A 144179-nucleotide genomic window follows, 5' to 3' on the forward strand; every position below is an offset into this window, starting at 1 on the left:
TGAAAAAATTTCTATTGCAGACAATCAAGTAACAAAGATTTTTCTCAAAAAATAATTTTTTACTTCTTTTGCTTTTCTCGTTTTGCACTTTTGACATGTATGGAGTCAAATGTCTGAGTGACGAACGCAGGTTAAAAAACTTTAGTTGTGTCAACAAATTTTTTACATTTTAAAAATTTTTCAAATATTGCAATAACAAAAACAAAAAACTGAGAAATGGCTGTTCCACTTGCAATATTTCCTTCTATTACTATTTACTTGTGAGCCGAATTTAGCATTTTTTTTTTTTTTTGCATAAGCTTTCTTTTGCATTACTTTCTCCTCCTTTTTCTTGGATTTAATTTTTGTTGAGATTTTCATGTGTATAGAATCATATTTTGGAAAATGTAAAAACTTCTTTCGTGTTGTTGTTACGGGGTTTTGTTGGTAAAATTACGAGGAAAATATTGAATCAAATCCATTTTGGAATAATGCCGTAACATAACAAAATGTGGAAAAAAGTAAAGCGATGTGAAAACATTCCGGATGCACCGTAACTGTTGGAAACAATTCAGAGCAACTTTACCAAAGACAAAAACAATAATAAAAAGTTTGTGTCCCCTGTTTGTGATGATTGGTTGTTGTCTGTGGTGATCAGTGATTGTGATTATTGATAGGTTGTTATCACTGTTAAAAGGTACAAGTAACAACATTGATTATTAAAAAGGATCACTGATTGGACATGAGGAAAAGTGATGATTAGTTATTGGTTATTATCAGTGTTGATCAGTGGGTCCATTGTTGGTCTAGTGGTTAGGATGCGGTGCTCTCGCCGCTGCGGCCCGGGTTCGATCCCCGGTCAGGGAACCAACCCCAGCCACTCTTAGTGCCGGTCCAAAGCCCGGATAAATGGGGAGAGTTGCGGTAGGCAGGGCATCCAGCATAAAAACATGTGCCAAATCAAACACCCAGATGGTCTGCTGTGACGACCCCTAATGGGAGAAGCTGAAAGAAAGTTTTAATCACTGATTATTAATTTTTATCACCGATTGGCCATTAGAAACTGATGATTAGTGATTGGTTGTTGTCGGTGGTGATTAGTGATTGTTATTGTGATCAGTGATTAGCCATTAGGAACAGATTGAAATCTGATCACTGATTGGTAGATATCAGTTGTGATTTATTTTTTAATTTTTTTTTATTTTTTGGTGTTTCATTTTTCCCTTCTTCTTGTTCTCAGATTTCAATTTGGGACCAAACAATTTGAACTGCAAGATATGTTTGCACTTACAGGGAATTTGTTTTGATGACAGAAGATTCCCGTTGCACTTTTTTTAAAAGTCATAAAATGCCATAAAAATGAAATAAAATAGTAGTATTGCACATTGTATTTTTATAAAGAAAAATAAATACAATGTATTATTGCACAGAAATATACAAAAAATAAAACAATAAAAAGTGGTATTTCAGTGCATTTTCACTGGGGAGAGAATTTAAGTGTTCATGAGGTCAATATATTAAATATTGAGACCATATTTAATGTGAATTTTTTTAATTAAAAGTTCTAAAAAAACAAAGAAAGAAACAAGCAAAAAACGAAAACAACTAATTCTATATAAAACATTATAAATTCAATTCTAGATGGGTGAACTGATTGGTGTTGCATTGATCTGTGTAGTATCGATCGATTCTTACATTAAAATATCAATACGACCTCAGATTTCTATTATAGTTTAATATATTTTTTTATATTTATACGCGTTGTGTCGCGTAAAAATAAAATACAATTCCCATCAGCCCTGCGCCTGCGCCCCAATACAAACCCGGATGTGTTTGTGGCTCGGCGGCGCCGGAGCTGTGTTTACTTCCGGACTTCCTCTATATGGCAGATCTGGATAACAGCAACGGCGACCTCGGGCAGATCTCATGCGCCATGAAGGCACAAGCGACAGCAGCTTCTCCGGCCACATTTAGGATGGTGTTGTAGCCGAACAGTCGCTTCGAGATTCTTCAAGCAGCGAGAGGAAGAAGAAGAAAAAAAAAACAGCGGAAGAAAAGTAAAGCTCATTGCTACCTTTCGCCTGTACGCCAAAGTCAATGCGCTCCATCTTCCCAGTGCTGGAGCTGCTCTACCGGCACTTTCTAAACGCATCAGATCTCTCAACCAAAGCGATTAAAGCCAGGAGCCATCGAGGAGCATCTCCTGGAGGCTATCAGAGAGCTTCCGGCTGGTGCTGCTTCACCTGGCGTGAGAGAGAGCCAAGAATCAGAAGAGGAGAGGGGAAGGAGCAGTGTCCTTCGACCCCCTTTCCATCACTATGGACTGGTTAATGGGGTGAGTACTGTTTAAGACCAGAAAGAAATAAATTACCTGTTATGGCATGCAGTCAAGCAGTGATTGTCTTGATTCTTGAGGAAACAGGAAAGAAGGGTGAAAAAACATGGGGTTTAAGTTTTCGTTCCAGTCACATAAACCAGATTCTTCACCATCCTCATTATTCTTCCTAAATCTAACTGTCTGCTTATTTGCTCCAATCCCCTCCACCCCCACCTCCTTGTTCAAATAAACAAATACTCAATGGGGCACTTTGCCTTGCAAATTTCCCCTCCCTCCCAGGAGAACCCACGGTGGTCCCACACCTCGTCCCATCTCAATTTCTAATTAAAATCTCTCACTGCTGACTTTCCTCACCTCCCTTTCTTCTCTTTCCACTTCTTCCATGACAGATGTTCACACATCAGTCTTCTCAGTTCTCCAACGTACACTTGATATACTGCACCATCGTTTTCTCCTTCGTGGATCATTTTTATCTTCTCATGATGTAGATGCTTTTGCAATCGGGCAGCTTTCAGGTCTTTTCGGGTGTACCTAATAATTTGGCCTGTCACTCCTAATGACAGCGACCGAGACGGGAATTGCAAAAGTTTGATTTCTGCCTTCGGGGAAATTTTTTGTATTGTTTGTCACGGTCGTTATAATGCCTGCAGGGTGATTTGGGTGGGGTGGGAAGGTAGCAGGTGTGTGTGTGTGTGTGTGTGTGTGTGTGTGTGTGTGTACAGGTACTCAGTCGAATGCTGAATAGGACTGAACCTCACTTATAAGTGATGCAGGCGTTTGTTTACTTCCTAGACGAGTGAGCGAAAGCATATACTTGGATATACACTGTATAACTGATTTTCAAGCTTAATAAGTGCTTGTTTTTTTTAGTTATTTACTTTTGATGCCATGAGCAGCCATGTTGATATGACATAATAAAGAACTGGAATTTTGATCGAGAAGAGAAGAGCCATTTCTTTGAGTGGGAATTGTCTGTTTGTCTGGTTTAGTCTAGTCAGTGTTTAGACAGTCTGGCAAAATGCAGTAAACACTATCAATTACCATATATATATATATATATATATATATATATATATATATATATATATGTATATGTGTGTGTGTGTTACAAAAGCAAATAAATAATACAAATAAATAAATATAAAATGGGCGAAATTAAAACCTTTAATGCAGCACACATTTATGTCTGTCTGTCATTCTGTCTGCATGTCTGTCTCCCTGTCTGTCTCTCTCTGTTTGTCTGTCTCTGTCTGCCCATCTCTCATTCTTTGTTTGTGTCTGTCTTTTTCTGTTTCCCTGTTCGTTTTCTCTCTCTCTCTCTCTCTCTCTCTCTCTCTCGCTCGCTCGCTCGCTCTCTCCCCCTCTCTCTATTTGTTTGATTTACTTCTAGTTTAGGGATGGATAAAATGTAGCCACAAATGCTCATCCGTGTCTTCTCAATCGGTTTCTCTTCCTTTTTCCGTTTCCCTTTTCCTTCTGACCTGCTAATTGACCGCAGCGTTATTGTACTTCACGTGCACCGATTTATGCCTTAAGCGAGACGCAGGAATGTAACGGAGCCGCATTTTCGTACCGTCTTCGCCTCCAACTCCAAATCTGATGTTTTGTGAAAGCTGATGAGAAATAAACCCACTCACAGACACGCAAATATTTGACAGGTTGTACATTTGCATGTGTTTGTGTGTTTATTCTTCCGTTGAACGCTGACAGTCTCGTTAGTGTACGCACCACACCCGGGACGTGAGTGAGAGCGATTAACTGAAAGGAGATTGAGTGATTAACTTGAGATCGTTTTTGTGTGTGTGTGTGTGTGTGTGTGTGTGTGTGTGTTGTGTGTGTTAGTGTTAGAGTTCAAGTGTAGAAAATGAGAAGTCAAAACTACTACAAGGCAATGATTAGCAAATCAGAACAATCCTGCAGATTTCGGATCCCTAATGAGGAGACACTGTCGAGGAAACTCTTCAAAGCACCATGAGAAAGGAAACCTTGAGAGAAACCACATTCCTGAAGAACACATGACCCAGGTTGCATCACAATAAATCATTAGTGAGCAGTTATGGCGGATGCAGGGGCATTTGCGTCCCTATTTGCTGTTATAAGAACCTCTACTGTTCTGGGAAGATGTTCCACTAGATTTTGTAGTGTATTTGTAAAGATTGGTGCTCATTCAACTACAAGGGTTTTAGTAAACTCAGGTACTGATGGAGGTGAGGTGAGGTGAGGAGGCCTGGGGTGCAGTCAGCGTTCCAGTTCATCCCAAAAAGATGTTCAGTAGGGTTGAGGTCATTGCTCTATAGCAGGAGATCTTCCACTTCAACTCATGCAAAGCATATCTTCTTGGAGCTGGCTTTGTCATGCTGGATCAGGTCTGGGTCTCTTAGTTCTAGTGACCGTAAAATTCTACACCAGAAAGGGAAACAGGCAATAGTTCATCAAGCAGAGCATTCTGTATTTACTTTCATTTTTGCCCCTGGTGCGTTCCTTTCCAGTACAGTGGTCCCCCGGAACTCGTGGGGGTTGCGTTCTAAGACGCGAGTTCTGAAATCCTTGAAACCTGGAAAAGACGGGTATCCCGAAACTTTTAAGGGCATAACTTAAACCATGTTTCGTTATCAGTCTGGGAATCTCCGAGATTTGTTTTGGTTTTGTCCGATTGAAGATGAAATATTTGTTATACTGTTATACACCCCCCCCCCCCAAACAACAACAACAACAACAACAACACACACACACACACACACACACCTATTCCTGCCATTCGGACGAGCGTTCACTTTCTATTTGCGCGTGTCCAGACAGCCGTACGGTCTCTAAGCTGAAGGACGCACTTTAGATGCAGGTGCGAGTTGAAAGCCCCTCTCCTGAGTCTATCTTCCTCTTCCCAGAACTGAATTTGATGATGGGTTAGACGAGTGCAGGCGGACGCAGACATAGTCAAGTACAGGATGTAATGATTTACTCTAAATAGCGGTCATGTGACTGGAATTTGATTCTGCGTGCGAGACACACTGTTGGTGGTTTCCAGAAATAGCAGCAAAAAAGTGTTTTATATATATATATATATATATATATATATATATATATATATATATATATATATATATATATATATATAATTATATAATATATATATAATATATAATATATATACATATATTATTTCTAGGTTTTTAAGACAGAGAATCCTTAAAAAAAGTTTGTATTTCATTATTGCTGCTTTCTTTTTCTTTTTGTTTCGTGAACGGCATCGAGGAAATCGCTATCTGCCACCGTACTCATGCAGGGCACTCGCAGACACCTACGAGTGTGTCACTGCGGTTGATGAAGGAGCGAGTGCATGCCATCCGTCCCACCCAGAGAGCACATACAGCTTTGCTCAATTGGACAGCTGCCCACGGTTAGCTGTGGTGGTGTCTACAGGATTTGAACTCGCCGTCTCTGCATGGTGGAAAGCGTGAACGCTTTTCTGTTGCGTGAACGCTTTTCTATTGCACCACTCGATGTATTTCACTTTTTTAGTTACTTTATAATGCTTTATATATGTCTGTCTGGGTATCTGCGGACCTAGCCGTCTGTTTGGGTATCTGCGCACCTAGCCATCTCTCTGTTTTCATTTGAGGGCTGTACCGATTCCTCGAGTAGTTAGAATACAAAAAATCATTGAGGCAAATTATTTGTTTAGTCCATTTAATTGCGTTTCCTCACGGACCGTTATTGCTGACGCACCACTCGCTAAACTCAGAAAACGCTGCAGAATGAAAAATTAAGGATCGAGGAGAAAACGGCGAGGGGCGAAGATTCATCTGGAAGCCTGTTTCCGAAACATAAAAAAAAAAACATTGAATTAATAAAATCACATGGTATCAAACTAAGCCATCGATCCCTGGAGTCTCTGTCTAACAATCAGCTGTGGAGGAGACGGAATAAGAGATGAAGCAGAGGAGGCCTCGATCATATGCCAACACCTTCAAAATTCAGGCCGACACCATGGTTACATGGTGGATGCACCATGAATGTTGAATGTTTACGAGAAATAAAGTCGCAATTGCGAGACAAAATTGGCCTTCATAGATTCAGGGCAAAGAAAATGACAAAACGTTTTCAAAATAAATTTCATATATGTGTCTGTGTATCTGTGCATCTATCTGTCTCGGTCTGTCTGTCTGCCTATATTTATATGTATCTGTCTGTCTGTCTATTCATATGTATCTGTGTGTCTGTCTGTCTGTATTCATATGTGTCTGTGTATCTGTGTACTTACCTGTCTTGGTCGGTCTGTCTGTATTTACAGTATATGTGTCTGTCTGTGTATCTGTGTACCTGCTTGTCTGTCTGTCTGTCTGTCTGTCTATAAATATGTCTTGCTGCTTTGAGACATTGTCCATTGTAAAAGTGCACTGCAAATAAAAAAATGTATGAAATGTGTGTCTGTCTCTGTCTGACTGCCTGTCCCTGTGTTTGTATGTCTTTTTATTGCCCCCCTGTCTGTCTATCTGTCTGTATATCTGTGTGCCTGCAGTGGCCACCTTACCTGGTCTGTCTGTCTGTATGTATACCCATGATTGTATTTGTATGTCTTTATGCCTGTGTCTGTAGATCTATGCCCATACCACTCTGTCAATCTGATTGTATGTCTTTTTGGTTCATCATGCTACCTATCTACCTACCTGTCTGCCTGTCTATCTGTCTGTATATCATTGTACCTACAGTGGCCACTTTGCCTGCTTATTTGTCTGCCTGTTTGCCTTCCTGTCTGTCAGTCTAGTCCAATAACTCTGTTTGTCTGTCTATATATCTGTGTACCTACTTGTCACTGCTACCTATCTAGCTCTCTGTCTGTCTGCTTGTCTACATCCATCCATGTATCTTTGTCAATATTTACTTGTCTGTATATCAGTTTTTGTCTTACCTACCCATCTCTGAATGTCTGTCTATCTAGCTATCTGTCTGTCTTTGAATTCTTTGTAACAATGAACAATAATGAAGGATAAAAGATGAGATATGCGTTTGCGGTGTACTGATTCACGAGCAAGTCTGATCTTGTCACACGCCATTGCTCGTGTACGTGAACACACCTGCCTGTTTAGTCTTCGCATCGCTCTGCCGGTCAGCCGTCATGTAGTGATCACACCCATGTGGTGCCTACCCAGGCAGCCTTTATCAAATTAACCCTTCAAATGAATTGCATGAATTGTCTAGGTTGCAATATTATTCAGCGTTTTTTCCTCAGACTGTAACTTAAGGACCGAGAAGTGCGTTTTTTCTATTTATGGAAACTGTAGCAGCCACGTGAATGCTATCGCAGTTGGGTCAGCGTGCTTCATGTTTGCTGGGTTACATCTGAACCAGTGTTTGTCATCAGAAACTTGAGTAAAGGTCACATCTTGGCGTTGTGACCAAATATCTGCAAGCGTCTCTCTGTCAGGGTCGAGGTTAAGCGCTAGACACGTGCAGGAAGCGCGTGTTGAGCTATTACGAGTGTTCTAGCGCAGTGTGCTTAGGGTCGTTGTCTCGCAGCATGACCCATTTTCTTCAGAGATTCAGTTCACGGACAGACGTCCTGAATCTTTTCTTCAGGATTCGCTGGTATAATTCAGTCTTAATTGTTCCCTCCTGGCCCAGATGCAGCAAAACAGGCCTAAACAATGATACTACCACCACCAGGTTTTACAGACGGGATACGGTTCTCATGCAATGCTTTTAACGTTTCTCTTTTAAATAAAAACTTCCTTTTTTTGGTATTGCTTAATAAAGAAATAGCCTTTTGGCTTGTCCATGTGATCTTGCAGGTAGGCAGCGCAGTCTTCTTGCAAGCCTACGATGCACATCAGTGTTGTTTTCCTGATTTATTAAAATGAATATTAGGAATGCTTATGGCTCCTTTGTTCTTTAAATAAATCAGTTCTCACTTGCAACTATCATCGAATTGTTTGAAAACGCCTTTAATTTTACTTCTAATTCGAGGGTTACCCATACTTTTGGTACTCACAAGAACAAATCGAGTTGTTTTCCTCACTAAATGAAGAACAAAGTTTAAGATTTAATCGGGATCTTTGTCTTTTTTTTAAGGACTTGTCGGAAACATCTCAAGTTTTAGGTCACGAAACGAAGAGACTCCAGAGGGGTTCACAAACTTTCAAACGCCCTTTAAAATACCAAATCTGTTCCAAATCCATCACCTTGATTCAATGAAGTCATCTGTTTTTTTGAAAACAGTCAAACAGCACTCGGTCGTCCTTGATTTTCATGCAGGCTGTCACTCATCAGTCAGAAAACTCCTGCTTGTCTAGCGAACTCAATAAACCTTTGCACTTCTCAAGCACATTCGATCAACCTTAGCATCGATTCTACAAGCGTCTGAGTACCAGAATCTGGAGATCCAAACGTCTGGAACGCCGTCTGACATGTCACTCTCCCATGAGCGATTTGGTTGTCGATTTCTGACTGTAGCATGTTCACCGAGCCATTCACTGAGAACTCCTGGCCTGGTCATGGTGCGAGGAGGCTTTCTGGAAGAGACCATTCTCATCAGGAATGAAATTTTTCATCATAGGATAAAGTTGTTCAGTCTGAAGACTCGTGTTGAAGTGGAGCCAAGCCACGAAGCTATTAGAGATTCCTTATCATGTCCTCACAGGACCCGTTTTCGGTTATATACGAATAGTTCATTAGTTGTTACTATTGAAATGATAATGCATTCATACGAAGCTGTGATTTTCCTCAAAGCTTTTTTTGCCTCAAAATCAGAATCGTGGATTCTAAATCCATGTATTTGTCTGATGTCCAATCAATATCAGTGCCTGATTTGGAGAAAAGACTTGCAAACTGCTTAACTTTCCATCACTGTTATTGTAAAATTGCTTGTCAATTTTCTGCCAATCTATCCCTGTACCTGTCTGTCTGTATACCTGTCTACCTAGCTGTCTGCTACCTATGTCTGTCTCTCTGTCTGTCTGTCTGTCTCTTTGTCTGTCTCTCTGACTGTCTCTCTCTCTCTTTCTCTGTCTGTCTGTCTGTCTGTCTGTCTGTCTATTTGTTTATTTATCCCTGTACTTGTTTGTCTGTCTGTCTGTATACCTGTCTACCTAGCTGTCTGCTACCTATGTCTGTCTCTCTGTCTGTTTGTCTGTCTGTCTTCCAATCTACCCCTGTAGCTTTGTCTGTCTGTCTGTATATCTGTCTACCCAGCTGTCTGCTACTTATGTCTGTTTCTCTGTCTGCCTGCCTGTCTTTTGGTCTGTCAATCGATCCTTGTACCTGTTGGCTGTCTGTCTGTATATCTGTCTACCTAGCTGTCTGTCTGTCTGTCTGTCTGTCTGTCAATCTATTGGTATCTTCTACCTATCTGTCTGCTACCTATCTCCTTCTGTCTATCTGTCCATTCGGGTGTCTATTTCTATGATTTTTCAAAATCATAAACATCTCTATGTCTTTCTCTCTATCTACGTACCTACAGTGGCCTGTTTGTCTATTTGTCTGTCTATTTTTGTGTGCTTTTTTTATCTGTATGTCTTTATATCTGTGTATCTGTATACCTTCAGAGTTTCTGTGTTTTTATAAATCTCTGTCCAAATATCTGCGTACCTACCTGCATTAGCTGGTTAGTATTAAAAACGAATGATGCCTTGCTGAGTATTAGATGAAGCTCTAATAATTAGGATTTATATGGAATCTGATAAATATCGTGACTAAAAATGTCTAATCCCTCTCATCGCTCATACAGCTTAGTTACCGTTCCTCGACCAGCATTACTGAGAAGCTCCATCTCTAATCACTCCGTCCCACCCGAGAGCTGCATGGACATCTGATCTGAGCATATCAGTGGTGTCTGACACCGGCAAGTGCGTTAATGCTGAGTGATGATCTGGCTGAACGAGTTCCGTTGAAAAAAACATGACGAGAACACGGAAATTCCTGCAGTGCAATCTGCTGAATAAAGTGGGACTTCTTTAGCTGACTGGCAGGACTGGCTTCCTGTTTTGAACAAATTAAATGTTAATGAATAGACATGCCCTGTCTTTAAGCTCACAGTGCTATGAACTCTTTTGTTTTAAATGCAGCATGACGTAGGCAAAAGACGATTTTGTTTCAAATAGCATGCTAATTATCACATTTACTTCTTTAGCTAGTTTACGTTCTGTCACTTGGCAGACGCCCTTATCCAGAGCGACTTACAACTGAGCAGGAGAGGGTTAAGGACCTCGCTCAAGGGCCCGCAGTGGCGGGTTTTAAACCTGTGACCTTTCAGTCCAATGACTTAACCACTGAGCTACCACCTCCCTAGTTTACAGCTGATTGAGCATGAGGGTGCTAATACTTGTGTGACTTATTCAGATTGGTAAATTTTAATGCTAAACGAAGCACGTTAATATGCATGTACATGGTTGCACACTAATAGCATATTAATTTGTGGAATTGTAGATGGTTTGGATTATAGATTTAGTAAATGAGTATAATAATTGGTTTTAGTTTGTTTCCTAAAATTTTAGTAGGCTATTTAGTAGAGTTTGATCTGTAGCCCAAGTATAATAACAGAGTATGTATGTACATGACTGATTATGTGGGTTGGGATTCTACCAAGTGCAGTAGTAAAGTATAGAGGTCAACCAATGGTGGATTTAACCAATGGCGATAGCCAATAGTTAAAAAAAAAAAAAAAAAAACACCATATAAAATAGTACTGAAATTTATAAACAAAAATTTTTTTAAATGTCCTTAAAGGAAATTAATATGAATGAATAAATATAATTATATTATAAATAAAAAATATAATACTGCGATTTCTCGCATGTACAAAACAAACAGCATGTGAATTCAGTGATTTGCCTCTAGAGGCCGCTGCCGTAATTATAGCGGACCGGTAGCTGGAAAAACTATCAGTACGGATTTTTTTATGAAATTTCCAGCGAACTTTCGGTGCTAATAAAACGGCAAAATTGATTAATCGGTCGATTTTTAAGGATAAATAAGTGATTTGGGTTTCCATTTTGGTAAATGCAGTAGTAGAGGGTGTACATTAGGGATCTTGGATGAATACAGTCTGGAATTCTTGCTACATACAGTAAGGTATCAGTATGTAAATACGGGTAAAAAATCTATGATTCTGAGGCTTTCCTATTGAAAGGTACTTTTAATGGTAACTCAGTTCTTTCATGATTTTTTAAAATTATTTTTTCAAGCAAAGCAAACGAAAATAAACGAAACCCGAAGAGAGAACTGAAAAGTGCAGAAGTGCTCTGCTCCTCTTGTTTTTTGTTTTCTGAGGAAAGTTTATGTGAGGGCAGGGTGGTGAATTGAAGAAAAGGAAAAAAAAAACTTCACATCCTGCTTCAAATAAAGCACCATGTCTTTTTAGAACACAGTGGAAAGAACACCGCCACAGTGTGTACTATTAGCATCAATACACCTGCTTCTGTTTCTGAGGATGTGGTGACTAGCAAGCATCTTTCTGAGGGGCGAGAAAACACATTCTGTTTTACACTTTGCTTTCTTCAAAAAGATGAACTGTTCCAAATGTACATATGAAATTCCAAAAATTACTTTGGCCTGTTATGAAATTTTTTAATAAATCTATTTCTATATTTGACTTTTCATTTACAGATCATTCAACTTTAATTATTGCTCACATTGAACATCAGAATCAGCACATCAGGCTTTAACCACGATGCGGTCATTCGTGCCAGAGATGGTTTTGGTTTGAGTGTTCCAGAAACTGTATATGTGAGATATTCATATACTTTAGAGTACAGCCTGTAAAGCAGGGGTCCCCAAAATACAGCCCTCTCCCACAATTGGAACGGCCTTTTGAACAATGCCAGAGACATATTTAAAAAAATTTATTTTAAATACATTCTACTCTTCATTTCTGTATTTGATAATAAAGGTTGTCTTTCAGACTTTTTTCAAAATTACCCTCCGTTATTAATAGAGGTCGAGGCACCATTTGATTGAGTTGATTGCTGGAACTATCAACCATCTGCACAAATCCATACAGAAAATATAGTTTTTCCAGCTTCAGGTCAGCTGCCATTATGAGAGCGTTCTCTAGGGGGCGAATCACTGACGCCACATGCTGTTTGTTTTTGCAAGCGAGACTGCACGCTGCACGGAGTGCGCTATAACATATTTGTTATATATTATTTATTCATTATACAATTCTATTTATTCATGAATATAATCATATTTAATTAATTTAACATTTTCAATATTCAGTGCTTTTTTATTTTCATTTAATTTTTATATCAAATTCAGTACTATGTTACATGGAGTGTTTGTATGTTTTTTCTAAATACAGTTAGAATTATAATAAAATCTCCACAATAATACTAGAGGTCATGGTAGTCAGGCCCACGTGATTTGCTATTACAGACTTTAACCAGGCCACCATTAAATTTGTATTTTTATTTTTAGAAATGATGTGGCCCTCAGAGAAAAAGAAATTGGGGACCCCTGCAGTAGAGTCTTCACAGAATGGAGTAGAAAACAAAAAACATTCTGTTCAGTGTAGGTGGGTGACTGGTGAGGGGTGGGTGACTGGTGGGGGGTTCAAGGTGGAGTTCCATGTTGATGAAAGAGAGCTAAGGAGAATGGATAGATGTTTTAAGCTGACAGGAAAGCTAAGGAAAAACACATAAACACTCTTTACAGCTGTGGTAGGCAAAAAAAAATCATCTCAGAAGGTACAAAATATCATAGCTGGAGGCAGATGTGCTTCAACTGCTGGTTAGCAAGAAACAAACTGGGCAGATGAAGATTGGACGCATGTTCCCTGTTCCTTTAGATTTATCTGCATCTACTTACAGCCACCATGTGATCCTCTGATTGGATACGCAGGTGTACAAGTGTTTTTAATAAAGCGGTGTGTGTGTTTGTGTTTGTGTGTGTGTGTGTGTGTGTGTGTGTATGCTGAACAAGGATACCTCTTAATCTCTCTCTATTCCTCACATGGTTTCTTTCTCTTTTTATCTCACTTGCTTTCTCTCTTAACATGTCTATTATTTTGCATTTGTTTGTCAGTGTCTAAGTTTTTTTTTTTTTTTTCATGTCTCGCTTTTTTTTTCTCTTCCACTTCTCTTTCCCAACAATCTTTCACGCTGTGAGCACTCCATGTGTGTCCTGTTTGAGCCCTCGGCACTTCTCGTCTGGAACACGTGTCCCCGTCTCAGCTTTTTATAGAGCACAGCAGCCTTAGCGGCAGAGAGAGAGGCGGAGATTAGAGGAAGAACGATGGAGAATTTTGGAAGGGACAGTTTTTACCCAGCCTTCAGGAAGGGGGAGTCTAGGAATTTTTTAGATAGATCCTGATCACTGCAGACCAGGAACCATAAGAGCTACAGTTTAGGAGATGCTCTGACCCAGTCGTCTAGCCATCACAATTTGACACTCGTCAAACTCCCTCAAATCCTTTACACGTACCCATTTTTCCACATCAAAAATGTACTTGCTGCCTAATAAATCCCACCACGTAACAGGTGCCATGATGAAGAGATAATCAGTGTTATTCACTTCGCTGGTCATAATGTAGTCGGTATAAAAGTCTGAGGTCATCTGGAGTGGTAGTGTTTTGGAGTCTGTGTGTTGTCTTATAGAGGTGCGACAGCTAGACTTCTTTGATTGAAAGATGAAGCTGATGAGAATTCTCACTTATTTTTGAAAGTCAAAGTGACTCATTCAACTTTCAGTATCTGAACTGTGTGGTAAAAAAAAGCTGTTGCCTTCATGTCTTCATGTTTACAGGAGCAGTAATAATCTGCAGTATGTAGGTGGAGAAAGGGTAAGTCAAAGCTATTTTTTCTTTCCTCTCTCCAGACTTCAGGGTATCCATGTTCCATGTAGGATCAGCTACAGCAAAAGTGAGAGTTGCAAGTGGAGAAGAAGTACAAGGATGAGTCAGGCAGGTGCGGAGAGGAGCCCTAGCAGTGGAAGCGTGTCAGGATCAGGCTATATATTTTGACTTCCTTTGTCTGAACCTTGTATAGGATGTTCTAAGACTTCCAGAGCTGTTTTTTTTTTACTTCCACTCCTGCGTTTTTAATGTGATCGCTTCTCCGCGCTGTCGCAAATCACGTGCGCTTTAATCTCGACGAAGGTGTGCTGTTGTGTAGCGGCAGAGTGCGAACGAGCTTTCGTAGGAGTAGGTCTCTGAATCCCGCCGGTCCTCAGCCGTTTCCGCCTACCGTTTTGCAAAATTCAGTTGAATTTGTGTGGCACATTAACAATAGATGCCAGTGACGACACTGACGATCTCAGTGTCAAGAAAACCTCTTGAGGGCCTGGGCCAAGCAAAAAGTGAGGCGAGTGCAGAAGCTCCAAGAAGAAGTAGAGCATTGGGGAAAAATCATGCAAGTCACACATGATGTGTGTTTAGAATTGTCTGTCTGTCTGTCTGTTTATATGTGTTCACATGATTTCTTTCAGTTTTGCATCATGTAATCTGCTGTGTTTAACCCAAAGCTCCTTAGGCCTGCCTGCCTGCCTGCCTGCCTGCCTGCCTGCCTGTCTGTCTGTCTGTCTGTCTGTCTGTCTGTCTGTCTGTCTGTGTTCACTAGATGCCTTTCAGCTGTGCATCAAGTATTCTCTTGTGTTTGACCTGAAGCTCCTTTGGTCTGTCTGTCTGTCTGTCTGTCTGTCTGTCTGTCTGTCTGTCTGTCTGTCTGTCTGTCTGTCTATCTATCAGTCTCTGTCTGTTTGTCTGTTTGTTTGTTTGTCTGTTTACTCTTGATACCTTTTAGCTGTGCATTATGTATTCCTATGTGTTCAACCTGAAGATCCTTTGGCCTGTTTGTCTGTCTGTCTAACTATCCATCTAGCTGTGCATCATGTAATCCGATGTGTTCAGCGCCTTTGGCCTTTTGTGCGCTCTCCATGCGTGTGTGTGTGTGTTTCAGAAGTCCGAGCCAGTTGTGGAATTTACTCCGCTTAATGCGAGTATAATCCTGCAGCACGGCTTTTGCAGACACGAATAGACTTCCAGATAACTAACAGACTAATTGAGAAATCCTGATCTCATTTTGCTTTTGTACCTTCGTGCAATCAGGCTGTTAGGAATGTAAAAGTTGGGAGTTATATAAGCGTTTCTGCTCCTCTAGCCAGTAAGAGGGTCCTGGAGTAAGAATTCTACAGAAGGAAAAACCTGTTTGTGTGATTTTCATCAAGTTTCAAAGTTTAAAGGGTTTCAAAGGTGTTGCCATGGAAAAAAAAACATCCCCCTGAGTCCTGGGATGAACACAGGACAGTGTTCATGATTGCAGAAGAAGTTACTAGATACAGCTCTGCAGTATGAATGTGAAATAAAGGTTATCTACAATCTTCAGTGTATTTGTGATTGGAGTTGGAGAACATACAGAGATGGAGGGAGGGAGTGAATGAGAGAGAGATATTCATTGTGTTTTTATCTTTATAATACAGTGGTGCTGACACGAGTGAAACCAAAAAACGACAAGAGTAGAGACAGGATCAGAACATCCCAGATTACCCCATATTTGATGGACTAGAGGCTTAGGAACTGACCAAGGAACTGACTTGGGAATTGATGTCAGCTTTGAGTTGCATGCCTTCTATTCATTGTCTGGATGCCCTTATCCAGAGTGACTTATAAACGACATGATATTGCCAATAGTTTGTGGGCACCTGGTATAGAAGTATATTATGTGTATATTTTTATTATTGCATTCCAATTTAAGTCCCTATTTGCTCGTATAATTCCCTCCGCTCTTCTGGGAAGATGTTCCACTAGATTTGTGGGCATTTGTGTTTATCATCCACAAGGGTGTTAGTAAAGGCAGGTAGTGATGTAGGTGAGGAGGCCTGGGGTGCAGTCAGTGTTCACATTCATCCCAAAAGTGTTCAGTAGGGATGAGATCAGAGCTCTATAGCAGTCCACTCAAGATCTTCCTCTCCAAAGCATATCTCCATGGAGCTCACAGGGGCATTGCCATGGTTCAAGTGAACGTAAAATGCATCCAAAGACGTCCTGTACAATTGTGTGCCTCCTGCTTTGTGGTTACAGTTTGTAGATGAACCACATATGGCAGGAAAGGTCAAGTGTCCCAATACTTTTGTGTATATAGTGTATAACCGGGCTGTTGAGGGTTACAAGGGCTTTGTTGAAGCACCCTTGAGTGGCAGCTTGTTGGTGCTGGGATTTGAACTAAATTTTCTGATGAGAAGTCCAACATCTTGACCACTGAGCTGCCACTTATCCTGAGCTTGTTTACTTCTTTGATGCCATTCCCTGAACCCCAAGGACCTCAGAGTCTCACCCCAAGTTCATGAGAAGGAATGTTTGAGTTAGGTGGGGTTTTTTTTGGCTTTTCCTTGAGGTGAGAGATCAGGAATCACAAGATACATGACTTCTCTAGTAAGACACAGCATTACTGACTCTCTAGATTTCTGCACACTTCCCCCTTGTTTTGCATTAGTAATATTTGGTGTATGTGTAAGTGCTTACAGTAGATGGGTCGGATTGCAATCAAAATGCCACCCATTGGAGAAGAAGAAAAGATGAATGAGAGAACGATTTGATCTGACACAAGAAAATATAAAGAGGAATCTTCAATAGAGAGATGGTTTATTTATTGAGGTTATCTACCAGGGGGTGGGAAGATTCACCGAGTCCCACGGCATAAATGTTGAAGGATTTAATAAAAGTTTACTCACAAAGTAACTCACAAAAGTGAGTACACCCCTCACATTTCAGTAATTTAGTATATCTAGATTACTGGCACAATACTATAGAAATTAAACTTGGATATATTTTAGTGTAGTCAACATGCAGCTTGTGTAGCAGAACAGATTTACTGTCCTCTTAAAGTAACTCAACATACTGCCATTATTATCAAAATAACTGGCAACAAAAGTGAGTACACCCTAAGTGATGACAGCTGGATGTTGTTTTACCATTAAGAGACACACGTCCTATTCATCATGTTCATGTATTTGTGTGCTGGACAGTACGTTTCATTTCTATAGTATTGTCTGTCCAGAAGATTATACTGAAATGGTTGCTGAAATGTGAGGGGTGCACTCACTTTTGTGAGATGCTGTATATTATTAGTAGATGCGTGTTACTTTTATTATTTACAAAGTGGCCAATATTTTATATGTAGATTGATTTCTCTAGCGTGTTCTCTCAGCAAAACTGCTGCTACATAAATATGAGGTGTCACAACATCCTGAGAGTCTCATAGAATATAGATTAACATGGCAGAGGTAGAGCTGCGTTTTTTTTTTTTTTTTTTTTTTTTTTTTTTTTTTTTCCCTGTTTGGGAAAGAGCCATGTGTTAGAAGTCAGAAGGCACTGAAATGTATGATTCGCTCTCTGTCTGAACCAAAGATTTAAAAGTAAACTATCACTACATATTAATTGCATTGCATAATTTTTTCCATTACATCATATTGCAATAAAACACATCACGGAATCGGATCGTACTGCATCGTAATAGATCTTTAAAGTAATCTTTTCATTGGCTATGCTGGCTATCTGAAGAAATGCATTGTGGGAGCATGGATTTACCCCTACAATTGTCTAACTGTATGCTAAAAGTCTGCATTTTCTCTAAAAGTGGTCTTGCTCAGTAACATTGTGTGTTAGAAATGACAATCCAAACCCTGAGAGCCAGTGCAGACCCATGAACGGCACTCAACCGCATGTACTTTGACCCACAGTTTTATTCCAAGTAGGACAAGGTTGAATAAAATGATCATTTGTCAGCGTCAGGTGTTGTCCATCCACTATTATGACTGAAATCATTTACTCTTAAAAGTGAAGCAATGTGTACTAATGGCCTTTAGAGGGCGCCAGAGCATTGAATTCAAGGCAAGCCTCATATGTTGAGTATGGTTTCTTCCCAGCATATGTCTTTAAATATACTTTCATTAGATTGTTTGTTTACCTGCTTTCGGAATGAGAAAATTTATTATAATTTTTTTCATATCCCTAGCTTATAGTTTTGACCCTAGCGGTGGTATACGACAGTCCCAAGTGCACTCTCATGTTCCTGTCTAATGACTTGAAAGTGAGCATGTCTGCCATCTTGGCTAGTGCAGGAGACAGGAAGTGGATGAGACGTGCGAGGAAGCAATGGGTAGAGGCACTTAGGAGGATTCCACAGACCGAACGTCTTTGAAGCGGCTGTTCCCAGTTGCAGGCCATGACTTATCACAGTGTTAACAGCAACTGGAAATGACCGAGCAAGAGTCGTTTCTGTTCCAAAAAGTATTGCGAATAACAAATGATGCCAATTTGACAGTTTCTAGCAATAATTATCCCATTTTAAGGTGTAGATTTAAAATATTTGCTATGAACAGTAAGAATAAAAGTGGGCTGAGTGAATGCATGGCAATACAGAAAACCTTTTTGGTCAAATGATTGCTCAGAGTAGACAGTTTTTTTTTCAGTGACCAGCGATTAGGGAGAAAAATGCTTGTGACATGCTGGAAAAAAATCAATGGTTGCTTAGTCCTGACAATTAGCAATGAAATAAGGGATTTCTATGTGCAAGAATTACAGCATATGGCGTGTGTGTGTGTGTGTGTGTGTGTGTGTGTGTGTGTGTGTGTGTGTATATATATATATATATATATATATATATATAGAGTGAGAGAGCGAGAGGTTTGCATCTTGATGATACAATACATTAATGGTACATATTAAGCAGCTGCCAATGCAGTGTGATTAGATTTTTATTTGATTCAACACAATGCGATTTAATGCAGTAAGTTATAAATGGTTCTCTTATTTCTTTGGTTCAGACAGACATGGTCATTTCACACACAGGCCTTTGTAGTGCAAGAAAAAACAAGATTAAATAAAACCAAAAGTTATTTTCCTGTTCTGTCTCCTTGAAGATGCAGTTCTACCTCTGCCATGTTGATCTATATTCTATGTGACTCTCAGGACACGCCTCGGTCTCCGTAGTTTTGATACGCCATGTTTACGTAGCAGCAGCAATCGTACCATTACCACATACACACACACACACACACATACAATACAGACCAAAAGTTTGGACACACCTTCTCATTCAAAGAGTTTTCTTTATTTTCAGGACTATGAAAATTGTAGAGTCACACTGAAGGCATCAAAACTATGAATTAACACATGTGGAATTATATATGAAATGATATACATAAAAAAAAAGTGTGAAACAACTGAAACATATTGTAGGTTCTTCAAAGTAGCCACCTTTTGCTTTGATTACTGCTTTGCACACTCTTGGCATTCTCTTGATGAGCTTCAAGAGGCAGTCACCTGAAATGGTTTTCCAACAGTCTTGAAGGAGTTCCCCGAGAGATGCTTGGCACTTGTTGGTCCTTTTGCCTTCACTCTGCGGTCCAGCTCACCCCTAAACCATCTCGATTGGGTTCAGGTCCGGTGACTGTGGAGGCCAGGTCATCTGACGCAGCACCTCATCACTCTCCTTCTTGGTCAAATAGCCCTTGATGCCTTCAGTTTGACTCTACAATTTTCATAGTCATGAAAATAAAGAAAACTCTTTGAATGAGAAGGTGTGTCCAAACTTTTAGTCTGTACTGTATGTGTATATGTATATACATATATATGTGTGTGTGTGTATATATATGTATATATAATGTATGTATATATGTATAATGTGTGTGTGTTTGCGTGTGTGTGTATAAGCAAGCCCCATTGTCTTTCCTTCCTAACATCTGGATTAAGTGTAAAACTAAAAGACTTGCCCTGCACGGCTGAGTGTACAGCAGAGCGTACGTGTTTAATCCGATTCCTCCCTGTTGTTTGGCAGGGTGTGGAAGTCATTAGCTCGACTCTATATTTGGACCGGTGTCACGGTGAACATGCCGTGTAGGAGACGAGCTTTAAAACGGGCGATGGACGGATAAGCATTGCTTATTAAAATATCACCGCTGTGCTCTTTACACCACAGCCGAATACATGTTTTGTTTTCCATTTATTTTTTTATTTTTTTACGGCTGGCGAGATGTGTATTTCTTTTAGCACCAGCTTGGAGCACAGTAGCTCTGGAAGACTTTCTCTCCGTCACACCCTCCTCTGTGTGTGTGTGTGTGTGTGTGTGTGTGTGTGTGGGGTTCGGTAAGTGCCGAAGCTAAATGTAGCAGTTTTTGGCTTTATAGCGCTGGACTGCATATTGGGTGGAGTTGTGGAGTAAAGCCACACCTCTAAACCAAAACCTCAGCCTCTGTATTCAGGCCAGACAAAGTCTTTAGTGTGAAGGAACAAAGTCACAGTATGTGCATGCAGACGACATTCGATTTCGACTTCCACTTCAGCAAACAAACAAAATAAATTTGATTTGTCCTTTGTTTTTATAGAAGCAAAGCACGTGTTTTCGCCGTGTAAGCACACTGCTGTTACTCTTAGTCTGTTCCTTGTGTGTTATTTAACAGATCTAAGAAATAGCTCAGTTCGACTGTACAAACTATGATAACTGTGGATGGGGGCGTGAAAAAAATAGAAATGACGCTTCGACATGCGTTTAAAGATAGTTGAGTGTTCTGGATTGACACTCAGATTAATTATCGTAATTGGATTGTATTGCCCGTGTGTGTGTGTGTGTCCTTGTCTTCACTTGTGTCTGAAATGTCCACTCCATTTTCTAGTTGAATTACAGAGTAGAAAGTCTTTATTGGGAGTGTGATCTGTCGATCTCGGCACACTTGAAATGAAAAGGACGTTTAAAAGCCTGTATTCTCAGTATTTTTCTCAAGACGGCCAGATCATTGATTAATTCTGGATTATTTCGTTCAATTCCTCTTCACAATGAGGTTTAGAAGGGCTGCATCTTACTCTCTGAATAGGTGAGGTGGTTATTTTTTTTTTTTTGGCCCATGGCTTCATGGAGTTTGAGGTTTTAGGTTCAGTTTGGGAATTTTTCTTTGCATGTACCTAAATCTATGCTATTGCAGTACTACATTGTATTTTTCATACCTCTATTATAAGTGACAACAGATTAAAAGTGATTTAACAGATTTTCTGCTCTTTCCTATACTATATACTAGGAAGTGTGCTGGCATTAGTGTTAGCAGTGATGTTCAATACGCTGTAAATGTAGATTTAGATTAGGCTAAATCTCTGCATGCTATCAGTATGGTCAAAATGTTGGTGTCGTGACAACACGACATGGAGCTGAGGGTCTTTCAGAGATACGACAGTGTTGCATAACTGTGAGATAGGATCTCAGCTGATTAGAGTCCTCAGTGGAATGTTATGGAGAACAAAGACAAAACGTTGTAGGTATTTGGTCTCTGGTTTGTAATTATTCAGGCCAACAAGTGAGCAGTTGAGGAAACAGTGACTCAAGTATGCCGAGTTGCTTTTATATTTTTCGATTGGCTTTAAAAGGATTGTGTGGAATGACCTATTTTTACCTTTTTTTTGCTTTTAATAAAGTTCATTACAGATATACTTGGCTTTTTCCAGCCATATGTGGTTCTCAGTTACCACAATTACACAATCCTTTAAGATATCTTTAGATCAAGTGGTACTAATTCACTTTCCCTTCACTTGAACTAGAAGACCAAAACCTGTTCCATCATAGCAATGCCCCTGTGCACAAAGCCAGCTCCATGAAGATATGGTTTACATGGAATGGTGTGGAAGATCTTGATTGGCCTGCTATAAAGCTTCTCAACCCTATTAAACACCTCAGGGATGAATTGGAACTCTGATTGCACCCCAGGCCTCATCACCTCACCTCCATCAGTAGCTGACTTTACTAACACCCTTGTGGCTGAATGAGCGCAAATCTCCTCAAACACACTTCAGAATCTAGAGGAAGAAATTAGCAGAAGAGTGGAATTAATAAAGCAGCAAATGTTGACTAAATGTGAACTGTAGTTCATATTTGGATTGTATTATTAAGAAAATTGCTGTAAATATGCAATGCACATGGTGGGATCCAAACATCTGAGACGATATTAAAGACAGAAGAGCTGGGATTGGAAGAAAGAAAAAAAATTAAGAAAGAAAGACAGACAGAAAAAAGGATGAAAGAAAGAAAATCAAACCTATTCAGCGCCTCACCTTTAATTAAATTAATGCGCATTAATAAGTCATATACAATAGTGACAATTCTTTGTGTTATTTTGGCCATTTGCAGAACATTAAAAACTGAAACAACGTTTTTTTATTTGATTTGTGTTCAGATTCAGTGCATCCAGTTCATTGTGCATTTCCTCTTTTTCTGGTATTTTGCTGGTAATAAATCTGCAGGCAGTGACACAGGTTCAACACATGTACTCCATCTCCTCCTTTCCATTCTTTTCTCAGGAAGTCCACAGCTCTCGCTCTTTTTTTGTATTTTATTATTTTAAATAACACTTGAGGAAGGTGCGCTGGCGGTTTTCCATCGAGCACCCAGCCAACGCAGTGGCTTATCGAGGCCGTGCATAAACGCAGGAAAACCGTGTGTGAACGCACCGACGTCTCAGAAGAGGAAGCAGTTCAGAGAAGTTCACAATACAGTACAGCTTCCTGTGTCTTTCATTTATTTTCATTACGGGGCAGGAATTGGTGAAAGTACTGACCTCCATGGAAAGCTTTCAACAAGCGATTGTTCCCTCCACACTACCTAGTGTTATATAATGTTGTTATATAGCATTTTTTGTATTTTCTTTTTAGAATTTGACAAAAATACAGGAAAAAAATGACAGTTAGTTTCAATACAGTATGTACCTTTTATTTGAAGTGCCAGTCCATATTATAATTCATTCAGCTCTAACATTTTAAATTAACACTATGCTATTTAACATGATGCACATGAAATCAAAGAGCTAAGAAAACATAAATATAATTTCTATATATTGAAGTTTGTGAACACTTGGCCATAGGGTTTTCTTTTTAAACATCTCATTCCACATTAAGTCCCATATATAGATTTGTTCTCATTCATCCTCAAGGGTGTCAGTAAAGTCAGGTTCCAGTCATCGTTCCAAGTCTTGAATGCTGAAACATACGTTTTCATGTCCCTCATTACCTATTACTCTCGGTGAAGTTTTCTCTGGAGGTTACTGGATGGTGACTGATGACACCATTAACAAATTGCATAGTGTCAGACTTTCAATAATTTCAATTTCATTTGTTTATTTTATCATGACATTTGGTTTTGTTTTCATTTTAAGCTTCTTTCCCTTACATGTTGGCTTTTGATTACCAGTTTCCTCCATTACCCAGAATCCCCTTTAGTCCCTGCTTCATTTCTTGCTTAAGAATGTAATGCAGCAGCGTTTCAGTTCTGTGCACTCTCCAAACCTTCAACATTCATGCTAACACCAGAAGATTTCATCAGGAGTTGCCACAGTTGCTACGCCTGATACAGTTTTCATCACTCCCCTGGATGCTAAAAGGCGACAATGACTAATCAGAGACTTCTAGGCCTTCTTATCAGCAAACCCGAGACTTATCCATGCAGCACAGATGCAGCTGAACTCTTTCACCCTCAGAGCTTTTAATAGTTCACGCCGTACACTAGCATGTCTGTTGATTCTTCATGTGGAGAAGTATGGAGAGGAACTCGTTTGCCAAACTTTGATGATTTCGGCGTCAAGAACAGCGACATGGCAGAGGCGAACAGGGAGCCAGCTGAGAGCGGTCTTGAGCAGTCTCGGCATATTCTCAGCTCGCTGTTTCACAGGTACTCTGAGTGTAGCGTTGGAAGGTTGACCTATTAACCGATGCTTCTTTATAGCTGGATGTTGAGATCTCAGCTTTGGGCAGAAGGTATACAGCGTTCAGAACGGAAACATGATTTTGGCTTTCTAGAGTGATTTGGTTCCAAGCATGTGCCAGTACTAATGTTGATCATATTATTTGTGGGGAAAACTTGTCAATCACAGAACAAGGCGGAACTTTTTTGCAATGTTTGTTTTTCTAATGACTGCAGTTGCATCGAGTGTCGTTTTTCAGCTAACGTAAAACACAATTCGGGGAGGCGTTGTTTGTCTTTCTCAATGCCTTTTGAGTCATTTTAACAAACTCTTGAAAGATCGTGTTTTGCAATACTGCGGCTCTCATGCAACAACACTGTTTAGTAATGAACAGCAATGGAAGACATTTGCGTTCGTCTACATTCGAACTGCCCGAAACGTTTTCTAATAAAGCTTGCCAATAATCTCAAATTGACACTGTGCTTGCCACATGAAAATTGACTAAATTGTAGTGTTGTAGCATTTCCGGTTTTTGTTTGGTCCATGGTCTTTAATCATAGACTTTCTAAAAGGAATCCCACGTTAAGAACTCATTTTTATTTATCATCTATTTCCAGAGGTGTAACAAGTACCTGAAAATCACACTTGAGTAAAAGTATAAGCTAAAAGTCACCAATTCCAATTGCTTAAGTAAAGGTCTTATAGTAAAGTATATTTTCACACTACTTGAGTATTTCACTCATATTGAATGGAGATGCGCTAGTCCTCAACACTGAAACACGTTAGTAAAAAAAAAAAAAAAACAGTTGATTTGTGAGGTTTTATTTTCTAAAATACAAATCAAATTGCACACTGCATGAATCGAGGTCAACACATCAGCTTCTTTAACATGCCGGATCACGCAAGTTGGTAAAACAAAATATGTAAGTGATCTTTTAAAAAGATATCTTCATTTACCAAGTATAATTACAGTATCATGTCATGAAGTAGAAGACCACTACTGTTTTATGGACAAATAAAATCAAATTTTAGATAAAGTAAAAGCCACTACATTGGAACCTCGATACTCGCAACCTCGACATTTTTCGTTTGGAACCAAAAGCAACTTGGGAAAAATAACATTTCAAAACAGAGTTTGTACTAATAAATTACATAATGTTTGTAAAACTATTTTATTATTGTATTATTCATTTAAAGTAGTAAATAAAACATTTATGACAAGTAATTCAGTTTTTGTTGAGTTTACAGTATAGTACATTTATATAGTACATTTATAGCACAATTACATCAAAAGGAGCGTCAAAACCTCCTTGTAACTCGCGAGGGGTCATAGAAAGTAACCCCCGTGAGTATCGAGGTTACACTGCATTCAGAGCAATTGTAAAAACTGTATTCATGTTTTTAACTCAACTTGAACAAAAGCTTAATCACATCATCAACAGAGGTGCAAAATGTAATTGGTAGCGTTCATTGTAAAGTCAAATATAGTAGGCAAAAAAAATTACTTAAGTACATTTACTCAAATATTTGACACCACTGTGAATTTCCAATCGGTTTGTATAAGTCATCGGAGTAATTGATGTGACTTTACTACTTGGTGGAATAAGTTTTTTTTCTAGTTCATAAATTCAGTAACCTACTAGTGTATGATGAAGCTACTGTAGCTTACTGGTGTTGACTGTTGCTTTTGGTTTAATTTTAGGCAGATCTACTGATCACTGGGTAACATATGCAGACTTTCTTCTCACAGGAATGTTGCCCACTATTGTACATTATGATAATTACATAAAAAAACTGATTATTAGATCGTGGTGTCTTGATCGTTTTCTAAGTCTGTGTCTTAGTGCTTTTTTATTTTCCTTTTTTTTTGAGCTCTAAGCATTTGCAGATGTCTCCTTCAGAGTGTGTCGAATTCAGCCTGCTGTACGCCTGTATCTAATTCCGACAGCTGCTGCTTTTTTTTTTTTCCTGAAATTTATTTTTTCCTTTTTTTTTTTTGAGGGAGGATATTTAGCGGAGTATTTTTGGAAAGAATGAAGTGCTTAGACGTGCCCCGAAAGAATTTTTGCCCGCAAAAGAAAACACACAACACCCTCCGCCCTTCGTCACTGCTTTCGTAAGCTGGCTTCTTATTTTCTTTTACCTGGAGCCACAGTGAAAGAGGCCTCTGTTCTGCCTCGGGTTCCTGCAACAAGCCCTGTTTCTCGCACTCTCAGCAAACACGGCCTGTTGAACCTTTCTGACCAGGATTGGACGCCTTCCATTTCCACCCTTTTAGGACACAACCTATCCTGTTCTGCACCTCCTCTTATTTCAGAGGTGTGAGGGGGGAAAAAAAAAGGAGTAACAAGGCGTTAATTAGAATGTCATCTCTAATGTAGACGTGCGTCAAGGTCTGATCTGACATCACCGTCCAGGCAGTTTTACGACGCAGCCGTGCACAACGTGCTGATGATTCGGACTCGTTTCGAATCCGCCTTTTTTTTTTGTTTTTACGATGATTAGTTTTACCAGACAGCCGTGGTGATGTCATGCTCCTCTGAGTGAGACGAAGCAAATAGTTGGATGGTGTATTTTTCTTCAAACTTGACCACTTCCTTAAATTAGTTCTTGGTTTCGAAAGAGTGGAAATATTTAACCGGCTTACTCAGAGATATTTATAGCTCAAGGCTATTGCAGCCTATAGTCAGGTTCAAGACTGACCAGAATAGCACTAGGGAGTGATCACACATAAGGAGGTGAGGGCTGTGCATTCAGCATACATTACAAGTAGGGTTGAACAGCATAATTATTTGCTTTTCGTCCTTTAAAATTATTGTTAGGATCTGGATTGATGCCTCCTTTTACTAGTGCTTTACTGTAGCCAAATCTGAAATTTTTTAATTCATTGTTTTTTATATATATATATAATATATTACTCAGAACTATATTTTGTTTATTCATTTATTAAAAGATTACATCATACTTTATTATTTTTTTTTTTCTTCTTTTTTTTTTTTTTGTCTATTATATTTACGTTTAATATTTTTGCATGCTCAGGAGACAGGCTAGTTCTTGTTAATGCCTTACTTTAGAGCAGCTATCAAGAATCAACTTTTCTCATAACTCTATACGTTAATAACACACGCACGTATGTCACATTCCCAAGAGACCAGAAAGTGAAAACTTGTCTCTCCTAAAGACTTTGCATTGGAGGGGAAACTTGCTAGCTGTTGCCCAACACTAACACTGGAGTCTCTTTCCACAAATGATAAATCAACAACCTATAGTTTACACGGAGCTCTAACAAATACATGATCGTACTTCTTCTTCTTCTTTCGGCTGCTCCCATTAGGGGTCACCACAGCGGATCATCCGTCTCCATACCACCCTGTCCTCTACATCTGCCTCTTTCAGACCAACTACCTGCATGTCTTTCCTCACCACATCCATGAACCTCCTCCTTGGCCTTCCTCTTTTCCTCCTACCTGGTGGCTCCATCCTCAGCATTCTTCTACCAATATAATTCATGTCCCTCCTTTGCACATGTCCAAACCATCTCTAACTCGCCTCCCTCACCTTGTCACCAAAACATCCTACATGCGCTGTCCCTCTAATAAACTCATTTCTAATCTTGTCCATCCTCGTCACTCCCAACGAAAACCTTAACATCTTCAGCTCTGCTACCTCCAGCTCTGCCTCCTGTCTTTTACTTAATGCCACGGTCTCTAATCCATACAACATCGCAGGTCTCACCACAGTCCTATAAACTTTCCCTTTCATTCTTGCAGATACTCTTCTATCACAAATCACTCCTGCCACTTTTCTCCACCCACTCCACCCTGCCTGCACTCTTTTCTTTACTTCTCTAACACATTCTCCATTACTTTGCACTGTTGACCCCAGGTACCTGAACTCCTCCACCTTTTCCAGCTCTTCTCCCTGCAACCACATCACTCCACTGCCCTCCCTCTCATTCACACATATGTACTCTGTCTTACTCCTACTGACTCTCATTCCCCTTCTCTCCAGGGCATATCTCCACCTCTCCAGGCTTTTCTCAACCTGCTCCCTACTCTCACCACAAATCACAATATCATCCGCAAACATCATAATCCAGGGAGACTCCTGTCTGACCTCGTCCGTCAACCTGTCCATCACCACTGCAAACAGGAAAGGGCTCAGGGCCGATCCTTGATGCAGTCCAACCTTCACCCTGAACCAGTCTGTCGTACCTACTGCACACTTCACTGCCGTCACACTGTCCTCATACATGTCCTGCACCACCCTCACATACTTCTGACACACCTGACTTCCTCATACAATACCACAACTCCTCTCTTGGCACTCTGTCGTACGCTTTCTCTAAATCCACAAATACACAATGCAATTCCTTCTCTATACTTCTTCATCAACATCCTCAAAGCAAATAAGGCATTTGTGGTGCTCTTCCTCGGCATGAAACCATACTGTTGCTCACAGATGGTCACCTCTTTTCTCAGCCTGGCTTCCACTACTCTTTCCCATAACTTCATGGTGTGACTGATCAACTTAATTTCCCTGTAGTTACTGCAAGACTGCACATCTCCTTTATGCTTAAAGATCGGAACCAGCACAATTCTTCTCCATTCCTCAGGCATCTTCTCACCTTCCAAAATCCTGTTAAACAACCTGGTCAAAAACTCCACTGCCATCTATCCTAAACATCTCCACGCTTCTACCGGTACGTCATCTGGTCCAACCGACTTTCCACTATTCGTCCTCTTAATTGCTGCTCTCACTTCCTCCTTACTAATCCTATCTACATCCTGCTTCACCAACTCCACATTGTCCAACCTTCTCTCTCTCTGATTTTCCTCATTCATCAGCTGCTCAAAATACTCCCTCCACCTTCTCAACACACTCTCCTCACTAGTCAACACATTTCCCTCTCCATCCTTAACTGCTCTAACTTTTGCAGTACATCCTTCCCAGCTCGGTCCCTCTGCCTGGCCAATCGGTATAAATCCTTTTCTCCTTCCTAAGTGTCCAACCTCTCATACAGCTCCTCATATGCCTTTTCCTTGGCTTTCGCCACATCCCTCTTTACCTATCTCCTTGTACTCCTGCTTACTTTTCTCATCACTCTGTCTATCCCACTTCTGTTTTGCCAACCTCTTTCTCCTTATGCTCTCCTGCAACTCCTCATTCCACCACCACGTCTCCTTGTCTTGCTTTCTATTTCCAGATGTCACACCAAGTACTTTTCTAGCTGCCTCCCTCATCACTCCTGCAGTAGTTGCCCAATCATCCAACACCTCTTCAACACCACTGAGCCTCTGTCTGACCTCTTCCCTGAACCTCACACTACACTCTTCCTCCTTAAGTTTCCACCATCTTATTCTTCTTTCTGTCCTCACTCTCCTCCTCTTCTTCTTCGCCTCCAAAATCATCCTACAGACCACCATCCGATGCTGTCTAGCTACAGTGTCCCCTGCCAACACCTTACAGTCTCCAATCTCCTTCAGGTTGCATCTCCTGCATAGCACATAGTCCACCTGTGTGCACATTCCTCCACTCTTATACGTCACCCTTTGATCCTCCTTCTTCCTAAAATAAGTGTTCACCACTGCCATTTCCATCCTTTTAGCAAAATCTACTACCATTTGCCCTTCCACATTCCTCTCCTCAAAAACCAAACCTACCCATCACCTTCTCATCACCTCTGTTTCCTTCACATACATGCCCAATAAAGTCTGCCCCAATCACCAATCGTTCTTTCCTAGGTATACCGTCTACCACTTCATCTAATTCACTCCAGAATTTTTCCTTCTCCTCCATCTCACAGCCAACTTGTGGAGCATAGGCACTGATGACATGTATCATCATCCCTTCAACTTCCACCTTCACGATCATCACCCTATCAGAAACTCTCTTCACCTCCACTACACTCTTACTGTACTCTTCTTTCAGAATCACCCCTACACCATTTCTCTTTCCATCCACACCATGATAAAACAGTTTAAATCCACCTCCAATGTTCCTGGCCTTACTCCCTTTCCACTTGGTCTCCTGAACACACAGCATATCTACCTTTCTCCTCTCCATCATATCAGCTACCTCTCTCCCTTTACCCGTCATAGTACCAACATTTAACGTACCAACCCGAACCTCCAGTCTCCTACACTGCTCCTTTCCCTGCCGTCTCTGTAGACGTCTTCCTCCTCTCCTTCTCCTCCTTCGGCCAACAGTAGCCCAATTTCCACCGGTACCCTGTTGGCTAACGATACCTGTGGCGGTCGTTGTTAACCCGGGCCTCGACCGATCCGGTATGAAATTCTCATTTGTGATCCGCATATTTGATTTGGCACGTTTTTACGCTGGATGCCCTTCCTAACGCAACCCTCCCCATTTACCCGGGCTTGGGACCAGCACTACGAGTGCACTGGCTTGTGCATCCATAATGGCTGGGTTAAATACATGATCGTACATTTGTCTTTAAATATTTATTGGTCTTTCATTTGTCTTCGATTCTGTAAAACGTAGACCAGAAAAATCTCTAAATTATTGCTACAGAAAATAGATATAATGTCATTTTCTTATTGGTATTAATTCGAGCTTGATTATAAATCACTGCATTGACTGTACATGAAAATCTATTTTCGTGGCAGTAGTTTTAACAAAGCTGCTTTTCTTCTTCAAATCTCTCACGTTCTTGTAAAAGCTAAAGTTACCTCAGTTTTCATAATAGAACACCATTGTTTTGTCTAGGCGTCTACGAAACCTCTACGAAACCTCAGCAAAGCTCAGAACTGGGAAATTTAGTATCCATGTGTAGAGAATGCCTTTAATTATACAGATTTGATATGTCATAATATAGAAAAGTAATAGATTTTTTCATATTTTTACTGTTGTACAATAGGGTTCCAGGGTGTAGTGTTGAGATTGAAGATTCTGATTGGTCAAAGCTGTAACCTGAAGATTTCCACAGTGGATTCAGAATTGAGACCTTTGCGATGTTTTGTGTTAGTAAAGAGAGAATAAAAAATAGCCTGTTTAAAAAAAAATGTCTGACTGTTTTAATAGAAACTAAAATCATAGAGGTTCCAGAGCGTTAAATGTAACTGTATATGGATGAGATATATGATGTCATTTTTAAACAAATACTTAAATTGCTATAAGCGAAATAAACCACTTCACATAAGGGTTTTATTTCTTGCATAATTGTCTTATGCTTTTTATTACACTACATGGCCAAATGCTTGTGGAGCATAATGCTGTTATAACAGTAGTACATCCTTGTTGAACATCCTATTCCAGATTTAGTATACACTATTTTGCCAAAAGTTTGCGGACACCCGGTCATAAATATCGTATGTGCTTTTTGAGCATCGCAAGCCACATTTTTTGTCAGAGCTCTGTGCAGGACACTTGAGGTCTACCACTTTTGACAAATCGAGCTTAGTTTGTGCACAAATGAATAATCCTGCTGGAACAGGTTTGGGCTTCTTGGATAAAGGATTAAAAACATTCTTTGTATTTGTGTTTATCTAAGTTTATGCCAAAAGTTTGGAGATGGCAAACATATTGGTGTGATGGTAATGGGTCTACAAGTCTTTTTTGGCCATATAGTGTACATTTAGGCTTACTAATGTATCTTCTATTTCTAAATGTATTCTACATTTTTATTATGTTTTTTTTTTCCTATTATTATGGCAAGGGTTAGCCTATAAGTGTTTTATTGCAACACTTTGCTTACACTGTATAACTGCAACTTTTATGACCGTCAGCAGCTAAGAATTTCTAACCGTGATGAGTTTAACTGCCCATTGTGAGGATCCAGGAGATCCTAGAGCAATATTCAGAAAGCAGTTAGAGGACCATTCAACCCTCACCTTTTTGGTCGAGGGATAAAAAATTGAGAAAGAAAAAATAATGATAGAATATTATGTAAAAAATTCTGTAGACACACTCATAAACTCTATAATGCAGGTAAGAAAATGTGTATAATGTATTATGTTCTATGAGTGTAATGAGTTCATTTGTGTAACATTGGTTTTGCCAATAAAAATCGTTTTTTTTTTAGCATACAATATGCAAACGAAGCAGATCTTGGTTCTTGTGTGTGTGTGTGAGTGTGTGACTGTTGAGATGAGAATCCGTTTCCCCAGGGTAGAGGTGTTCAGTGTCGAGTCTGGACGTGCCTGCCGGGAAATTCCAGTCAGTTGTAGGTTGACATTGTGATAACACGTCTGTGCAGTCAAAACACAAAGGAGCTCTGACTGTACTTTGGGGGGGTTAGTGGGAATATTATGCTTTTGCTGGTTGGAAATTTGATCCCGTGAATGTGGGGAAAAAGCATTGAATGTTCCTGCAGGAAGTAGTAGATCGCTGAACTTGAGAGTTAATATGTTACTAAAATAAACTGCCATGAAGAGAAGTGAGTTATAGGGGAGAGGGATGCTTGTAAGGTGGATATATATATAAAAAAAAAAAAAAAAAATCACTTTTTTAATATTTTATTGTATCAGTCCGTTATGATACTTGAATATAGTTTCATACTTTTGTTTTACAGTTTGAACGATGGCCAGCGTTGCCAGGTCTTGACAAAATGTGAAGCCCGACTACATTTTAGAAAGCACGTCTGAAAATAATCCGGTCGATTCTGATTGTTTTTTTTGGATCGTAGCTTGCAAAAAAAAAAGTTCACAGTTGTGCACAAAAATGTTTGCTATACAATACATGCAATGTGCCCTTTTTTGTCTATTACACACATTGTCTATGCTATAATCTGTCTTTTCACCTCAAAATCTTCAAAATATAGTCTATTTTAAGTGAACATTTGCAGGAAAAATGGTTAAGCGTAAGGATTTGAGGGAGTTAAGGGCTAAATTGTGATGTCCAGACGAGCATCTCCACAACTCCAGCTCTTGTGGAGTGTTCCTGGTCTGCAGTGGTAAGAAGCTATTAAAACTGGTCCACGAAAGAAACAGTGGTGAAGCAGTGTCAGGGTCATGCGGGGCAGAGGCTCATTGATTTACGTTGGGAGCAAAGGCTGGCCTGTGTGGTCCAATCCAACAGACGAGCTCCTGTAGCACAAATTGCTGAAGATGTTAATGCTGGATGGGTCAGGACTGTTTTTGGCAGCAAAAGAGGGACCAACACAATACTTTATTAGGCAGGTGGTCATAATTTTATGCCTGTTTGGTGGCCTTAAAGTTATGCCTCATGCCTGATATACATATTTACATATGCATATTAAACATGCCATGTTTTTTATTTTATTAGTTTTTTCAGGTAATTACATTTTCAAGTTTCATTTTTTTTTTTTTTTTTTTTTTGGCCAAACTCGGCAATCTCATTACTCTTGATTTGTGTTGAAAGGCAGTAGTTCAGTGTTTATGACGTCGGTCGTTGGATCGGAACGTCGCAAATTTGAATCCAAGCACCGTCAAGTTCCATGGGCCCCCGAGCAAGGCCCTTGACCTTCAATTTCTCAATATAAACAAGATCATTCAGAATTGCTCAATATGAGTGCATGTGTTGAATATGTTTAAGCTGGAGATGTGATTATTTTAATTTTCCTGTGTCAAACATTTGACCATAAAATGTGTGTACAGTCTTGCTGCTGTTTCCCGTGAGTGTGTGTGAGTGAGTGAGTGTGTGTGTGTGTGTGTGTGTGTGTGTGTGTGTGTAGGGCCAGTGTAACTTTTTATGAACTTTTTTTAGTATGTATTTCCCCACTTATACTACTTATCCAGAGCAACATCTGTTCTGTATTGTATTGTATTGATAAGAGATGCGTGCTAATCTTTTCCAAGGTTGTTGTTACTACATGAATGAAGTAATAAATTGTAATAAACGAGGTGCAGCCTAAAGCCGAGCTTCTGTCCTGAGTGGAGCTGAATACCAATTCCCTCAAAAATGAATCATCTAGTGCACTACATAGGGTGTAAAAGCGCCACATGTGGTGCGCGTGTGTAGGGAGGAGCGAGTTATTTGGATCGGTTTTATTTCCTTCTACGTCCCGCCCATTAACTCTGCTCTGATTGGTCGGAAGTTAGCCACCAGATCGAGCGAGAGAGGCGGATGAAAAGTGGCAGGACAAATCCGATCTGTTTCAATGTGAACGCGCAATCTGATCGGATCGGATCGGTTGCTCAGGTTGTTAAAAAAAAAAGAAAGAAAGAAAAGAAGGAAGAAAGAAAGACAAGTTGGTTTGCAATGGTCGGAGATCAGACTATATCCGGTGACAGCGCGATCACTCAGCGGTCGAAAAACGGATTAAGCTGCAAGATGGTCCTGCAGGCGGTCGGCAAGGTCTTAAGGTGAATATTCAGTTTTTGCATTAAAAAGAGCGTTTAGAAAAACCGCATTGTTCTTCTGCCTTAATGACGCCGTGCAGCGTCCAGATGTTGCACTCTGGAATGAACGCATGGCGCTGATATTGTCACTGTAACTGAGTTTGACTTTGCAACTGTATACACATCTGTAGTAAACCAGTGCATTTACTGTAGATGTTTAAATAAAATTTGCTTTTTTTTATGCCTTTTGTGTGTGTGCATAGAAGCCGCCAGATGTGTGTTGATCTCTTATTTTGATATAGATCTTCTTGTTTAAACACATCTGTCCTGCCTTGGAATTACCCTGAGGATTTCACGAGGCTTTTAGAAACACTAGACTTGCTCTGTCTTGTGTGTTTTAGTTTTTTTTGTTCGACAACTCAGTGCACAAGAGAAAAATATTTATTAACACACACACTTTTGTGACTTTTTATTGAGAAATAAAATAAAGCAGGGACATAAGACGAAAGGTTCATTCTGTTACTGCTGACTTGATCCGTGTTTTGTAAATTGTTTTACACTAAAATATGTTGCTGTAATGTTTTCTGTAGTCTCGAGGAGGTTAATGCTGCTAGTACAGAGTTTTATTACTGGCAAAGTTGTTGATCTGTGTGTGTTTTTTTCCCCACCCTCTGTATATTTTCCACCTATTCAAAGTAATCGTTTTTTCAGGTTACTCGATGGATTGACCCCCGTTCAAATTGTCCCGGCACAGAAGAGAATGTAGGCGTAACAAGTCGCTCGAAGTCACCAGATGTCATGAGAAGTTGTTGCGTGTAAAGACAAGTTACTTGAGGGAGAAAGATTTTTTTTTCATACGCGAAATAGAATAGCTTGTAAAATAAAATCGAATACAGGAATAAAATATATTAAAAAAAAAAAGACTGGAAAATGGAATAATGAGTAGAGTTTTAGCACAGTAGATATTAACATTTACAAAGAATTGACTAAAATATAGTAAAAAAAAAAAAATTTTGATTTCAGGATATTTTTTTTACCAGAATGAAAAATAATTTAGGAATAAAATTCTTGAAACTACTCCACAATGGTTCATTCGCCACCTCGCAGTGGACTCGTTTTCCATAACGGCGTGTCCCAAAGCTTTTGTCCTTAAAATTTTCCAGTGCATTTTATTCACTGAAACAATGCAGATAGATGATCTGGAATTCCAGTGAATTTAATTATATAGTTAAAAAAACTTATGATTTTACGGTACCAGTGATATCACACAAAAAATAGGGGTATGTCAGCAGGATATTAATATATTGTTCTATTCAATCTTTAATTATAACACAGTAATAATACAGGATTCATAGTTTCTCCTGTAATCTGACAATCAACAAGAAATGTCCCGTTAGATTAGATTTCTGTCAAAACTTCACGCTATACACTCGTTCATTTGTTTTAAAATGACAATGATGAAGTGGAAACCCTTCGAGCAATAAGGTCTATATTTTCTTTAAAACGTATTTTAGTTATTTTTATAGATTAAAATCTAAAACAATATAAATCTAAGTTAAATCTCCTGCTAGAACAACACACTTTAGCGAATAATGTAACTTCCTGATCGGTGATCTTTAACCAGGTAAAACATATGAATGGAAGAAAAGAATGAATGGAAGATCCTCTGACTTTGTTGCCTGTTTAGATACAATCAAATGTTCTTCTGTAGTTAAACCAAATGGAGCTGATCTTGATGCTGCTCCAAAAAAAACACAGCTCTTTTTCTTTCTTTAACTTGGGAATTTTTTTTTAGTTATTCGAATCCCTCTGTGAAATCTAAAGCCTTATTTGTGGTACTGAATAAGGCAATTAAGGATAATAACCGCAGAGAATAATGCAGCGTGTGTCAGCAATATCCCAAACATTTTATTCAAAGTATTCTGGGTCACGCTTTTTTTTTTTTTTTTAACCCCCCTTTTTCGAAATAACAGTCCTGGCATTGCTGTAGGCGAAGCATTCCCACACACTGTGGCTTTTCTGAGAAAGGCCTGATTTGGTGCTTCTATAATGGGATTTTAAATGGTGGTTTGAAGGCTCCGGAGCACTCATGGCAGCCACACTGGAGTCAGAGTCACTAAACGACACTCTGGAATAATGACTGCAGCTGAAACCCATCTGATGGATTTCTCGTTCCAGCGTGTGGTTAGAAGACATGGTTTGTTTAGATGCCTTTTGATTGGCGGCTCGCTCCCTGGCGATTTTGTTTCGGACGAGTCCTCAGAACAAAATCCGAAATTCTAATATAACATAAGTGGCTATTTGTGAATTGATTCCCATAATGTAACAGAGTTTAAAAAAGGGTCACGTTGTTCGCACATGCTCATATTTCACATTTTTGTTTTAAAAGATGAAGGTCAGCCAGAGCATAACAGGGTTGCCTTTCAGGATTGTTAAAATAGTTAACATTCTGGCAAAAAACAAACAAACAACGTGTGTTGCTTATAAAGACCATAGAAGACATTGTTGATAACTAATAATAACAACGCGGCCTTCATGACAGCCAGCATACTTCTCCTTATTGGTGCACCTACTTTCTTGTAGATGGGTTTTTTTTTTTTTTTTGGGTTACATAATGCATCAATAAAGGAAGGAATGCTTTTTATCATGACTCTTGACGTCAGCAAAAGCCTGAGGAATGTATCTCAGGGTGTCTAGCACATATTTCGGCTAGTTTAGGGGAAGTCTGATTATTTTTAAGAGTACATGATTCAACAGCAAGTTGGTTTAGCAAGAAATAAGTAATGAGGGGGAATTAAACCGTCTGTTTTCCTTCTCTTAGCCTTAAGCATCCGTACGCTTTCACGGAGGGAAAAAAAAACGCTCTGGCATAGCAGCGGCCCTGTCATATGATCAGCATTTGCTTTATGATCAGCATGCTCATCTTTCTGTTCACCCTCGAACTCGGCATGGAGACCAGAATAGCTCCTGCATTCCTACCGCTGGTCGTCTATTCTACTTCTCCTTAGCATTCCTACTTCCCTCAAAAACGAGGAACTTTTTTCCCATCGAGGGACTTTTTCATCTTCAAAGCCTGGTTTATACGCAGATGATGATCGTGTGATGCCGTCTTTATTCCCAATCGTCTTCAACTTTTGTCTTAGGAAAGGAAACCCCGCCATTAAGTAGAATGTTCATCGCTGCCTTCTGCTTCCCGAAAAACCCATTCCAGCGTTGATTGTGGTTTTATTTTAAGGAAAAGAAAATTTCCCTGGTGTCAGGAGTCATCCTGTTTTCTGTCCTCCACCCACTATTTCAATGATTAGCCATAAATGGAGCTAAATGTGGGCTGGTCAGGCAGCAAAAAGCAGTCCTGCATGAGCTGAGTCCACAGGCATTCGAAAGTGTGGTTAGATGTGGCTTCAGGAACTTTTAACTAGAGGAAACGTATCGTGAAATATAGTGATATAAACGAAGGACTGTGATTAAGGGGATTCTAAACGCAGTCTTGGGTTCAGTATAATTTTGACTCTGAAAATTTAAACGGCACATATTAGGTGCCCGTTCAGCATTGGTGATCGGTAAAGGGGTGGAAAGCACGCCTCATTGCGTCTTACGATTCGCATCACTGCTCCATTCATACCGAATTTCTCAAATCTGCTAAGTGAATGTTAGTCTGGTTTCTCTGACCTTGTGGTCCAGGCTCACAAAGGGATCCGAGGTTTCGGGGCAAGATATGAATCAACATTAAGTCTAATCACCGCAAGTCTTTCATTTTGTGCTTTTTTGTCGAGCTTTGAAGTTCCACTTTAAAGTATAGGAAATGGCAAGATATATCAAGGAGCGCCAGCGATAGAGAAGGCACAGGACCCAACGTGCCTGAGAAAGCCGCTCTTAATCTCTCAGGAATGCAAGCAACTTTTGCACAGGATAGTGTGAATGCAGGGAAGTGCAGGAGAACTAGGTTATGACATTCAGCAAGCAGTTCTTCTGTATTTGGACATCATTCTTTCTTAGTGCTGTTGATTATCTTTTGTATGTAGGAAATCATCCATGCATGAGCTTTGCCAAAGTATTGTGATTTTCCTGCCAGAATATTCTTCGGTTTATTTCATAATAAAGAAAATGAAGAAGAGCTTACTGAGCAGTGCGAATAGATTTGTTAATAATGTACCTTGTAATTATTGATCAAATTGCAGACCATTTTTAACATTTTGGGTGCATTTCATTTTTGGTAAGATGTACTGACAAAGAACCCATTCTGACTCGAATAGAGGTTTATTACATACATTTTAAAAACAATACTAAATCATGAAAATTCGCTAAATGAAATAATAAATAAATAATAAATCTGATATGGTGCTCTCTGTGCAGCGTGGGTGATTCGCCTATAGATGACTATAGATCTCATAATGACTGCAGACCTGAAGCTGGAAGTGTCGATTTATCAATTAAGGAGCTGTAGTTTGAAAGTCCCAGGACTCTAAAAAAAAAAAAAAAACCTTCGTTAGAACCCCCTTAAGTAAATCACTCAAAGTCATTTATCTGGACTGTATGCTGAAACAGGTTTGGTTCCTGTGGTTGGTTCTATGTTTGACTCTTATGACAAACTCTTCCTTTTGCAGAGAAGGTTTCATGTAGAGTCCCTTTAGGAAGTTAATTGCCTCAAACAACCAATATCTCTTCTAAGGAGAGTTAAATTTGGAGTCCCAAGTGCACTTAACAATCCAAAGACCATTAAAGCAACTCTTTCCCATCTTTGAAGGGTTCCATGTCTAGTTTCATTAGGTAGTTAAGTGCTCTTAGCTACCCAGAAACCCTTCAAGCAAGTTCCTAAGATCCTTTAAATGTGTAGGTTGCTTTGGATCTAAGTATCTGCCAAATGAGTAAAGGAAAGCAATTTTTTTCTAATATTGATGGTGTTTTCTAGATGGTAGTGGTATCAGTGAATAAGCACCAAGTGATCATATCTCTTCTAGTCTACCATTTTTGGGTTTGTGCAGTGGCTTGGCAAACATTTTTATTTTTTTTTGTAATTTGTTTGTCTCCGCCTTGTACACCCATCTGAAAGCGTCTATCCTGTACAGCCCTTATGTTTTCCAGCAGGCTAATGCGCTTGGCACTGAGCAACATTTTTCCCTTTAGTGACCTACCAGCTGTGCCTGCATTTGTCACCTGCCTCATCCTTTCAACACTGGAGGAATTCGGGGGCATAGTTTTCTTTACTTCACTGCGAACATCCTTTCGAAATCCTCTGGAATTGTCTGCTGTTTTCTTTTGAATTTACATGGTGGGTTTACAACCACACTTTTTTGAATATTGGATCAAAAACTTGGCTTATAGTTTTCCTCCAAAGTCCTGCAGGCTTATCATTCTGATTGTTGCATCGCCCAAGTAGACAATACAAAGCTTGAAAAAGTACACTCTTACCCCAAAGGCTAACTGTGTGCCTTTTTTAGGCTTGGCATTGTCTTTTTTTGTTTTGCTTTATTTATTTTTTTTAAAGCTGGGATCACTGGCCTCTTCTTGGCTGGAGTACCGCACTTTTCCAGGAACTAGAAACTGTTTGTCTAAATGAGCAGAAAAGGGAGAGAAACAAGCCCAAAAATGCGCCATAGGGGGTTGCAGCTTTGTTTTCGAACAGAGCGATCCTTCATGAAGGCCAAAAAAAACAGGCCTTAAAAAAAGACTCACATTCTGTAAATTGAAGCCAGCTTCTGCTGCTCATCCCAGCTGTCCTCAGACAACCTTATCTAAACCTAATAATTCTTACAGTCTTAAAACAAAGTCTTGGTTGGCTTAAATATTTTCCTAACCGTAGCCATGTTTTATTCAAGCCAGCAAAATCCAGATTTTATTGTGTCTCATATTGATTTAAAAAGTTGTGCTTTGGGGTTTTTCAGCTAGTTGCATCTAAGAAAGACCATGAAACAAAACCAATACTGTTGTTAAGACCACATGAGATTGTCTGAAAACGGTTGGTGGTCTGCAAGAGATTTTGTGAATGGTGTTAATATGGTCTACATCTGAAGTAGTAAAATTTAAATTATGCTTGGCTGTAAAATGCTGTAAAGGACTTGAAGTTGTTTCACTAAATAAACTTAAACACTTGAAGTTGAATTTATGACCTTTCATTCCATGAATGTGGCCATGTTTTTTTTGTTTTTTTTGCCTTGTACGAAAATGTAACAAACATAGTCAACACAATATTTAACATTTCTAATAATGCTAATTGTTTCTAGCTTTGTTATAGCTTACTGGCTAAACAAAGCATTTTAAATTGCATTAGAATGATCAGCATTTTCCTCAATGTTTATGACTAGAATTACACTGAATTCACACTTAGCATAGCAAGCTAACAAACTCCAGATTTAAACTCTAAATATTACACAAGAATATCAACATTATCCTCAAATGTATCAAGGAAATATGAAGAAACCGGATGACTAGTCAAGACTACAAATACTCTGTAATCAGGGTTGGCTGTTAATCGCTAACACAACATCTTATGCTTAAAATCGTGTCAGGAATGTAAAAGTTTTTCACAGGAAAAGACAGTCAGTGACTCGAGTTCCAGTGTATTTACATTAAGCGCTGAATGCTAGCCATTGTGTCAACATTTTCCTCAGATGTGTTAAGAAACTACGAAGGTACGACATGCTGTTAACGACAAACATTATACGGTTATTACACTTAGCTTCAAAGCTAACTGAAATTTCAGTGTTTAATCTGGTTTAAACAATGCTAAGTATGTTAGTGGAAGTTTGTGGAGGGAAAAAAAAGTTTAGCTTAAATAAAAAATGAGTATTAGTGAGCTTGAGCATGCTGAACATTAGGTTACAGTGTTTCAGCAAAGCAGGGAAGGTGAATTTAGAAAGCTTCTCAGAGCTGCAAATGCTGAGCTTTTTTCAGATTGTGCAGATGGTGTTTGGACTGCTTGTGTATGGTTAATGTTCAGCCGTGTGTGTGTGTGTGTGTGTGTGTGTGTGTGTGTGTGTGTGTGTGTGTGTGTGTGTCAGTCATAGCGTCCAGCCTAAGAGTAACAAGCCCACACTATATGTGCTGAGAAGAGGCCAAGTGGGATAACATGGAAACAGCTGCTTAAAGAGCAGGAGCACACTGCCTGCACACACATCGAGTTTTATACAGTAGCTGTGCTGTTATTGGCCAATCAATCGCAATATAGAAGCCAGCAACTTGAGGCCAGTATGGCATGGAATCAAGTTTTTCTCTTTTCACTAAATGGGTCATTGAGTCAGTGAAAAGCACTTCAGTCGAGCTGAACCTAAGTAATCACGACAGATGCTGTTACAGCGATGGCCTGTTGAACACAGATGCTTCTCAAATGACCCTCGAGAGAAGTCGGTTTCTTTGGTATACTCAGCTCCTTCATCTGTAATAGGGTATTTGTGCGCAAAAACAATGAATTGCAGAGGCGTCAATGCAACAATTAGGGTGTCAGTAAACTTGAGTTTTTTGTGGAGAAGTGGAGGGTTATATAGACTGGATACTTCCACAGTATGAATACTGTAGAAGTTCTTTTCTGTTATCAGCTCATTAACATGATATAATTTGACTACCGTCCTGACATCACTCTCATTTTGCATAATGTGGTAATTGGCACAGGGGAAAAATTTACACAGCAAATATTATGAGGTTAAATTTTTGACAAAAAAAGAAGCACATTCAGATATTTTACAGGGTTGTATTGCATCATGGTCTTCTTTCCGATGTGCCAAGATGGCATCCGTGCACAATGATTGTGTTGTAAATGCTAGTTTCATTTCAATAGTAGAACCCAATATGTTTTCTTATATATCTACTTTCACCATTTTAGTATGTTGGATGCCTGGGGTATGTGTTTTGGATGTTTGACTCAAGTAAAATTGTGACAGGTTCTAACTCTTAAGATATTGAGTTACATAAGCAAGAAGGATGTTTCTTTTTTTCCCCACATTAATCAACTAGATTTACTTCTCTTAGAACAAAACAGAAGGGTAAGAGCAAGACAGACTGATAAGAAAGAAGTGAGAGAGATAGTCAGGTAAGGAAATAGTGAGAGAGATAGTCAGGTGAGGAAATAGTGAGAGAGACAGTCAGGTGAGGAATTAGTGAAAGAGACAGTCAGGTGAAGAAATAATGAGAGACACAGTCAGGTGAGGAAATAGTGAGGGAGACAGTCAGGTGAGGAATTGGTGAAAGAGACAGTCATGTAAATATATAGTAAGTGAGACAGTCAGGTGAGGAAATTATGAGAGAGACAGTCGGTGAATAAATAGTGAGAGAGACAGTCAGGTGAAGAAATAGTGGGAGAGACAGTCAGGTGAAAAAATAGTGAGAGAGACAGTCAGGTGAAAAAATAGTGAGAGAGACAGTCAGGTGAGGAAATGGTGAGAGAGACAGTCAGGTGAGGAAATGGTAAGAGAGAGTGACAGGGAGGTAAAAAAAAGAAATACGAGAGACAGACGTGAGAAAAAAGTGAGAGACTGACAAATGAGGACAACGCAAGAGAGAATTCCCAATTCACAACTGTATAAACAGCAGACTTTTAATAACTAGAGTGACTTGGAATTATACTTGGAATATCACTGTGTGTGTGTGTGTGATTGTTTTTCCTTGGTCATTTTGCAACACTGAACATTGTCAGGCCACCGACCGCAGTCTTATATTTCCACAACAACATAATTCTATATAAGTAGCCATTAACCATATGCCTCATTTTCTGGAAGAAGGAAATGGAACTACAGATATCTACAAAGAGCGAATGAGGTACATGGGAGAAATTACCCTCCCTCTTCCACACAATCTGCTTGTCTGCGCCTTTAATAAATTGTACCATGACGTACAATCGACGCCCTGAACCAGCCGACTCCCCCCAGCTGACTCCCCCATTCATGGCCTCTACTTTTTTGCGAGGGGCTTAAGTACAGCGTTTGATGTTCGACATTGGGTGTGGTGAAGTGAAAGTTGGGTGGAGGTCCGCTTGTAATATGACCCAGCAGCACTAAAAATAGCTCAGGCTGGAAAAGCCTACGTGTCTGGGGACATCATTGGTTAATTACAAACCAAGGTTAAGCATGTTAGCAAGTATGCTCACTACTCGGGCTGCAAAGCTCATTTAGCTTCTTGGGAGGTTTTTGTTGTAAAGTTGCCATATTTTGGGGCTAGGAAAGTATGAAAAATCATAAGCTTTTGGAAACGAGTGTCTTGAGGTTTCGAATTTGTAGCCTTTAGACATTCCCTTCTTTTTTTTTTTTTTTTTACCAAACCATGATTTCTCTTTCTACATACTTTACTTCGTTTCTCAGTGAATAAAGACATAAAGGAACCTAAAAATAAAACTCTAAAAAGCTGAAGGTCAGGTTACAAGGACCAGGACACCAACCATGGTGTAGACCTTTGAACTCTTTAGGTTCCAGCATCAACTTTGTCACTGTCAGTACAAGTACAGCGATAATAAAATGCAGTCTGATATCTTTCTTACATTTTTTAACGTAAAAATGTAGGGATATTAATAACCTTTGCAATGTCTCTTGCTCCTGTTTATTTTTTCTTAATGGAATTTATTAAAGATGATTGATGGGAAACCTTCGTTCTCCAATATGTCGCAATGTTAATGAGCAAATTCTGTATTGTTTGCATTGAAGTTTATTAAGATTTTTTCGCAAAGGGATTTTTTACAAATAATAACTAATGAATCATATCTAAAGCATCCTGTCAGATTTCAATGTCCATTTAACATATTTTGCTAGATTGTAGGTTTTTTAAAGAAAAAAGGAATCTTATATAGTCTTGTATCCGTATAACTAAAACACGCTATCGCCAGGAACATAGCCATAGAAACTGGAATGGCGTTTAAAAAAAACAAAAAAAAAAACAAGTGAATAGCCTGTAAAAAAAAAATAGAAATATTTTTATGAGATTTTATAAGACAGCAAGTAATGCATAGTAGTGTAGTTACTGTACAGATTAGGGGATACTACTGCTGGCCAAGCTATCTTTCTTGCATCCTTAAAACTTCAATAAATTGAAACAGTTATAAGGGAATGGTATTAGAGACCAGAGTTGAGGATATTGAGTCAAAGGAAACTTGCTGCTTGGGTCAAAACTCTTAAAATTGGAGGTTTACGCCAAAAAAGAGTACAACAGGTGGGCTTGGGGAACTTTCTGACAATGGATGCTCTTTTTCTGAAAAGTCTAAAATGAATTACAATGAAAAGACTAGGCTGAGAAAATGACCGTCTGGCCTTGTATGGTCTCATCTGTCTGCCCGTCTTTTACAGGAAGTCTAAGACGAAGCCAAATGGAAAAAAGCCGCCCATAGAGGAGAAGAAGCCGTACCTGGAGCCAGACTACACCAAAGTAAGGGTCGTCGACTTCGACCTCAAGGAGCTGGTGGTGTTGCCACCCGAGATCGACCTGAACGAATGGTTCGCCAGTAACAGTAAGTGTATTAAGTTTCGTTTTGCTCGTCTTCATTGTCTCTCAGAACCCAGAAGTCTGGGAGCAGATAAAACTGTTTGCATTTGCTACTATAAGGCTACTTGTACGTGTTTCATTTGCAAATAAATCCCGAATAGGAAAGCTTCCAGGGTGGAATAGCGGCCAGTCTTGGAGCCAAAGCCACCAGAAAGTTGCCTGGTCTTGTTATGTCTAGCATTAGCAGATATTTTTCGACCATCATGTGTTGGGCGTTTTTTTTTTTGTCCATCACAGGAAAAAGCTGCACATTATTTCAGGCTTATGTAATGTACGTCGACGAAAGCCCAAACTTTGGTTAGCATTCCGGCAACGAGAGAACGCTGACCATTGTTTGCATTTCCCGTGATTTTTTTTTTTTTATCTATCTGGCAGATCTTTCATTAGAGCCGAAACATTAAACAGGGGCATATTTTTGGGAAGGCGAATGTTTTTCAACAAGATTAAATCAACGTCTTTATCAGAGCTCATTATGGGTAATGGGGGCAGTTAGTCCACGCCCATTGGGCGGTTTATAGCGTGTATCAGCTACAGGGTGGTAATTATGCTGGAATCCTTTCAGAGGTTTTCTTTAAACGTTTAATTTGGAGTTAGAACCTAAGGCAGATGTGTATTAAAGTCAAAGCATGTGACACTGTAGATATTTTTGGTAGCCTGCAAATTGTTGCTTTTATGCATTAAATTCGAGTATTTGCAGATTAATCCCATGAATGTGCTTGGCGACTTATATTAGATGGCCGTTTATCCAGACCTACAAAAACATTTACATTACCAACTTTTAAAACTGTCCTCCTTTTCTCCCCCCACAGCCACGACGTTCTTCAATCTAATCAACTTGCAGTACAGCACGGTGTCCGAGTTCTGCACAGGCGATACGTGTCCCGTCATGTCGGCCTGCAACACGTAAGAACGCTCGCTCCTGCATTATTCAACTCTCACTTCACCATAACTTATTGATCCCGCGGCCACTCTGGCAACCGGACACTCGCTCTATAGCGGGTGACTGTTCAAAGTCACGACCTTGGACGTCGGGTCACCCTATGCCCTATCAGCATGCTTCACCTCAGAGGCAGAGTGTAAAGTGTGAGGTGTTAGCTTGCTGATTGAAGATGGAACGAGGAGATTAGCAGACAAATCAAAGACAAAACATATACATTAAATGGACAAAACCACTGGGACACTTGAGTTTTCCAGTCACATGTGGTCCTTTCCCAAAATGTTACCACAGAATTGTAGTCTCACAATTGTATAAAATGTGTTTGGATGTGGTAGCACAAAGCAAACTACATGCAGATATGTGATTAACATGGGCTGGAATGGAAGTTCTCGAATGGCCTTCTGTAGAGCTCTGACCTAAATCCTATTGAATACCTTTGGAATGAATTAACTTGAAGCACTACCTGATTTTACTCCACAAGCACACTCCAGGTGTCCACAAACTTTTGCCAGTGCAGTGTACATGGGGACAGACAGGCACAAACCAACACAAACGAGATACTGCGGATATTATTTATTTATACACAAGTTGGAATATAAAGCCATGACCCACTGCAGAATACTATTAGTACTAAAAATCATGCTAAAAAATATTATTTTATATATTGTTCAGGCATAATATTATGACCACCCACTTAATATCGTGTTGGTCCCCTTTTTGCTGCCAAAACAGTCGTGACCCGTCGAACATTAACAGCCTTTACTTCTTTGAATTTGAGCTACAGGAGCACGTCTGGGATCAGCCTTTGCTCCCCACACGCATCAGTGATCCTCGGCCGCTCACGACCCTGTCGCCGGTTCACCACTTCCTTGGACCACTTTTGATAGATTCTGACTACTGAAGACCAGGAATATCCCACAAGAGCTGCAGTTTTGGAGATGCTCTGACCCAGACGTCTAGACGTCACAACGTGGCCCTTTGTTAAACTCGCTTAAATCCTTACACTTGCTCATTTTTCCTGCTTCTAACACGTCAACTTTGAGAACAAAATGTTCACTTGCTGCCTAAAACGTCCCACCCATTAACAGAGGCCATGATGAAGAGATAATCAGTGTTATTCACTTCACCGCTCATAATGTTATGCGCCTGGTCAGTGTGCATTACATTATTTTAGATATTGTAACATTTAGTTTTTTTATATTTTCGCCGACCGATACAGAAGCCTCTTTGTTTGCGAAGGTGACGCCCAAAACCCTCGCAGCTGCTTTTACACTGTTAGTGGGTCACCTGCCAGGAGATAAACTGCAAGAAGAAAAGCAGAGGCTGATCAAACACACACTTGGCATCACGCTACATTGGTTCGTTAATGATCCCCCGACGTGGAGGATTATGAACTTGTCAGATCATGTTTTCCCGTAATATGAGACGATTTGCAGCGTCTTTGCTGTAGGGTTGTAAAAGTAAAGGAACTGTTTTAGCATGATCCGATATCAAGCCTGTATTTCTTTCGCTGTTTTTCAGGACGTACTACTGGTATGATGAGAAAGGGAAGAAGACAAAATGCACAGCGCCGCAGTACGTAGACTTCGTCATGAGCTCGGTCCAGAAACTTATCACCGATGAGGACATCTTTCCCACTAAGTATGGTGAGTGCAAGCTTCTACCGCCACCTAGTGGTGCCACATTGTGTTTAAGCTTCCGCTTCTGCAAATTTAGGCGCAAGTATTTAGAGCGGCTGAGGTCAGCTGTCATTATGCAGAATGAGAGCGGCCTCTAGAGGCGAATCACTGACACTGCATGCTGTTTATTTTGACGCGTGCTGTACCTCAATCATGCTAATTCATATTAAATTAACTAAAGTTGATAAATGAAAATAAACTTTATTTAAAAATGTATTAGAAAATGTTGTAATTAAAACAATAATTTTAAAGCACTTATTTACTTCAGTTAATATATATATATATATCCAGTATACATTTAAAAAACTATCAATCCAGCCTAGCTATCTGTAAAATACACCATCAATGAGAATGATTTCTAAGGTTTACAAAGAAAATTAAAATGCATATTATATCAATAATGCAACTTGGACATTTTGGAGACAAGCTGAGAGAGGCGAGATTGAGATAGTTTGGACATGTGCAGAGGAGGGACATGGGGTATATCGGTAGAATGCTGAGGATGGAGCCACCAGGAAGGAGGAAAAAAGGGAAGACCAAGGAGGAGGTTTATGGATGTGGTGAAGGAAGACATGCAGGTAGTTAGTTTAAAAGAGGCAGATGTTGAGGACAGAGTGATTATGGAGACATTGTAGTTGCTACTAGATCTTGAGTTCCTGTAGTTCATGTGTTGTAAAACATCATTTATTCTAAAGCATTTTTCTGATCGAACCTGTCCACATGCTCTAATAAAGAATATATAGGCTACATATCCACTGCTTAACGTGTGCTCCATGTTTTTTCAGGCAAAGAGTTCCCGAACGCCTTCGATTCGCTGGTGAAGAAGATCTGCCGCTACCTGTTCCACGTGTTGTCGCACATCTTCTGGGCTCACTACAAGGAGACGGTGGCCATGGAGCTGCACGGACACTTAAACACGCTCTACACGCACTTCATCGTCTTTATACGAGAATTCAACCTGATGGACCCCAAGGAGACGTCAATAATGGACGACCTGACCGAGGCCCTGTGCACGCCCTTGCCCCCTCCTCCACAGAACCACGTAACGGAGAGATGAGGCTCGCACTTGTTCCCACTCCCCCCCCCCTCTATGCTCTGGGGAGGACAAGATGGACCCGCCCATTCACCTCCCGCAAACTTCGCTCTCTTTTTTACAACCGGTCAGGATGGGTCGGCCTGGACTGCGGGTGCAGCACTCACCCCAATCCCATCCCACCACCTCCACTTGCCGGAGGCTTTACTGTACTGCGAGCCCTTTAACCAGGAAGCATTCAATTTTTTTTTTGTTTTGTTTTTTTTGTTTTTTAGTCGGTTTGGTTTTCTCATGCCCATGTACTATGAGGTTGGGTTGGGAGTACGTGACAATTGTTTTGGTTTGTATATTCCTCCTGACATCCCCATTAGAACGAAAAGATGTCAGGAAGATACTAGTGGCACTGCTTTTCTGTACAGTTTAAGAAGATGGGACCGTAAATCCTGCCCGGTCTTCTTAGTCATATAAGGTGGAGTTTTTTTTTTTTTTTTTTTTTCATATCTTGGAGGTATAATGAGTGTGAATTTTAGCCCTTCAGGATCAGACTGTTTACCCATAATCCTTTACAGTACATCTGACTACTTTCCACCCCAAGATGCTCATTAACCCAGCATCTTACACAATGGCTGCACTTTTTTTTTTTTTCTTTCTACTCCTTCCCCCCCAATATACTAGGCAATTTAGACAGACCCCCACTTATGCCCCTCTCAGCACCGGAGCATATCACAGGCGGCCGATTGGATCCACCTAGAGAGCGGCACCAGTCCGAAAGCCTCGCTTCGTTGTGCTTTTTCCATTGCGCAGCACAATGACAAAGACATTCTGTCTGCTACATTTGATTGTTCCATATCCCATAGAAAAGTACATCAGAATCTAGGGTCCCCAGAATCCCCCCTAACCCTAACCCTAACCCCCCCCATTTCATGTTCACTTTAAAGAAAAAAAATATATAAAGTCTAAGGGAACAATTCGATTGAACCGAGGTATCGGCCCAGGCTCGCTTTGCAAGGACACTTTCGAAACGGAAAAGTGGCAAAAGAATGTAAAAAAAATAGTCTTTGTATTTAACTGTATGAGAAATTATTCAGAGTGAATGAATGCGAGAGAGAGAGAACGAAAGGGAAAAAAAATGATGTATGTAAGCATGAAAGAGACAAAGAAAGATATTTTAATGTCCTCCCTTCATCACTGTTCAGAGAGTTCAGTTTAACTTCTCTTATTAGAGGGTTGGATGTTGTTCATTTTAATTTATTTATCATTTTGTTCCCCATTTGCTTTAGTTTTGGCTTTTTTTTTTTTCACAGGACACGATTCTGTCTTTCATTTTTATGTATTTTAATAATACTTAAGTTAAAAGCGATTTAATATTTTAAACTCTGCAAAAATTATACCCTAATAAAATATTTAAAATGTCACTACTTCCTGTGTTGTTCGCATCATTTCCTGGCAGATTGTCCCAACGGAGGAATAATGATGAAAGAGTTCTTCAACAGAAAGTTGAATTCTGTGGAATCCTTTGTGATGTTCGATCCATTATTGGTTGTCTTTCCCCAAAAAAGCACTTTCCTCGTCACATTTCTCACTTGTCTGCTCTGACGAAAGAATAGAAGACGCTGTCTTTCTGCTCCAGCAGGACGTCGGGCCTGTCGTATTCCAGAATGGTCCCACGCTTCATCACGATGACCACATCCGAGCCCAAGATGGTGTGCACACGATGCTGCAGCGTGATACAATAAATATTACATTCAATTCAATTTAGCACTTCAATACACTTTCTGGACAAAAGTATTGGGACACGTGACTTTTCCAGCCGTATGTGGTTCTTCCCCAAACTGTATTTACAAAGTTGGAGGCACACAATTGTATAGGACGTCTTCGAATGCAGGAGCATTGCATTTCTGTTAGATCTTTTCCTAGGTTAATTCTTTGACTAACACATTTTTAGAATACATTTCCGAATCCTTAGATTCTTGACTTATTGATTGATTCTTCAGTAATAAACTCTTCACAGATGACAATGTTTGATTTTCCGATCACAGTTTTTCTCTACTGCTTTAGAGCATTTCTTGAATCATCCTTAATTTTGGGAAACCAGGAAGTGCATCCTGAAAACAATTTGTACAAACAAGACAACACATTGGATTTTGTACTTTTCTTAAAATCTTTAATCTCTCAAAAGTAAGTATTTGTGTCAATGAGCATCTCATTGCCATCAGAATAAGTCCTTTCATCATTGTTCACAAACAAGATCGTCAAAGTGTTTAGTCATGTTATCAGTATGACGGTGCACAGTTTTAGTATTTCCTGATATAAACTACGGTTTGGATTGCATTGAATGAAAATGCACAAGGCTGAATTTCTTCTGTACGGCATCTATGAATTTCAGCAGCACAAATGTATTTATTTGATTTATATCCAATGCAAGATACTGGACAGGATTCACACTTTTTTACGGTACTGTACCGTTCGAGTGTGCGTTGGTTTCTTGGTTGTTCATCCATATAATTCTGTATTTTGCTCTGTCTGTATACACTCGCCAATTGAAGGTTCATGAGCTTCACCATCAACCTATTTTAGAAAAGTAGTCGATCATTGGTTGATCTGCTGTACACTTCTCTAAATTAGTGACGTTCAAGATTTATCTGCACAATTCATCAATTCAAGACATAAAAAAAAGTAATAAAATGTAACCCTGACAGCTTATAAAATCTGGTTTAACTATTTTGCATTTAATGACATTTTGCCGAGATGATTTGGGGTTGAGGATATTCAGGTGAAACCAGTAGAATATATTTCGATCAAAATGATTTAAACTTATAATGTAGGAAACAGGAAAGACTTGTACACAATCGATTAAATGAATGCACAAAAGTATTCGCAATTTGATCAAAGCATCAAGAAATGCTATTGTGATATGGAGGTTGAACAAGTAGTTTTGAGAATTTCATTTCTGATCTGAGAAACGCTCCAAAGCAACTGAAAAAAAAATTGTTGGAAATATTCCTAGACTGAGTTGAGAGAAACGAAAGTGTAGAATCTGGTGAGTGTGGTGGCTCGCACAAAGTAAATATAATACTTACAGCAATGTTTACAACCGTCCGATCTGCAAAAGCAGTCATAACGACTTTTTGCAGAATGCTCTCCTGTTCAGAACATAGGTATTGAGGGTTAGTGGACTATATTTTACGTTTTATAAAATATTTATTGTGTATATGATCACTTACAGTGGCCATGTCGATAGATGCTGTGGCTTCATCCATGATGAGGATGCTGCTCTTCCTCACAAACGCTCGGGCCAGACAGAAGAGCTGCCGCTGCCCCTGACTAAAGTTTTCTCCCCCCTCTGTCACCATGGCTTCTAAATTGCAGACAGGACAACCTTATTGACCTTTATTAGGTGGCTCTAATGGTTATAAATTCAAAACAAAATTGCAGAATGTCTTAACAGAGCCACAAATATCATCAGTACAGAGTTTTTAATCAATTGATCAAGTTAAAAATATCTACACGAAAAATACAATTCATTTACAGTAAACAATGGATTGATTGTGATTAAAAAAACTAAATGTATATATCTGAATTATAATGCAAATTGTCTATGATAATTATACAATCTGATCAAATGTGGTCACTAAATAAAATATAATATAAAATAGAATAGAATAATTAAATGCTAATATTTATTATAATGCCTCATTATTAAATGAATCAATCAGAACTGCCAGTATGAATGTTTTCCAAAAAAAAAATAAAACACCTTAAATCCAATGAATAATGCAATGAAGTGTGTAGGATTGATTGGTGTTCTGTAGAAGGTTCAAAAGAGTTATCCAGGTGGACATTATGAACATCAATAAGTGAACTAATGTAGATCGCTTTAAGAGATGCTTCAGTGAGCAAGGTTGCCTAATATGGCATTAAGTTTGGTCCTTTGATTTGTCCTTAGATTTTTTTTCCTTTCCTTGACAAGAAAACCTTAATGTTAATCTTCAAAGTGAATAGCTGAGAAGAAAGGAAATGAGCAAAGAACAAGAAGTTCCCACCTAGTCCTCCAGGTAACGCTTCCACCACTGGTGTGAGCTGAGCAATATCCAGGGCTTCCCATAGCATCCGATCAGTGGCCATTCTCTCTGGATCCAAATTGAATCTGAAACGAAACCCAAAAAATGTGTAGAAGAGCATTTATGGACAAATTATTAAAGTTTTCTATGTGATTTTTTCTAAGACATTTCCATGGGATAATGGACTAGCTCTGATACTGTTGTCTTTTTTTAGCAAAACAAAAAGGAGTTTCCAGTATTCAGTGACATTGTAGGAACGACAGACTGGTTTAAGGTGAAAGTTGGACTGCATCAAGGATCAGCTCTGAGCCCTTTTCTGTCTCCGTGGACTATGATGTTTGCGGATGATATTGTGATTTGTGGTGAGAGTAGTGAGCAGGTTGAAAAGAGCCTGGAGAGGTGAAGGTATGTGCTGGAGAGAAGGTGAATAAAAGTCAGTAGGAGTAAGACTGAGTACATGTGTGTGAATGAGAGGGAGGGCAGTGGAGGGGTGCGGTTGCAGGGAGAAGAGGTGGAGAAGGTGGAGGAGTTCAGGTACCTGTGGTCAACAGTGCAAAGTAATGGAGAGTGTGTTAGAGAAGTAAAGGAAAGAGTGAAGGGGTGGTGTTATTTGTGATAACATGGTATCTGCATGAGTGAAAGGGAACGTTTATAGGCAGGAGGTGGAGCTGAAGGTAGCAGAGCTGAAGATGTTGAGGTTTTCGTTGGGAGTGACGAGAATAGACGGGATTAGAAACAAGTTTATTAAAGGGACAGCGCATGTAGGACGTTTTGGGAACAGAGTGATAGAGGCCTGATCGAGATGGTTTGGACATGTGCAGAGAAGGGACATGGGGTATATCGGTAGGAGAATGCTGAGGATGGAGCCACCAGGAAGGAGGAAAAGAGGAAGGCCAAGAAGGAAGGTTTATAGATGTGGTTAGGGAGGACATGCAGGTAGTTGGTTTGAAAGAGGCAGATGTAGAGGACAGGGGGGTATAGAGACGGATGATCTGCTGTAGCGACCCCTAATTGGAGAAGCTGAAAGAAGAGGAAGAAGTAAGGCTTACCGAATTGTTCCACTGAATAAAAATGGGTCTTGAAGAATGATGGAAAATTTTGAGCGCAGGGTTTGAAGGGGCAGTTTAGCAATATCAATGCCATCGATAATAATTCGGCCTTAAAAAAGAAAACAGAATGTCACCAAACGTAAAAAACGACAATTCAAGTGCAATACTGAGAAATATGGATCTTTTTTTTATTATTATTATTATTACCCTCGCATGTGTCTACCATTCGGAAAAGAGCCAAGGAGAACGAAGACTTTCCACTTCCTGTTCGTCCACATATCCCCACCTGTAAGAATACAAAGTAAAAAAAAACATATCTTTTGGGAATGTCTATAAATGTGTAAGAAATCTCATGAACGGGTGAAGATGGTGTTGCCTTTTGTCCAGGTTTGATGTGAGCATTGACTCGCTTTAGGATGGGCTTCAAGCTGCTATCGTATCTTACACTTAGGTTCTTGATTTGGATCTCACCATATTTGGGCCAACCTGCTGGAACTTGAGCTGGAGCTGGAACATCAAAATGGACACATAATCAGTAATGAGTTCTTTGTGCATTGCACCCTGTAAGATTAATCAGTTGGCTCCCCCTTTTGCTGCCAAAACAGTTCTGACCCATTGAGCATTAACAGCATTAACTTCTTTAGCAGTTTATGCTACAGGAGCTCATCTGTTGGATCGGACCACACGGTCCAGCCTTCGCCCCCCACGTCCATCAATGAGCCTCAGTGGACCATGACCCTGTCGCCGGTTCCCCACCACAGTTTTTCCTTGTACCACTTTTAATAGATACTGACTACTGCAGACCAGAAACAACCCACAAGAGCTGCAGTTTTGGAGATGCTCTGACCCAGTCTTCTAGCCATCACAATTTGGCCCTTGTCAAATTCAAACAATCCTTACACTTGCCCATTTTTCTTGCTTCTAACACCAACAGGTGCCCCCACTAACGGGTCGCACATTTTTATCTGTTCTAAATGTACCTTAAATTAATATTGTTAAAGTTGTTAATACACAAACAAATTTTAACAGATGTTGATAATATATTACTTTTACAAACATCTCTACCTGTTATTAATTATTTTATATTTGTTTAATTATTTTACACTCTGAAAATTATTATTTTGATATTAATTGATATTGAGATGTCATATTTCTATAGGTTTATGTTAATTGTTAAATATAGTAAATGGTGCCTTTAAGAATTATGTTCCGGTTCCGGTTGCGTTCCCTCAGTTTTATTTCTTATATAAAACGTGTCCAGAGGAGTCTTTGTTGTCCGTTCTCGTTCATTCGCCAACACAACAGAGTGAAGGTGCAGACCAGTCACATAATCAACAATATACAAATGTGTTTATTATTAGTGAAACCAAACTCAACATAGAGCATGAAGACAAATATTCTTGTAAATGTTTTAAAGTAATTATGGTGTTTTAAATAATGTAAATCATCAGTACACCAAAGGGAACTTTTGATATGTTTCCACACGGATGGTTTTAATTGCCAGATTTGTGCATCATGGTGGATTTTGGCCCTTTTTATACTTAGTGTTACTTTGTCAGTCAAACAAATCTTTAATGATTAAAAAATAAATTACGGTGGTGTTTATTAATTTATTTTTTTATCTCTGAGTAAAGAAAGGGCATTGTGAATAAATGTGTTGCGCTGAAGATTTTTGCCTCTTTTATGTATTTTATTTATTTATTTATTTAAATTTTTTATAAAAAAAATGGTCACATAAATGGTGATGCATTAATATAATTGGTTTAATTATTTCTTTTTTTCGGCTTCTCCCGTTAGGGGTCGCCACAGCGGATCCTCCGCACGTTTGATTTGGCACATGTTTTACGCTGGATGCCCTTCCTAACGCAACCCTCCCCAATTTATCCGCCCCAATTTATCCGGGCTTGGGACCGGCACTAAGAGTGGCTGGGGATGGTTCCCTGACCGGGAATCGAACCCGGGTCGCAGCGCTGCATCTTAACCACTAGACCACCAGGGGACCTAATATAATTGGTTTAATAAATGGATTAATTTTCAAATTAATATTAATTCATTTTAAAACTAAATTAATTTGCATTAAAACCTACTACACACACACACACACATATTTATAAGTGTGTATAGTATAGTAGTATATAAACTAAACAATAAATAAGTCAATCATAGATAGAAATTAATCTCCTTAGATTTCAAATGAAGCTATAAGTTGGAAAGTACAGTAGATCTCCAGGATGGTTGGACTGCGATGCAGAAATGCTGGAAGTCACAAAGTCTTTTTAAACATGCACTACATGCATTTCTCAGCGATGGCTTTTTTTTTTAATGTTTAGATTTTTTTACATGGCAGCATCAAGAAATATATATTTAGGATTCATAGATTTGGCTATGGAGAAAAACAGTGTTGACCACTGGCACTACCATCCAGCCGAACAGGAGACAGACAAGTTTTTAGCTGATTCAGGTCTTTTCACAAAATATGAAAAAGTTCAATAGGGTGAATACTTTTAGCACAATGTACAATGTTCATTTCACCATCCACGCACTCATTTCTCCATTGTAGTTCTCTGGCTCTGTGTTGAGCAGCCTGCTGATCCTCTTCACACACCCGAGCTGTACCTCCATATCAGCCAGGTTACGCACCATCCAGTTCAGGTAATTAGACACCTGGAGTATATCAGATACAGAGTTACAGAACAGAAAGCTATGTAATAATGTAAAAGTATGATATTTAATAAAAAGGATGGACAGGTTTTACCATGAGAGCATAGGTGAGGCCCAGACCCACTAATCCAGCTGAGAGCTGACTATACAGGGCACTGCTGATGGATGCCACGGCTGCAATGAGCACCACAAACGCCCCAATGTACTCCTGATGAGACAAGATTTAATACTATTACTAGAGTCATGGCATGAGAAGTGTCTTGGATTTCTACATATCTACAATCTTTAGTTCTTTCATTACTGTTTTTAGTAAATATATGCTTCTGCCATTAAAATCCAACTGGACATTGTGAATTAAAATAGTGTATATGTCAGAGCTATCTGTGAACGACAATCCGAGAGAGCAAAGTTTACTATGTTTTCTGGGTGGGATCGACTTTATAGTCTCTCTTCCCTGTCAATCACAGGAACACTATCCTATCATGTAAGTCTGTGATCTCATGAACAAAAAGCATAGGAAGAAGCACGTGTTAAACTCCACCCTCCTCAACTGGAAACTCTTGTTGAAAGCAAAAAATGACAGCTATTGTAGCTAATGTAATTGACCAAAATGGAAAAAAACACACACAAAAAAAAAAATAGACTTATAATATCTAAATATAGTCTTGTAGCGGTTAGTATTTCTTTTCTTTCTTTTCTTTTTGTTAAGGAAATGATTTATTTGTGACCAAATTGAGCAATATGCAAAATAAGCCACTGTATAGTCAAAATCTCTTTGTATAGCCATATTAAACAGCTGTAGTGTGATATAACGCTATTCTATTGAATTTGAATTTACCATGCGAACTTCGAGCCAGCGATTGGCTGCCGTGAGAAAGAGTGAAGCAATGTTATTGGCATCTGTGCATTCCAGAAGTCTCTTCTTAAATTTTTGCTCATGTCTGCAAGCAAACAAAGTCATTGTTTTAGATAACTATAAAAATACTCTGATATTCTTTTTTTATCATCTGTATGTGTGGATAGTGTACCTAAAGGCTCTGATGGTGGTGAGACCCTCTATAGTCTCTGAGTAGTGGGACAGCAGAGGGATCTGGGTATTGTTCTCTAACTGTTGCAAATCCCTGCAAAAACACACACACACACACACACACACACACACACACACACACACACACACACACACACACACACACACACACACACACACACTCAATGCTGATTCTAGAAACTGCGTATATAATCCCGTTAATTTGTATACCAACACGTTCATATCAACATCCATAAAAGGCAAAGATTATAGAGATATGAAAAAACAAAAAACAAATAGCACAAATGTACAAAGAATCTGCAAATAGAGATTCAATAAATCTTACAGTAATGCAGCTTAGCCACTGCAGTGTGTCAGCTATTGTTTTTCCCTAATTTCAGATGGTGCCATTTTTTTTTTCCAATGGCAATGGCTAAGTTTAATTATCTTCTTCTATAGATTTGTTTCCAGTGACTTGGTCATTAATTAACAGCAGCCAAATTAAAAAATGATTTGAAGCTGAACAGTTTTTACACTTGTGTAAACTCTATTCAATTTTACACAAACTCAGGAGGTTTCGTAGCATGCACACTTTTTTTCTACAGTAATTTTTTTTTTTTTTATGAGTATTACAAAAGTGTAAAAGCTCCTGCAAACAATTTATGTACAAAAATGTATGCAAATGTATGCATTGTTCAAGACAAATCTAAACTTTTGAGTTTATAAGATATAAGAACAAATTTCAAGAAGTGGAAACTGCATTTTTTTTTTTACTTTTACATTTGTACACTTATCCAAGTGTTTAACAAATGCCTGGAAAGATTCAGCATTGAAGGTTTTGTCGGTAGGCCTGAACCATACTAGGACATCCTTCTTCACTTCGTCGCTAGTTCTGAAATGCTGACCTCTGAGGAACTTGTTGATTATCCTGATCGGGGGTTTCACGTGCTAAATGTTCACAGGAATGACTACTGTGTGCTGGAAACCGTCATGACCGGGATCGCCACTGATGGGCGTACTGCCATTTTTGAAACATTTACACCATTTAAATGTCTTGCTGGGGATAAGCGTATCATCACTGTACTGTGCTTCAAGTCTTCTGTAGATATCAGTGGCTTTTTACGCCTTCGTCCACACTTCATCACCACCTTTGTTCCTTTCTGGACTGATGCGTAACATGTGCGCCACCTATCAGTAATAAGATACACTAGCCACTTACTACTGCGGGTAGTCCCGCTACGCTAGCGCGCTAGCAAGTCCCAGTTTGACTTGAACGCCCCTTCACAATTCAGCAGCTTCACAATGTAAATGAGGCCCACCATTTTATTAGCAACCACAATAAAACTTTCATCCAAAACTGTTAGATGACTCTGTTTTACTAACCCTATTTTTATAAATGCAGAAAATATTTTGTGACCTCACAAAAATGAACACACTTAAGTTCAAATTCAAATTTTGACTCCTATCATAAAATCAAGAACTGGTAATGTGTTGAAATGCCAGTGCAGAACTCACCTGGATGCCACCCGAAAGTACTTCTGAATAAAATAGCAGATGATGGCCAGTGGAAGCAGAGCGATGAGGAAGACTGGAGTGATGAAGGATATGATACCCACCGCCGACACACACAGTAGAGTGGAGCGGCTCAAACACTCCATGGTAACCGTGATGTGCTAGGTGTAATTCAATTCAGTTTGTTAGTGTAGGGAATTTTAAGGACATACTCCAAAATTCTTCAATGCAAATGCAATCCTTTTGTCCTCCAGACTGAGGAGTTTATGTTTGGTAAAGTATCTTGATTATATGGCATATTGATTTTTGTCAAAGTATAAAAATCAAGACGCTAGTGATGGACAGAGTGTTTTTAAAGTAATAACAAGAATCTTTTGGAAAATTATACTAATGAGAAAATAAATGAGAAAATAGCCATAGATAGATTATTGTTATTATTTAAATATTGTTCTTTATAATTATGTTTATTTTTGTTTTGAAATGTTTTAATGTTTTTTTCTAGTGTGTGTGCCCTCTATAGGCCATGAGGCAAAGTTACAAAGGTTTGGCAAGGTGAGGCTGAGGTGGGCCAGGTGCTTGCGTATAACATCATTGACCATAACACAAAAGACTGAAATATACAAGACTCCTAAATACTACCAAGAGAAGTTCATTTATTGACAAAATCAGATTATTATGGAAATATCATAGACTATTCTTTTGATATCATAAATAAAAAAAAGACAAATAAGACATTAATTACCTGATCAATAATGTTGATGTCACCTGAGAATCGGTTCAAAATATTCCCAAGAGGCGTCGTCTCAAACAGCCTGAAATGTAAAATCCACAGAATTTTGTATTTAATCATTAAATCATTCTTCAGCACTGTAGCGGTAACAACATAGTCCTTTAGGGAAATCAATACCTCATTGGAGCGATGATTATGATACGGAGTAGACTGGAGTGGAGTTCCTGAGCCACCCGGAGACCTGTCCACTCCACGGCCACAGAGGTGACCAAACATAACACAATACACAGAAAACACAGGACACAAAACACTTGCAGATACAAAGGATGACTCAGCACTTTGTCTTGGGACTAGAGAGAGAAAAAGACAGAGTGAATTATAATATTTCAGCAAAAAAAAAATATGGCACCTTTATAGTTTGCTTTAGCGCTTATATCTTGGAAGTCATAGTTTAGAATTAGAAACAAGTGTCACACACTTGCCTCAGTCAAACAGACTTAATATAGTCTTTTATGTGATAGTTTCTAAAAGCTTAGATATGCAGTTTCTGTTCATCTAAATCTATTAGCCCCATATGAAATGTGTGCTTTTTTTGAAACAACATATGTGTACATCCTAGGATCACTGTTAATGCGTCGACTAAATTTTTATTATTTTGATGTTTTGCTCCTCAGCTTATTCTGATCTAATTTATGAGCAGCTGAATCACTACCCGGTTTGGGAATTGCACCACCTCGGATTGCAAGACCCTACAGTGGACAGAGCAGAAAGCTGAGAAGATCATTGGAGCCTCTCTCCCTTCTATCATGGACATTTTTACACCAAATCCAACAGAATTATGGACAACCCCACACACCCCTCACACACACACTCTTCACCATCCTGACATCTGCAGTGGTGGACAAAGTACATAAAGCATGACCTTAAGTAAAACTAGAGATACAGTAGGTAAAAAATTACTCCAGTAAAAGTAAAAGTGTCCCTTTAAACTTTCACTTGAGTAAAGTACAAAAGTAGTTACCTTCAAATGTACTTAAGTATCCAATTACAATGATTTATTATGGCTCTAATGTCTTATTATCATTTTTATCACAAGACTTTTGCTTAATTAACTCAGACTCTAATGTTACTCTTAGCACATCAATCTATTAATATAATGATGTTAATAAGTTTCAGTTTTGAAAAGCTCCTTTCTGCTTCAGCTACCGTCACCAGATGAGTAAAACATATTCTCAGAGCAGTCCACAAATTTGGATGCATTTTTTCAAGCCCCATTTCATGTATAAATATCACCGTAAATGCAAAAAAAATTAAATACACGTCATTGTACACAATTTATTAAACTCTTAGTACCAATAACCAACTCCTTGGCTAATCGTAGCCATAAGATACAAACAACATACTGTATATATCCTTATAATATATGTCTTTTATATTAGCCTTTTAAACTGCACTGGAGTTTCCCCTTAATGAACCCAGCTCAGGGCTTGTTCAGTACAATCACAGAAAATCTTAATGACATCACCTCAATTTAACTACAATCCAAATAGACTAGTTAGTCTGTTATTGTTTTGTTGCTACACATCTTATGATAAACTACATAACAATCAAAACCTAAACCCTTCTTTTACATTGTCATTATGGAGCATTGCTTGTTAAATTTTGAGGAAAATTATGAATGTAATCCATTTTGGTATAAGGCTGTAACATAACAAAATGTGGTAATAGTCAATTTTATTTGTTTTTATTTGTACAGTATATTTTAACAATGGACATTGTCGCAAAGCAGCTTTACACAGATAATGTGGTAAGAAAGAATTAATAATAATTTTTGTCCCTAGTAAGTGAGCTGGTGGAGACTGTGGCAAGGAAAAACTTCCTGAAATGGCATAAGGGAGAAACCTTGAGAGGAACCAGACTTAAAAGGGGGAAACCAATCTCATCTGGGTTGCACCGAATGTCTATTAATTACAGTTAAATGATGTTGAGGTTTGCACTGATGGTGATCAAATGCAAACTGTAGTCCTGAGTCAGTGTAGCAGACGGTTGACATTAAGTACAGATGTCCTTAAGTGACTATAAAAGTAAAGCTCTGTGAATATTTTCGAATGCACTGTATGGTTGAAATAACAATAAGGCTACTTGTCTTGGTAAAATTGAATGAAAGAAAAAATCCCACTACGTAAATGATATGACATTGTGACACTCGCATGAATTTTGCACCATTCCAAAGAAACCCCAAAACAACAAGAAATTCATGTACAAGTGGTTTAACTTGACCTGTTTGACTAAAAAACCTTGATAGACATTGATTGTCCTGACCTGTCCAGATGTACAGTTTCTCTCTGTACTGTCAGTATGAGCTGTGATGGCCTGAGATGTCCAGTGGGCAAGCCAGTAGTCTATGGCCAGCATCAGCGTGTGTTTGGTGAGCTGTGACAAGATGAGCAGTGGAAGCAGTAGGAAGCCTGCTGTTCGCAGATATGTCCCCAATGAGCCCCATAGCATTGTGTTCCTCGGACGCAACTCGGCTGTCAAGCTGTCCTCGTCTGTACATAGAGAACTATCTGTGGGGAGCAAACAATGCAGTCAGGCTGGTGACTTTATCAGTTTCCAGGGGTTTAATGAAATTGAAATAACACCAAAAAAGTTGTTGAGATCATTCGCAGATTACATTGCATTTTTATGTGTTCATTTTATTCAGCGATGGTATGAAAGAGTATTGGTTATTGTAACTAATATCTTTTGTTTTTATTTGACTGGGGATATTGATTGTTATGCCTGATCTGAAGACACTTGTTGAGACTTTACCTTCATCCTCTGTGGCAAGAATGTCTCTGGAATACATCTTTCTGAAACTCTTCCTCTTCAGTTCCACAGCATTCTCCTGTGTGAGAAAAAAAAGACTCCATTGGAAACCTTTGTCAGTAAACCTGACCTACGGAAACTAAGGGATTTAAATTAATCTGGAAAATTACTTATTTATTTATTTATTTATTTATTTATTTATTTATTTATTAATTTATTAATTTATTAATTTATTAATTAATTAATTAATTAATTTATTTATTTATTTATTAATTAATTTATTTATTTACATTTTAGCCAGTATTCAGATTCAGGGTTCTTTAAAAATTATTTGTATATTAAATGAATTTTATTTAACTTTTCATAAAGGGAAAAAATGGTTGTAAGGTTTGTTATGGTTCCAATAGAAGGTCAAATCAAATAAGATGGGTGTTTGATTTAGTTTTTTTTTTTTTTTTTTGTTAAAAATAATCTTACGTTATGCAGCAATCAAATAATAAAATCCTTGTTATGAAGAAAAAATAGCCTATACCTCAACCTTAAGAAAGTGGTGGAAAGTTGCATTTCATCACCTTGTTTTGTCTGTTCATCAGGGTTTTCCAGTGTTCAAAGAGTTCAGGCTCAGAACACTGGATGTCCTTTAAGGTGCCTTGTGTCTGGACTGTTCCATCCTTCATGGCTATGATCTTTGGGGTTGTAGAAAGGAAATTTTAAAATATGACGTGTCCCCACATTTTTATTAAGAGGAGCATAGTTTGGCTGTTATAAATGGTAATAAATGCACACGTTTTATACTTCATATGATGAAATAGAACATACAATGGAAGAAATCACTACTAGCTCACTACTTTTTTTAAGTAATAGTCAACAACCAAAACCTAGTAGTGAATATCGTGTAAATATTGTATGTATGCTAATGTGTAGTTCTCACCCAGTCTGCGTGTGGTAAGTACTGCAGTTTGTGTGTCACAAGCACCACAGTCCTTTTCTCCTGTCTGAGGAACTTCAGAATTCCCTCCAGCATCAGGTGGTCACTCAGGTGGATGTCCAGGGCTGAGAATGGGTCATCCTAAAGGTAACAGACTATTTTATCTCTTTGTATACACAAAAAAATGTAAAAAAAAAAATACAGAACAAATGGATACTTTTTCCAGACAGATATAAAAATGAGGTGCACAAGTGAGAGGTTTTTACTTATATGCATACACTCTAATCAGGGCATGTGGTTTATGTTGTTACTTAGTTTTTTCCAGTTTTGGCCACACCCACTTCACAATTAAACTGGAATATAATTTATATATAAATGGGAAACTAAGCAGCAAGGCAATAACTATTATTACTGAATAAGTAAAATCATTGCTACCAAGATCTCAAAGAATTTGTGACTTTCTAAACCACTTTTTTACATGTCTAATACGGGGCAAACTCTAACTTTGGTCTTGTTTTTCTGTAGCATTTCTTTTGTTTTACTACATGCATACATTTTGGTTTTCTGCTATAAAACTTTAAAGGTTTATATAAGTACTTGCGGGGATTGTTTGGGGCAATTACTACACTCCATCTGCCATCCACAGATGGCTAAAACATATACTGTAGCTGGTTTATAAATTTTCTTGACAATAAAAGCAGATTGTGTGATTACTGTGTTTTTAAGAATAATTTCTTGTCATATCGTACAAGATGATTATAATAAAACCACGGTTATGTTTTTATCATCTATGTGTTAACATGTTCACCAAGTCTAAAAATAGACTATAGATGTAAACAAAATGTTAACATGTTAATGAACATGGCTTGGGCTTGAAAATGGGGTCATTAACATGATTGAGATGTATTGCTGTACATGAGTATGTTTACTTAATGCTTCTTTATCGCTTAAATGAATTTTCTTGTGGGTTTCTTGTAAGCTGGACATACACATTATACATTTAAATTTGGCAAACACTCTTATTCAGAGTGTGTTTATTCCAATTCACAATGATTCCATTCATACACTGAGCAGACAAGAGTTAAGGGCCTTGCTTAAGAGCCAGCAGTGACGGTGTTGGGATTTGAACTCCCAAGTCCTACATCACAATGAGTGAGTTGCCACTTCCCTATGTGTTCTAAAGAGCGACCAAAAAAAAACTTTTCCGTGTGTCATTTTGTAAATGCTCTCCACTCACCAGGAACACCACCCTAGTTTGCTGATAAAGAGCTCTGGCTACACTGATGCGCTGCCTTTGCCCTCCAGACAGAATGATGCCCTGAGAAAGTGACAGAGAAACCTGAACAAACACACACACATAAATATACATCTAAACACACACAAACACCTACCCTCTCTCCAACCACGGTTTGGTCTCCTTGGGGAAGTGTGTCGATATCAGGTTGGAGCTGGCATGCCTCAATCACTCTTGCGTACCTGAAAAACAATACTTTTCAATTACAATGCTGACTCCATCTCTATACCTTTATAGACATTGTTAATTTATTATAATATTTTCTCTACTGTCTTCAACATAGAATTCATTAATTCTACCATTAGTTTATTCGTTCACTAATACCACCATCTCCATTCCACAAAGCAGTTTGTACATTCTTTAAAATGGAGCAATCGAATGCTATTGGTGCATCAAATTGTCACTTTTTGCCTGCAGCAAAATGTATATAAGCTTCAGCGCACTTCTAAATAATTTTGCTGGACCTTAAGGCACTTAAAGGAAGGAAGGAGGGAAGAATCATTGGGGATTTAATATGACAGGCCTTACATCTTGCTGAGGGGCTTTAAAGCTCTATTCAAACAGCATTAGTTTCACGTGCGTAGGCAAGACAAATGTACAGACTATATTCGCACTTCTGTACTGTTTCAAATTCTTCATATTTAATATATATTGCATCCAACTATATTTTCTCTTATGAATCACATTATTCCCAAACCAGAGAAAGACAGTTTACATAACTACAATTTGCATAATTATTTTCTGTAAATTTGTTAGAAAATTTCACGTGAAATGAACAATATCTTTTTCTACAATTACACCGCAAAAACATTTTACACTGAGTGCGAACAGGGCTTCATTGGAAAAAGTTAAATTATTCTGTAAGAAATTGGCTTCCAGATAGAGAGATATCACAACTGTAGGCTAATCAGGTAGAAAACACGCTTTTACTTTATTTTTGCTCCGCTCAAGTGTCTGTTGCTGGTGTTAACCTCAGACGTAATGTTTATACTTATATATAGACAGTTCTAAATAAAATCTGTAAAGAAAAAGGAGCAGACAAAACAACTGACCATTACTAGCAAAAACATTGTTATGAAATGTAATTTAATATCTGGCATTAGCATTATCACTGCAGGGTGACTAGCATGTAAACATCTTGCTAGTTCATGCTTTCTTTTCTCATTTCCCAAAAGCAATTTGTGAAGTAGACAATGGCATTCCAATTTGTTTCCAGGGTTGAGATGAAAACCCGGGCAGAATGAGGTATTGTGTTTGTGCAGAGAACTGTGCTCGCTCTACTGAAGCACAGAGCACAATTCTATTTATCAGCAGGCTTGGCTTTTCACATGACTAACCATAAAGAGAAGAAAACACGAAGAACACTGGTAACTGCTTGATCAGGGCTGTAATGCTCTTTACCTTTTCCTGTTAGGAGCCGTGTTGAACAAGATGTTCTCCTCCACTGTGGCATTGAGAAGCCATGGCCTCTGAGAAGCGTAGGCCACCGAACCTCTTTTTCTACAAATCAAAGAAAACGTGTCATGTGGGAATAGAAATGTAAGTGTACTTAAATTAAATCAATAATTTGCTTGCACTGTGCGTATATACAGTTTATTACGTACTCAGGTCCTTTCGGGCCAGCGACATGATTGACGAGCAACCTGCAGACAAATCATTGATTAAGTTAATTAAATTATAGGCAAATTTATTAGTTGACAAAGTATTTTTTTTCAGTAAACAGATCGATAATAAATAATAAAGATTATTTAAATCAGGGGTTTTAAATGGGGGGGGGGGGGGTACTCCTTACCTGTTAGTGGGATTTCTGGGCGTGGTGACTTCCACACAGTCTGTCTATTCGTGGTGATATAGTGTTACATAGTGACAGCCTCATATCATTCTCTGGTTCTAGCCTTGCCCTGTACTTGTTCTTTAGATATGCCAGTGTGGAAAAAACTCTCTCACAAAGGTTTGTAGTTGAAAAGGGTAAAAGACACCTCAATGCTTTTACTGTAAGTAAGTAAGTTTCTTTTCGGCTTCTCCCGTTAGGGGTCGCCACAGCGGATCCTCCGCACGTTTGATTTGGCATATGTTTTACGCTGGATGCCCTTCCTAACGCAACCCTCCCCAATTTATCCGGGCTTGGGACCGGCACTGAGAGTGGCTGGGGATGGTTCCCTGACCGGGAATCGAACCCGGGTCGCAGCGGTGAGAGCGCTGCATCTTAACCACTAGACCACCAGGGGACCTACCTCAATGCTTTTACTGTAAGCTTTGAAAATTCTGTCTGGCAACTTATCCAGAACTTATTATTAGCACACTGTATTGAATGACATAAATGGAGAAAACCCAATAGTGCTATCCCACATAATTTAAGTTTGTAGATGCAAAGTGCCATGGTTTAAAAAAAAAGAATTGTATTGTTCACTAAAACATACTGCCAAACACTGTCAGTTTATCCTGTGTCAGTTTGAATATTTTAGATATTTTCATTAAATTCAGTTTTCCCACTAATGTGCAAATATTCTGGAAATGTTTGGAAAAATAAATTATGGAAAAAAAGTGATTTTAATAGTGAAATTATGTAGGCTGTCACGGACCACATGCAATGCGCGGACAACCGGTTGAAAACCCCTGATTTAAATGTATGATTTAGTATTATTAGGGTTAGGGTCAAGAGTTAGATGGTTTGGCTAGAGTTGGAAATAAAGTTAAGGGTTTGAGGATCAGGGTTAAAGTTGGGTTTAGGAGTAAGTGTTTGGGTAAGACAGGGGTAGGGGTAAATTAGAGTTTAGGGATTAGGGATAAATTAGGTTACAATTATATATATAAAAAAATACAATTAAAGTAGATTTACAGAAACAATTAATTAAGTAAGTAAAATACAAGGGCTTTTGACAGACAATATTTATTAGCAAAACACAATTAATTTGTAATGTTATTATTATTATTATTATTATTATTATTATTATTATTATTATTATTATTATTATTATTATTATTATTATAATTCTTATTATTGTCTAATTATTTATTCAATTATTTATTTATTTTAAAACAGTTTAAGGTTGAACTCATACGTGAAATCCAGTACCTATTACTTTCTTCTTCTTCCTGATCTGGGAATCTGTTGGGTATAGATACACAATATATCATATATTTCTATTTTTAGACTTCTTATTATATACATATATACATTTATGAGATTTTATATATATAATCTATAAATAATTAAAAAGTCTTAAAAAACAAAGCAAAGCACTGGTTGATGTGTAATTATTGTTTTACTTGTTCCATGTGACACTGCCTGAGATCTTCTGCATTTCTCCAAGAGCAGCTAACAGTAGGGAGGATTTTCCACATCCAACTTGTCCTACAATCATGGTTAACGCACCTATAACACACACACACACACACACACACACACACACACACACACACACACACACACACACACACACACACACACACACACACACACACACACACACACACACACACACACACACACACACAGGATAAACTGACACACAATCTCCAGTAAGTGTTTTATTCTAGGTTGTGGTGCACCAAAGTCATAAATACAATGGAAGTAAGAAAGGAATACACTATAGTTATTGTTGTAGGTCTATTAGTTGTACACCCAGTGTACACAACAAGGAACATCTAGGGGTTTAGTAAAGCTAATCAATGAGGAAACCAGGGAAACTGATATGGAGCTGTAGGTTCAAGTAAATAATACCAACTTACCAAAAGGAACCTTAATGTCAATGTTGGTGAGAGTAGGACAGCCTTGTGTCCACATGAAGTAACCATTCACAATCTATGTTAGATAGTAAAGTCATTATCCAACATTATTTCGAGTAAAACCAACAGCCCTAACTGGAAATGCCCTGGAAATTATTTATACCTTAAGACAGATATTTTCCTCCTTTAGAGTAGACATGTTGAGGTTTGGATCCTGCTGTGTTATGTTACTGTTCTTGTCTTGTTTGGCCTTGTTCTTCCGGTGAACCAGCTTTGAGGCCTGGAGCTGCAGCATGTACTGAAAAAACAACAAACAGCACCCATAGTCCTGTTCTGATGTTTGCCTTTATATGTGAACATTCACATAAAAATAAAAACAATGGAAAAATGTACTCACAACTGACTTTATATCACTATGGTTGTTTGTATCAGTTGGTGTCGGGGTTTTAGGTTCATGATCCAGCTCAATCTCTTCGCTAGCAAGGAATTCGCTAAGCTTCTGCACACTGGAACAGATAAATATGAAGATAAATAGCACTTGTCTTATTCTGGATTATTCCATATCATTTCATATGAACTGATATTCTGGAAAGTGATTCTTTCTTAAGTATAAAGTGATTTTTGATGCTGTAGCTTTGTAATTTCGCTAATAAGTGAAGTACCCGAAGTAATACACCACCATAAGCACTTACAGACATAAAAATTATAATGTTGTAACCATAATATATTCTATAGATTTACAAATAAATTCAACATATATATATGGCACTTGGCCAAGGTATATACTGAATGCTCCCATGATGATTCAGAGATGGTTAATCACCTTACAAGCGCCTTAACAGTTGAGTGTAGTACACTGGAAAGCAGGAAGAGGGGTGTGACCAAGATGTGGAAGAGAGAGAGAGAGGCAAAAGCCACAGCTGGAGAAAGAGCAGTGTCTGTAGAGCTGTGTACATAGGCATGCACTACAAATGTCTGAGAAGACAATGCAAAGCACAAGCAATTGATAAATTAGACGAGAAGTGACAATTTGGGAAGTTGATAGTCAAGAGAGATCTGAGGTGTGGAAAAACTCACTGTGAGAACTGCTACGATTGGAATGGCTGCATTAATGAAAACTGGAAGGAGAGAAAGGTGTATAGGTAAAGACTTTGCATTTAAAGGGCCCCCTGTTGAAAATGAATTGCAATTGAAAAAATTTTCCTTTCCTCTCATCAATTTCAATAGCAAGGTTTATTTTCTTTTCACTGAATAATAGCAGAGATTCAGCAGCTTTGTTTAAGATTTATGGGGTCTAATTTCCATGTTATAATAAAAAAAAAAAAAAAAAAAAAAAAAAAATATATATATATATATATATATATATATATATATATATATATATATATATATATATAGTATATGATTATTATATCCTTAGAAACCCTTTAAACAATTTGACTCTTTATTTATTTGTTATTGTCTAAAAAATGACTCCATTGTGAATTTATATGAATTAACAGGAAGGCCTACTGGAGAGAGACGTATACAGGGCGAAGGTTCGAAGGCTGGTCAGCTCTTTTTTTCTCGTCTCCTCCACACTGGATCCAAAAATGTGCTCCCAGGCGTATAATTTCAACAGCTTAATGCCCCTCAACATCTCATTAGTCTTCTTCAGTCTCTCACTGGAGTACTCCTGCAACATATTCAGATCACACAGTCTGGATTAGTCTGGATTCTCTAAATTTTTCAGCTATATGTTGTTTCCAGTGTGTTTTGTTACTAGACATTACCACCTCTGGCTTGCTTATTGGGGATCTACATATTACATGTGAATTTCTATAAAGCTGCTTTGTTAAAAAGTATGTTGTTAAACATGCTATAATATAAAACATGTTTGTGTGAGTATGTATTTCTACAATTAGTTACATTTTTACCTTTATATCTAACTTTTCTGTACTTTAAACAAATGTGTGCAACAAAAATGTAACTGGCACAAATATTATCTTATGAAAACACTTGCATTTGTCCAAAGGGTGAGAAAATACAGAAAAGTTCAACACTAGGCATCATTTATAAAGCTGGATACCAACAAATTCTCCTAAAGAGAATTTTTCACCAAAAATGTAGCATTCATCAAAAATTAATTAATTAAATTAAATTAAAAATTTGGTTAGTAAAATGAGTTCAGTAAAAAGATCTTATGAGTTTAGTTGCGTATATGAAACTTGCATACCCAATTAAATAATTTGTTAAAAATTTTGTGACACTTCATTATTATTATTATAAGGACACTAATAAAAGCAATCAAAACATAAATTACAATAAAGAAAATTACATATACTACAATTATGACAAACAAATTAAGTCCAAAAAAGTAGGAAGTTTGTGATTGCTGCAGTGGCTAAGCAGCAATTCCATTGATAAATCGCAAAAATGTTTGACTCTTAGTGAGCATTTTGTCATTTCCACTCAGTGACCAGTTTTTGTCTATCAATGAATGTAAATCAAGTGTGCTGTGAATACACGCGTCATGACCTTCACCAACTTTACTAGAAGACGCTTGATGTTCAGTCATGGTTGTGAAAAAACATTCGTCTGATGCTCACCAGTGTGCTTTTCTGCGTTCGTGAAAGCTGTGTGGCCACAAAGTACTGCAGCGGGGCGAGAACGGCTATCACAGAAGCTCCAATCAGAGCACTGATCCCCAGAAAGTAGTACAACAGAATCACACCAATAATGATCTGTTAAGAAAAATAGCACAAAATCAAATGTACTTAACCCTCTTTAGCATCTTGCAGCTAATTTAAACCACTCACAAATTTTGTTCAAAAGCAGGAAACTATCAGCTGGTGATACAGAAGTGATCTAAGTACACTAAATGCATAAATACAACAATAGAATATGAATACTGTCTGAATATCCTGTCTTCCCGTGGGCTCACCACCTGCAGGAGGGTCCGTAAGGTACGGTGCTGTGAGGATTGGGCAGCATTGGAAGGCGGGGGCCTGCTTAGACTGCTGCCCCCGCGACCCGAATTACGGATAAGCGGGAGAAAATGAATGAATGAATGAATGAATATCCTGTTTGTATTTATTTAATTGTTTTGATGCTGTATATTTGAATAGTATAGTATACAGTCACTGTATAATGTTTTACTTTATATCAAGTTTTATGCACATAGAATTATATAAACTATATGGATAAATGTTTGAGGACACCTGACCGTTAGAATTTACTCTTCTGGGAAGATGTTCCACTAGATTTTGGAAGGTGCTTGTGGAGATGTGTGCTTATTCAGCACACGGTGGTAGTACAGTCAGGTACCGATGTACAGTAGGTTGAGGAAGTCTGGGGTGCAGTAGCATTCCAATTCATCTCGAAGGTATGTAGGGTTGAGGTCGGAGCTCTATTGCAGGCCACTCAAGATCTTCCAGTCCAACCCATGCAAACCATATCTTTATGGAGCTGGTATTGTGTGCAAATGCATTGTTGTGCTGGAACAGGTTTGGGTGTATTGTTTGGAGTAAAGGACAATTTTAATGCTAGAGCATACAAAGGCCTGCTTTACAATTGTCTGCTTCTAATTTTGTGATAGAAATTTGGAGAAAAAGCATATATGGCTGGAAAAGTTAGGTGTCCTAATATGTTTGCCCATATATTATAACTCTACGGGCATGACGTTATTTATTGGAAAGTGTAACATTCTAGCAGTCTATGATACTGATGATTTACATTTATTACTGCATGGCTCTCACCTGCACTGGCATGGCACACAGGTTGGGACACAAAAAGAAGAACCACATGAGCTGTTCTGTGTCTCTGGCCACCAGATTACAGATCTGAGAGGCCGTCATGTCTCTCATGGACATGTTGGAAGTACTCAGGCGCATGATCTTATTGTAGATCTTACACTGCAAACATGGATAAAAGTACACATACCACCATGGAATAGCTCTCATAATGTCATGAATTTGGCAGGTTTAGGAAAAACGTTACATTACAATTCAAAATGAAATGCCATGCAAACATAAAAAACCTGCTGATTGAATTTGGAACGGATTCCAAAGTTATACAGTTTTTGACCCACAACACATTTTCCATTCATAAGTATGTGGACCAACTTTGTGCAAAAATGAATGCGACTTACTTTTATAAAACCTTTCATTCATGAAAGTGAATAGAATTTGCACTCAAAGTGCACTTTTTAAAAAACTAATACAAAATAAAACAAAATCTATAAATATATATTACACAAAAGAAGGTTTTTCATGTATTTAGTGCTCATACGTATATATATATATATATATATATATATATATATATATATATATATATATATATATATATATATATACACGTATGAGCACTAAATACATGAAAAACCTTCTTTTGTGTAATATATATATATATATATATATATATATATATATATATATATATATATATATATATATATATATATATATATATATATATATAAATATGTAAAAATCTATATCAATAAAAATCTACACTGGAGTAAGTTAATACCTAATAAATAAAATATTTAAATAAATGACTTCATAATTAACAATGTATTCATTATATTAAAAAATGTTTTATTTAAAAGAAATAAAAACTTTGTGCAATAAAAATGACCAACCTAAAAAATGTTATGCACAGAAAAAGTATATATTTGAATAGCTCATATATGAACCTGTAATGCTCCCCTGATTTTTATGCCGGTCTCTATGGCGGTGTAGTAAGAAGCCTGGTGAAATGTTCTCTGAAGGAGCAGAGCGAGGAAAAGCAGCACTGCCAAAACATATGCATTTGCTAAAAATGCTTGAGAGGAGATGAACTGGATGCCTAGCAGCCTGACCTGTAACACACACACAGCAGCAAATCATTAAGCTCACACCATTTTTCCTCTAGAACAACCAGTTCAAAATATACTACTAACATATTACAGTAATCCCCCGCTTTACCACGGTTTGAATTGTTTTAATGGAGTTTTGTTTTGAAAATATAATTAATTATATTGAAATGTATTAATACAAATATAATTTTTCATTATAAAATGAAGTAAAATGTTAATACAGTACAGTAGTGTATACAGAAAATAAATTACAGGGTTTTTTTGTTTTACGGTTTTGGAACGTAACCACCGCGAAAAACGGGGGATTACCGTAATATACGGTGGATAAAAGAGACAAGGGCTAGGAGATATATGTTATTTTGAATATTTGTATCATAGCATTTTTCTTATGAAACTAGATTTCTGTCTTTTTTTTTATGTAGATACCGGTGGCATGATGGTGTGATTTTCACGGCTGATGTGATGGACGATGCCAGAGATGCACAGCGGCCCTGTGAAGCCCAGCAAGTCGGCAAGGAAACGATGAGTAATGCTGAGTAGCAGAGGACCTCCAAATGCCTGTCTCAGAGCTTCCTGAATGGACCGTGGGCCTCGATCAGGGCTCATGTCTTGCTCCTACACCATACACACAATTAGAATTTTTTTTTTACTAAAAATCTATATTTTTTTAATCCTAACATTAAACTTTTCAGACAGAAAAAAACAGTTTTTTTTCTGTCTGTAAAGTGTAATGTTGCTTTCTTTAATGTCTGTCAGTATTGACAGATAAAAAGTAACAAAAATAAAATATCTCATGACCTGGAACTATATGTCATATAATGTAGGAGTTACACTAAATTGACGAAAGTATTGGGACACCTGACTTTTCCAGCCAGATGTCGTTCTTCCCCAAACTGTTACCACAAACGTGGAGGCACACGATCGTATGGAATATGTTTTGAAGCGAGCTTCGAGCAGATATGGTTTATATGAGTTGGAGTGAAAGAACTTGTTGAATTAATAAATGCACATAAAATGCACATAATAAAGGTATATTTTTAAATGAGTAAAACATGCAAAATAGAGGCATTTCAGTGTAACTAGTGCATATAGTAACTTGCATATGGTTCTCAATTTTTGGACTGTTATGGACTTTTGGACAATTTTCTAAGTATTTGCCTATGAATTTGACCATGGTAAAATAAAAGCACAATTAATTGAAAAAAAAAATGACTATGTTTTCTTGTCCATGTGTACCTTCTGTACACAGAAGGCCTTTTGTAGCTTCTGGTAGTTAGTAAGTGCTCTCATAGCAATGGGCAGCTTGCCGATGGTTTTCAAGTGGATGGGTCGTTTGTGTGCTGATGTGATGAATGTGTTCATCCACCAATACGTGCTTTTGGACAACAGGTTGACGAAAGGTTGAAGAAAACGCACACCGAGGTCCTGCAGGTCTTTAGGAGGCTTCACCTCAGTCGGGTGTGGGAAGAATATGTAGCGCTGGAAAACAAAACCTTTGTTTAGTGCTACTCTCATAGCACTGCACCACACACATTCAGACGCCCCTCAAGGCTGTCAAATTTACTAACTGGGATGTTTTTGAGAGTTTAACGGAAATCCTTGAATATTTATTTGCAATTGTACATTGGAGAGACGAATCCCACAATTTGCCCAAAGTCTTTCTCACTCAAATTATTAGAAAATCATTTAAAAAGCATTTTTCTAATCTATTACTCTACATTGCATAAAAAAGTGTCAACTGTTTTTTTTTTTTATCTTTCTTTTTTAAAAAATTTATTCTGTAGTCCAAACGTGGTCTGTCCTCACTGCAAAGGTTATAGCAAGATTGCAATACCATGACCGTACCCTGATAAACAGCTTACAGCTGGCTGAAAGTGGTGGGTTTATTATTCATCCCCACCCCCGGGGAAGAGGGGAAGATGGGCAGATGGACAGATGTTGGGTTTTGAAACATTGGGATTTCAGGAACAAACAGTCCGAGTTAATTCTGTGCTGCAATGGCATGTGACTTAAAGATATTACACAGCTAGCATAATTACTTTCTTTCCTTAATCCTGCATAGATAGAGAGGACTTGGATTCTGTGGATTAACTTATAAAATAGATAGAATGTAGAGATAAAGAGAAATTAAGAGAGAGAGAGAGAGAGAGAGAGAGAGAGAGAGAGAGAGAGAGGGAGAGAGAGAGAGAGAGAGAGAGAGAGAGAGAGAGAGAGAGAGAGAGAGAGAGAGAGAAGAGAGGGAGGATAAATATAGACTTTATTAGTAAGTGTCCCTGCTATTTAATTTGAAGAGAAGCTTATGATAATTCATCTAAAAGGGGTCATTGACATGCAATTCTTTTGTACATCCCCCCTCCCACATATATATTTCCTAGTCTTCTCTTACCCTGCGCAGTATAACGTTGATCTCCACGGTCAACAGCAGGCCATAGATTAAAGCCAGCAGACCTGTGATACAGAAGCGCAGCTGCCCCAGGCTTATTCCGTGTTCATCGTACTTAGTGAACTTGACCGTTTTGGTGACAAAGGCCAAAATCCAGTAGATGAGCAGAGCTTCAAATAAATAGAAACAGAAAAAAGCAGATAAAATAATTAGAGATTTTCCAAAACAATTCAAATAATGAAAAAGCATTTACTAATGAGCACAACATACTTCTCAGTGTGAGGGTTTTGCTATAATGATCTCACACGAACACTTTTGTTCCAGCATTAGACACAAAAATGTGGGTTGCCTTTAGGATATTAGTGGCCTATAGCCCAAATGTCATTAAATAACAATACATGGTTGCTTACAGTTGAAATACTCTCCCAGACTCACAGTTGGAGTGGCCTTAATCAAAAGTATTCATCTTTAGCATAGTGTGAGAGTTCCTTAGACCTTAACTGTACATGACTTAGCTAGCAATTGAAATCAATAGGGCTGTTTATTTTTGATCTACAGACAGTCGTCGACTTACGACCGTTCGACTTTACGACCACAATCACTGGCCGCGGCGTGCATAATTTCCGGCATAATTTCACAGTGCTGTACATATAGCCTTCTCTACTTATGATCAAATCGTGTTACGAATGGTGCCGGAGGAGGCCGGTGCGCCCTGTCCTTGTGACAAAAATTATTAAATGACATTAGAGCCATAATAAATCAGAGTACATTGATTATTTTAATTCATTCGAAGGCAAACACTTTTGTATTTTTACTCAAGTGAAAATTTAAGAGGAGCACTTTTACTGTTACTCGAGTCATATTTTAGAGTGTATCTCTGTACATCTGTACATGTGTATCAAGTACATGGTTTGTGTAATTTGTTTAACATTTGTTTTGAAATGAGTGCAATTTGAATATTTAATAGTGTGCGATGCTACTAGTCTGATTTAAAACATTGTGACCCTGACCAGGCATTTACTAAGGATAACTGAAGGGGCAATTAAACCGCAATGACAACAAAATAGTTGTATAATGAAATATTTAAAAGAACATGGTCAATAACACTTTTTTTAATGCCCTTTTTTTCTTTTCCTTGCACGTGAGCAGTAATTTGCCGGTTTTATTATTTTAGTAAAACACAACAAGATAAAGAAACAGGACACAAAACCTGGAACATGAAGGAATGAAAACATTCCTTATGTACTGTAGAAATGCTAATCAATGTGTGAATGTGAATCAGGTGCAAAGATCATGTGACATAGCATGTGAGGCTGCAGTGGCTGATGGGAAATGTATAATAGGCTGTTAGCATAATCCTGCAATAATGAGCATAGTACGTTCTATGGTACTGTTTAATACATACCTAATAGAAGCTTGGGAAAATTGGATGTCTCTATGTTGTGATAGTAGACGATGGAGGTTATAGCTGCCAGAATGCCCAGTCCAGGAGGCATATAAAGATAGATATGGCGTGACTGGTTAAACCTGTAGGCATAATAGTTTGTGTTATTATAGTGGGGTTATTGTACATATTCTTTTTACAAATAATTTAATTAGTAATAGTCCTATTGACTATTAATTGTGGTCCATAGATACTAATCCTTTAAAAACTAATAATAATCTAGAACTCTATTCAGATGTACTGGATTACATAACAAACGCTCACCCATCTGAGACAATCCCCTCAGCGACCTCACACACCAGCACGAACAACAGAGCAGCTGTGAGCGACCAGCGCATGTTATGTCCAGGGAAGTGCAGCCATGTGCTGTGATGGATGTGAACCTTAGAGCTCTGGCTGCCCCAACCTACACCAGAAACAGTTTTTAAGCATGCCTCTTAATGACAGAATCAAAACTAATTCACCATTCTTTTTAAAGCCTTTCTATTTGATAGAAAAATGTGCAGAAGCTGTTGAAAAAGAACAAGCTCAATTGTATAATTAAGATAAATATAAGTTGCTCTGTATAAGGGCATCTGCCAAATGCCATAAATGTATAAGAATATATAAGAATATTCTCAATCTACGTATATATCTATGAATAAATATTTCAAATAGATATACGAACAGTATGTAAGAAAAAATAGATGCAGAAAAATATCATATATAAGTGTTCAATATATAAGACATGTGCATTGAATGTGCAACAGTACCAAGATAATACATGATGTATATACAAATTTTATACAAATATTCATAAAGATACACTACGATATGCATTATGTTCTCTAATATATACAGTTATAATCATACAGAACAAATACATGTATAGGGTAAAGTAAAAACTGCCTGGTAATAATAATAATAATAATAATAATAATAATAATAATAATAATAATAATAATATCTCAGAATGAGAGGTCAGTATACTTCAAGGCTTGTCTCTGTTCTGGCACCGAGGTGGTGGAATGAACTTCCTCTAGATGTCTGTACAGCGAAGTCCCTGACTATCTTCAAGTGACGGTTGAAGACCTACCTCCTTATATTTATATTAAGTTTGTAATCTAGTGTAGAAGTGTAAATTTATTCATTGCTAGAGATTTAAAGCACTTTTGTCCGTCGCGCTGGAGAAGGGCGTCTGCTAAATGCCACAAATGTAAATGTAAATAATAATAATAATTAAAATAATAATAATAATAATAATAATAATAATAATAATAATAATAATAATAATAATAATAATAATAATAATAATAATAATAATTTGGGGTTTAGAATCAAACCATGAATCACATAAAGCACCATACTATCCAATCTTTAAATTATCTCTACACAAAGTTGTAATTTTACTCAATCGTAGTGACCTGGTGTTTTCAGGATAAACCCACTAACCTATGAAGAGGATGGGAAATGTGCTAAAAAGGAGGAAGACATGTGGCACAAGCCCCAGAGCATCCAGGAAACAGCCGTTATTGAGAAGCCCGTTGTCCACCTTATAGGCAGATGAGTTATCAGTACCACAAAAAGACAGGGTGCTGTTGGAGAATGGAGTCTGTGATGAAAAAGAAAAACAAGACAAGAGAGGCAAAATAGAGGATAAAGCCAAGCAATAGTATAATTAGTTAACAACAATGTAATAGACGTCATTTAGCAGGCAGTGTGTGGAAACTTTGAAGACTACATTTTACTTTTTTTATATAAATTAAAATATTTTGAATGCCATCCTGCAGTTTTTTGTGGAAATGAAGCATGCATTTTTTTTTTTTTAAGAATAAGGATTAACTTTTTATAGTGGCACGTCTCAAAGTTTTGTATTCCTCCAAGATAACAGCAGTATCTCTTATTGAGAAACCACAAAGCATAAACTCCTCAAGCCTAAAGTTTTTCTCATGATGGAAATCTTACTGTCACATGTTAAATAAACAATTACTGACTAAAATTACTACCTAAATGAAGAGTATCTACCATAGAGGTTCCTGTGTAGAGGTTTAAACTAAAATTATAACATAGTAAAAGTACATACTAGTACAATAATACTAAATACATTGATGAAAAATAATTATATAATTATAGTCTTTCTGAACAGTCCGAATGGAGCATTAACCCAGAGGGTGGGTGTGTATGTATATATATATATATGTTTTTTTTTAGATTTAAATCATTTTAAGAACATGAGTATTATTAAGTATGTGAGGAGAAGCTGATACAGCATCAGGCTACTGTGTGATTTATTTTTTCTATGTTTCAAATGTAATTACTTAAAAAAAAATAAAGAAAGAGAAGGATTGATGAGGAAAGCAAACTCACCGCTCTGTATCCGTGCATCATGTTGGAGAGCAGCAAAGCAGCAGTGCTTCCTGCGCTTCCCAAAACTCCACTGCTTCCTGAAATCTATCCAACATCTCCTGCACCGATGGTGCGCCTAATCCCCGGAATTATACAGCACCTCAACACGTGTGTGTGTGTGTGTGTGTGTGTGTGTGTGTGTGTGTGTGTGTGTGTGTGTGTGTGTGTGTGTGTGTGTGTGCGTGTGTGTGTGTGTGTGTATGTGTGTCCACACTGAGCCCCTAATAATAATAATAATAATAATAATTATTATTATAATAATAAAAATGATTATCTGATTATAAATATGATAATAATAATAATAATAATAATAATAATAATAATAATAATATTCATTTGTATGTTTGCTTCATTGAAAATGACGACTTTAAAGGCTGAGTTCTTCAAATACACACAACATTCATTTTTATATTTGCTGTAACAATAGTTTAATTTATATTTAACTATTTAAATCTATCTATCTATCTATCTATCTATCTATCTATCTATCTATCTATCTATCTATCTATCTATCTATCTATCTATCTATCTATCTATCTATCTATCTATCTATCTATCTATCTATCTATCTATCTATCTATCTATCTATCTATCTATCTATCTATCTATCTATCTATCTATCTATCTATCTATCTATCTATCTATCTATCTATCTATCTATCTATCTATCTATCTATCTATCTATCTATCTATCTATCTATCTATCTATCTATCTATCTATCTATCTATCTATCTATCTATCTATCTATCTATCTATCTATCTATCTATCTATCTATCTATCTATCTATCTATCTATCTATCTATCTATCTATCTATCTATCTATCTATCTATCTATCTATCTATCTATCTATCTATCTATCTATCTATCTATCTATCTATCTATCTATCTATCTATCTATCTATCTATCTAATTTCAATGTCTTCATTCCCACTGGTCAAAACCGGAATATTGGGCAGACACCCCCGCCCTCTAGTGGTGACATTAAATATTAAACAAAAAAATATATATTAAAAAGTTTAACTATAACATCTCAAACGAACAAACAAATTAATATATGAACAAATGAATAAATAAATAAAATTTATAAATAAAACTCCTAGGTTTGTTCGTTAAAGGAACCCTTAAGGCCTTAATGTACAATTCTTCAACAATATTAATTTTTTCTTAGTAAAGAATCAGGCAGATTCTCCACTAGAGGTAAGACCACTTCAGGAAGGTAGGAACACATAAATATTCAACCCATTTCTCCAAATGTGTAGACATCCAAGGGTGTATTAGTTTTTGTATTGGAATACACTGCGATGTTAAAATGTTTTTTTTTTTTTTACTTAAATTAGGTAACACAAAATGCCATTACACAATATACAGACAAATTTATTTTTGAGTTATGCCACAGAACAGTCATTCAGCTCTCAAAAGAACGACTCAAAGCTTTCTGTGTTCGAAATAACAGGCGTGGTGCATGATCTCGTTTTCTTCCAACGGAATCCATATTAATAATGATGAAAGAATAAATTATTCACGCCAGTGTACGTTTGCGAAACTTCATCCCTGTGTTATACAATACAGCCAGATAGAATGACTGCTGACCAATCACAGAGCGCAGGACTCAACAAAGGGCGTGGCGAGAGCGAAAGGGCAATAACGTTAAGGATTCAGCACCGCGGAGAGCAGCCGCGGTGCGCACACAGGATTGGGTAAGCGACCAGAGGAGGGGCGGGGCTCAACGATCATGCTTCTTAGTTATTGGGTAATAAAATTGAGTAGGCGGGCTTGAGAAGTGTCACTCTGGATGTTTGACGAGATAAGTCGGAAAAATATCCCGTGGCGGAAATAAAACTATTTTGACCAAGGTAGTGTCTTAATTACCGTGGAACACAGTTTAATACGAGGAATGAGCAGTATAAAGTGCACTTCGAGGGATTTGGGGTGTTGAACGAGTGATAGAAGGTAAGAGGATTAATGGATATCTGGTTAAAATTAGCAAATTCTGGCTTTTTTTTCTTTTCAATGAACTGTTCTTAAAGTCATTCATTCATTCATTCATTCATTCATTCATTCATTCATTCATTCTTGCATTTATGCATTAATTATTTAACTACACAAGTACCTGAAACGAATTGAATAAGTGTGAAATAAACCCATAATGCAAACATTCAGGTCTTCTGCTTGAGGTCAAGGAAATTTCCTGGATGTAGACAACATGCACCTGGATCTAAAATTGTATCACTTGTTTTAGGCCTACCTGGTGTCGTGCCCCTTTATGTTAAGAATCAAGTGTTTGGTGTTCTGTCTAAGTTAACTCGGTTTTCACTGGGAACATATTTGATTTTTGGGTGAAAATGACACTTGGAAATATATTCATAAAAAAGAAAAGAAAAAAACAATAACTGAAAATGAAATATTTTGCTTTTGGAACTACAGTACAGTAAAGTAAAACATATTGTTAATAAGTGCCCTTAAAAACTAAACCCTTACATTCCAAGTGCTTCCTTCTTGTGACTGTACAGTTTTGCTTTTATTTTCTATCAGGGGATGCATACATTTTTAAAAATATATATATTATTTTGTGTGTGTGTGTGTGTGTGTGTGTGTGTGTGTGTGTTTTAACCTAAATCTATTTTATTTCCTAGACTATATTTAGACAGGCACCAGGCATAGACGACTGTATATTTCCCAATGGCTGGTATTATTATTATTATTATTATTATTATAATTATTATTATTATTATTATTATTATTATTATTATTATTATTATTATTATTACACATTTTATTATTGTTGTTGATGATGATGATGCTGTTGTTGGTTTATTTTTTGTTTAATTAATTCATTAATTTTTAATTTAATTTTTCTTGTCCAATAGAGAATAATTTCCCTCCTCTGCCGGAATTCATCCCCCTGAAACCATGTTTTTATCAGGATTTTGAGGAGATCCCAGAGCAGCACCGCAGCATGTGCAAGAAAATTTACTACCTCTGGATGTGTGGGTATTCAATCTAAATTTGTCTCTTGAATAAATACTAGTTGAGTAAAGGTAGAATATATAATTAAAGAGTTTGTTCTCTCAAATACAGATCTAAAAATCAGTGTGCTATTTTATTCTACTGCTTAAAAACCTTTAATGGGTTTATGAATAGTTGCTATTTTGCATTTTTAAATATCTTTCCTTCCTTCCTTTCTTCCTTCTTTCCTTCCTTCCTTCCTTCCTTCCTTCCTTCCTTCCTTCCTTCCTTCCTTCCTTCCTTCCTTCCTTCCTTCCTTCCTTCCTTCCTTCCTTCCTTCCTTCCTTCCTTCCTCCCTCCCTCCCTCCCACTGATGAAGCCAATCTTTCTGTTTTCTTCCTTCTCTTCATAAACTTCTTCCTGGTATTCATTTGTTTGGCATATTTTGAATCATTATATATTGGTATGATAAAAAAAAAACATTCCTTTTCTTTTTTTATGCCGGTCCTTTCTTTCTTTGCTTGTTTGTTCAAGGGCATCTTGTTTTTACTTCCAAATAATAAATATTTCTAGGAGCAAAAGATGAAAATTCTTCTGAATCCATATATTATATCCATCCATCCATCCATCCATCCATCCATCCATCCATCCATCCATCCGTTCTCTATTTCTCCTTCCTTCCATGATCTATATGACATGAATCTATTCCCACACTAACGTGAATGTGTTGCTCCTCAGTGTACAGTGTCACTCTGGTGGTGAATTTCGTAGGCTGTATGGCTTGGATGTTCGGTGGCGGAGGAGTGACGAACTTCGGCATGTCACTCATGTGGTTAATTCTCTTTACTCCTTGTTCCTACGTGTGTTGGTTCAGACCTGTCTACAAGGCCTTCAAGTGAGTGTCATCAGAGCACCTGCAAACCCTGATTTATATTTTTGAAACATTACCCTAAGTATCTAAAATATTAAAATCTACACAAATAAACACAATATTGTTTTTCCCCAGTGGGTTGAGTGGCATAATAAACTGACATAACACACAAATCTATTTATACTTCATACGAAGCTTCACTTTATTTTTGTGCAATTGACGAGTGGAAAGATTTGAGATCCCTTCATACGTATAAGAATGTCCACTACCTGACAGTTTTGAACACTGTTTTATATATAGGACAGCAAATAAATCCTGTGGGTTTGACAGTTTGAGACAGATTTCAGTTTTTTTAATACCATCTAATTGCTGTCCTCACCTACTATCCATATGTTACCTTTAGGACAGACAGCTCCTTCAACTTCATGGCGTTCTTCTTCGTCTTCATGGCTCAGGTTGTTATCAGCATCTTCCAAGCCATCGGGATTCCAGGATGGGGGGTCTGGTAAGAGACTTAGATTGCTTTGTTACTTTAAACAGTGTATTTTGAAGTGTTTTTTTATCTGATGTCTGACCCACAACTGCATTTTACCAACTGCTGAGAATAGACCAGCAAATTATTAGAACTGTAGATCCCATAAAAGTCTTACCCATTGATTTAGTGCACATACAGTATTTGGTAACTGATAAAATATCTAGTGATTGTAAAACATCCTATGCACTTATGTGTGTCCAATCATTGTCGTAAAAGCTTGAGAAAGAACCACATGTGGCTGGAAAAGTCAGGTGTCTGATTTGTACTTCTGTACATATAGCATGCTTTTCTGAAAGACATCTTCTGTTAAAGTCAGACAGTGGAGTTGGGGAATGCAGTCAGTGTCAGAGAATGGACTTAATACTAATGGTTCTCACCTGAGCTGAAAAAGTCCAGGGTGTGAATTGAGCGTAAGACAACCCTCTGTTCCAGGCGAACTCCACCCTGCGTATATAAACTCTCATGCAACTCCAGAATAGTGCTTAAATCTGCTTCATCTAAAACCTGGTGGAAAATGTAATATTTAATCCTGACTATGTCTCACTACTACCTGAATATATCAATCTGTCTGTTCATATAGTCAATAAAAGAAAAGAAATAAATAACACTCTGCTCTGTGTTTTTTTCTCCAGTGGCTGGTTAGGCACCATTGTCTTCTTTAGCACAAACATCTTTGCTGCCGTCATCATGCTCATTCCGACGCTCATGTTCACTGCTGTAGCAACTTTGTCCTTCATTGCTCTCACTACGGTAACATGGATCATTATAAACTATTTTCCAAGACATATAACTCTTTTTCTATCAGTAGGTCCATCAGCAGTTCTTTCAGTCTTTTTTTTTAACTCTTGTACCGACTTTACACTATTTTTTTACTGTTTAACTGTAACTGTAGGTTGCCAGGTCATCACAGTTTTATTATACTCAGTACTGGCAGTCAGTTAGTGTGATATTTCTTTTAACTGACAAGAATAATCAAAAGCAATTAATGTTGCATAATTTATATTTCACACACAATAAAGATGTATATTTTGTTTGTTTTTCCTATGAAAGAAACACACAGAATAAACTTAAGTGTGGTCATGATTTATTTCAATGTAATGAAAATTTGTGTAGTAAAAAAAGACAAGCAAAGATATTTACAACCAGAACTGATTGTTGTATAATAGAATTTATATTCCTTTCTAAATATTTGTATATAACTTATATTCAGTCATTTTTAACCCCAAGTTCTCATTTAAAATTTTACCAAACATATAATGATACTACATTTACAATTTTGGCATATCAAGAGTGACTTACATTTACCTTATTCATGTAACTGAGCAGGTATGGGGGTAAGGGCCTTGCTCAGGGTGTGGCAGCTTGGTGTGACTGGGATTTGAACTCATGAAATTTGGATACGAAGTCCAATGCCTTCTCCTACTAAAAAAATCTCAATACAGTGCATCCAGAGAGTATTCACAGCACTGCACTGCACTTTTTCCACATTTTGTTATGTTCCAGCCTTATTCCGAAATAATTTTAATTAATTATTTTCTTCAAGATTCTACAATACCCAATAATGGCATTGTGAAATAAGTTTGTTTTTTTGTTTGTTTTTAAAAAAATAAGAAAAAAAAGTATCCACAGGCTTTGCCATGATACATAAAATTGAGCTCAGGTGCATCCTGTTTCCACTGAACATCCTTGAGATGTTTCTACAACTTGATTGGAGTCCACCTCCTTCAGTGTGTTCAGTTGGATATGATTTGGAAAGGCACACACCTGTCTATATGAGGTCCTACAGTTACCAGAGCATGTCAGAGCACAAATCAAGCTATGAAGTCCAAGGAATTCTCTTTAGACCTCAGACACAGGATTGTATTGAAGCACAGATCTGGGGAAGGAAACAGCAAAATTTCTGCATCATTGAAGGTCCCAATGAGTGCAGTGGCCTCCATTATTTGTATATGGAAGAAGTTGGAACCACCAGGACTCTTCCTAGAGCGGAGCCACCTAAGCGATCGGGGAAAAGGGCCTTAGTCAGGGAGGTGACCAAAAACCTGATTGTCATGCTAAAAGAGCTACAATGTTTCTCTGTGGAGAGAGAAAAACCTTCCAGAAAGAACATTTCTGCAGCACTCCACCAATCAGGCCTGTATGGTAGAGTGGCCAGACGGAAGCCACTTCTGATTAAAAGGCACATGACAGCCCATCTGAAGTTTGCCAAAAGGCACCTGAAGGATTATCGTGCTATAAGAAACAAAGATTGAACTCTTAGGCCTGAATGGCAAGCATAATGTCTGAAGGAAACCAGGCACCGCCCATCATCTGGCCAATACACTCCCTACATTGAAGCATGGTGGTGGCAGCATCATTCTGTGGGGATGTTTTTCGATGGCAGGAACTGGGAGACTGGTCAGGATTGAGGGAAAGATGAATGCAGCAATGTACAAAGACATGCTTGATTAAAACCTGCTACAGAGACCTCTGGATCTTAGACTGAGGCAAAGGTTCATCATCCAATTAGATGAAGAATTATTTATTTATTTTTTATAAATTTGCAAAGATTTCAAACACACTTCTTCACATTGTCACTATTGGGTATTGTTTGTAGAATTTTGAGGAAAATCACAAATTTTATCTATTTTGGAATAAGGCTGTAACATAAAATGTGGAAAAAAGTAAAGTGCTATAAATACTTTCTGGATACACCAGCCACGTGAAATCTTCATATGAATGCACTCATTGTAAGATGTTTTTGTTTGATCTTTTTGATTATAATTCTTGTTTCAGTGTCTGTTTAAAATGTGTACATTTTGTATTCTGTGTTTCTCTGGGGGTGGATAGATATTGCCTTTGTGACTTCCTGTTGGCAACCATTTTGAACAGGAAGTAAGGTGGCATGGGATGTAAGCTGGGAGACAGTTGTTTGACCTATAGGAAAGAATACCTCGTAGGTGCCTAAAATACCTGCTCTAAGTTTTGTGTTTTCTTTGTTCCAATAGAATGTCAAGACATTGCATCAAATACTCTATCCCGCATGAAAATGGTTATTTATACTTTTATAATTATGTATTTAACTGAATGGAAGATATTCTTCGTCTTCTTCTTCTTCTTCTTCTTTCGGCTGCTCCCATTAGGGGTCGCCACAGCGAATCATCCGTCTCCAAACTACTCTGTCCTCTACATCTGCCTCTTTCAAACCAACTACCTGCATTATATAAGTAAAAGAAAGCTCTGGAAAAGGTTCAGCAGGCGGTAGGCACAGTATGAACAAGCTATTCGTGGAGTTCATTAAGGGTCTTTGAAGGAACCCTAACGTACAGAGATTTATTTCTATATGCTCCTGTTTGAGAATTTTGTCTTTATTATTTATTGGTATGAATAAGTATGCTAATGCTGATATGTACACTGCTGCCTGTTGATTCAATGGTTCATGTTTGTTTTTGTCAGCTATGGATGATGAAATGTTCCGGAATAAAACCGTTGAACAAAATATTGCATCTGTCAGTGCTATGCACTGATTTTTTGGGTGTCCACATGCAGTATGAAAGCATTACTCGTTCATGGTGGTGATTATCAACAACAATGTAGATGCATTTTATATGGCACTGCTCATATGCTTGTGCTATAATGGCTATCTGATCAAATCAAAATGAGAAGCTTGATCGAGTATAACCTGATAATTGTATAAGTGAAATTGTTAATATTTTGGACCAGTTGAGGGGCAGAGCCATCAGTCTTGCTATGGCTTATTAATTGGATACAGATTTCTGTAATCTGGACCATATGCAGCAGAGTTTGAGTTCAATAAATGATCTTGGACAATGGTACAGTAAGATTAAACATGCTGAATGCTAAATGAGGGAATCAAATGGAGTATTAATCCTCCCTTAGGACCTCATTATGGAGGAGCATGGTGAAAGTCTTTCAAACTAACAGGAATGCTCTGTATTCTGTCCTAAAGCAACAAACTTCGGATGTTGAGGGAACACATAAAGAACTCTGTAAGGTATTAATTAATGATGATCCTGCTGCCAATGATATTGAGCCTCTCACACCCAATCATCATCTACTACAGGGAAAAATAATTCTTTGATATTTAAGATGGAGATTGAGATAAGCACATTGTGATCTTTTAGGAAAGATGAATACAATTATATCAATTTATTAAAAAGTGAGAACAGATCTAAAGCCAGGAGATATAGATGATATAGATGGCTCTTTACTAAACAGCTCTTGGCCTTTTTAACATATCACAAAGACTTTACCTGACAACAGAGGATATATTTTGACATGTTCTTGTAAAAAGAAAAAAATCGAATATCTTGGCCACACCAAATAAGAATCCTGTCATCTTTATAAAATTATTGTTGTAACTATATTGATTTTTAACCTAAGTGAGGTCATTGGAAAACCTTTTGGACTATTTATTTGATTTTTGGAAGTGTCAAGTTTTTCCTTGGCCATTTTTCTAGAATGATGTTACATGTAGATTTTGTGTTTTGTAGATTTAAACTGTTAAATTGTATCCTGTTATTTTTCTGGCTCTTCAATATATACAGTATATACAATATATATATATATATATATATATATATATATATATATATATATATATATATATATATATATATATATATATATATAATTATATATAAAAATTTCCATAATGCAAAATTATCATTATATTGGTTGTTTTAGTGTCTATTAAAGTATTTCTTTGGCATAATATCCCCCAACCAAACTTTCTGTGTGCAACCATTTCAGACTGGAAAGTAAGGTGGTTAAAAACATCTTAAAAATGTTTATTACCACAATATTAATATGTAACAATATGTACAGCTGCTTTAAGACAATGTTCATTGTTAAAAGCGCTATACAATTTAAAATGATTTGAATTAAATTGAATTAAAGGAAATAGGAAAGAAGGCCTAAGTGGAAAAAATACCTCTAAACTCCAAATCCCCTGTTTGTAGTTTTGTGACTCTCTTCAGCACGATAAAATATTGAGATTTCTTTTTTTACTTGCGACAAAGAATAAGCATTGTCAAATAATCACTGAAGGAAGCCATTTTTATCCTACTGCTATTATAAATGTCAATTAAAAATGATAATGAACAGATCAGTCTTGACATTTTTGTTTGTTTGATCCACCAGGTTCATAACCTTTACCGGGGCACTGGAGGCAGCATGAGTAAGGCTCAGGAAGAGTGGGCTTCTGGCGCCTGGAAAAACCCACATGTTCAGCAGGCTGCTCAGCAAGCTGCACTCGGAGCCGTCCAAGGAGGCATGCAGGCACAGGATCCATCAAACACACCCGACTACAACAATCAGATGTTAATACAGAATGAAATATAAGGCAAGCACAAGTGCACAGACTTGCCAAAAAGCAGGCCAAGAATGCTGGCCTTACAGCATCTTACAGATAGATCAAGACAGCTTTGGGCAGAGCTCTTCTGGAATAAAGTGTAAATTGATGTAGTTATTTTTGGAAAAAACGAGTCTGATTTCTGGTTTTCTTTAGTTGGAAAAACTGCGATGGTTTGTGATTGTGTGGTTCTTTAGCTCCTTTGTATTTGGATAGAAAAAGCAGACAAATTTGTAATTGTCTCTTTCTATGACTTCTTTGTATGCAGAAAGCTGGGTTTTATTAAGTCTGTGGAAAGAATAATACACATTTGTCTGTGGTGACAAACATGTAGCCTAATGTTGTCATTGTAAGCCTAACTTAAAAGGTCTACTGGATAAACTATACAAGTTGTGAAACTAATTCATTAACATTATAGAGTATTGAAAAAAACAAAACAAATCAGTCACTAATTACACTGTTTTATTGACACAAAAATATTAATAATAAAAAGAAAAAATGCAAACATGGCATTGTAATGTCAAATGTCACGCACAAGCGCATCATTTTTTTTTTACCTAAATTCACTGTATATTTCAACTATTCATTCATTTACTTGTTAAATACAAAATTGAATGTCAATGCACTCGTATTCTTGTTGTGGTTTGGTTCATCCCTTTCAGTTACACATTACATAATATATAACTAACTCACATTATCATGTAATATAAAAAAATTGAATCTGTTTAAAACTACAGATTTCTTTTTATATTCACAAACCAATGAATTTCTATCATTATATCATATTACTTTTTAGATAATTGATGTTTGAAACCATTAATTTATACATTATATTTAATAAGGGAATAAAATACTGCTTAAAAAAACCTTGCACAATTATTATTATTATTATTATTATTATTATTATTATTATTATTATTATTATTATTATTAAAGTACCGTATATCTACCTACTACCACACTTCACCAAAAGGGGGCAGTCTTATTCCGAAAAGCAAATTGTACAGTTTCTTGATTTCCCTTAACCACAGAGGTTTTTTTTATATTCCTTTTGCAAATCCCTGATGTCCCAGATGCTTCTCTGAAAGAGAGCGGGCAACCACTTTTGTGTTGGCACAGCATCCATAACACCATCGTGTCCTCCATCAGCTTCTCTGAGCAATAAATTTACTCTTAGTAAAAAGACAAATCTAACCACTTGTGCTTTCACCTCGGATGTCCTCCGAGACCAGCCTCTCAAAGTCCTGGATTAGATTGGAAAGCTCTTTAAAGAGATTTATTTGCCTCACTTTCTTTATTACTTTATTACTTTCTTTATTAGTGATGCGCTTTTGCCTCTTAGAGCTCATAAAGCAACCAAAGTCTGCCCCCCTTTAGCAAACAGAGATGTAAATATGGCATTGAATTAAAGAGAAATCACATTGAAACTTTTAAGCAATGTGTAAAAGACATGCAATAACCTTCTGCATCTGTTGCTCCTTCTGAGTGCACTTAGTTTGTTACTGATACATTTGGCATGCTGAAATGTCCAATGTTGAACCAAACCCCACATAAAGGGGGACAGTAGAAATGTCTGTGTATTAGGCTTTATGTGCTGCAGCCCTGTTGAAGGTCAATTATGCACACAGTGTGGTATTTTTAGTGGTGGCACAGAGTTTTGATAAAGTAACGGTCATTAAAGCATGAGCTCATTTCTCACTGGTGGTATTTGGGTCAGTGCTGCAGTGTGAGAACTCGGAGGAAAAGCTTTAACTATTAAAGTTCCAGCAATAAATCCTAATGCGTTAAGACTATTTCCAATAAGAATCATTCTGTACAAGTAAACACACCCTCCCTAAACTATTTACTCACATGTCACAAATGCTGTACAAGTACTACCTTTAATGTAGGTTCATGTTTACTGCAGCAAGATTCCACAAGCATAACCCACTTTTCTTGTATCTGATCCAAGATTTATTTTTTTATCATCAAGGTCAAGTGTAATTACATTATCCATACCGAAAAATTCACAGATATTCAATAGGTTTAATAGATTCATGTGTAAAAGATCAAATGTTAACTACATTTAAATAGCATCCACCACTGCAATTTCCGATGTGTTGGCCCTCTTAAATACAACTTCCAATACTTTGACACAGTAGGATATAAAAAGAGAGAATATTCATAATAAAACACAGAATAGGTAACCACAGTCAAGTAATGAAGCAATGATAGGACAAGAAAGGACTAGAATAAAATGTAATAATAAACATGTAGATATAAGGGGCCGAATCTTACAATCTGTTTTTGTACTTCTGAAAAGAACCGTATAATCTTATAATGTTATACTATATTTTATCAAACTAAATATTGTTTTTTTTGTTTAAATTGAAAGTTACATGTAGTGCATTGAGGGAATATGAAAGATGCTAAAGTGCTGTCTGGAAGTAAAGCCAGTTCTGTAAAGTAAAGCATATTGTTAAAAACAACTGTAACACACTAGATAGATAGATAGATAGATAGATAGATAGATAGATAGATAGATAGATAGATAGATAGATAGATAGATAGATAGATAGATAGATAGACAGACAGACAGACAGACAGACAGACAGACAGACAGACAGACAGATTCATAGCGTAACCTTTATTTTTCTTGAACTTTTATCTTAATTAATCTTAGTTAATCTTAATTTAGTCTTAATTAAGAGACTTTTAGTTCCATGCAAATTAGCTACAGAACAGGAAGGTTACACATGCGAACAATTGTCTAAAAAGATCATTTACACTAATCCAATTTCGTGTGTGGTCCGAATTTTCTGCGGTTTCCGACTCACGAACTTTGGTTCCAAATCGTTTCCCATTTCCTGCTTGCCATCAAAAAGCATGAAAAACATGCAACATGTGGTTAATTGTGTGCAAATAAGTGATTAAAAAGCCTCAAATATTGTTCGAATTTCCCATGAATGTCCATACACTATATGGATAAAAGGTTGTGGACACCTGACCATAAGATTCGTATGTGTATCCTCTTCCAAATTGAGTCGCCTGTGAAGATTTGTTATACATTAACCACAATGGTGTTGGTAAAGTCAGGTACAGATGTAGGTGAGGTGAGGAGGTCTGGGGTGCAGTCAGCATTCTAATTCATCCCAAAGGTTTTCACTAGGGTTGAGATCAAAGCTCTAAATGAGGCACATCAAGAGTTCCCCCTTCAAACCATATGTTCATGGAGCTTTGTGCATAGGGTCATTGTCATGCTGGAACAGCTTTGGAGTCAAGTGAAGAGAAAATTTGATCCTACTGCATTCAAAGACGTCCTATGTGTCTCCAACATAGTGGAATCAGTTTGGGGAAGATCTACCACACTGCCACTGCCACTGCCACTTGCCCTCCAGCAAGGCCCTTAAATCTCCATTGCTCAAGTGTATAAAATTAGAATATAGATAAAAATTTTATCTAAAGGCTTTTTGCAACTAACTACCAGTAACATTTTCACTATTGCTTACTATTGTTTTCTACTGACATATAGGTATAGAAATGCCTCATGGTTTGTTTTTGATGCATTAAAGACCTTTACCTAGCAACCATGAACACTTTTTTATCAAAACATAATTTAATTCATAATGAACATACCTCATTCGTAGCAATGAAAATCTGGTTAGCAAGTATATCCACAATGTAATCTTGCAAGCTAAACAACTGAATAAGAGGAATCGCATACTATATTAAATTTTTTCATAGAAAAGGTTCCCTGGTGGTCTAGTGGTTAGGATGAGACGCTCTCACCGCTGCGGCCTGGGTTCGGTCCCCGGTCAGGGAACCACCCCCAGCCATTAGGGTTGCACAAGCCTTAGTGCCGATCCCAAGCCCAGATAAATGTGGAGGGTTGCATTAGGAAGTGCATCCAGCGTAAAAACATGTGCCAAATCAAACATGCGGATGGTCCGCTGTGGTGACCCCTAATGGGAGAAGCTGAAAGAAAGTTTTTATTCAATTTTTTTCATAGATCAGAAATTTGCTAGCCAATTATAGGCTTTTGTTAGCTCACTGATTCAAGACAGGACAGTTTAATCTTGTTTAAATAAAGTTTCAGATAATCAAAATAAAGATGTACAGTACTTACCTGTTTCACATGTCTTAGAGAAAACATGTGTGATGATTCATTTTCCTTGGTTGGTAGCTGACAAAAGAAGAGCTAGCATGTGGAAATTGGTTTTAACTCAACATGGAAAAAATAAGTAAAATGATTCAGGACAAGTTAAAAAAATGGAATGTATTATTCATTATAGCTTTCTCACTAACTAAATGAAACACATGAAGATAAAAGTCTGATATGCACATATGTGTCTCATTACAGCCACACGAGATGATAAGATTCAGTGCCGAGCTCTGAACAAATTCACAGGCATTAGCAAGGTGTTAACGAGCCTTTTCCTGTTTGACTGCTAAAACGACTTTCGCTATTAGCAAGCTGCTGTTAGTGCGAGAGTAATGACGGGGGCCAGCACAAAACATGTTTTGGCCAGCATCTAGTGATAAAATCATGAACCGTTATCAGAGAATAAACACTTCTGATTGTTGGATAAATGCAGTTTTTCCAGATGTGACTGGAAAAACAAGTTAAAGCTGGAACGTTGACCCGGCTTTCGAGATATTTGGAAATAACACTTGGTTGTATGAAGAACAGCATGCATATCGATTTTAGGTTTTATAGGGAACATTCCTCTATGCGAATTGATAACTAATGTCTTCAGATATCAAGAATTTCTTGAAAATTTTGCAGGCTTAAAAGAAACTTGAGGTTCTCCATAGATATTTTGAGAAAGTTTGAAAAGGTATCTCACAGTATTGCCATTTTATTTCCTCCTTTATATCCCAGGATTTACTGTATGAGCAAACAGAAATGTGCATCATTGGCAAAAATTCATTCTAATTGTAGAAATATAGCGAATAGCAATCAGAATTTTAGATCCATTACATAATATAAAGTATACATAAACATGTTTAATATATAGAATTACATACACCGTAGTTACATGTTATTTATATGCCTAAGAAACATTTCATAGCTACCAATGTGTAATGCTATAAATGCTGTAAATTCCTTGTATGCATGTGAGATGAGAGATGAGGGTTGGGGTGAGGGGCCGGCAGGAGAGAAAAAAATGAGCAGAGAGGCAGGAGACATACAAAGAGAAAGAGACAGGGGAAAAAGTATAATGTAGATAGAGAGAGCGAGGATGAGATTGAAAGGGTGAGGGAAGAGAGAAATTGAGAGAGAGGGAAAAAAGAAAAAGATGGAAGGTGACACAGGAAATAAACAGCATAAAGTGAAAAGAAATTGCATGTGTGGGTTTGTCCACCATGTCAGTGCCCTTCGCAACCCCCACCCCCCTCCCCCCGGAATCGCATAAAGCTCCTTGTGTGTTTCGTGCCGTTTCAGACCGTGGCCTCCTGTGTGTGCACAGGGCTCTCTCCAGCTGTAACTCCCACCCAAGAAACCACATCAAGGCCCATGATGTGTTTGTGCTCCCAGAATTCTCCCCTGCCAGGAATGAGTAGAAATCTTATTTCTGATATTGATAAGGCTAGAAGGTTATAGGGTGGAAATAGAATGGAAATGGGAAATGTCTAAAAACTGCTAAAACTCTTGAAAACTCGACTGACAAAATGTGTCAGACAGGGAAGCAGGATTGTAATGATACATACACTTTTGCTATGACTGAACTATATTATTGACCATGTACACTGACCAGGCATAACTTTATGACCATTGATCAGGCATAACTTTATGACCACCTGTCTAATATTGTGTTATAATCAGCAATTTGAGATACAGTGGCTCGTCTATTGGTTTGGACCACATAGGCCAGTCTTCGCTTCCTACATGTATCAATGAACCTTGGCTGGCAATGACCCTGTTGCCGGTTCACCACTGTTCTTTCCATGGACCACTTTTGATAGATTATGACCACTGCAGACTGAGAACAGCCCACAAGAGCTGCAGTTTTGAAGATGTTCTGCCCCAGTGGTCAGACATCACAATTTGTCAAACTCTTGCCCATTTTTCCTGCTTTGATCACCTTTGAGGACAAAATGTTTACTTGCTAGACAATCATCTCCCCTGACACTGGATGATTTTTACTATGAAAATGTGAAGTCTGTGCAGCCAAGTAAATACCAGTAAAATACACAACAAGTGCCAAATCTAATAGGTCAATACTGAAGTACCGGTAAGTAGATGTTCTTCTTTTATATAACACATTCCCAAAAGCAATCTTCTTGTTCTTTTAGCAGCTCTCCACAGCATGGCCTCCAGACAACCCTGTCCTCTACATCTGCCTCTTTTAAATCAGCCACCTGCATGTCTTTCCTCACCACATCCATAAACTTCCTCCTTGCCCTTCCTCTTTTTCTCCTGCCTGGTGGCTCCATCCTCAGCATTCTTTGACCGATATACCCGTGTCCCTCCTCTACTCGCTTCTTTCACCTTGTCTCTAAAACATCTTGTCTACTACCCGCGTGGTCCTTTTAATAAACTCATGCTAATCCTGTCCAACCTCATCACTCACAACAAAAAATTCAACATCTTCAGCTCTGCTACCTCCAGCTCCACCTCCTGTCTTTACTCAACGCCACTGTCTCTAAACCATACAACATCGCAGGTCTCACCACAGTCCTATAAACTTTCCCTTTCACTCTTGCTGATACCCTTCTATCACAAATCACTCCTGCTATCACTCTTCTCCACCCACTCCACCCTGCCTGCTTTTCTTTACTTCTCTTACAGCATTTTCAATAGCAATAGTTCCCCAAAGTGTTGTGTCTAGAAAGGAATTATACAGATAGGTCTGGAAAAAGCTGTGAAATAGTAATAATAGTGATATAAAAACAAAACAAAAATAGATGTAAATGCAAATCAATTCAGTCGATTGGCATGTTGTGTGCTATGTAACTTAACATACTAGCTATCTACACAATGTAAGCCATATGTGGTTCTGCATCACCAATCTGATCTACCCTTCAGCCACTGCTTGCAACCTTGTAGTAACCATGAACAATCAACTGTCCTTTTCCACACATGTTCCTAATGTGACATGCTCATGTCGGTTTTGTTTTAAACGAAACCAAAAGCTTTGCATGGTAAATATTCAGCTCATTCTCCCCATACAGCTTTAAATGTTAGTACTCCCCCTGCTAAAGTGACACACATATTACAAGTTCTTTCTTTACAGCATAAGAAGGACTCCGCCATTTTTATCCACACAAGGTTGCTTAGGTTCTTGTTCAGTCTCTTGTCATTGTGAGATTGAACTACTGCAACTCTCTACAGGAAAGTCTATTCTTCTTCTACAAATGATCCAATGCATGACTTGTGTTCAACCTGCCCAAGTTCTCAAACAACTCAAGACTCCAAAGAGACTTTTTGTTCTGGCACTGTGGTGGTGCAACCTTCTAAACAAAAGTCCAACTTCTTAATCAATCAGCTACCACTTCTCAGGATAAATATGTTACTCAAGATGAATAAATGAATGAATGAATGAATGAATGAATGAATGAATGAATGAATGAATGAATAAATGAATGAATGAATTTTTCAATCTCGTTAGCATCCAAAAATAACCCTCATAAATCCCATTTAAACCAAATAAATATGAATGAACTTTATGGTGTTTTCCTTAGGACAGTGATTTGTTTAATTATTGCTCAATTTATACTCATAGTGATGCTACCACAATCGTGCTTCACTGTGGGGAGAGTTTTCCAGGTTGATGAGCACAGTTGTGATTCTCATAAACTTGGCACTCTTTAGGCAAGGCTGAAATATTAGAAAATCTTCGATCCACTAGTTTGTCGTCTCCAATATACGGTATATTCTGCTAAACTCTTCCAAAAATCTGAAAAAAGCTTTAGACATTTCACACCAGAGAGGGTGTATAATTATGCAATCTTTTTTTAATTTATTTTTTTTTTTTCATAAATAATTTTGCAACTTTGTATATTGATGTACCACCCCATTTCAGTAATTTGTGGTCCTGTGTGTAGATGCATGCCCTAAAACCATTATTACGTATGTTTTACTTTTAAATGTTAGCACTAGAAAATGCAAAAAAAAATTTTTTTAAAAGGTAGAAACCATTCAGTTGTGGCATAATGAATGATCCTGCAGAAATCTAAATCTCCTTTGTGTAAAAAAATTGATCATTAAGCAGGAGTGCCAATTCACTTTCAACTTACACACCATCTAGTCATTTGTTCCAATTGTCTCAGACTATAACGAGAAACATCCCTGCCTTGGTTCAGCCTCTTGGAGCAAACCAGGCATAATGAGAATTTATCGGCCCATGGTGGCTGCCGTATGGACTCCCACGGTGCCGAGGGAACAGGGAATTTGCATATGTCCTACGATTGATGGCTGCTCTTGGACAGATGAACCATCGCTTCAAATGGGACAGATGCTGCAGAGGACACTCGCGAGTGAGATATAAGTTGGATAAGTCCAACCACTCAGTGCCATTCAGCTTTAATGGGAACGAGAAATGTGCAAGATGTAAGTGTCGCTGGCTCAGCCAATCAGGTACTGCCTTCTGTTGTTAAAAGCGTGCAGGTCTGTGAGGCATGCAAAATTGCTGGGTGTTATTTTTTGTTATTTTATCTTTATTTCTTTAAGTGATGCTGAGAGGTCTCAAGACTCTCAAACCGCTCTCTCCCTCTCTTTCTCTCTCTCTCTCTCTCTCTCTCTCTCTCTCTCTCTCTCTCTCTCTCTCTCTCTCTCTCTCTCTCTCTCTCTCTCTCTCTATCTCTCTCTCTTCACTGTTAAAGTTAATCTCCCATGGAGTGTGTTCTACGGAGTGAGTCATTAGTCATTTGATTAAATGGCGGTGCTGAGCTCTGCTCTGCAGACAAATCGCCTCTGCTTTTGTTTCAATATTGTGCTACGGAGTGGCACTGGCACACAAAGAGCACGCTGTGATCTTCCAAAATAACAAAACAGTTGCATCGTGGTATTTTCCAGAGAAGCAAATCTATACATCTAGGTTTACAGTTATTAAAATGCCATTCTGAAGGTTGCAACTTTAAAAAAATAACAATAATACACTGTCAGAACTGTGTTGAAATGCCCAATGTAACGTATATATGTATATAATGTAAAAGTCCTTAGGGTTACAATTCTGTGCCTGTGATCGGAAGGTTGGGAAAAACTCTTTACCCCTCAGACAGATGCCAAACTTTACTTGAAAGTTGTCAGAATCTCAAAAGTGAGGCTGTTAGTGTGTTTCCTTTGAAAACTGAATCACACTTAAAGCCGTCTCAGAGCTCTTAACTGAATTTGGCTTTCCAAACTGTTTCAAACCTGATGTCATGCCAGTGAAATTCACAGATCGGGTGCTGATGCTTGGCCCTCCAATTTACAGACCTTTGTGGTTGTCGGTGCATTACCATGAACAGAAAAGGACCAGTGTCCTCAAATAATTCCGAGATATCACGGGAAATAAATATTTCACACAGCAAACTTTTAACTAAATTTGATGACCTGCACTGCACCCCATTTAGCTCAGTAGTTAAGGCTCTGGGTTACTAATCGGAAGGTCAGGGGTTCAAGCCCTGGCACTCTGACCCTAGCTTTCTAACGTCACTGGATTAGAAAGAATTTCACTTTGCTGTAAAGTACATACAAAAGTATATAAGTGATAACTATAAAGCACCTTCTCGTCTTTCTTTCATGAATAAACATAAGGTCTTAAGTTAAAATTGCTTGAGTCTTCTTCATGTTCTAACATTGGATAGTCAAACACATCTTCCTTGTGCTCCTGTCAGAGTAAATCTGTTCTTTTCCTCTTTAGATGCACTTTTCATTTATTAATATTGCTAGTATAATTAGTAATACTATTATTATTATATTATACGAATTTGGAAACTAATAACTCTAATTGCATGCCTGATTTGTTTCTTTTCTGCTTCACTAAATTCATAGATATCAGAGTGCAAGACATTCATGACTTTCCATTGTTTGACGAGTTTGCGAATTTCAATAAAGGCTTAGGCCAGCAAGCTTCAGGGAGAAATTGGCATTCTTGGCGTTACAGTATGCTTTCAGCCTCATACTGTATAATTTGATTTTACTTGCATTACTGTTTGCCCTTCTTTGAAAACTAAGGTCTTCTCAATACTAAGCAGAAATATTCTCAAGGGCAGTACTAGGAATATTTTATTGTAGCTGTAATGTATTTTCCATGTGATCATTCCAAATACATTCCAACCAACTTCCAAGTTATGATGGGAATTGTCTCAATATGTAAAACTGTATAAATTTATCATTTGCTTTAAAGAATGAAAATCCCACCATTACCCTAAAGACTTCTGTCATCTTCTATTAAATGAAATCTCCACAAAAAAGTGACCAGGTCAAATAAGACAGCATAAGACTATTTGTGAGGATCTAAATAAAACATGTTATTATTCATGATTAGCTGCACATGGTGCTAACATCAACTTGGAAATCATTACTAATCCATAATCACTGCAGAACTACAATCAAAACTATTCCAGATGATGCTCATCAATAATAAGTCATTACCATCTTCCCAGACCACATACAGTTCTCAGAGTAGAGGTACTGACTTCATCTGAAAGCAATCTTGATCAGCCCATCTCCATCGATTTCTGCACAACACATTCGGATCGAGCTGCACGACCAGACTGATACTGATCTGGTGGCCCAGCAAGGTGCTCCCATGTCCAGTAGCAGTGCTGGAGACATCACTGAATAGCACTAGCAACAACAACAGCAGCAGCAATAACACACTACCTACTCCTGCATCCTATGAACCATCTCCTTGAACAATTGTCAGAATTATACCAAGCTCTTCAGGCCTATACCAGAGGATAGATTACTGAGCCAAACCTCATTTTCTTTACAGTACCCTGGGAAGTTACCATTTATGAAGTCTATAAGCTCAAGAGACGTTGTAGCCTTGGCAACATTCAGACTTTTAAAAAATTTAGTATGAGGCCTCATCATCAAGCTCTAAAAACCCTCTACAAAGAAAAGCCAATGGAAGAAGAGGAATGACCTGTTCGGCCTTAGGGCTTGAACGGAGTGAATTTGGAAAGCGAGCCTCAATGTAAAACCTTCTACGGATGTAATGAGCTCATTGTTGTGGTTGACACTAGGTATGTATTTCTCCAGAAGCTTTCAGGCAGCGATTGTCAAGGACATGAAAATAAGTTTGGGGATTGTCATCGTATAAAATCATTAAAACGCTCAAGGACTGGATTTTCATAAAAAATTGATTGAAATTTGAGGGATCGCAACAATAACAGAAGGTCAAATCCAAAGCTGCTGGTAAATATTCATATAATGTGATGATTTGGGTAAATGAATGCCTTTGTGTTTTTTTTATCCATTGGTGCATTTTTGTCATGGGAGGTTTCCATAATTAATATGAACAAGTGAAATTTGAAAGTTGACCCCTGAACGCTTTATGGGTTGAGAAACTGCTCATGTGAATTGTGAGTTCGAAGATTTACACTCAAACTATGCACTAATAATTGTATTCTGTGGAAGCTGCTAAGAGGTTGATGTTTATAAATGATTTAAGAGCCACAAGAACAGGATCACACCTGGTGGCACCATTCTCCAAGATAATGCTTCTGCTTTAATACATCAATGCCTGAGAATATATCTGTTTCCTATGTTTTCAGAGATTCATTGCTCTTAAATGATCTCCGTGTGCAATACCAGCCATATACTGTACACTCTATCGAAAAAAGTACTGGGGCACTTGATTTTTCAGCCATTTGTGGTGACTTGAGCCATAAGCAGTTCTTCTCCAAACTTCTACCAAAGTTGGGGGCACACAATTCTGTAGTAAAGTTGGGGGCACACAATTGTGTAGTATGTCCTTGGACATCTTTAATTTCCCTTCACTTCAATTATCAGACACAAATCTATTCCAGCACCACAATTCCCTGTGAATAAAGTAAGCACCTTTTAGATATTGCTTGCTCCAACATGGGCTGGAGTTAAAGATCTGAATTGGCCTGCTATAGAGCTCGGACCTTAGCCCTATTGAACACCTTTGAGATGAATTGAAAGACTTCCTACAAGAGTGGAGGATATTATAACAGCAAAACAGGGACTAATGTTAAATGGAACGTTAAAAAAGCACATAATCTTATGGTTAGGTGTCCACAATCCTTTGGTCCAAAGACTTTAAGAGCATGTGTCAAATGTCATAAATGTAAATGCTGCTTGAAGCTAAAAGCACTCTGTTTGTAGGTGTTGCTTTAGGCAATGGAAAATAAGAAGAACTCAGATTCACATCTCATCAGATGAGGTTTTGAACCATATGCGTAGAAGTCGGCAGTTTAATAGGTAAGTCTGCATATAAATGTTTGCGGATATAAAATGGCTGACAGTGTGGTTTCTTTTCCTGCCAGTAAAAACTTGCAAATGATAAACACTTTTTTTGTGCTCGCTTCAAAAAATGAATGTGTTTTACTACACTTTGAACAGGATCCATGCTATGAACTGTGTATTACGGTTTGTGTTGCAAATGAGGTTCTGGCAGTGTTGCGATGGAATTAGAATGAAATAGATGCTCCTTACTATGGAGTCTGCTATACTGTAATACAATAAGTTAGTTTATTAAGCAGCAAAACAAGTAGTTTGTAATTTATGTACTTGGAAAACTAACCAGTTAGCAAAACAAGATAAATCAAAATCATATACAAATTAGCATATTATAAGAAAACTTTATGCTTGCTGCTAAGGTTAGGGGCTTAAAAAAATCTCTTTTCCGCTACCCCATTCTCCTTTGCGCTTCAAGTGTCCACATGTGGTACATGTTATATAAAAGCACAGTAAAATATTAATAAAGCAAAACATTCAAGAACTTTGAAAAGTGGTTGTATTACTCTTTTATCTTTATTTGAAGATTCAGTATACGGTCTAAAAAACATAATGAAACAAACGTAATGAAACAAATGTGCAAATCTCCACATTGTGAACAAAATTTGATAAGAAAAAGATCGATCCTTGTTACCAATCAGAAGAAACATATTATGAAATGAAAGAACAAATTTGTTTATATGATGAAAATGAATGTAACAAGATCTACCCTGGGTTTTGTTGCATACCCTCCAATTATTTTCCCTAATTCTGATCATTTCTATGCACCAGGTAATATAACTAAATAGGGAACACATTCTTTAGGCATTTTATAATTTCATAATAACGAACAACGCCTTTAAGAAAAAAATCCCGTCGCATGAACGATTACACGTTATATAAGTATTTGTGATGAAACTTTATATTGTAAATACTTTTTGATTTCCTTCAAGTGTTATATATATAAATAAAGGGAGGTTCTCTTTACCGCACATCTTTAACTGGACAAATATAATAGCTAACTCTGTCTCAGAGGTAGGTTGAGATGGCATTGAGCTTGGAAGCGATATCAAACTTTTGCAATGTTAGCTTTTGCAACAGTAGTATCGTCATAGTTACATTCTGCCGCAACACAGCTTTGAAATGAAGGTAGTAATCAGATGTGATAATCGAGAAATACATACAATGTAAATATTACAGCAATTTACTTTCTAAAAATCTGTACTTTCTTTAAAGAGAAAAAAAATGCAGTATTTTCTTTATCGAATGCGATCTAATAGTGGAGTAACAGTCACATGTAAAGATTATGATGACCTATGGCATCAGACCAGTGTTGGTAGCTTTTGACAAAAACTATGTATGCATACAACCGATAACTGCTTACATGATACAAGTTTATTAGAAAAGGTAACAGACACAAAATAACTTTCGATCGACAAGAATCACTGAGCCATTAGGAAGAAAAAAAAGCTGCCAATTTATCTGAGGCACGCAAATATTTGTCATTCATCAACCACCAGTTTTCAGGAAAGAGGTGACTACTCGGCTGCTAGGTAGGCATCATCTGTAAACCATCACGATAACAAAAAAAAAGGCAGTTTTGTAAGAAAACAGTTAACAGGACGGGAAAATATAGACCTTTTAGCCAGCGCTTGGATATATAAGGCTTTAATTCAAAATGGTCTAATCCCCTCCGGCTTTTCAGGACGAGAATCTGTTCAAGGCTCCCTCAGTCAAGCTAAAGTGAATTTCCTGGACAAACTTGCTGTGATAGTAGATGATTCATGCACGCAAAATTCTCTGACGTCCCTTTCAACCACATTTCATTATTTCACCTTCATTTCAGCGGAAAGGGAGAAAGAAAAAAAAAGACTTTTCAACAACATGATTGCTTCCAGTCGTACGGGGTCTATATATCCTCTTTCCCTGACACTGAAAATGAGGGTTTCAGGGACTTTTTTCCTGATCTGAAGTGGTGATTTACAGTTTACTAGCACCCTTTTGGGACTCCGTTGTTTACATTTCAGCACCTGTCTCTATTTGATCTAATGTTTTTAATCTAAGCCGATGGTTTCGCTAAATATAACCATTCTTGGAAAACGAATGGTATAAATAAGCCAGTGTTTCTAATAGACTAAAAGCTATTCTTATGTTTTAAAGCCAGGCAGATGTTGTATGAGTTCATATGTTCTTCACTGACACATTGTGTATTATATGATTCATTGAGAGTTTGTAACCAGAAATGGGCATCCATTGGTTTGTCTGCTTTGCAGAGATTTTGACTCTAAAACAGCAGCTTTAAGACCTGATTCGGAATAACTCACTCTGTACAATGTCTATCTGGCTTTAAGGATGATGATGATGCTTTTGTGTGTAATTATTATGTCAAAAATGGTATGTTGGCAATATTGTAAAAGTGAAATAGCCCTTTTTGGATATTTCACAGCGTTGTGTAATCGGGGCATCAGTACATATTTTGAGTATATAATCTTGAGTACAAACTGACCCCCAGACTCCAATCAATTTATGGAACCAGAACAACACATAACATTGGCAGCAACAACAACTGGTATTCCATTCACATTTCAATGGAACAGCATATCCCAGGATATCATCTTCTACCTTAATGTGTCTGGCGATCAAGATCTATAAAAAAAGAATCAAATCCAAAAATTAGGGAAGTGTCAGATTCTTTGTATGATGACTTGATGATTAGCACTTCATAAAATATTAAACATTTTTAATACAGCTCAAGTATTCAATATATTATTTTTGCCTTCTCATTTGCATATCAATGTCAGAATCAGCATCTAACTGCACTTTCCAGACTTCAGCGTGGCCTCCAACAACTCTCTGGGTCACAGTAACGAGATTACTGATCACACATGCCTCGATTTAATCACCTTCATAGCAAAGTTTAAAAGCACTCTCAGTTCATGCACAACATTGCAATGTTTCACTGTGCATAATTTTATAGCCAAGTCATGTGATTCAGTAATAGACTTTCTGAATGTAATCTTTTTCTGGGCTTCTTGTTTGCTCTTGCCTGTCCTGTCTGTTAGCTCATTTCCTGATCTTTGCCTGGATTTTGTGAACACTTTTGAGTTATATCTCTGAAACTCATGAAATACACTTCTTTGAAAATACGCCAGTCAGCTAACGTTAACTGCATTCCTTCCTTACACATCTATGTGGTATGCGGTTAAAATTTGGCTATCGGTAAAGTTTTAAAACAGCTTTTGTTACCTGGGTGATTTCATGATTATTTGTGATTCGTGATTAACTGTTAAAAAATCAAAGAAAACGTTACATTTTAATTATTTAATTATTGTTATTATTCCAAAATTTTAAGCAATGCTCTGTGAGTTCGACATTGGTTCTTTGCTCTTAAAACATTGTTTAAATTAATTGTATTTTTATTAATTGATAATTTACTGTCAGGCTCGAACTTTGCTAACAGGGTTGTACTATCAAAGTACAAAAGTTATTTTCCTTCTCAATGTCATTATAATAAAAGCGATATAAAACAATAAAAGTGAAATAGAGACTTTTTTTTTTTTTCAGTCCTCAGTCCTAAAGGTCTTTCTGTTATTTTTTTACACATCTTTTAAAACTAAATGATTATAGAATATAATTAAGGTGGGTTTAAACAAAATGCTGTTTTCTATGTGCTGTAAATAGATTGATTGCATTTATATCTGAAACATGCACAGGTTGTCATGAAGGACACGTATAGTGAATCTTTTTCTTCTAATAATTTTGCATGCAAAATCAATAGAAGCAAACAATAATTGTGCCTTAATCATGGGTGATGGTGGATGCAGTACACAATTCCTGTCCATTGCTTTTTTTGAGAAAAAAGACCCAATCATGCAATTATAACAAAATTAGCATACTTTGACAAATAGAGAAAATTGGGAAAAAACAAGAGACCAAACTAAATTTAGCTTAATTCATCTTTCAGGATTTGCAAAAAATATGACACCCTGTATGGTCAAAAGTATTGGGACACCCGATACAATTGTATAGAATGTCTTTGGATGCGGAAGCATAACATCTTCCCTTTATTTAAACCTGGAACCCCAAACCTGATCCAGAATGAAAATGTCTCTGTTCAAAGAAAGATCTTGAAAGACCTGCTATAGAGCGTTGCTGTTAACCCCATTCCACACAACATGATTGATTGGAATGCTTACTGCACTTCAGGCCTCAGCCTACATCAGTACCTTGCTTTAATTAGGTTCAATAAATTTTTTTTTGTACCGCGCATTTAGCAATGGACACTGTCTCAAAGTAGCTTTGTTACTATGATTGTAAGTGTATCCCTAATGAGTGAGCCAGTGGCCACTGTGGTAACAAAAAACTTCTTGAGATGTTATGAGGAAGAAACCTTAAAAGGGACCAGACTTAAAGGGAACCGCTTCTTAATCTGGGTGGTATTGAATGTTCATTCATTACTGTTCAATTATTGTTAATAGGTCATGCAGTAATAGGTACTTAAATGCAACCTTTGGTCCTATGCCATTGCAGTAGACTTGAGGGGTTACTTTACTAAAACCCTTGTGGCTAAATGAGCACAAATCTCTTCCACCACACTCCAGAGACTAGTGGAACATCTTCCCAGAAGAGTTGAGATTATTATAACATCAAATAGAGGCAAGATGTGGAATGGGATGTTTAAAATGCATCTTATGGTCAGGTGTCCACAAAATATTGCCCATATAGAATTTTTTTTAAATCAAATTTGCTGTCAAATTTGAATAGATTGCTTGAGAAAACATTAATTGCAGTGGATTAAAAGCACAGTTCAGTACAATAAAGTGCATCAGAGTAACTCACTGGGAGATCTTGCAGTTCGTTGTTCGGACAAGGCGCCCTGTGTAGTGGATGTTACACCTGACAATGTTGTTGGTGTAGTCTGACTCAAGCACAAAGTATTTGGGGTTGACCTGAACCTGGATTAGAGAAAAAAAAAGTATATTATTACTTTACAGTTTTAGAGATTACCTAAGATTCAAGTAAAAAGAAATCTCAGATCAGGAAACAGGAGATATGGAAAGTCTCTGTCCTTAGCATTCATGATGTCATTGTTCTTACAGAGAAACACAGCAGGCCTGTATTTGCCTGCCTTACAGTATATTCGAACTGACAGCGCAATCACAAATAGGAGCATACCAAACGCATTGCAGCAGCATCGTTCTCATTGTTGATGGACTTTCCTCTAACAGCTGCATTCGATATAAAATGAAAAGCTTCTTCAGTTAAACATCTGTCAAGTTCTAGCATGTTCTTTTAGTCGTACATACAGAAAATCGAATTATTTTAGAGAGAGAAAAGAGACAAGTATGTTATTCTAAGTAAGATCCATGTGAACATCTTTGTTACCCCAACACACGATAGAGATCATTAAACTCAGTGCTAATGTTTATTCAAGCTGGATTTAATATCAAATGTTTCCAACTATTATCAATGGGCCTCTGAGACATTTTGTTTCTTTCTTTTTTCCAGTTAATCTACATTTTGCTTACAGTCTCAGCCAACTACATTTTCTTTCCTTTGCATTCATGTATTTCTTCAAATTCTGATTGGCTTGTAACAACATTTATTAGTTATTAATACTACTAAAGATTATTATGGGGTGACCTGAAGTGAACCCAGATTTAAAGACAGCTAATCTAAGCTTTAATACAATCGCACAGCCATTGAATAAAAGTCAAATTTGGTCACTTCCACCAGGAATGAGTTCTTTTCTGGATATTGCAACTTGTTTTTAATTTATTCCATTTTAAAACTTATTACAAATATCTTAGAAGATTGACTCAGTTCCTACTGCTTTTTCCAATCAAAATGTGGGACAAAAGCTGGACATTAGGTCATCCTTAGCTGTGATGTGACATCATCTTATGTGATTGGCCATTGCTTAAAAGAAAAATCTGAAGAACATTAAAACTTGACATGAAGAGCCTGGAAACTGAACTGTCTGTGTAAAAAAAAACAAAAAAAAAAAACAAAACTGAACATCAACCTAATTTCACTATTCTCTTAGTAAAACTGTAACATTTATTTGGATTTTGGTGTTTTTTATGTGTTTGCACTTCCCAGAACTCCCTTGTTTGCTTCCTCTTTGTCACTTTCTGTTTTCCATGGCCCCTGCTAAAGCTTCTCCCTGGCCATTCCCTTGATTGTTAGCATCTGGGTTTAATTTGTTTTCACCTAGTAAACAATGTGCGAACACAAGTTTCTTTGTCTTTGCCAAATAGTATGGCTTTGAATGTTAAACTATACTAACTTTCTCTCTGTGGTCTCTTTGTTACCCTAATCTACTCAGTTCTAGGTAGTTCTCTAGGCATCTCAGTTATTCCAAGTTGTCATTTTGCTTTTAGCTTACTTCTGACTATAATGCAAAATGTACCACTCCTTAATTGTCATCTGACCCCTATAATGGAAACATTAGAATACCCCCAAAAAAGAGACTTTCTGCTTGTGTTTAGCTGCTTCTGGATTCCATATGTTACCATCATTAGCATGCTTTGAATTAGTAGCTTCGAAACAGCCGAAGAAATGGAACAAAATGGGAACTGAAACACAAAGTGAATGGGCTCTGGATTGCATTAAGCTCATACGAATGTTATTACCTTCAGTATGTAGTTTCCTGGCTTGATATCTGTAATATCAATCCACTGGCAGTCAATATCTGCATTATAAGTGTCATAGCAACCTGGACTGAGACCCTGTTGGAGCATTCGAAAACATGATTAAAAAGAGAACGAGTTTTCCAGCATGTACACGAGCAGTTGCACATTTCAATTCAATTTAAGTTTTATTTGTATAGTGATTTAAAAAAAAAAGCATTGCCACAAAACAGCTTTATTAAGCAAAACTGATGAGGTCACACAAACTTGAGGAAACATGAAGAAATGGGCCTTTTCTACTACTCTATCTCTCTTTCTTTTCGGCTTCTCCCGTTAGGGGTCGCCACAGCGGATCCTCCGCACGTTTGATTTGGCACATGTTTTACGCTGGATGCCCTTCCTAACGCAACCCTCCCCAATTTATCCGGGCTTGGGACCGGCACTAAGAGTGGCTGGGGATGGTTCCCTGACCGGGAATCGAACCCGGGTCGCAGCGGTGGGAGCGCTGCATCTTAACCACTAGACCACCAGGGGACCTCTTTTCTACTACTCTATACACCCCAAAAAATCATATTTATACATGATTGAAACTTTTTCTGTCCTTTCCTTTCCTTACCTTACCTTTCCGTACCGTACCTTATTTTACCTTACCTTACCTTACCTTACCGTACTGAACCTTACCTTATTTGACCTTACCTTACCTTACCTTACCTTACCTTACCTTACCTTACCTTACCTTACCGAGGGTTACCTTATATTCTTTTTCCATGAAATAAAGATCATTGACTATATAGTTGCTTTTGAAGACAATAGGAAATACAAATATGTCACAGTTAGCAGGCTAAATTGCTGCTAACAAAAATCAAACATTGAGATATCCAATTGTTTCCTCAACTTCTATCTACAAAAATGTTCAAGAATGTCTTAGTTCTGAGGTCCAGCATCACACTTCTGAGGTAATTTTGTATACTGTATTTGTATGTACAGTTTTGTTTGTTTAGGACAATCAAGAATGCCTTCATCTTTAGTTATATCTTGAATCATCTTATTGAAAAATGACTACCTGTGTATGGGAAGTGCAGGCATATCGTTTAAGATGGCCGAAGTCACACGTGGTGTCCTCCAGACAGAAACTGGCCTTATGTCCTTCTGCAACTTTCCTTCCTGTACCCACCTCCAGTAGGTCATAGTGACTGAATTCGTCCATGCTGTGGTAATGTCTGCAAGAGGGAAGAGTGTGTGAAGGAAAGTGATTCATTCATTCGGTCGACATAATCTAATAAAAGCAACAACGCAAGCAATTCTCTTTCATTTGCACTTGTTCATTTTGCCTGTCAGCTCAAAGCACTTTGCGCGTCGCGTTCGTCGGTAATGTTGGGTTCGAGTGCCACAGGGGCAATTCAATCAGTCACAGACTACTGCAAGAGCTGTTCAGAAAGCGGCATCTGGTGTTAAGAACCTCAATTCAGACTCACCTCACACCTTTTTGTTGCACGCTTTCCAAACCGCGTTTGGCAGTGATGTAGCAATTGGAACTCAAGGGAATTTCAATCAGTCTGACAAAGTGCAGATTCAAATGTTTGGCTTTTAAACGCAGCAGTATGAAGCATCAATGAACTCAGTATTACAACACTGCACCCTTTTTTGTGCCTAAATTTGAGAGTTTCCCGGTGTATGAGTTAAGTGTTTAGCTAAGGCGTGTTTTAGTAGGAGTCTGGCAGGTGATGTAATACATGCTGGAGCATACCGAATCCGAAAGGAATTAAGTCTCACGTTTCGTGTTACAGCAGAAGAACAAAAATAGCCGAGGGCTTTCAGGAAAGCTACTTTCCAACAGAAAGGCACTGACAGGGAGAAGACTCAGAGTTTCCACCAGGATAGCATGTTGTCCATGAAAAAATAAAGAACAAAAACCACATCAATCATTCATTATGAAAAGGTGACAGATACAGTACAGGCTGACATATTTAGGACCGAGAGGAAATTTTTAGCATGGTGTAGTTACCCTAGCATGTTGAGGTCTAAATTTACATCACAGTGGCAGCTTGGTGGTGCTGGGATTTGAACCCATGAACTTCCAATCAGAAGACCAACATCTTATTCTTTGAGCCATCAATTCAATTACAGAAAAGTTAGAAAGCTGGGCTCAGCTATGATACCGTCCCCCTAGAACACACAGGGTTAAGGACCTTGCTCAAGGGCCCAAGAGTGGCAGCTTGATGATACTAGGGCTTAAACAGCTGACCTTCTGATCAGTCACCACTGAGCTACCAAATACTAAGTCTAGTAGTATATTTATTTTAGTTTTCCAGCCATATATGGTTCTTTCCAAACTTTAAGTTGTCATTGGATGTGGTATCATGAAATTCTCCCTTCACTTGAACTAGACGCAAACCTGTTCCAGGATGACAATGCCCCTGTGCACAAAGCATGATGATATGGTTTACTTTAAATGGAGTAGAAGATCTTAAATGGCCAGATATAACGTTCTGACCTCAACAATAAACACCTTTGGAATGAATTGGAATGCCAGGATGAATTTTTAACCCTACACCTAACTTTACTAACACCCGTGTGGCTGAATGTGCACAACCCCAGAATTTAATAGAACATCTTCCCAGAAGAGTGGAGTTTATTATAACAACAAATAAGAATTAAATGTGGAATAGGATGCTTAAAAAACACACATGAATCTTTTAGTCAGGTGTCCACAAACTTTGTCCATTTAGTCCATTTTTGTAAAAATGTCTCACCATAATTTGCAATTGGAATGTTGTTTATGATTTAGAATTATTACTATGATAATATTTCCTCATACCTCCAATTCCAACAGTGTTCAAATTCTTTAAAGAGAATCTTTTTTACATAATCATGATGCATTATTTGTGAAAACTATTTGCAGAAAAACTTCTAAAGGGAATTGTAGTAAATCCTTTCCTAAATAAGGAACATAACTAAGATAAACTTTATGCCAGAGTAATAATACCAATTGGTCACATGACATTTTACCAGTGGTCACTACAGATTTGTAATTAGAAATACTCCGTCTCTATCAGTTTGCATCTGATACTTTAGAATGGAACATCAAAAAAGTTATTTGTGAATATGCATCGACCTTATTGACGTCACTGGATAAAGAATCCACCCTTAAACAAACAGACAGGGTCAAAATATTTCACTAGGGTTCTCAGAAAGTCAGACACGGCACCTGCACAAACATCACTGACCTCTGACTTTAGTTCTGCTTGTCCAGTGCTGATGTAGAAAAACAATGGAAGGTAATAAAAAGTTGAACATGGACAGAACACTTTGACCTCCGGACCAATGGAAGTGGAATTTGACCTTTATCTGTTTCCTTTTGAACCATTTTTTTTGTTATTTATTCTCCTGGCTCTTGAAAGAGAATGAGAATGTTTTAATCATTTAAATGTACATTTAATCATTTAAATGTACATTTATGGCATTTAACAGAAGCCCTTATTCAAAACCACTTACATTTATCTTAATTATACAACTGTGCAACTATGGGGTTAAGGGCCTTAGTCAGGGGCCCTTTCCATTTATGAGAACTGTGTACATTCTTACAGAGCAAATCACAGCTAGTCTTAATGCAATCCATGTAGTTATCAAGGAACTTTTTTTTCAGTATAAACTGCACAGGCTGCTGTTCTAGAGCCCTCAGGGGTAATACTCAGCTCCATGCAGATAATATTGGCAGACAGAGAAAGAATTAAATTTGTTTTTGATTAAGCTTAGTTAAGGTTAGACTGTCTGTGGAATTTAGACTCGGGATAATAGCCAACAGCGAAACAAGCCTGCAGTCTAATCCCCCCCCATCCAAAGAGAAAATCCTATTAAATGCTGCGACAAATGAGAAAACAATAACATTAGAAATGGTATTTTAGACCAGGTGGTAGAAAACGATCAGACTGCCATAAATATCCATTACACGCTCATTGTGATGGTTAAAAATCAATTATCGATATCAGTGATGACTTGTTATCCATTCGTAGACGCATGTAGGTCAGTATAGGACCTAAACCTGTCACAGCAGAGACTTACAGGACATAGGATAATTGGGTTGAACTCACTGGTGACAGCTGTGCCACTCCCAGGTATGCCGCGGTCGGTTGGGCATGAAATCAGCCGTTCCCTGGTTCTTAACCCGCTGAGGAAAGCGTAGCAAGACCCTGACATCATAGTCTGTGATGTCAGAACTGTAGGCTGTACTGTAGAAAAAAAACAAACATTCACAGGCCATTAAGCATAAAAAACAATATACTGTAAGCAGTGATATATTAAAGCCACACTACATTGGGACTGTAATATTTGACATGCATTATTGTGGATTTAGATTTATAATATTACATCTAAATCTAAATGGTCATGAAACTGAGATTTACCTTGAGAGGCACTTTTCTTCAGCAGCGCAGCGAAGGGAGTACATGTGGGATCGTTGGATGTATGTGGAGGCCTGAATGTAGTTTGGGTCAGGCACCAGGTCAGGTAGTCCTAATTATGACAAACATTGTGATCAAGATATATATGAAACAGTGTCTAGATATTTTCTTATATATCTTCTTATAGGCCCAGATATTTATACACCTTTCCACAGATGTTGTCCATTTGAGTAGAAATCAGAGCAGATCTTATACTTGTAATTTGTAAGTTACAGTGTATTGTATTATACTTGTTTCTTTTTCATTGGTCCAATCTTCAGAAAATGTCTGCAGCACTACAGATCTGGTCTTGGGCTCAGTTTAGCAGCTTGTCTACAGCAAAATAATTTATTAATACCTACAACCCACACTACATGGCAAGTTTGGTTCAGTTCCTGCAGTTGGGACAATTTGAGCTAGCTCACTTTCTCACAATAGTCCAACTGGATCTGGACTCAACTCGAATGCAGATGCCCTTCAAATGCTTGTTCTGAGTATGATTGATGGGTTCTCACCTGTCTAATGAATCACACTAAAGAGAAAATACACCAGAGTCCAATTCAAATCAACAGCAAACTGCATAGCATATTTGTATTTGTTATGCCAGTAAGACTTCATTAATCACCCCTGGTTTGTCCTTCTAGAGAAACTCTTGAAGGTCTGCTGAAAACTCTACATTAAAATGTTTGTTTTAGAAAAGGTTCCCAAAAGAACTGTTGTTGACTTGAAACCTCTAATATTGAAGCATGATATGAATTGCACAAACCAACCCCGGATAAAACAAATCTGAATTTTAAGGTATGCAACCCAACTATATAATGTAGAACACCAATGCATGATAAAGCAAGCATGAACAGTAGAACAACAATGATCTCACTTTCTCACTGGTTCCAAATTGGGCCCAAAACCAAGTCTGTTATAAAAATAAATAAGAGAGAAGAAAAAAAAAGCAAAAAAAAAATGCTGTCAGAGCAAATACCTAACACTTTCAAAGAGAGATGCATTTCACAAAAAACGAAGGAACCAGACTTTTATCTCATCTTATGGCTTAAAAACTGAGCAAGACAAGGGCAGCTTTAACCCAATAAAAATCACGCACAGAGAACACCTAAGCACTCAAATTTTATAGCCTTAATGCTTTTAAGACTTGATTCCTGCACATTCTACAATGAGTGCTTTAACTGTGTATTCTGGCGGCCTCAGTTCTGAGTAAACATCTGATTTGTCAGCTCTCTCTGAACCAGACTTTGAGGCTTCCTGGGTCAGGTTTAGTAAATAGTGTAATAGCAGTGTGAAAAGGCAAGGTTTGATTTTCTTCAGACTGCCCTCACTTCAAACACTTCCATGTGCTTAAAGTATATGATGCTATTTTATCTCCAGTACATGTAGCTACAGGATCTAACAGAAGTTTGATTTAATGATACATTATACTTTCCTAGAAGAAGAAATATTTAAATTCCATGTTGTGGCTCATCAAAAATATTCACTCTAACCCAAATTTGGATGTATAGACTACAATATAACACACTACTCCAGACATACACATACTGTAACACTCACAATTAAGACGTGCTTTTTAAATAAGGTAGATGGCTGAGGATGGTAGATGTGGAATCAGGCATGGTCTTTGAGATTTAAAGACTCACTTAAGGAAATCCTTGCAGGTTTGTTTTCTATTCTAACATTTACTTGCATAATATCCGACCATTTGACCAGCAATGAGCCAGAAGACCATTCAAAGAAGGCAAATTGGTAAAATAGCATATAATACTGTACATACATTAACATCCCAATCATGTACTGTAGCTTTTATTTGATTTACTTTTATAACTTCTCATAAACAGAGTGCCCACCCTTTACTGTCAGCAGTGTGGCTGTTTCTTTAGAAACTGAGATCACTTACATGTAATGGAGTTCCATATTATGAAAAAAAGATTTTTGGCCTCAGTTATGAATGAGTTTCATTTGGCCTCCCTGAGCCACCTCTCCACTTCACTTAACACACACACACACACACATGGCTTTTAAACCAGAAAAATATTTTCTGTTTCTTGTGGCAACCCGTGTTGGGTGAAACCTATGTTTGTGTAGTTTCCTACTTTCCTACACACACACACACACACACACACACACACACACACACACACACACACACACACACACACACACACACACACACACAAATACTATAATCCTTATTAACGTCACCCCACCCTTTGTTGAACATACTGGGATCATTCACCCTGCACACACTCCCTACTCCCCACTACCACACCACACCACCCCTCCCTACCCCATAGCCAGTCTTTGGCTCGATGAAGTCACCACCAACCCTCCAAAAAACAATGAGAACATTTAATGCAGAATGCCTGGCCATATGCTACACATACACTCCCAGATTTCGCAGCACCTGGTTCCAATAACGTTGCCATTTGTAGCAATGAGATAAGCTTGTACTTCTTTTTTGTTTGTAAATTAAAAAACAGCAAGAAGAGAATGAGAAATGCATCGTGTCAAAGAAGAATGTAAGTGTTCAAAGGCAAAAACAGAGAAATCTAGTAGAATATAATGTCCCTTTCCAGCTGCACAAGCAAATAACTTCGGAATCATACAATGTAGTTTGAGTCCCCGGGGCTTTAAGTTTGTCCGACCCGAAGGAGCGATGCTTGCCAGGAAACACATTGAGATGGCAAGAGAGCTACATTTTTTAGATCGTACTCTTTTTTCCCCCTCACTTCCCATTCCATCAAAGAGAGAGAGAGAGAGAGAGAGAGAGAGAGAGAGAAAAGGAAGGATTTTGAAGCATACTCCACACGAGCATCCATTTCACATCACCACCAGCTGCACTGCTGCATTACAATGTCATTCTTCTTTGGTGTCTTAAACCCTAGTCGCCCATAGTGAATAAGTTACAGAGAATAGATATTTGTCATGATGTTCAGACTAAATAGAACAACTGGTTATTAGGTACTTATAAAAATAGACTAAAGCAATTCTTGGCGCTAGTTTTATTTGCACATGAAACTGATTCAGTACCTTACAGATACTGAAAGGAATTTGGTGCACATACTGTAAAAAATGTGATTTCTTTTTTAACAAATGGTGCAGTGTGTGGATTTCAATATACCTCTTTGCTGATTTCGGTAGACCGTTCCAATATTTGTGGAGGGGTTCTCGGCGAAGTTGGAGTTGAGAGGGTTACGTGCAGGTTGCTGAATGAATGGAGGCAAAGGTTGTGGCCTTCCAAAAGGTGGAAACTGCTCATACTGCGGGCTTTGCTGGGCAGGTTGTCCTACACCAGTTGATATGGATTCTGCAGCATTACTTCTATCCGGAAGTCCTGCTGTTTCGTCATTGTACAAGCTGTGTGTGTAGCGACGATCCAAACCATCTGAGAATGGGGGTTGTGCAGGTTGGACAGGAGCAGCAGGAAATGGTGGACCATACTGTTGATAGTAGCGTTGACTTTCATCTCTTATTTCTGACCTAGGAGCCACAGGTGCCAGTCCTCCTCCTGGAAAAGCACCACCACCATAACTTCCGGCAGAATAACTACCGCCGCCACCAGCACTATATCTTACTCCTGTGAAACCTCCACTAGGGTCTGCTGAATACCCTGTGCCCTGGAATGGTGGTTCAAAAGATTCATATGGGGTATAATAGGGAGGCTGCTGTTGAAAAGGGTACTGTGGGTATGATTGCACACTGAAAGAAGAAGAGGATGATGATGAGGAGGAAGAACCGGAAGACGTTCTGTAACGTGTATTTGGGGATGACTGAAATCGACTTGATTCACCTGTACCGGTGCCAGCAGTACCTTGACGCCAATTTTCTGGCACCTGCCCAAATCCAAACGGGTGTCTGGCTTGGCCCCTGATGGTTTCTGAGTTACCTCTGGATGGTGCCTGTCTGCGCACATTTCCTCCATTTGGTCTGGACCTTCTGTTCGAGCTATCAGATAAAACTACTTGATGACTTCTGTCCAGGTCCTGTCCCCGAGCAGGGATGTACTCAGCTCCACTGTTGAGCAGGCTAAACAGCCTTCCATTGTTTTCCCACTGGATCACTTGTCTCCAGGGATTTGAAGGTGAATCTTGTCCCTGACTAGGAGATTGGGCCTGAGACTGACCTTGTGACTGTGCCCCAACAATGCTCAGCAACATCCACACCCAGCAAGATATGAGAACTGGCTGCATCTTAACAGTTTTACATGCAAAGCAACAATCTTCTAAATTTCTGTAAGTCCAGATCACAAAAAAATAATCCTTGATCCCTTAATCCAAAGTCTACAACACAGCCAAAATAATGATTGCAGTGTCCATAGGAATCCCTTACAGTTAATAAACAGTGTTAAAACTTAGTCCTTTGAATTGTCCTTGGTGAAGACATACCTGTAAGGAGGAGAGGCCACTTCCAACATCCCAGAGTAGGCAACTGTATACCAATTCTTCCTCTCTTTGATTGTTTGGGTGTAAAAATATCAGTGGACTTAGCATTGCTGTCTAAGCTTCTCCGGTGAGAACTGCCTACTGCTTCCTAACTCCAGCTCTCTATTTGCTTCTCTGATTGCTTGCAACCTCTCCCAAAATTTCCCCCTCTTTTGCACTCTTTAACGTTCCCTCCCACATGGCCCTAGTGCTAGAGCTGTTCCCACTATAACCATAGCAAAGCCAGATCTCAGTACAGGTTTCCAGAGTCAACATCACCATCTGTGGAGACATTTAGATTGCCAGAGTTACTTGCTCTTATATCCAGAGCACGGATTCTTTTGATTGAGGAACATGAAGAGATGTCTGGTGTGAGGTCTGAGTTAAGCAGTACATTAGCAAACATATTTTTTCCCTCACACACAAAAACGGCCATGACTATTGGATAGAGGCAATCGATAAAGATAATGTTGACTAGATGTGGGGTACAGTTCAAAGCCAATAGATTTTTTCTATTATAAGTAATTATACTGAAAGCCATTAAGAAGACACATGACTAAAGAATGTGAGAAATTTAAAGATATGTTATCAGTGGCTCAATTGTCTAGAACAGGCTGTTCCAAATGTAAGGGCGGGTCGTATTCGCCATGCGGGCCGTAGTTTGGGGACCCCTGTTCTAGAATAATAAACTAATTATTCCGAATAAGGAGGCTGTGTTTGACAAATCAGGTGGAAATATGAAATAACCATATAAGTGCTCCTTGAAAAGTAAAAGTATAGTGGGACAGGCTGTAAGAGATACACTTTCCTGGATATCATTTATGTGTACTGATTGCAATATAACCTTCTAAGGTTTTCATGGATTTTGGGATTTAGCTGATCCCCTACATTTACATAACAGGCTTTATATACTGTGAAATAATGTCCTGAATTGTCCTTCCTATTTACATTACTCATTCTATTTGCAATTTATTCAAAAGGCATTTGTATACAAGTTTTCGTCCGAGTTGGTCGTGCACAAACACCGCAGGCATTGAATGTCCCGATTTTGTTATCAAAGTCAGCATTATACTTAGTGTTTATGTTGGCTCACCTAAATAGTAATGTTCAGAGAGTGCCAGTGAGTAAGGCATGACTGCATTCCTCTTGAGATTATGCATTTAAACTGAACAGATGTGAACAGCCATTTTCAGGCAGCTCGTTTGAAACGGGACCCTCTATGGATAAAAGTAACTGGTTTTTACAGCACATTCTTGGCTGACACTGAGCAGTTTGCTTCAAAGCGAAACTTTTGGGCTACAGAAAATAAAGAGAAGGTGAAGTTGCCTTAGGGATTGGGCCAAGCATTTACTGACATCAATTCAATCTCTGATATGTATGCTGTAATCCTTATGAGCAGAGTTTATGTTAAAATCCCTTGTGGACTGTAGCTGTTCTAAGTGAAATAAATAATGTTTCTTGTTTCTTTAGTATTCCCATCCATATGAAATACTAGAAAGAACAGTCAAAGTGAAAGAAGTGTCTTATAACGTTTTTCAGGAAATTCATCGTTTGCTGTCTGAAATCTTGAAGTGGATGCAAACATCAGGAGGATGGAGAGTGGAGGCGGTAACTGGTGCAGATTATGTAAGATGCTAACCATGCTTGGGACGTTTGTAACATCCTATGAACATTCCATTGAAGGCTACAAGGAAAAAAGATAACAGGATGAAGAGAAGGGGAAAGAAAATGAGAAGTCGAAAAGAATGTATTGTAAACATCCGCTTATGCGCCGATGTCCTGATGTCCTGTAGTCTGTTATGCGAGCTTTGTTAAAATGTCCCTCGGCAACGCGTTGTAAAAGGTCAGAAAAACAAGTACAGAGCCAAAAATAACCTGAGAAACAAAACAACAAAACAACAAAAAAAAAGTGTTTTTCACATTCTTGTATTTCTGGATCTCTAAAGCCAATATATTTGATTAAGAAAACCACAGGAATTCTTTGTCCTTACCAGTTCGTGCAGTTCATCGCATACTGAATTCAATGTGTAGCTCATTAATTTTTTGGTGAGTAAAATGTTATCTGCCTTTCCCTCACCCAGAGAAGTAACAAAAGGTCAGATGCAATTATTCTCATTTTTTCCGTGCATTTTGAAGTCTATTAAAGTGCTCATTTAAAGCAAAGAGTTGAAAGGCCTGGACATTCTGCTTGTGCTGCTCGTTTAAATGACAGTACCTACTATGCTTTTTCTGATTTGCAATGCCAGACATGAACATGAGGACACACAAATGAGCCAGCGCTTTATTATATGCTCCGAAAAGGCTTCAACGACTTTGTGTCAGGGAACACACAGGCCCTGACGCTGCTCTCTGAACATCAGAGACATTGAAAGGAGTAGGTTTAGGTGCATATTAGACACCATAAAGGCTTATCAGCTTTGACCTTTTTTTTGCTGTCATGTTTTTCTAAAGATTCTGCCATGGCCTTGAGGTCTGGGCCATATATATTGAGCCTCACCTTTTGGCAGCCTTGCATCTTTTAACCCAAGAAAAAGGGCAAGGGTTCTAAATATATCAGAAACTTTTTTTTTTTTGTCCAGACTGCATTTTCAGCCATTAAATAAAACACATGAATACTTATACATTTATTCAGTTATATACCCTACTGTGGTTGGTGTAGGTGTACATGTACATAAGAAAAACTTGCACACCAATGCACAAAGTAAATATCCATTCATTGGTGCATAGTCAATCCAGGATATGTTTGGGAGGTGGGAAAAAACCAGGCAACCCTGAGAAAACCCACACATGCATTGTATGACCTCTATGTGAACTCCACACAGTGCATGTGTCTCCCACACAGACACAACAAGGTTCCCTGCTGTGCAGCCATGACAACCTCATTCCTAACTGGTCAAATAAGGCTCACCCTCAATTCTCAGTCTTGTACTCTAAGAAAAGAGACATCAAACAGCCTCCTATGTTAGTGGTTACTTGGTTAAACCACATACCAGCTGCTGTAACATGCAAACTTACAGGTGAAAAAAATAAGGTACTTGTCACTGCATTGTACTTGACAAACTTTTAAATATCAGACAAAATATCAAGATTTAGACGTTGTAATGGCCTTAGCAAACATAACAGTCTTTGTTTGGTTGTGTACAGTAGCAGCAGTGCTTCAAAGCCCATTCTAAAAAAGCAGGATGCACAATAGGTTTATATCTTTAAATTGTTAAATTAATTAAATGTACAGTCTACTGTGTTATTAAAATAAATGAAATATACACGGATAACCCTTTATGGTGTTGCTAATTCATCTCATGTTTTGATATATTGTACATTTTGAGATGCTTTTCTGCTCAACACAACTTCACAGAGTTGTGATTTTGCCTTTTTATCACGATATTTCTGCGCTTTTAGTTTTTATAATCGTTTTGTCTAAACTCTAGAGTCTTGTGTATGCAAATCCTTAGGTCTTAGAAACATTAGAGGTGTTTTCTAAAATACTAAAACAAGCATAGTGACCAGCAGTAACCATTTTGTGCTTAAATTCACATTTTTTTGTCTTTGTAATAATGAAAACATTATATATACTGTATATATATATATATATATATATATATATATATATATATATATATATATATATATATATATATATATAAATATATATATATATATATATATATATATATATATATATATATATATATATATATATATATATATATATATATATATATATATACAGTGAGGAAAATAAGTATTTGAACACGCTGCTATTTTGCAAGTTCTCCCACTTAGAAATCATGGAGGGGTCTGAAATTGTCATCGTAGGTGCATGTCTACTGTGAGAGACATAATCTAAAAAAAAAAAATCCAGAAATCACAATATATGATTTTTAAACTATTTATTTGTATGATACAGCTGCAAATAAGTATTTGAACACCTGTCTATCAGCTAGAATTCTGACCCTCAAAGACCTGTTAGTCTGCATTTAAAATGTCCACCTCCACTACATTTATTATCCTAAATTAGATGCACCTGTTTGAGGTCGTTAGCTGCATAAAGACACCTGTCCACCCCATACAATCAGTAAGAATCCAACTACTAACATGGCCAAGACCAAAGAGCTGTCCAAAGACACTAGAGACAAAATTGTACACCTCCACAAGGCTGGAAAGGGCTACCGGGAAATTGCCAAGCAGCTTGGTGAAAAAAGGTCCACTGTTGGAGCAATCATTAGAAAATGGAAGAAGCTAAACATGACTGTCAATCTCCCTCGGACTGGGGTTCCATGCAAGATCTCACCTCGTGGGGTCTCAATGATCCTAAGGAAGGTGAGAAATCAGCCCAGAACTACACGGGAGGAGCTGGTCAATGACCTGAAAAGAGCTGGGACCACCGTTTCCAAGGTTACTGTTGGTAATACACTAAGACGTCATGGTTTGAAATCATGCATGGCACGGAAGGTTCCCCTGCTTAAACCAGCACATCTCCAGGCACGTCTTAAGTTTGCCAATGACCATTTGGATGATCCAGAGGAGTCATGGAAGAAAGCCATGTGGTCAGATGAGACCAAAATAGAACTTTTGGGTCATAATTCCACTAAATGTGTTTGGAGGGAGAAGATTGATGAGTACCATCCCAAGAACACCATCCCTACTGTGAAGCATGGGGTGGTAGCATCATGCTTTGGGGGTGTTTTTCTGCACATGGGACAGGGCGACTGCACTGTATTAAGGAAAGGATGACTGGGGCCATGTATTGCGAGATTTTGGGGAACAACCTCCTTCCCTCAGTTAGAGCATTGAAGATGGGTTCGAGGCTGGGTCTTTCAACATGACAATGACCCGAAGCACACAGCCAGGATAACCAAGGAGTAGCTCTGTAAGAAGCATATCAAGGTTCTGGCATGGCCTAGCCAGTCTCCAGACCTAAACCCAATAGAGAATCTTTGGAGGGAGCTCAAACTCCGTGTTTCTCAGTGACAGGCCAGAAACCTGACTGATCTAGAGAAGATCTGTGTGGAGGAGTGGGCCAAAATCCCTCCTGCAGTGTGTGCAAACCTGGTGAAAAACTACAGGAAACGTTTGACCTCTGTAATTGCAAACAAAGGCTACTGTACCAAATATTAACATTGACTTTCTCAGGTGTTCAAATACTTATTTGCAGCTGTATCATACAAATAAATAGTTCAAAAATCATACATTGTGATTTCTGGATTTTTTTTTTAGATTATGTCTCTCACAGTGGACATGCACCTACGATGACAATTTCAGACTCCTCCATGATTTCTAAGTGGGAGAACTTGCAAAATAGCAGGGTGTTCAAATACTTATTTTCCTCACTGTATATATGTACAATATCATGCACTATATGGACAAAAGTATTTGACACCTGAATTTTTAAGCCATGTGCTTCTTTCCCATATTGTTAACATAAAGTTAAAGGCACATAATTGTATAGGAAGTCGTTAGCAGTAGAATGACATTTTCCCTTAACAAAACCTGTCCCAGCATTAAACTACCCTCATACACAAAACAAGCCTCATGAGTATATGGTTAACATAGCTTGGAGTGGAAGATCTTTGTTTGCCTGCTAAAGAGCTCTGACCACAACCCTGTTAAATATGAATTGAATTGCCTCCTCACCCTACATTAGTACCTGACTCTACTAACACCCTTGTAGTTTTGTCAGCACAAATCTCCACAATCACACTCCTAAATCTAGTGTAACATCTTCCCAGCAAATGGGGACTAAATGTAAAATGGAATGGGATGTTAAAAAAACAGATACCACTCTTATGGTCAGGTGTCCACAAACTTTTGTAGTGTACTTCATACCACTACCTGTCTAAACTATACAGTTACATGGAATGTTTAAAAAATAAAATAAAAAAAAATCTGAGGAAATCCAATGCATTTTGTTCAAGTGTTCCAGCAAAGAATGCAGTGTTGAAGCATAAACCTGAAATTAAACCTTCTGTAATGAGATATATTCATTCAAGGATTCAGACTAAGGCTATAAGGATTTCGTGTTACTTATTCATTCAACAAGTTAATTTTTAGATTCTTGTCATACATGCATATTAGTCTGTACAATATACAGTCACATACACTATGTGCACATATAACAAAAGATTGGAATAGAACAACTATGAAATAAAGTGTATATTGGCTTAATTCCCACTTGTATACATGAAATGCCTTGAAGTGACAGTGAATTTCCATTGCAGAGAATATGTATAAATATATGAGAATATTTCCTCATCCCCCCCCCCCTCTCTCTCTCTCTAAAATGCATTCCAAAACACAGTGAGAAACCCAGTCTCAGGACATAAGCAGAACAAAGCTGAAATTACTTGTAGCACGAAAGGAGAGAGAGAGAGCGAGAGAGAGAGCGAGAGAGAGAGCGAGAGAGAGAGAAAGAGAGAGAGAGAGAGAGAGAGAGAGAGAGAGAGAGAGAGAGAGAGAGAGAAGAAAATAGAAACAATGCGCAATGTTTTCTCATGAACAAACTTATGATTACATGCACTGGATGTCTGGATTCATCATTGCAGATACTGACATCATTACCCAGGAGGTTTGATTTTACTTGTGGCTTGGCAATAAATTATTACCAGAGCTTCATTAAACATGTGTCCTCTGCCTGAACATCCTTTTCTCTTTGCTGTTTGTCCTTTGCCTTCCCCGTAATCCCCGGTTCACCTGCCATGGAGATAAATGCTATTGAAATAAACTCTATGGTAAATGCTTGTGCTGATCCATGCAGCATTGAAACATCAAGTACTTGTGATCCAACAGCTTAACACTACTGGGAATGTAACTGAATATGAATATATTATATGGACTGAACCGATAAAGTGTTTAAAACACCAGATTTGGTGGTGTGTTAGGACTGGGTTCCTGATAACGCAATGAAAGAATGTGAAGGCATGAAAGGCAAAAAGCATGCCTTCCTCCTTAGTATGTGCCTGGTCAGGTTTTAAAATAGGCAGCATTTTGAAAAATTTTCAAAACTGGACTACAACATATTCCGACAACGCTTGCATTTTTGCCATACAGTGAGACCACACCCACTATATTTAAAACCACACACACTTCAGGCTTAAATGTGAATACATATGTGGATACAGATAGCTGGAACACTAAATAGATACTGAAACAAATACATACAGTATAGAGGCATTGCGTTTTACACACACACACACACACACACACACACACACACACACACACACACACACACACACACACACACCAACCTACTGACTTGCATATAGTATATTACTACATACTTTCTATTATGTGTGGTTCTATAAGTAAGTCAATAAAGTAAATTTTTTAGTACATTTTAAATCAAAGCCGTTGTCAAGCTTGCCCCCCATATTATAACACACATGCAGTGTCGCCATCTAGTGCTGCCTCCTCTTGGTTCCTAACCCCATCTTCAGCACATTTTTTTGGATCAGGGGTTCTCAAATCCTTGGCCTATTTCCAAGGGCTTGAAATGTTCTGTAAATATTATACAAATGCAAAACTATTGCACATGTGAGATTCAAGATTCCACACCACACCAAAATTCACAATAAAACTCTGAATCCTTCCACTAACCTGTGGGATGAATTATTATTAGGATAATATGAGTCATAAATTATAACCCATTTCACCCTTGTGCACAGAGATTTGTTCCGATTCTTGGAATCGTTTATGGTTATTATGTACTCTAGACGATGAAATATTCGAAGTCGTCACAATTTGAAGTTGAGTGCGATTATTCTGAAATTGTTCCAAACTGTGTTTGTATACACAGTTTTTTGCCCAATTGGTGATCTTCTGTCCATTTTTACTGCTAAGAGACTCTGCCTCTCTGAGATTTTTTCATACCCAGTCATGGTACTGACCTGTTGCTAATTAACCTAATTAGATAAAAAAAGGTTTTTCCTTTGTTAATAACCTTTTTTTAGATGTGTTGCATCCATCAAATTCAAAATGACCTTGTATTTTCCTCAAAATGGTACATTTCCTCAGTTTGCACATTTCACGAATTTGACAATAATAAAAATGCAAGTAAAAAAAAACACTACTACTACAGTATATAGTCACTGTATATAAAGTAAACGGTGTGTAAGTTGTGAATCCAAGGAATCTTTTAACTACCCTTTGTGGCAATGGGTACTTTAACAAAGACTACTGAACTGTCTGCCTGTATATAAAGAAAAACAGTATTTTACCTGTGCAAAAGTAAGCCCACTACCACCAATCTGCCACTGCTGGGGTCTTAAGCAAGGCCCTAAACACTCAACTGCTCAATGTATAAACAAATGAGACAGTTGTCATTTGTTCTGTGTAAGCGTTTCTGCCAAATGCCATGAATATAAATCCTGAAAAAGGAAAAAAAACGTTTTTAACTGTGTCTTGTTTGTATTGTTATGACTGGGGTTTGGACCTCACAAAGTGATTATAGGTACAGGCTGTGAATGTAAGATAGATGTGTGTGTATATATATGGTTATATGGATTAAGGAAGAAGCTCAAACACTGAGATATCTTAACCCTCATTAGGTCTTCATTTCCTGTTTACAAATCTGGTCTTTGGGGTCTATATGACCCCAACAATTGATAGAGAAATTATACAAAAAATATACATTTTTAATTATACAAATAATATTTTTTTTGTTTGTTTACTTCTCATCTATTCATTAATGCTGTGTTTTGGGAGATATGAAGTACTTTTGTACCTATTTACCACACAATTCCTCAACTACATCATAAGCTTGCATATGAAATATTAATTTTTTATGAAAAAATCACTTAAATGATGATCTAAATTTCTGATTTATGCTGGATTTATAGATTTTTTTTTTGACAAATAAAGAAAATAGTTTTTTTCACATTTCCCATTCATTTCAATGTGGGGTCATATTGACCCCGAAGACCAGAAGTGTAAAAAATCTTTTTACATACCTTCAGAACAACTGAATCAAGCCCAGTTTTTTTGTGTGTGTATAGATAGATTATGTAGGAAAAGTCACAAAATATTATTCCACTCAGATGAAGGGAACCCTTTTTTTTTATCAAGGAAATGTCGATTGGGGTCATATAGACCCCAAGGACCGATTAAAGGTTAAAACAGCAGTTATTTATTCATTTAAGTCATTTAATGTACTTTTATCAGTTTAAAGCCTACTCGAATACAATTCATCTATAAATATTTGTGGTCAGTTATTGTTTTCTACTGTCTCTTGACAACCACAGCACTTTCTGCCCTTCCTCATAATCAAATGTATATAAAAAGTGCCTACTTTGTGTTTTCTGCCATCAGAAAATAAAACTATATGGGCAGTAAACGGAGATCACCCAGACACTACTGTGCTGTAAAACGGCCAGTCTCTGCATGTTAATTAACTGTTCGATGAGTCTCCTGTGCCCAGGCCTTCTGTCTCACATGAGCCATGTTCATAGACATGCTGCGAATTAGCTGACGAACCAGCAGATTAATTAGGTCCATATGCTTCGCCTGTCAATTATTTTTTTCCTATTAATGCTGCTTTTCTCCTTACAGTGCAGTTCGTTTCATCACGACGCATCCCTGACACAGTGATGTGGCAGGAACACTTCATACACTTTCTGTCGCAAAAAAACAACAAAAAAAATACCCTTAACTTTTCTCTTCTGCGTTATCTGAAAAAAAAAACAAAAAAAAAACATTTTGGCAAGTCATAAATCATTCCCATATGCTGAGCTGTCTTTTAATCTGGAGCAAACTTCCAGCAGTGGAACGATACATTCACAGCTTGATGCATTTACACGTCCCACGTCACTTTGTTTACAAGAGTGTTTGAAAAGACTGAATGGATTTTAGATTAAAAAAGGGCTATTTAACTTTTACACAGGTGTGTATTTTATTGGTTTGTGTTTTCATCCAGAAATGTGTTCCAATTACAATTCCTGAATAGTGTAAAAGGAAGATGTGTGTGTGTGTGTGTGTGTGTGTGTGTGTGTGTGTGTGTGTGTGTGTGTGTGTGTGTGTGTGTGTGTGTAAATGTTTGTGCGTCTTTAAAAATATGCAGCAGTGCATTTGCGTTATTAGAAAGATATCTTTTGCACTCACAATTCCAATCACCTTTTCAATGTACCCTTTAACTAACAGTGTGTGAGTGAGAGTGAGAATGAGAGAAGGGAAATAAAAAGAGAGAAAGAGAGATAGAGAGAGAGAGAGAGAGAGAGAGAGAATTCTGCAAAGAACATTATTTTTTCCCCAACGTCCTTAATAAAGGTCTTTATTCATACACACAGCGCTGTTGGCCATGGTGAAAGGCCTATTCCAAACCTGATAACACACTCACCCCTGCCCTCTACACGCTCTTGTTTCAGTTCTCATCCTGGAAAGAGAAAAATGAATCACGAGAAAAAAAGCAAGCGGTAGATGAAGGCGCTGCAAAAGGTAAATGAAAAAGAGCCGAGCGCCAGCAGGGAGAGGGGATGGATGAATGGCGACATGACACGCTCATAGACGAGTCTGCATCCTCATACACAGCCAGCAGTGTAGTAAGGGCAGGGGGGAAGATGAACGAAGGAAGTAAAAAAGAGAGAAAAAAAAGAAGAAACAGAGAAACAAATAAATTAAAGCCGAGTGAAGAGATAGCGAGACACCCATTTTCAGAGCCACTCAAGGGAATAAGAAAGAAGAGATACTTCAGAAGTGTGAAGAACAACAACAACGACGACAAAGAAAAGAAGCGATAAAGAGAGTAAGGGAATGGAGAGGGCATAAAAGGTTAAGCAATAGAGAGATAGAGATAGATAAAGAGCGGACGATGCACTCATGATCTCCATCTCTCTCTTTCTGTTCTGCTGCCCGCTGCGGCTGAAATGTGACTAAGGTCTGAGTCATAAATCACCAAGCTCTCGGATGTGTTTACTTATTACAGTGAAGTTCATCTCTGTCATCTGCAGCCCTATTTACTCCTCCAGACCCGAGAGGCCTGGGCCTGGCGTTGCTAAACAACAGATCTTATCCCTGCACAGCTTTGGCCAGGATAACAAAGCAAACTATATATACAGTATATATATATATATATATATATATATATATATATATATATATATATATATATATATATATATATATATATATATAGAGAGAGAGAGAGAGAGAGAGAGAGAGAGAGAGAGAGAGAGAGAGAATATCTAACATTTAATAAACTTTAGAAAAGTTTAATAAATGTTTATACAAAAGTGTAATTTTATTACATGTTTACTAATCGTCCAAACACAAATGGACAGCAACTAATTGAGAAAAACTTGCTCGTAGCTATTATATGATTAGATCCCCTTTTACGTAGTTGAATGTTTTGATTTTACACTATATTACTATACACTACATATACACTATGGCCATGTCTACCCCAAACTGTTACCCCAAATGTGGAAACACTCAATTGTACAGGATGTCTTCGGGTGTGGTAGCATTACATTTACCCTTCACTTGAACTAGCAGACCAGTGTAAGAATGAGAATGCCCCTGTGCATAAATTAAGCGCCATAAAGATAAAGTTTACATGATTGGAGTGGAAGATGTAGCGTGGCCTGTTACAGAGCATACTTTACAAACCTGACTTTACCAATGAAGGAGTAAAAAATTTCCACAAGCAAATCCAGTGGAACCACTTCAAGAGTGGAGGGTATTATAACACCAAATCAGGAATTAATGTGGAATGGTTTAGATAGACCCTAGATGTCCATGAATGTTTGTCCACATGTGTAATTATTTAATTAATTAGAATGTAGGGTGTAACAATATCATAAGCCTGAATTCATACATGTAACACAATTTAAGAACAAACGCTATAGAGCTTCTGTTTACCATAACTGCACCCCACAACATCATACATCTGCAATAAATGCACATTCGGTGCAACCCAGATGAGGATGAGGTTCCCTCTTGAGTCTGGTTCCTCTCAAGGTTTCTTCCTTATGCCATCTCGGGGAGTTTTACCTTGCCACAGTCGCCACCGGCTCGCTCATCAGGGACAAACTTACACTTACAAAGAACATATTAATTTTTATTCACCACATTATCTGTGTAAAGCTGCTTTGAGACAATGTTCATTGTTAAAAGGGCTGTACAAATAAAAATGAATTGAATTGAATTTAAGTTGTTGATGTAATCTAAAATATAAAGATACTTCAGCAAGCTAAGAACAGAGGTCTACAGTACTTATTTGCTGTCCACATTCAATTATTTATATTTTAATATGATTAAGATTTTATCCAGTAATAATGTACCAATAGATAAAGAATACACAATTATTAAGCATGTGGAACTGAATTTAGGTAAGAGATTTAAGTATTTTTGTAACACCGGTACACCTGCTCTTTGAATGCAATTATTCAATCAATCAACCAATCAATCAATCAAACAAACAATCAATCATTTAAGATGCATAATTCAAACACCTCTTTCTTAAAAACACATAAGAGCCAAATGGCTCCAACGATCATGCCACGATTAAAGGTATTGATCATTTATAGCTCTAGCTCTAGTTCATTTCCACGTTCCTGTTTATGTTTTCATAGCTATGTGTATATGTGTATGTTATCATTCATGTAACATCTTTACCATGTCTCATCATTGGTTTATATGTTCATGCGTTCCTCAAGTCACAGCTGTCTCCACTTCCATTTATAAAATGATGTGTCTATGACTACCCCTTTGTGTTGTCTTATTCATGATTACTGAGTTTTTTTGTTTCTTGAGTCATGTTTCTCATCTCCTTGTTTTCTCATTCTCGTGTTACCCTTATATTGTTTGCAAATCACCTGACCTTATCTTTCAATAGTTTCACATTACATGACATGATCACACTCTTCCACTGTTCTAATGTTTAATGCGAACATAAAGTAAACTTCTTGCTTTTATGGATTGTGCTGTGAGCAGGTGTACAGATGTTTCTTATAAAGTGAACTGTAAGTGTACATTTTACTTCTCAGCTCTTCACCTTAACACCTAACCAATACCTATAAGTCAAGAGAAATCATTTGCCGTTCATTGTAAAGCTTTTAAAGATTTGAAATTGAAAGTAGTAAAAGTTTCCAGAGTTCCCAAAGCTGGAGGAAAGCCTCATAAAACTCCACATTTATTACATTTTATTCTTTTATGTGCCGATTAAGGAAACCCCCACATCTGGCAGACAACACAGGTTCCTTTTATGGGCCATAAAATATTTTAAATTGAAAAAACACCAATGGGGTTTTGAAGATGATTGTTTTAAAAATAAATGAACAAAAAAATTATAACAGTGAATCAGATATTGGAAATTGTAATGAACTCAGTTGGAACCATGCTGCTAGTGCTAATGCTAATAAGACTTTTACAAACTAGCAACAGAGACAAAGTAATAACAGAATACATGTGCATTATAAAATGAATGCATTCATGCTAACTTTCTTGGCTGACTGGTGTGTAGTTAATTGTTATGTTGTGGGGTCAGATCCAGTAGGTATGTTTAAAAGCAAGGGGGCATTTGTAGCATAGCTAATGCACGATTTAACTGCATTCTTCATAGCAAACAAGCCAGTAAAGGCATTTGCACCTCAGAATATTGCTTCTGTGGAGTTAACCAGAGCCAACAAGGCTAATAGACCTAAAAACGCTGGGATTAAAGCCTTTACCAAATACTGTATACTATCAATGGATTGCTAAACAATTAGGTATGCTAGCATATATACCAGTTAGCATTCTGTGGTGGATTGTTTGATTGTTAGCTAGTTCACTAGTGAACTCATATAATGGTTTTAGTCAAAAAGTTTTAGCCTTATGCTAGCTATCTGATTAGCAAATTTGGCTCCCGGGTTATATTTAAAAACTATAAGCAAATTGGTTTCATCCACATCATTTTGTAATGGTTTGAATAATTCAATATGTAATAAAAAAGAAAATGCTTTAACACTTAATAATTATTCATATTAATGCTTGATTGGAAATTTTACTTCAGAAACCCTTTGCCTAATGGTCTATTTCGCAGTGCTAGCATTTATTTATTACCAATCATCATCAGTACCATCAGTGGATATGGAGTCTATCATGGGAATACTTTGAGCAAAATGATAATACACCTCTGGATGAGACTATTCACATATAAGGTTTTAGTATGGAGATATTAATCTTGATTATATGTAAGCGGTGGTTAAAAAAAGAAAAGAAAAAGCTTATAGCACTTAACCCTATTAAGTATTTGTCATACATTCGATGGTTTCCAGAAGTTTGTAGATACCCGGTCATAAGTATAGTATGTGCATTTTGAGCATCACATTCTACGTTTAGTCCCAATTTGCTTTTATAATTCTTTCCACTGCTTTTATAATTCTTTCCACTCTTCTTCTACTAGATTTTGAAGTGTGCCTGGGAGATTTGTTCTTATTCAGACACAAGGTACTGTTGCAGTGAGGTGAGGAGGCCTGGGGTACAGTCAGCGTTCACATTCATCCTAAAAGTGTTCAATAGGGTTGAGGTCAGAGCTCTGGGTAAAAGATGGGGACACACCTCAAATGGGGATCCAGTTCATTGCATACTCACATTCACACCTACATAGAGAAATTCTTCGCAAAGCTAATGCGCCATTTACATGTTTTAGGAAAGAACCGGAAACCGGGTGAAAAATATGAAACTATATGAAAAATAGTTATAAAAATGGGACTTGAACTGCATTCTTTATAACGAGCAAACCAATAAAAGGCACTCAGACCATAGAAAAGCGCATATTCGAACATTTTAACTGACACCGGTAGTTCTGTACCTCTTGTAAATAGTAAAGAAATGTTCCTTAATCAGCGACATATCATTGCCAACGTAAATTTTGGTAACCAATGATTCCTAATTGACTTGCATGTAACATCAATGCTGTAGTAACATGTTTATAGCTAATTAATACCTTATAAATCTTTCAGCTGTGCCAGGTTTCTTGAAAAAGTTCCATTCAATTTAGCCTTCGTCCAAGTTTTGCATTGAAATATTCTCAAATTAATCACAGTTGCTCTTGTCTCTTTTCCTGTGCAGGGGGAAAAAAGGATGATACGGTAAATCTGTCAGAATAAATGATCGTAATTCATCTTTGGAGTGAGGAACACAACGTCAGCGCCCAGACAGAAGCGTATGCGGTGTTGAATTAATCCCTGAAGCATTAATATATATCTCGCATAGTGTTGAGTTAACTCTGAGAGTGCCGCATCGTGCCTTACGGTGGCAATTAGATGAACCAACTTAGAGCCTCAGCAGCACTGGAAAGGTCAGGAAGATTACAACTTTTCTATTCGCAATGTTTTTTATTCAGAAGGAACAAAGCATGAAAGCTAAACATTCTATCTATCTATCTATCTATCTATCTATCTATCTATCTATCTATCTATCTATCTATCTATCTATCTATCTATCTATCTATCTATCTATCTATCTATCTAAGCTATCTAAGCTATCTAAGCTATCAACTGTATCTATATCTTTTTCTGGGTGTTGTTGTGTTTGATCATATGTCCTGCAAACAATGATTGGCCATAACATTAAAACCACCTACTTAATATTGTGGAGGTTCTCGATGTGCCACCAAAAAGGCTTTGACACCTTCAATTTATCTGACAATGCCATGTTCACCTACTGCTCCATTGTCCAGTTCTGATTCTCAGGCAGGGTTGTTTCCAACCTTTTTGGCATCCTAGGCAAGATTCCTATTGTTACGAGGGCGGCGGCAGGGCAGGGAGTGCTCACTGGTGCCCCTCTCTCACTGGCTGCACCCTAGCCAAATGCCTAGTTTGCCTATGTCTAGAAACAGTGAAAAAAAGCTCCTCTGTGGGATTAAACCAAACAGCCTTACCTTTACATGCATCAGTGATCCTTGGGTACCCATGACCCTGTCCAAGGAGTACTGCGTTTCCTTCTATGAGCACTTTTGTTAGGTACTAACTACTGCATACTGGAAACACCTTACACGATCTACTATTTTGGAGATGCTTTGACCCAGTTGCATATCCATTTCAATGTAGATCTCATCTTCTCACTTGCCTATTTTTTCAATTCCAACACATTCTGCTTGAGAACTGTCTGTTCACTTGATGCCTAATAAATTCCATAATAAAAAATCCCTTATCAGGTGGCTTTGTAATGGAATAATCAATGTCATTCACTTGCCATTGGTTTATTGTTATGGTTGGTCTGTGTATACTGGTTATGCCATCAGTAAAACCCTGTGATATAATGCATTGCTCAGCCCCTAAAAACTTCATGTTCTGATGTTTTTGAGAAAGACAGAGAAAAAGATGGAGAGAAATAGTAGAGCAAGTCGTGTGAGTGAATGACTAGTTATAGGCATAAGTGAGAAAGAAAAACTCTGAAATTTGTCACACAATTCAAATTAAATCTTATTCCATACTTACAAGCCATTAAAATTCAATATCGTGATTGATGCAGTATAAATAAAAAAAAACACACACTTGGGGGAGTTTGCTATACAAAAATAATACACTTGTTTTAGGGATGGGCGTTTTACTTTCGTGTTGTGCTGTATAACACACACACACACACACACACACACACACACACACACACACACACACACACACACACACACACACCTGACATGCATTATTTTACTTTACTTGTGCATTTTGCAATGTTTTATTCTTTTCATATTAGTCACATTTTACGTTTTAGTAACATTCGCCTAATGACTAAATGCCAGAGTGAAAAATGGACATGCTGTCAATATGTTATTTTTAAATAAAAAACAGATGTATGTGCGAGTAACTGAAACAGTGACTTGCTTCTTTAGTTTTCTCTTGGGCAAGGTTGTGAGCATGTGTGTGTGTGTGTGTGTGTGTGTGTGTGTGTGCGTGTGTGTGTGTGCATTTTTGCACATAAAACTTTTAGCAGGATGAAGTTGATTTATCAGGAGAGTTTTCAATGTGAAGCCAAAGGCAGAAACTAAGCGTCAGAGCACCAGCCCTGGCTCTCTGTGCTACTGTGATGGTCAAACAGGCTACCCAAAGCATACAAGCAGTAAATTTAAAGCACTGCTTTGGTAAAAAAAAAAAAGAAGTTCACCCTTTTTTCCTTTACCTCAATGCAGTCAGTGTGGTGCAAGTTTCATGTCCAGTGTAGTGTCTGTAGTTTTTTTTTTTTTTTGCACTGGAGACAATGGCAAAGTAAAGGAAGTCTACTTCTCAATATCTTTATCAATGGTAAAAATGGGCTTTTTAGTTGTCACATGTGCATTACAGCACAGAGATATTATTTTATTGCATATCCCAGTGATGTTAAAAATTGGGGTACAAGCGCACAGTCAGCCATGAGACAGTGCCCCTGGAGTCCGGACGGTTAAGGCTCTTGTTCAAAGATGGTAGCCTGGTGGTACTGGGACTTTAACTTTAACCTTGTGATCGGTAACCACTTCCACTTCCCAATATTTAACCCATATTTTTCCCTTACTTATTCACAGATTTCCAACACACATCCCATACTTAAAAATTCACTCTAATACTTTCTCATTTCTATAGTAACCACTCATAAACAGGAAAATAATGTATATGTGCTGATATTCCTTTCATTGATAATGCAAAAACATAAAGCTAATATGAACAAACCTGAAAGAACAAGAATAGAATGGCCTTTATTTGTCACATTAGAGCACAGTAAAATTATTTTCTTCGTATATATACCAGCTTGCTCAGAAGTTTGGGTCAACCTTGATACAGCACTACTGGAGGGCGTTGCTCAAGAGTGGCAGCTTGGCAGTAGCGGGTCTTGTACCCCCGACCTTCCAATCAGCACCTTAACCACTAAGCTACCACTCCCCTAGAACATGAACATGATAAACATAACCTGGCTAAGAGCTGAAGCTAAATAAACAACAACAAACATGGAAGACCAACTTGAGATAAAGGTTGCTGGGAATAGTGAGAGAAGTGCTAATTGCCAGACAATGTAAGTGAGGCACAAGCAGTCCGAGAAATTTGACCAACTAATATGAGGGTGCAATGTTTTATATATATATATATATATATATATATATATATATATATATATATATATATATATATATATATATATATATATATATATATATATATATACATATGTACAATATCATGCACTATATGGACAAAAGTATTTGACACCTGAATTTTTAAGCCATGTGCTTCTTTCCCATATTGTTAACATAAAGTTAAAGGCACATAATTGTATAGGAAGTCGTTAGCAGTAATAATTATATATATATATATATATATATATATATATATATATATATATATATATATATATATATATATATATATAATGCTTCGTCATTTATAGACTGTATATACAGGTGGCCACTTATATTATGAAACCTTATGAAACGTATATAGCTGTCTAACCAGGAATTCACCAAAGCATTGCATAGCAAATGATCTTATATGGCAGTGATAAGCAGATAAGCTCGTATTTTTTTCTCCCAGAACACTGACTTTGTATAGACGTATTGGCAGCCTCTTTTCTGCTACTGGCTCACTGGCAGCGGCAGGAGTGAAAGATCAGATTACGAACCATGCTTGAACCCAAGAAATCTATTAGTAAGTGATAACAAGTAGTAACTTAGATGCAGACAAGATGATCAAATGTCTGGCATGTCATTCAGTACTAAATGAAACAGCAGCAATTTACTGTGCATAAGTGAAATTACACCCTCCATACTATGCTCAACAAAACCTTAAACACTACACGCTGGACTGTATCACCTCACTCCAACGTGGCTTATATCTCATTTAACCGCATTTATTTAATCCGTTTAAATTTGTAAAGCGCATTTACAGGGATAAATAAATTCAGAATAGAAAAATGTACCGCTATACAGCTACACATAAAGAACAAGTCTTCGCTTTTGGGAAAAAAAACTCTCTGAGATGAGAAAACCAAAACCCAAAATGAACTCGTCCTCACCTGAGTGACACCGATTATAAATCATTCCTATCTATAACCAGGAGATTCATTATAGTTTCATCAAGAAGCCTATTTTGTTGAAGTTAACAACCGGTCACTGATGGAGACTTGAGCGTGAAACTGTTCATGCCAATTGTAGTTCTAATCCATCTTCCTGGCTTGTAAGGTGCACCTTCCAGAGTAATCCCATTTGTATTGTTGCATATGCATATTTATTTTGTATTAAGAGTTACAGTATGCTAAAGTATGTTGTGGAAGAATGATATATACATTTCCTTAAATACATATATAATAACAGGAGTTACCTTTAATGTTGTAGAATATCCATGAGAGATGACAGGCACTTTCTGTTCGATCTTATGTTATAGCAGCTATAAACAGCTGTTTTCCTACCCACTCAGTGGTGGGCCGTGCATTTGGTACCTGGGCCTTCAGTGGGGACGTACCAGACTTAATCCACCTCTTAATACCACCACTATCACGTCGCAATTATAAAAAAAACATCAATAAAATACAAAAACGTATTATAACAACACGTGGCATTACAGAGAGAAATTACATTTCACATATGAAGGGTGAAAACCATTTTACTAAAGCAAGAAACCCAGTTAAGACTCCAAACCTCTACACTACAACCGCAACTGTGCACCTGCATCATCTGGGGCAGTTCAGAATCAATATTTGTCTAATAACATGGTAACAACATAAACATTTAAATAAAATACAACCTATTCACCAGAGATGCAGACTCATAATGTGCACCGCTCCTCAGAGGCTGTAAGTCAGTGGTACCTCTCGTATTCACTGGTCTGGAAGTGGTGAACAAACACTTTCCCAGGCTGAGACAAGCTAGCTAGCTTCGGGGTTGGCCGACCTCCTCACAATGTCTAGCTTTTCTTCAAAATTAATTTTTAAGTATGTACGGGTCCAAATGAATATCTCATCCTCCGTAGGCATTAAAAAAGTCTAACTCTAATATGTTAATGTGTACAGTGTGCTACAGCCTTGTTTTGACAGTCGAACTTAGTTGTAACAGTTTCCCTCTGACCAACCAATCAGAGGACGGAAAGATGCTGACGCTATTCTGGGCCAGCTAGCTGCCCTGTGAGGCGAATATGAAATCTGATTGGTTAAAGAAACAGAGCTATTTATTAAGGAGACAATGGTTAAAATGCTAGCAGTACAGACTTTAAAGGCCCTGGGCAGATTAGATTGACATGGCAGCACATAGAGGCTGAAATCTGATTGGACAAAAAATCTAACATCCACATACACGTACTGGAAGCAGTGCAGAGAAGAGAAACGCTACAAAATGAAGAGAATAAACTGTTGTGAATAAATTAATACAATTTCATGGAACAAATATCAGAATTTAGGTTGTAAATGTAGGTCAGTGCTTCTGATAGTGTTTAGGCCAGCAGAGAAGACTTTGCTGGCCCTGACCGCCCACCATTGATATGTCTACACACACATATTTTTATACACACACACACACTCAATACTATATATTGTGCATCCATTACTTTACATACTGCCCACGTTGTTCACACTGGTATTGCACTGTAATTTGTCCAATTAGTGCACCAAATGATCAAATGAGTCATGTACAAGCCCTTGCGTATACATACTAGAAATGTAAGTGAATCCGAATACAGTAATTGGATTTAACAGTTTATGCAAAATGGAAAGAAATACAGAATGAATAGATTATCTATCTATCTATCTATCTATCTATCTATCTATCTATCTATCTATCTATCTATCTATCTGTCTGTCTGTCTGTCTGTCTGTCTGTCTGTCTGTCTGTCTGTCTGTCTGTCTGTCTGTCTGTTCATGTATTTGTTTGGTTTCTTTAATTGGTAGGGTAATATTTTTTACTTCATAATAAAATAATTCAGAAATACCACCCATGTTGGGGTTCATTTTGAATATGAGCATTGATGGATTTAGCATCATTGTGGTACATTCTTACAGTAATACTCATATATAACTGTAACACTCCTGGTTTATTATTCATTTATATTCCTTTAAGGAATAATATTCACAACCACTATAAATTATTATTAGGACAAACTGCATAAATACGGCTGGGAATTGGAGTACAGTACATGATCCTAGGCGTTTAAGGGCTTGATGTGAGAGATTATAGAAACATTTTTAATGCTGGTTGTTGCCGTGTTGGTGTAACTGTTTTTCGCTCTCCATGTGCATGCAAGTGGAAGCATTTTAATCATAAGCACTGTTTGCTTTGAGGATCATTGCAATCATTTCGAACTGAGCACTTTGTGCAACCACAGGCAGAATAACGGATGATGTCTTTGCTCGCCGGAGCTTTTGCTTCGAGGTGAAAGTGCCACGCAGTCAAAATAATGGAACACTTAATGAAGCACAAACCACTTCAGTGGATACAATTAAAGCGAGGCAACAGTCATTTTTTAAATGCGCTCATGCCTATCAAATTGGACCCACTATTTTTCCAGTAGGGCAGAAAATCATTCGCCAAAGTCAGCAGTTTACTTTATGATTTTCCTTTCTCATTCCTTGTGTGACGTGTGCATGTATCCGAAAACAAGCGGTGGAGTGCATATTTGATGCTTTTTAGCCAAGGTATTGGACTTACATTACCTCCTATAAAAAATTAGCAATATAATTTTTATGTATATACTTTTTTAATATGTTCTCATTATTCCAGCCAGTAGATGGCAGAGGTGATGCGTATTAAGCCCAGCTCTCTCTCTTCTCTTTTTTCACTACTTAAATAACAGTGTTCCAGAGATACATACATAAGAACACAAAACATGTCCTCAGCATCATCCAAAAAAAAAAAAAAGTGCTAGATCTCCATCTGAATCCCCTAACCAACCCCCAACCTCACCATCTTTTTCTGTTTTATCTCATACGATAAGCCACGGCTCGTCAGAAAGACACAAGTCTGACTGTATCCCTCCTTTCTTTCTTCTCAGAGATAGTGCAAACCGGCTTTGATCACTGACCTAGTTAATGGACTCATTGATGAATGTAAATATGAGATTAGCTATGCAAATGATAGAAGCAAACACCCTGCCCTCATTTGGAACTTGTAGGGCCCTTGCAAAATTACAAATGCATGAGACAAGATCTTGCAAGCGACGCATTTTAAAAGGAATTCAGGTCAACAGTGGGAGGAGGAGGAGGACCACAGGCTTTAACTTGAGATGTCGGGGTGAAAATAATGAAAAAAAAAAAGTAGCAGAGGGGCTTAAAAAAAAGTAATCTTTTTGAAATGACATGATTTTTTTCCCCTCTACCAGGACCATGGCCTGGACTAATAGAGATCAGCACGGCTGCCTCTGTCCATTTCTGCACTGAAGAGTACGGGGATTAAACCTGGGAGTGGAAGACCAAATGGACATGAACGCACTGGGCCATAGAAAGTGGAACAGAGATGAACCAAGCGAGATGTCCACCATTCACATCCACTATTTTATCCATCATTGGTCCCGTAATACCAGTGACATGACCTGGTTTTCACACATGAGCACATTGCACGATGAACATGTTCACCACCACTGAATTATGTACAGGCCAACGGATTAAAAGATCGCACCTGAAATGGTTATATAGTAGCATGCAAGAGATTTAGTCGAAATTCAAAAACACTTAAATCGGTATTACATTTAGTCGTGTAATACCTTTATTCAAAGTGATTTGCAATCAAGCTAAGGATCTAAACATTGACAGCTTAGGATTTGAACCTACAACCTTACATTCAGTAGTTCAAGCCGTAATTACTGACCCATCACCTCCTCGTTAGCCTGAAATGAGGTCAGAGTTGACAAGTGGGGTTGCATAACCTATTTCAGATTTACTGTTCCACCCACATGGCTATGTGCAAAGATTAAATTGGGATTTATGACATGATCTAGAGGTTCAAGGGTGCCAACAATACTCGAACAACAGTGTTTGATGTAGCTCATATGCTTTTTTCAACACCTTATTCCAGATTTATTCTTCTCTTTGCTATTATAATTACCTCCAGTCCTCTGAGAATGCTTTCCATTGGATTTGTGGCCATTTAGAGTTCAGGTACTGATGTTTTGGTGAGGAAAAATTTTATGTATATTTGTTCTATTTTATTTACCCGTGATCAGTGGGGTAGAGGTCAGGACTGAACCATGTCTTCATCGAGCACAGAGGCACTCTCATTGTGGAACAGATTCATGCCTTTTGGATGAAATGAGGGCCAATTGTATTCCTTAAGCATACAGAGACATCAGTTGTGTGGGCAACAGTTTGAAGAAGGAACAGATGTGGTTGTGATGGTCAGGAAGTTCACAAACATTAAGCCATAAAATGTGCCTGTTATTATTTGGATTTCTGATTATGGATATCAAAGTTCCTTATATACAATTCATTTCATAAGAGCTTGAGGGATGGTAGGAGGGAGTTAAAGGAATTGGATCTGATTCAAATTCCAGTCATATTAAGCAGCCATTCATGGGCCCTTGTGAAAGGCCCTTAACCCCATAGCTGCTTAGTTGTATAAACAAGATAAATGTAAGTGGCTCTGGACAAAGGTGTATGCCAAATGCCATAAACGTATATATATATATATATATATATATATATATATATATATATATATATATATATATATATATATATATATATATATATATATATATATTGGATTATATCAACTATTATATCAAATATATTTTAATATTAAAATGCATTTAACCCACAGTGCTGTTGTTGTTCACTCACCTGACAGATTTCAGACAGTATTTTTTAAACACTATAATTGAGGAAAAAAAAAAAAAAACATCTTTATTATGATGTAGGTTTAAATTAGGCGTCTTCACAGTCAGCACTTCAGCTACTCGGTAGGTTTTCCGCCACAGGAAAGTCTTCAGGAAAGAGAACTGGTTTTCTCGCTTTTTACAGCTGCAATATTGCCTTACACACTGATTACATCATACCACTCCATCACTAATTATTTTCTTATAACATCCCCACTGTGTAGAGAACTATTATCTCACAAACCGAATGCTCTCAGGATAGCTTAGCTTGGTACTTTTTTTTTGTTCCTGTATGTGGCCAAGAGCTGTATGCTTTCAGAGGAAGATGTAATTCATTTACATTGAAAAACTTTCCTGTAGACCTTAGGCAAATACATACTGCAAGGGTATCACATTAAATGAAAATGCTAATATGTTTTTAAAAATGGTTGGATTGGATAAAAAAAAAAAAAAAAAAAAGATGCTATGCATATTTGATGCTCAGTGCACTGACTACATTGTATTTAAAAATCTTTATGGATGGAATGCATATACATAAACATGAATATGAATTCCAAGGATTGGTTTTGTGCTTTTAAGAATCTGATGCTTGTATCCAGAAAATTGCACAACATTGCTTGTAGAGGATTTGAAGCTCAAACATGCTGAACATTTTAGAAATGGGTGAAAAAAGAGCAGTAATTATTTGTAATAGTTAAAAGTTGTGTATTTTCTTTAACCACATTTAGTATGACAAATGACTCTAAAACAGAAGGGAGGATTGAAAAGACAAAAGGAATCATAGCTGTAATTTTCAAAAAAAATATATATATATTTGTATGAAATAATGTGTCGATTGTTGATGATGGAATATTTGATAATGAGGGTCTGCTGCAAGAGTGTAATATGAAGCTGTATTAGCTTCCATCTTCCACAATCCATCACATTTATCTATACATCTGTTCTTATTTTACCCAAGGATGGGCAGAAACTATCCCAGAAATCCTTGGGCAAAGGGTGAGGGATGCCCTGGATGGGGTGCGAACACAATGCAGGGCAACTAATCACATTTAATAGATAAATCAACTTAATGAAGATTGTATCAGCAGTTATTTTCTTTTAATGAAATTCCAACATCAAGCATTAGATCTGAGTTGCACTTGGGCACGGATTCAACCGATCCACTGCTCCAAAACTCCCAAAGCTGAGAACAGGATCGTCGTTTCAAATCGAGATCTGAAGCCTGAAGTTTTGGGTGGAAATCGTGCCTCTGTCTCACAGATGGGAGCAGTGGGTGTGCGGCTCGATGACTACTGCAGCAGTCAGCACTCTTCTCAAACACACCCAATGCCGTGCTCATTTTTTAAATGGCCTTTTTCAAAAGGCATGCACCATCATGAGCTATTCTGAGCCTTTTAAGACATGCTTTTCACAAAAGAACGTACACCCACGCATAAGCAAACATCCATTGACACACATGAACAGAGGCAGAGTAGCATGTGCCCAGTTCCCTATATTGTACACATACACCCATGAACAGTAACTGTTGAATTTATGATTGATGACTGCAATTAGCCTGGATATAACATGCACCCACGCACTTTTGAGCATTCAGTAAAGTTGGATCTAAATGGCTGCCAATGAACAAGAAAATGCAACACGGATTTTTACATATACAAAATTTAAAAAATCAACAAATTTATGCATTAACTCTATCTACATTTTATTCGATTCCAACTATTTTTTACACACAGTCCTTAGAAGCAAGTATCCTGATTGGTTTCATGGTTCAACTACATCTTATGGGAAGTGCACCTCTATTATGGTCAGTATACTATATTTATTACCATTTCACTGAAAGGCTGTAATGAAACTCTGAAACCATGCCCAGTAGGCCAGTCATATAACTATGAGACAGTTATGGGCTATTATCAGTCTTAAATTAGGCCATATTCAGCTAGGTGGAAAATACAGTGCTGTCCTCCAGTGGCAGTTTTTGGGATGAAGAGGCTTGCACTTGAATGCACCGCGAGACAATGAAACGCGCACGTCACTTAATTAAAAGAAGCCACCAGCTGTTCTGCCCACAATTAAATGCGAGAGGTATTAACATGTGGTATTTAAAGAGAGTTTGGGCGGCATCGCTTCTTTTACAGATGATCGAACAAACAGCTGTTGCCTCTTTTTTTGAAGCTCTGTGAAAGCTAATGTCGGCCTGCCGAAGCATCCTGTTTTGCTTGACACTTCTCCTGAATTGGACGCCTTGGTGTCTCCAGCCTGTCGCGCTGCCCAGTGCTTATACATTCACACAAAACACGAACTCTGGTCAGAATTTCAAGACAAGCGGGGACTTCTTCTCATTATTTCACTCTATATCTTGAGATGTCGTGAAATTTCTCAGAATGGTTCATTAACCAAATCATTTTGAGGATCTTTTTAGAAAGGTGGATTTAATAAGATTGATGGAAAAACAAAACATGGGGTTTGGTCAGTAATTGATACAGTCTATGACATACAAAATTTACATACATTGTCTCCTCAATGGCAGTCTCAGATTCAAACATTGTTTGAAATAAATGTCTGAAATAGTCCCATCATCTGACCGAATAGAAATTTACACATTAAACCCAAAAGCTCTGGGCAAAGATTTATACCCCCCTCCTATTTGTGAGTGCTAAAAAAGTACATCTATTTTCGACACAACAATTTTCTCATGATCTTAATGTAAAAGAGAATACATAGAACAAGTTAGTATCGATCACGAGGACAATGTTTGTTATGTCAAGATCACAAAAAAATTAAGTTTGGATAACGAGAAAACTATTTATGTTACGTCGAGATCACGAGAAAACAACTTTAGTAATGCAGAGAAATTCATGTCTTTATTAAACAAGAAAACAAGAAAAAGAAAAAATATTACAATGCATGGTTAATTAGGACTTCTGTAAATTATATACGACATTTTTCATTGACATCTCAAAATTTGACTGCTGCTACAATGCTCATCTAGAAGTCACCAATAAGAGGGCCTTTCAAGACAGCTAGAAATATGGTAGTGCCAATAGGTAAACGAAAATAGTGTAGTAGATAGAAAAATACACTTTTTTCAACTTGCACAGAATTCTATTCAGACCATTTATTAGCTATTATCCAGAGCAACCTACAATTACCTAATTTTATACAACTAAACAGGTGAGGGTTAAGGGCATTGCTCCAGGTCAAGCTGAGGGTCAAAGGCCCAGCAGTGGCAGCTTGATGGAGATGGGATTTGAGCTCACAGCCCTCCAATCAGATTTCTAACATCCTAACCACTGAGCTAGCATTTATAAACTTTAGGTGATGTATGTTTTTTACAATCCCTATAAAGTATGGAATCATATATGGAGAAGGTTTCATTGGTGAACAGTTTCCGGCCGAAATTTGGGCAAAATCCTTTTATACAGTGTGAAAAGTGAACATTTTGTGACTATTACAGATTTCAAATGATACTATATATTATGTTCATGCTTGTTCTGATAATAAAGCAACATCTATGAAATCTTTATGCCTAGTAACTACATAATGATTTTGGAGGCAATCTGTTCGCAAGAGGTTATTGAGCAATTGGATTGGATGCTGGATTTGTTTTATTTTCCACTGTAAAAGTTGTAAATTCTTTTTTTATCCCCCTTTTTTGCATCTGTTTCAGTTTCGTAAATTTT

The 144179-nt window shown here is 37.7% G+C and overlaps 4 protein-coding genes and 2 long non-coding RNA genes across 10 annotated transcripts; 3 read left to right on the forward strand and 3 right to left on the reverse strand.

Annotated features, from left to right (window-relative positions):
- The first annotated feature begins 1803 nt into the window (after positions 1-1803).
- mob2b (MOB kinase activator 2b) lies at positions 1804-49749 on the forward strand. 3 transcript variants are annotated; one of them, XM_083553149.1, is made up of 5 exons: positions 1804-2314; positions 44487-44647; positions 45492-45585; positions 47141-47265; positions 48084-49749. In XM_083553149.1, exons 1-5 carry the CDS (start codon positions 2298-2300, stop codon positions 48353-48355), a joined length of 669 nt encoding a protein of 222 aa, XP_083409275.1. In that variant the 5' UTR covers positions 1804-2297; the 3' UTR covers positions 48356-49749. The 3 variants fall into 3 exon arrangements, with proteins under 3 accessions (XP_083409275.1, XP_083409274.1, XP_083409273.1); XM_083553148.1 differs by lacking the exon at positions 1804-2314 and adding an exon at positions 23646-23949; XM_083553147.1 differs by lacking the exon at positions 1804-2314 and adding an exon at positions 33973-34248.
- On the reverse strand, positions 8281-11523 carry LOC310732250. The gene is made up of 3 exons (XR_014535420.1): positions 9674-11523; positions 9371-9522; positions 8281-9213 (listed from the first exon to the last, which is right to left on the reverse strand). It is a non-coding gene; the product is annotated as an uncharacterized lncRNA (long non-coding RNA).
- LOC310732590 lies at positions 34255-41855 on the forward strand. Its single transcript, XR_014535523.1, has 2 exons — positions 34255-35182; positions 35248-41855. It is a non-coding gene; the product is annotated as an uncharacterized lncRNA (long non-coding RNA).
- Positions 49750-49880: 131 nt separating the features above from the next.
- abcc8b (ATP-binding cassette, sub-family C (CFTR/MRP), member 8b) lies at positions 49881-79172 on the reverse strand. Its single transcript, XM_083551612.1, has 40 exons — positions 79144-79172; positions 78229-78388; positions 77062-77203; positions 76759-76880; positions 75357-75523; positions 74207-74449; positions 73397-73585; positions 72809-72973; positions 71868-72023; positions 70719-70853; positions 69643-69805; positions 69208-69248; positions 68954-69105; positions 68528-68636; positions 68294-68428; positions 68134-68206; positions 67672-67777; positions 67478-67510; positions 66006-66044; positions 65803-65901; positions 64499-64583; positions 64345-64446; positions 63111-63248; positions 62752-62865; positions 62183-62258; positions 61694-61938; positions 59549-59721; positions 59384-59453; positions 58645-58802; positions 57131-57223; positions 56941-57043; positions 56197-56310; positions 55985-56105; positions 53818-53948; positions 53649-53727; positions 53442-53550; positions 52375-52478; positions 51556-51689; positions 51412-51474; positions 49881-50048 (listed from the first exon to the last, which is right to left on the reverse strand). Exons 1-40 carry the CDS (start codon positions 79162-79164, stop codon positions 49911-49913), a joined length of 4800 nt encoding a protein of 1599 aa, XP_083407738.1. The 5' UTR covers positions 79165-79172; the 3' UTR covers positions 49881-49910.
- Positions 79173-80981: 1809 nt separating this feature from the next.
- scamp5b (secretory carrier membrane protein 5b) lies at positions 80982-89003 on the forward strand. Its single transcript, XM_083553173.1, has 7 exons — positions 80982-81135; positions 81819-81871; positions 82053-82172; positions 82870-83026; positions 83406-83507; positions 84170-84287; positions 88680-89003. The coding sequence occupies exons 2-7, from the start codon at positions 81865-81867 to the stop codon at positions 88878-88880; spliced, it is 705 nt and encodes a 234-aa protein (XP_083409299.1). The 5' UTR covers positions 80982-81135; positions 81819-81864; the 3' UTR covers positions 88881-89003.
- A 12781-nt stretch (positions 89004-101784) lies between these two features.
- Positions 101785-116916, reverse strand: loxl1 (lysyl oxidase-like 1). 3 transcript variants are annotated; one of them, XM_083553013.1, is made up of 8 exons: positions 116729-116915; positions 115465-116623; positions 112302-112410; positions 111990-112127; positions 108962-109118; positions 107902-107997; positions 106106-106221; positions 101785-103912 (listed from the first exon to the last, which is right to left on the reverse strand). In XM_083553013.1, exons 2-8 carry the CDS (start codon positions 116531-116533, stop codon positions 103906-103908), a joined length of 1692 nt encoding a protein of 563 aa, XP_083409139.1. In that variant the 5' UTR covers positions 116534-116623; positions 116729-116915; the 3' UTR covers positions 101785-103905. The 3 variants fall into 3 exon arrangements, 2 of the variants coding, with proteins under 2 accessions (XP_083409139.1, XP_083409140.1); XR_014535479.1 differs by lacking the exons at positions 101785-103912; positions 106106-106221; positions 107902-107997; positions 108962-109118 and adding exons at positions 109673-111044; positions 111126-111291 and having other exon boundaries at positions 115465-116916; XM_083553014.1 differs by lacking the exons at positions 101785-103912; positions 106106-106221; positions 107902-107997; positions 108962-109118 and adding an exon at positions 109673-111291 and having other exon boundaries at positions 115465-116916.
- Between the last annotated feature and the right edge of the window lie 27263 nt (positions 116917-144179).

This window comes from Silurus aristotelis, assembly GCF_946808225.1.
Source record: "Silurus aristotelis genome assembly, chromosome: 10".
Taxonomy (NCBI): Eukaryota; Metazoa; Chordata; class Actinopteri; order Siluriformes; family Siluridae; genus Silurus; species Silurus aristotelis.

Coding starts and splice junctions, on each gene's coding strand:
- loxl1 (XM_083553013.1), bottom strand. CDS start 116,533: ATGCAGCCAGTTCTCATATCTTGCTGGGTGTGGATGTTGCTGAGCATT. Junction 112,411..115,464: donor CTACCGAAATCAGCAAAGAG/GTATATTGAAAT, acceptor TGTCATAATTAG/GACTACCTGACCTGGTGCCT. Junction 107,998..108,961: donor CCTGCACTTCCCATACACAG/GTAGTCATTTTT, acceptor ATGCTCCAACAG/GGTCTCAGTCCAGGTTGCTA.
- scamp5b (XM_083553173.1), top strand. Junction 83,508..84,169: donor ATTCCAGGATGGGGGGTCTG/GTAAGAGACTTA, acceptor TTTTTTCTCCAG/TGGCTGGTTAGGCACCATTG. Junction 84,288..88,679: donor CCTTCATTGCTCTCACTACG/GTAACATGGATC, acceptor TTGATCCACCAG/GTTCATAACCTTTACCGGGG.
- abcc8b (XM_083551612.1), bottom strand. CDS start 79,164: ATGATGCACGGATACAGAGCG. Junction 74,450..75,356: donor TCAACGTTATACTGCGCAGG/GTAAGAGAAGAC, acceptor TTTGTTTTCCAG/CGCTACATATTCTTCCCACA. Junction 68,637..68,953: donor ACTGTTAAGGCGCTTGTAAG/GTGATTAACCAT, acceptor TATCTGTTCCAG/TGTGCAGAAGCTTAGCGAAT.
- mob2b (XM_083553147.1), top strand. CDS start 34,010: ATGAAAAGTGGCAGGACAAATCCGATCTGTTTCAATGTGAACGCGCAA. Junction 34,249..44,486: donor GCGGTCGGCAAGGTCTTAAG/GTGAATATTCAG, acceptor CGTCTTTTACAG/GAAGTCTAAGACGAAGCCAA. Junction 45,586..47,140: donor GTCATGTCGGCCTGCAACAC/GTAAGAACGCTC, acceptor GCTGTTTTTCAG/GACGTACTACTGGTATGATG.